The following is a 144,179-nucleotide window of genomic DNA, read 5'->3' as shown; positions in this document are numbered from 1 at the left end:
GACAAAATTAGTAAGTGTTCTTAACAATTACAAGATATAAGCCAGATGATTGCCTCCTCATTATAGTGTGATAGCAGGTATAATAGGTCACAATACAAACAGTGATGTAGCATGAATAAGTATAAGTAAGACACTTAAAGTGTTCCCCACTTCTACTTTCACCTGTTTTCCGATTCCCACATAATGAACAGGTGATGAGAGAGTGGGGAAGCTAGTGTCCACAGAATTATTTAGTACAGTGGTGGTTCATTAAAGGTCTTTAGATTGTGGGAGTTAGATAATCCCTGGTGCCAGTAGGTAGTGCAGGGGTTAAATTCACCCAGACCAGTCAAAACCACCAACTGAAAGAAGAGATAGCCAGTAGTGTAACCTGTATTAGTCCTGCTAAATTCCAGACTGTGCCCAGTAAATGATTCCCATGTCAGCTAGGCTGGGCATTTATTTCCCCCAAGTGCAGCAAGAGTTGAAGTGCTGCTCTGCCAAACTCGTGTAGCGCTGTTGTGTCAGCGTGCGGCTATTAGTCAGTGTTGGGTGAGGAGACAGCCTGCAATCGGTGTATAGCTGGGAGCCTTGTCAGTGTGTCTGCCATTCAGCTGACCAGGCTGACAGTGGGAGGAAAGTGGTTGACACGCGTTTCGCCGCTAGGCTTGCTCACAATAGGTCACCTGATCCCCCATTCTCATTGACCAAGTTAAGTTCTATTTTGCAGCCAATCAGGTCAAACATCTTTTTGATTGACAGTGTTCTAAGTCAATTAGCTATCCCTGTGTAAAAAGGATTAGTAATGAGACTCTCTCAGGTGATTGACATTTTATTAAACCAGTAGCATGAATGGCCAGTGAGTTTGAATGAATATACAAATCCAGAATTATTGTGTAATAAATATATTAATATATGTAACAGAAAATCATTGTGTCAATATTAGCCTATAGCAAGATATGGCTGTGGACTTAGAATAAATTGATAAGTAATATAAAGGGCTTATTTGGACAAGTAAATCCATCAAAATTAATAGTAAAATGACCTGTAAGCATCTTTACTGTAAGCAGATTTTTCAGTAATTAGAGAGAACAATTAATCATAATATAATTTATAATCCTCAAAGAGGTTAGTTAATGGTATATCATATTGTGAATGTGTGGGATCTATTTTTCCACTTTCCCTGTTTCCCAATTATTATATGTATCCTTTCTTTAGGAAGACTGCTGATTCTGATAGCCCTTCGGAAAAAACAACTGTGTGCCCTGAGAAATCGAAATCACAAATCCCCAAGGAGAGTGCAAGTGTGTCTGAGTGTCACGGCTGCCGACATTTGAGACTCCTGGAGAGAGGCAGGCAAACTAGGCACAATAAACTGGGGGTAGTCTTAGGAATGACCTTTCCATGAAACTCAGTAGCACAGGATAAAAGTAAAATAGAATTTATTCACAAAAGAATTATAATCAGCAAGGTCGCATATAAAGTATCAAACAGCAAAGAGATTCATACTGTATATTCAATAATAAGTATAGGAGAGAATCCCCCAAAATATATGCAGTCTTTAACATATAAGAACTAACGTGGTAGAGAACCCAGAGTCCAGTATGAGGCTAAAACCTCAGGATGGCATTGAGGACCTTTGCCAGGGTAGAACCCTGTAGTAATGGAAATCCGGAGCAGAGCGAGCCCTGCAGAATAATATAGTTCTGGGACAGGGCCGAGACCTGTGCTGCAGTGAGAGATGAAGCAAACTTGAGCCTTGTGGTATAATGAAGACGGGACAGGTTTAAACCCTGTAATGCGATGAAATTCCATAGCAGGGTTGAGCCCTGCAACATGGCTATAGTACGGAGTGGGGTTGAGCCCCGTGATGTGGAGAAGATTGTAGCAGGGTTGAGCCCTGAAATGTAACTAGAATTCGGAGCGGGGTTGATCCCCGTGATGCGGAGAAGATTGTAGCAGGGTTGAGCCCCATAGTGTGGCTAGGGTTCAGGGCGGGGTTGAGCCCCGTGATGCGGAGAAGATTGTAGCAGGGTTGAGCACCGTGGTGCAACTAGGTCTTGGAGTTGGGTTGCGCCCGTGATACGGAGAAGATTGTAGCAGCTTGAGCCCTGTAATGTAGCTAGGGTTCGGAGCAGGGTTGAGCCCCATGATGTGGAGATGACACTGTAACAGTGCAGTTGACAACTGTAACAAGGATGAGTTCAATATCCACAGGAACGGAAAGACAACAGGTAAAGTGCAGCAAAATGATGAAAGCACAATGATGGAGCAAAAAGCAATACTTAGACAATAGGAATGCTGGGCTCTGTAGTGCAGTGGATAACTGCCATCAGAAGTTCATCTGGAATATAACAAAGTACACAGCAATCCACAGGCACAGCAGGGATCTGGAAAGAGTCCAAGAAAATACCTGAAAGCAACGTTGCACAGACACTGAGACACAGTAACAGGCTTGATACTGTGATCCATAGGAAGTTTCAGAACATGTGACCCAAATGAAATCAGGTTTGAAATAATGAGCAATCTAGGAATCCCACAACCTGACGACACCTGGTGTCACTATAACACTCTATCCCCTGAATGAGAAGCATGCCAGCTGGCAGAATAGCTCCTCCAATGACCACAATGGAACTTTGGCAAAAGTAGTCTATCTTTATGTACTGAAATTGTCGCAGTCCTGACACCGAGGTTGCCATGTGTGAGCCAGACCTAAATACTAGTGTACTGGAGGATCCTCCAAGTTCCAACATTTGTGTGCCCTCTGTAAATGTGGGGAAGGGCAGTCAACATCTTGCACATGTAGTCATTGAGGATGCTTCTGTGGAATTGCACATGGAAGAGGAGGATATTTTGGTAGTTGAAGGCACTAAGGTGATGAGGATGTTGATTATGAAGATATTGGTGATGAGGATGTTGATGCCGAGGATGTCCTTTGTGTAAGTAAGGTAACAGCTGTTGCCCATGGATTGAAAAAGCCAAAGCTCATTGTTGACATGCCAGGACAAAAGACAAAAAAATCTACTTCTCACGTGTGGAATTATTTCCAACGCCAATCCGCATAACAGTTGTCAAGACATATGTAACCATTGCCATGCAAAAGTGAGTAGAGGGAGGGACCTAAACCACCTAGGAACCTCCTCCTTGTTACGTCAATTGGAGCGCATTCATCAAATATCAAAGTGTATGTCGCCAAGTTCCAAAACTGAAAATGTAATAAGTCCAGTGTCACCTACCTGCTCCCTCTCTGTGAGATCTAAGTGCCTTCAATCTCCAACACCAACACCTGCATCATCAACATCCTCATTCACCATCGGGAGTAGTCCTGCTGCATCCAATGTTTGTATTCTAAGCATTATTGACTCCTCTCCTATCCGTGATTCCTCAGAAGGATCCTTGATGACTACGCCTAGTGCTGCTGCTGTTGCTGTCAGTGGATCTTCATCCCAGAAGGGGACCAGGAGGAAGACTACTTGTAGTGTAGCCTCTAAAAAACAATTAACTGTCAAACAATCATTTGCAAGGGCAAACAAGTATGACAGCAATCACCCATTTGCAGTGCAGATTACTGACACCATAATAGCTATGCTGGTATTAGATGTGCGTCCAGTATCTGCCATTACTGCAGTGGGTTTTCAACAGTTAATTAAGGTCCTGTGTCCTCGCTACCAGATCCCTTCTAGATTCCACTTTGCTAGAACAGCAATTCAAAGTCTGTACAAGGACATTAGAAAAAAAAAAACCTTAATAAAATGCCTTTGTACCCACTGTCCACTTGACCACTGATATGTGGACAAGTGGGACATGGCAAACTAAGGATTACATGACTGTGACAGCCCACTGGGTAGGTGTATTGCCTACAACAGCCACATCTCCCAAAAAACAGCTGATGCAGAGGCAGGCTACTCTTTGTATAACTGGTTTCACTAAGAGGCATACCGCTGAGAACCTCTTAGAAAAACTCAGGGAAATCATTGCTAAATGGTTTACTCCACTCGGACTCTCCATGGAATTTGTGATTTTGGACAATGCCACCAATATTGTGAGAGCATTACATCTGGGCAAATTCCAACATTTCCCATGTTTTGCTCACACAATTAATTTGGTGGTGCAACGTTTTTTAGAAACTGACACGGTCGTGCAGGAGATCTTCTCGGTGGCCCGCAAAATATCCGGACATTTTAGACATTCGGTGAACGCTTGTCGAAGATTGCATGACCAGCAGGTACTATTAAATTTGCCCTTCCATCAGCTGAAGCAAGAGGTAGTAACTCGGTGGAATTCTACTCTCTATATGCTTCAGTGGATGAAGGAACAGCAGAAGGCCATCCAGGGCTATACAACGGACTATGACATAGGCCGTGGAAGGGGAATGCACCTTACTCAAGCACAGTGGAGAATAATTTCCATGTTGTGCAAGGTTTTCAAACCCTTTGATCTTGCCACACGTGAAGTTAGTTCAGACACTGCCAGCTTGAGTCAGGTAATTCCCCTCATCAGACTTTTGCAAAGACAGCTGGAGAAACTGAAGGAGGAGCTGAAACGGAAAAATTGTGCAAAGTATGCCAGACTAGTGGATCAAGCTCTGGATTCACTTCACCAGGATCCAAGAGTCATCAATCTATTGAAATCTGAAATTTATATTTGGCCACCATTCTGGATCCTAGGTTTAAGTCCTACCTTGAGATTTTTATTCCAACAGACAAAAATCTAAAACTGTGCAAAGATATATTGGTAAAAAAATTGTCAGCTGCAGCCGCACGTGAAACGCGATCATCTCCTCCTTCAGTTTCTGCAGCTGCCATGAACAGACTCAATTTTCCTTACAGAATGCTGGCTGGTCATGCAGATTGTTCACCAAAAAATTACATCTGGTCAGGCCTGAGAGAACTGCCTACTTGTGACATGTCTTCTACCCTGACTATATGTGATACGGTCTCCATTCACAGAATCTTGGAGGACTATTTCAGAGATAACATCCTAATAGGCATGTCAGACAGTCCCTTTCAGTACTTGCAGGAAAAAGGGCAATTTGGAGGCCCATACACAAATTGTCTTTGCATTACTTAAGTTGCCCACCCTTCAGTGTGTACTCTGAAAGAGTTTTCAGTGCAGCTGGCAACCTAGTCAGTGATAGGCGTAGGAGGTTACTTCCTCAAAATGTGGAAAACATGATGTTCATTTCAATTAATTACAAATTCCACGAGGAAGACCTCTACCAACAAATACTTAAAAAAATGACAGAGGCGCCTATGGTGACACCAGCAGGGACGAATTAATATTGTGTGAAGAAGAGGATGTATACACTGATGGGGATGACGAGGGCGAGGATGACGACAACTTGTAATGTAAAGCCAGTTTGTGTATGGGATCATTTTCATTTCCATGTACAGTGGCAGCTTGTTTTATGGGGGTCCAAACAAACCAATCATTTCAGCCACAATTGGCAGTCCTTGTTGCTGAAATGATTGGTTTGTTAAACTGTCCTGTTGCGTATACAACATAAGGGTGGGTGGGAGGGCCCAATGACTATTCCATCGTGCACCTTTTTCCATTCCATTATGTGCTGATTGGGGCATTGCTGCCTGACATTTTAAATTAATGTTATGGTTGGTTTAGGAACCAATGATTTATTTTTAAGTTAATTTATTATCAATTTAACAGCCAGGAGCTATACCAATGAATTGCTTTTCATTAATTATTCAACCAGGGGCTGCACCCAATGAATTGTTTTTTAATTAATTTATTATCAATTTTACAGCCAGGGGCTGCACCAACTATCAATTCTTCAATCATCAAGGGTATCCCAACCATCATCTTTGCACAGTCCTCAACTCTATTAATAATTATATCAATCAGTTTTGAGCCAGCAAGCTGATACAACCTTTTGGCCTTATAAATAGATGAAAAAAATCAATATTGTGAGCTGTGTGGTGGTCAAAATTGACTGGAAATGAGTGGAAATAAATGTTATTGAGGTTACTAATACTGTAGGAACAAAAAAAGGCCCAGAGGCCCGGAGGTGAGGTTTTAGTAAAACCAATCCAGATCCAAAACCAAAACACTGGGGTCAGCGCTCATCTCTAGTTCTTAGCCTTCCACTGGATTGATTTGGTTGAAAACTTCACAGATGGGTAACATTGGATCCCAGAAGACAAACTAGAGGTTTAAGGTCCCTCCCGTTGTTGTACGCTGGGCAGAACTTTGACCCAGCAAGTCTATTCTGGGCCTTTCACTAGATGGATTTGAATGAAAACTTCACAGAGGGGTTGCAATTGGTCTTGGATGCATAATGGAATGGTTTGGGTCCCAGTCGCACCTCCTAGTGGAGTGCTCCAGGCAGAACTTTGACCCAGGGAGCCTGTTCTGGGTCTTCCACTGGATGGATTTGGATGACATCATATAATAAAACTTGAAGATTTAAACCCAGGCAATGCCGGGTACTTTAGCTAGTAACATAATAAATCTAATCTAATCAATCGCATATACAGGGCCTTGTTTTAAGTTAGATGCAGTGGCGATTTCAAACACATTGGAGCAATGTTTTTTGTCTGTGCATATGTCTGAGTCACATTTTCCAAATTTTTTATGTACAGAGACACAGTAGAAAGTTGGATGTGTGGTAGAAAAGGTGCATTGGAAATGTATGGGGCATTCCTAGGTGGTTACAGGGTTAGACTCATAGAGAAGAAGAAGATGCGGAGTCTTGCCATACCTGTTAGCAGTTGCTGCTGCTGCACTCAGTGGTCATTGTCAGGGCTCATTATTCCGGCCCATCTGCTGGGACATTGCAGGATATACCAGTTTGAAAGCAGGCACACTGAATTTTGTAACAGGATATCCTGAACAAGTGTGCCTGTACATTCTCCCTCTAGTGTGTATGTGGTATGCTGATCCCAGCTGCATTACTGGTTCTGACAGGCCATTAATGGATTGACAACTATCGAATTCACAGGCTATACACCCAGCATGCTGTTGTTTTGAGCAACTGTATTATTCCCTTTTTACTGGTGGAACACTATTTATTTATCCACTATCCAATTTACAACTGCATAGAAACTGACTGCATTATACTGAGAGTCTCCGCAAACAGAACTGTAAGTGGACTTGGTACTTTTGTATATCTGCCATTTGTTTCAATTGGAACTCGCCAGATTTGACACTATTAGGGGAATTCAATATGGGTGTGAAAACTCAGTTTTTGCGTTAATATCGCACCTATGACGTCATTATCGCAAGTTTTAGTTTTACACTGTATTCAATTTCAAAAGACTTTTCGGAGGTTCGACAAGTCTTTGAAAAAAAACGGGGATAACTTTTCACCTCACAATAGTGTTTTTATGTCCAAAAGGTTGCATCGAGGTAGATGGATGACTATGCTAAGCGACACGGGCGGCACAAACACGCGGCCCATCTAGGAATGACACTGCAGTGGCAGACAGGATGGCAGTTTGAAAAACTAGGCCCTAAACAGTACGTAATTCAAAGAAAAAAAAGAGGTGCAAGATGGAATTGTCCTTGGGCCCTCCTACCCACCCTTATCTTGTATAAACAGGACATGCACACTTTAACAAAACCAATCATTTCAGCGCCAGGGTCTGCCACACGACTGTGGCTGAAATGATTGGTTCGTTTGGGACTCCACAAAACAAGCTGGCAATTAATCTGTCCCTGCACAAACTGGCTCTACGGAGGCAAGATGTCATCCTCATCCACCGATTCCTCACCCTCTTCAGTGTTGTGTACATCCTCATCCTCACAGAGTATTAACTCATCCCCGCTGGAATCCACCACCACAGGTCCCTCTGTACGTTCAGGAGGCTGGTCTCACTGGAAGAGTTGATAATTCATTTTTATGAACATCATCTTCTCCACATTTTGTGGAAGCAACCTCCTACGCCTTTCGCTGACAAGGTTCCCGGCTGCACTAAACACTCTTTCTGAGTACAAACTGGAGGGGAGGCAACTCAGGTAAAATAGAGCCAGTTTGTACAGGAGCCTCCAAATTGCCTCTTTTTCCTGCCAGTACAGGTACGGACTGTCTGACATGCCTACTTGGATGCTGTCACCGATGTAATCCTCCACCATTCTGTCAATGGTGACAGTATCATATGCAGTGACAGTAGACATGTCAGAAATTGTTGCTAGGTCCTTCAGTCCGGACCAGATGTCCAAACTTGGTCCTGCCTGCCCTGCATCACTGCCAGCGGGTTGCTTAGGATACCTAAGTTTTTTCCTGGCAGCCCCAGTTGCAGGAGAAAATGAAGAAGGAGCTGTTGACGTGTGACGTTCCGCTTCAGCTGACAGTGTTTTCACCAGCAGGTCTTTGCACCTCTGCAGGCTTGTGTCAGCCGGAAAGAGAGACACCACATAGGCTTTAAACCTAGGATCGAGCACGGTGGCCAAAATGTAGTGGTCTGATTTCAACAGATTGACCACCCTGGAATCCTGGCAAAGCGAATGAAGGGCTTCATCCACAAGTCCCACATGCCGAGCGGAATCACTCCGTCTTAGTTCCTCCTTCACTTTCTCCAGCTGCTTCTGCAAAAGCCTGATGAGGGGAATGACCTGACTCAAGCTGGCAGTGTCTGAACTGACTTCACGTGTGGCAAGTTCGAAGGGCTGGAGAACTTTGCACAACACGGAAATCATTCTCCACTGCGCTTGTGTCAAGTGCATACCCCCTCCTTTGCCAATGTCATAGGTGGATGTATAGGTTTGAATGGCCTTTTGCTGCTCCTCCATCCTCTGAAGCATATAGAGGGTTGAGTTCCACCGCGTCACAACCTCTTGCTTCAGGTGATGGCGGGGCAGGTTCAAGAGTGTTTGCTGGTGCTCCAGTCTTCGGCACACAGTCACTGAATGGCGAAAGTGGCCAGAAATTTTTCGGGCCTCCAAAAGAGTCTCCTGCACGCCCCTGTCACTTTTCAGAAAATTCTGCACCACCAAGTTTATTGTGTGAGCAAAACATGGGACGTGTTGGAATTTGCCCAGATGTAATGTCCGCACAATATTGGTGGTGTTGTCAGATATCACAAATCCCCAGGAGAGTCTTAGTGGGGTAAGCCACTGGGCGATGATTTCCCTCAGTTTCTCTAAGAGGTTGTCGGCGGTGTGCCTCTTCCTGAAACCGGTGATACACAGCATAGCCTGCCTTGGAACGAGCTGGCGTTTCTGAGATCCAGCTACTGGTGACGCTGCTGTTTTTGCTGCGTAAGGTGATACATCTACCCAGTGGGCTGTCACAGTCATATAGTCCTTAGTCTGCCCTGTTCCACTTGTCCACATGTCCGTGGTTAAGTGGACATTGGGTACAACCGCATTTTTCAGGACACTCCCGGATAGGAGAGTCAGTCATGCCAGTGACATGGCCTGCAGGACTACTTCCGATCCTGACTAAGGAGAAAATTGACGAGGAGGGAGTTGACGTGTTGTTTGCAGGTGCTTGGATACAACAGGACAATGGGATTTAGGTGTCCCTTGACTGATTATGGTCTTAGCCAAAGTTTCTGAACTTCACAGTAACTTTTTATGAACGCGCTGCAGGTGCCGTATAAGGGAGGATGTTCCTAGGTGGTTAACGTCCCTACCCCTACTTATTTCACCTTTACATATGGTACATATGGCAAGACAGTTGTCCAGATTTGGATAGAAATATTGCCAGACCAAAGAGGTGGAATGTTTGGTCTTCTGCCCAGGCATGACCATGATGGGCTTTTTCATCCCACGGACAATAACTGTCTCCCCCAGGGCCTGATTTAAACAAACCACATCACCATCAGAATCCTCCTCACCAACTTCCTCCTCAGCACCAGCTACACCAGTATCCTCATCCTGTTGTACTTCAACAGTGACATCTTCAATTTGCATATCAGCAAGTGGACTGTGGGTGCTCCTTTCAGCACTTGCAGGGGGCATGCAAATGGTGGAAAGAGCCACCTCTTCCCTTGCAGTGCTGGGAAGGTCAGGCATCGCAACCGCACACCACACTTGGACTCTCCTTGGGGATTTGTGATATCTTCTTAGAATGCACAGTTCTTTGCTGTGCTTTTGCCAGCTTAACTCGTTTGATTTTTTTAGCGGGAGGAGGGCTTCCATCATCATGTGAAGCTTAACCACTAGTCATGAACATAGGGAAAGACCATAGCCGTTCCTTGCCACTCTGTGTCGTAAATGGCATATTGGCAAGTTTATGTTTCTCTTCAGATGATTTAAATGTTTTTTTCAATGTCATTTTCCTGAACTTTGTCATTTGGGATTGTATGTGCCCTCTACTATGACATTGGGCATCGGCCTTGGCAGACGACGTTGATGACATGTTATCATCTATGTCATGACTAGTGGCAGCAGGTTCAGCACTAGGAGGAAGTGGTTCTTGATCTTTCCCTATTTTATTTTTATCGGAGAAAGTTTGGTCCTCCATTTATGTTATATTGATATATACGTGCGGCTAAGGCACACACAAACACAGAAAATTATTTTTTTGTTGGAGACTAGTGCACTTTGTGGGTTACACCACCCTTTAAGAAATGAGCCAGCCGGCCTTTTACTTATGGGACACAGGCGCACGCTTGTGGCTGCTCCTTTGTTGATGCATGTGCAGCCACAGTGCACACAATTCACAAACAGAAAATATTTTTTTATTTTGTTTGGAGTGCCCTTTGGGGGTTACAGCACCCTTTAACGGTCAAGCCAGCTGGCCCTTTACCTATGACACAGGCGCTACGCTTGGCACTACTTTGTTGATGCACGTGCGGCTAATGCGCACACAATTCACAAACACAGAAAATATTTTTTTATTTTGTTTGGAGAGTACTTTGAAGGTTACAGCACCCTTTAATGGACAAGCCAGACGGCCTTTTACTTATGGGACACAGGCACATGCTTGGCGCTGCTCCTTTGTTGATGCACGTGCAGCCACAGTGCACATAATTCGCAAACACAGAAAAAATATTTATTTTTTTTGCACTTAGGGGTAGCACCCCTGATGGACAGAGCACCACCTGGACAACACTACAGCACCCCTTTAGGACTTAGACACTACACAGGACTTTGGAGTGGACACAGCCCCTATGGACAACAGACTGCACAACACAGTCCAGCCAGCCCCTATGGACTTTGGAGGAGTGGACACAGCCCCTATGGACAACAGCAGCACAGCACAACACAGCCAGCCCCTATGGACTTTGGAGGAGTGGTCACAGCCCCTATGGACAACAGCAGCACAGCGCAGCACAACACTACACTACACTACACAGCCAGCCTTAACTCCCACCCTCCCTCTTCACTGTCCACAGCCGATTGAGAAAATGGCGCCGACAAGGGTACCTTATATAGGATCCAAAACCCCCGAGACCCGGAAGGTGGGATGATGACGTTTTGCCTCGATTTCAGATCCGAGTCAGGCGGGAAAGGTCGAGCCTGACTTGGATCGGCCTCGGATCAGGGGGGTTCGGATTTCAGAAATCCGAACCCACTCACCCCTAATATATATATATATATATATATATATATATATATATATATATATATATACACACACACACTGTATCCTGTGTTTTTAATAAATTGTTATTGTAGTTAATCTTTGATTGTGGACAAGTAAGTGTAACTAAGTGCAACCTGGTTCTTTTTAATTTGTGCTAGTCTTAAGAGGATTGACTTCCCTCTTTTACAGTGAGCAGCTATTTTTTACACCTTGAAATTGGAATATAGCTTTGCCTGGCGCCTTAACTTCTTTTGCTAAGACGCATGACGATGTTGCATCTTATGGGAGTGCTGCGGGTACTGTATGTTGCTGATGATGGTTGCATTCAGAGATGCTGAATTGCTCCCTTTGGTTACAATACTCAGACAGATAAGCTGCACTTGATACAGTGCTGGAGCAAGTTTCAATGGTGCGACCAATGGTGCTTCTAAAGACACACCAAACAGTATTTGAGATAGGGTAGGGCTTTGTAGCAGCATTAGCATAAAGATGCAGACTCAACTGAGTCATAGATGCGGCTGCATCCTACTCAGAATCAGGCCCCCAATTACTAGATGAATTTTATCTGTGAGACAAAGCGTATAAATATTACCTACATAAATATCTTGGGCTCCACCTGTTGTATCAAGTCTGCCAAAGTTCTTCACAGGCGGTAGAAATTGGCTCAGATGTTTGATGTGGGAATCCATTCAAGGTGAAATATACAAGCATTAAAATCCATGTTATGGGTGGTAATTCATTTATTGTGTGCAGGTATACATTCTGAATTTAATTATTTTTTTCTTTATAGAATGAAAATATGCTACAGTATCTATACTATATACAATACTACTATATAGACAACTCTAGCTTCCTCTTAGGGTAAATGGTATTTAACAGCACTTCACTATAAATTGAGATCTGTGCTTCAGATGAAGTAGTGGTTTGTATTATTTTGCACCAGAGAACTGGAGCAGCATTATATCCAAACACTTTGCACTGGTTTTTCCTATTGTACTATGGAGCTGATTCAGGGCCGCTCGCACTGCGCATGCACCGGGTCCGGCGTGCACTTGCGGGAATCCCGCTGAACGAATGAAGTCTAGTCTCTATGGGGCTTGCAACAAGATGGGGCAGCTGTCGATGTTGATTGACAGCTCACCCCGTTTTGTGAGCGGGTAGGGGGGGTGGCTGCACAAATGCAGGCGTTCCCTTAGGAACGCCTGGCGTTTGTTGGGTGGTCCAACTGACATCACTATTGATGTCAGTAGTGGACTTCGTGCTCTATTAGAGCAGGAAGTCCACCTGGCCTTGCGACAGCTAAACCCTACCCCAGGGTCTCGTTGCAAGGTCAATGGTCGCGATTATCGTGACGGTCTCCAGCCTGCTCACACAAGCTGTGGGTGGTCAGCTTTGCAAGTGTCCGGAGACTAAAAATAAAACACGCCCACATTAAGAGCGAACTGCTCTGACTGAGCTCCTATATGCACATGTAAGCATTGGATCAGTGGTGTATCCACCATTTCTGCTGGTTATGCAGCACATGAGCCCATGAGACAAGTTGAACTGCTCTGCCTTTGTGACTTATTAATGTAACCTGCACACAGAGGAGCTGATTCTGAGACCAATGGATCTCTGTGCATGGATGCATATAGTGTGTTCTTGAATACAGCGCATGGGCAGATGTAAATGTATGTATATTTGCAAATGCCCATCCTATTCTGAGTTGTAGGTTGGATGTCTCTGTGAAATTATGCATTTCTACAATGTGAGCACAGGGAACCACCCTGTTTTGTTGGAGTGTCATGGGCCTGTATAGAGAGTTCCATGCAATTCTGAGTCGTGCATATGAGGAAGGGAAGCCTGTTTCTGACAATATTAATTGATGACGCCTTTGACCACTGATGTAAAATCAATGGACATCATGGCTTTCTGCTTTCAGATACACAAACCCTTGCTTTAGCCCTACGAATTCTCACATTAGTATAAGGTAGTAAGGGCCTGATTCAGAGCCGGACGCAATTAGCGCTCGCTCGTCCAGAAAATAGGGGTGGCTATTCAAATGAACCGTTCGCTGTTTGCGGTCTGTTCACGCCTCTAGGTCTGAACGAGCGAACAAAACTTGTGGTCGTTTTTTGGGAAACTACGCCCCCTGGCCGCTCGCATCCTACATCATGTCCGCTATTTATTAGATTAATCGAGTACATCGCCCAGCGTATGAACTGCTCGCTATTCTTGTGGTTGGTTTTTGCTACCACAATTTTGCGAGCAGTTCTGGCTATAAAATAACCCAGTGACGCGGTCAATGACGCTGCTGTTTTAATTATGCACACCCATAAAACGCCCGTTTTGACCTTTAAGCACGCCTGCGATCGGATCTCCACTCCCCGTTCTCAAGCACCTTCCCCTGTTACCACCCACATACGCCTCATTCTGTCACTCAAATTATCAGGCATTTGCTATTTTGCGAGCACATGAATTTCGACCGCACTGACTGGTTCGCGCATGCGTATAACGATCCTTACGCATGCGCAGTTGGCCAAACTTCGCTCGGAGCGAACGAGCTGTCGCTTACGAGTGGCTCTGAATCAGGCCCTAAGTCTGTCCTATGTGGCTGTCTGCAACTACAGTCACTTTGAGTGCCACTGAGAGTCAGCCAGAGTGTTGAGGCCACAATCGCAGTTTGATCTGGGGTAGTCTTAGGGGAAAGCAGGAGTTCATGTTACTGAATTGCTCTGGCATTTATGACCAGGGCCGGATTAAGACTTGTGGGGGCCCCGGGGCAACTAAGTTGTGGGGGCCCCAACCAATCAAATAGACACTATCCGCCTGTTGCCTCTCCTATATCCCTGCATGATAGTACGACACATGGCAGTAGGGAACATTGGGAGCAGTTGAGCCAGCAGGAAGGAGATCTCTGGGCAGCCAGGTACAATCTTGCAATGCAAGGTTGCCGGCTGGAGCCCCCCATCACAGCTGCAATGGGCAGTGGAGGGCAAAATGCACATACAAGGAGGGGGCCAGGACCTGCTGCATTACCTGTCAGGACCCGCCACGAGTGGTGCGCATCACGCCGTCGGCTGCCATCTTCATTCTGCCGAAGGTGTCGTCACTGGCCCGACTTTCACAGAGGAGGAGCAGCAGCAGCCTGGGCTTGTAGAATGAGGAGCCAGGCAAGCAAGCAGAGCGCCGAGGAGCACATCTCCGCCGCCTGAGGAAAACCCGGACTGGACCCTGGACTGGAAGGTGAGTAGGGGAAGGGTCCAACTGCAGTGTGCGAGTAAGCCATGCTTGCGGACGCTGGGTGGGCAAGGGAGATAGCAGAGTTGGCCAGGTAGGGGCAATGTGTGGGGGCCCCAAATGTGTGGGGGCCCCTGGACGACCACCCCGTTTGCCCCGCCTATAATCCGGCCCTGTTTATGACCCTCCCACAGGCTTCCATTATTTTGCATCACCCACTACATACTTGCATTACCTAGCTCATCCCCTCCCAAGTTCTGCACTGTAATGTCCTTGCAATCTTGTATATGAAGGGTATTAGAGGTTTGATGATCAAATATCTTGCTAGGAGTGTTGTTAAGTAGCTAGTTTACTTAAAACAAGTAGAAACATAGGAAACCATTAGTGTTCCCAAACCAAAGTTTAAAACTAAACAATGTTTTAGGACTAATGTTATAAATATTTGTAGTACCAATGTTTTCTTTGGATGGGTGCATCGGAGTTGTGTGTATCGGGTCTCATAGAGACCATCTATTATCTCAGCAAACTGTCGGGCTTATATTATTCCTATCTCATTCTCTGCCTTCCCTTGCCTGCTGCCATGCCTGATGTACTGCTCCAGAGTAAAGGTATGCCACGCTGGCTTGTAGGGATCTGTAGTCCCACTGTAAATAACAAAATTACAATATATTTTTTACACCATTAACCGCACACCCACTGCCACCAGGGGTGTGGGGAATAGCCCCAGGCTTTCAGCCCAGGCCTCCGGGCTCCTCAGGAGGGGGATTCCTTTTTTTGAGAGGGTCCAATACTTTCCAAGGATTTCCAAGCCTGGGGTGACCAGTTTGGTGTTGGTTGCTGTTATGGTGGGTGGACCCCATGCAGTGTGTCTCCCCACTTTAGCGTCAGCCCCCCTGGCTGGTTCAGCCTTGTGATGGTTATCGGAAAAACAGAGATCCCATGCTGGTTTTCCCTCTGATTTTTCAGTACCGGTCCAGGGCTGGTTATGTTTTTTTTAGGGGGACTCCACGCAATTGTTTTAAATTAAGTTTTTATTTATTCTTTTACATACCAAAGTCTGCACAGATGTACAATGCTTAGTAAATTCAGTATTTCTATTGCTGTTTATGAATAGAATACAATCTTTGGTCCGAGGGTCTAATGCCATCTAAATTTTCATGTGATTTCCCATCAGTTTTATCTTTAGTAGATCTCTGATTTGCAATCGAGGGGATATCACAAAAAAACACCAAATTAACCTTTAGTAAATGTTGCCCTCAGGATTTGCACTTTGGGCCTCATTCAGCAAGGATCGCTATTGCTAAAGCGTACACAGACAGACAATTGTTGCATACTGTGCATGCACATGCATCGCAGTGCGCAAAGGCACCACTGCGATCACGGAGACCACCTAGAGCCATCATAGAATGACTGACAGGCAGTGAGCATTTGGAGATGGTGATGGGGGGGTTGGACAAACGCAGTCGTGCCTTTCCATTTGAATGCCGATGCATGGGCGTGCATAAATTAGCCTCTTCATTTGCATACGCAGCTTGAGTACAATGAGGTTAGCAATTTAGAGGTAAGGTCAGGGCTGCTGTAATTCTGCGTGAGGGGTCAATGGTATTCGATGTCTCTGATGTTTGAGGAGGTTTGCAAGGTATCACGGATGTGAGAGAGGGGAAGTGGGCATCTTCATGTTGTCCATGCAAGCGGTTTGCAATTGCATGCATTAGCATACTTTTGCAGCAGTCCTGTATACGCGATTGCATTAGTGATCCTGGCTGAATGAGGCCCTTTTCTCGCAATCATATATGGTTATATTAGTCAATGGTCTCTTGCCTGTTTCTTAGATCAGGGTGTTTTTTTGCACTGCTGAAGCATGCAAATCCACTAGTGGTGTATAGGGTACCAAAACCTTGTGCTTTTATTGCATTAGCATTGTGATAAAGATGAAAATGTAGTAAATAATTGAGTGAAAAAAGATGCATGGGGCTATTTGGTAAAATATGAGAATAGGTCTATATGGACACATCTGTACAGACAACAGATTCAACAGTGACATCCAGAGGTTAAATTTGGACACCATTAAAGTAAATACTGGGTAAGTTAAAAAAAAAATATTACAATTCAGCAAAGAGTATTTTTTGTTTTGTGTTACTCATCTAATACTTGTAAAATACAATCTGTGTATTCTGAATATACTATCATATAATAAAAGAGAAATCTCTTTGTAAAAATAAAACAAAAACATCATATAAAATTCTCTTTAAGATGTAGAAATAAAGATATAACTACTGGTAAAGCCAGTGCAATAATACATTTCAAAAATTGTTTCAGTCATTAGGCAGCGAATTACCTCTAGACAGGAAGCAGTTTCAGGTAATTCCTGGTTATATCTTCTGCGTAATATGTAATTATAATGCTTTGCGTGTCTTTTCAAGTTGTGGTGACATACTTTAGTTACGTGCCTGGCCTTTAAGTGTCTTCCACGTGACGTGACTGATAATTATGAAGAGTACAGACGAGTCACATCTAAAATGACAGAACTGTATTTGATTCCAGTATGATTTTGCAATAATTAAGTAGCACAGTATTTAAATATTTAATCTGAAAAAAACACATTGGTCAGCTTGATACATTTGCAATGTGAACATTTTATATGCTTTGTAGTATGCATAGAAAGAATAATGCTGTATAAAATGCAAAGCAACCAGTGTAGTAATGGAAGTACTACATGTAAAGTGTGGGTTATGGGACATTATAAGTGAAACTGAATTTTTTACCTTTACAGTATTTGAAATGTAAACATTTTAGTCCCGTCCCATCCCTACAGACTGGCGATTCCTGGTATTATCTCCCCATCCGGCCCACTTCATTAGGAAGTGGACTGTATGTGGGAGATCCAGCCACTCTTCCAAAGGTTCTGAGGACTACCCAAAAAATTGGAAATTTCCAGCACTTACCTGGAGAGCAGGCAAGTATGCTCTTAACCAGTGCCACAGTGATTCTGCATCAAATAAGGTGGTGTTAGGTGGGCACTTGGAATGGTAGTGCTTATCCAGACATAAAATCACTAGCATTCATATCAGGGGCGTATTAAGAGAGGAGGGGGCCCATGTGCATCCCCATCTGGGGCCCCCTCCTCTCTCCCTGGCGTCTGGCAGTGGACTGACCACTGCAGTAGACTCTGGCCACTAGTCTGTGCCCAGAGTCTATTGCGTAGGTCACCAGGAAAATGGTGGCCGTACCATTTTCCCTGCAATTTCCCCACTGCGCATGCACAAAACGCTGTGAAAATGGCCACAGCAGCCATTTTCCAGGCGTTTAGTGCGGGGCTGCGGCACCCGATGCGGGACTTTGGAGCAATAAGTATTAGAAAATATGGGTGCAGGGTGTGTGCCCTACCTGGACCCAGGGGCCTGTGTGCACCGCACACCCCGCACACATTATAGATACGCCCCTGATTCATATAGTTCAATTGTTCCCATGCTTACACAATAAAGTGAAGTTTTTTCCACGGTCACATGAGATTTATTACATTCTGATGGTGTTGGACACAGTGATTTCTAAGCAATCACTACTGTGTGACAGAGGAGTTTTTCACCTTCACTCCAATGTGTCACCATGAGAGCGTTCGAGTACTAAGCACCTGATTCTGAGTTGGGAACAATGCAAGAAAGAACAAGTAACTGAGGATCTTGGTAAAACCATTTTGCACTGCAGGTGGGGCAGAAATAAAAAAAATGTACAAAGAGATTTAGATTTGGGAGGGGTGTGTCCAACTTCAAACTGATATCTAAATTATAGTGTAAAAATAAAGCTGTTCAGCATTTGTGGGTTACATGCAAAATCATCCAGTATTTACCCTGCATGCAAAAATACAAATGTATTTGCACCCTTGCATTGCTACATGGTTTGTCCAGGTACACAGTTACTTGCTCTTTCTTGCTTCAAAAACATTAACATTCAAATACTGGAAGCCAAGCGAAAATCCCTTTAAAAGAAAAAAATGCAATGTAATATTGGTGTTGCATAGATAAGAATGTTCTGTATCTAAAAGCATAAAACATTAAAACAAAACAAAAAAAACTACTTTTTTTTTTTTGTTCACAAACATGTCACTTGAACAAATCACTATTCATATGCCAATGTCAATACTTTAATTTCTATATGCTTTCAAGGCCACTTTATCAATCTGTATTTACCAATATCATTTAACATGTGCTCAGTGCCATCTAATATTGCTCTATGATAAAATATGATGCACTTTCTTTTACTTCTCTGTACTTTCATGTGCTGTTATATAAATTCCTACTGCCTTAATAACATACTACAAACTCAGGAGGACAAAATGGTAAATGTGCACTGCAGGCTATAGGATTGTACATCCTGATAATGTGGCAGCCTTATAAGAGTCACATGCGCTTTCAACAACAGCAGATCAAATGTTATTATGCATCAAGTGCAAAGAAGAAAACATTTCCCAGTAACATTTATAAATTTATTGCATATATTTTCCATTATAATTGGGAAATTCATGAAACCAGGTCACAATCCGTTTATATCATCATCATTTCTGGTATGTCCGTTCTGGCATTTCTAACAGAGATTGGGACTGGCACCACAAAACTTGGCACTGTTGGCAGGTATGAATATCATATTAGCCATTAGATACCAACCTGAGTTTTGTGGTTGTAGCATGGCAAAAACAGAGACCATATAAAATAACTAGCTGTGATATCGTCCAAATCCATCCAGTGGAAGGCTCAGAATAGGCTCCATGGGTCAAATTACTGCCCAGCATACACCAACGGGAGGGTCTGACCTGAACCCCAATTCCCCTAAAACCTGGCCAGGATCCAACTGGACCACATAACGTTGGTTTCATCCCAGTTGGTGCAGGGGTGTTTTTTCAAGATATTACGTTTTATTATGTGATGTTGTCCAAATTCATCCAATGGAAAGCCCTGAACAGGCTCCCTGGGTCAAATTTTGCACAGTGTACATCAACGGGAGTTCCGACTGGGATCCTAACCACCTCTAAAACCTAAAAAAAATCACATGATATTGGATTAAACATTTTTTTTCCTCTTTTCACTTTAGTAAATGCATATCCTTAGTCTTCCCATTAACAGTTCATTTTCTTATGTTGCCTAACATACTATTGTATAAAACATGGACATGCTAAATAAACTCATAACAAGGACATAACTAATATATTCTACTGCTACATGCAGCCAGTGCTTCAATTAGCAAAATATGTTGGTGTTTTCTTAATTGTTTGAAACAATGTAGATGCAGGAGGAACCTTCTAATGATGTATATATTTCAAGGTCACTTACACCACTTGCTGAAACTATAGTAAGCAAAAGCAAAATTTTTATTCAAAATCTGTCATGTAAAATAAATTGGTCATTAAATCTTGCAGGTTCTTTGTACTGTATCCCCTTTAGTGCTGAACAATTGAAGCATGTGTTATTGTGAAATTATTGCCAATATTGATTTTATCGGTTTCAAACCAATGGAAAGTAAATGTTCAGTTATTGAATATTGGGTAAATGATGTAACTTAGGAAGGTGTGGAAGTATCTGGTGGGGAAATGAAACCTGCAGCTCGTGAGAAGTTTTGAAGATTTGAGAACTGTAGAAAAGGCAGATATTCAGATCATAAATGGCTGAAAAGTCAACAGCGCTAATAGTGAGGGCAATTAATTTTCAAAACAGAACCAGATGAAGTGTGATGGAAACAGTTAATAAATTATTTATTTTCTGGTAGATTAAAATGCAGAATCAACTATATGCAGTCTTAACACATATATAGTAATCTAACAAATATTTGACATTGTGCACCTTGACTCTGAATATAGGTATTCAATGGGCTTAATAAATGATGGAAATGTCCTATTCCTATGTGACTCCTTAATAATGGACAGTATATAATACAGGCTCAGTGGTGGGTCCAATTAAAATGTACAGTCTCATACCAACTCACAATGTTAAGGGTCCTTGTTAGTGAGTGGAACAGCAATCTCGCTCTAGCAGATCCCTTGGAGTGGTGTAGGCTCTAGCAGATCCCTTGGAGTGGTGTAGGGGAAAAGTTTTCTGGAGACTTAAATATGTGCAGTCCGACTGATATCCACTTTCCAGAATGAAAACAATGTCCAGCTCCCCAGGGATCCCCGGCCTGGGCTGACTAGTGGTAAGGGCTGATGCTGCGGCTGGGGGCCCAGTGAAAGGGCTCCCCTGGCTGTGGCATCAGCTTCCCACTAGAAAAAGTCCAGTGCTGGTTCTGGAAAATACAGGGGAACCCTACTCATTTTTTTCCCCTGTATTTCCAGAACCAGGACCGAATTAGAGCCCAGTGTTGGTTGTGCAGAATACAGGGGACCCCTACGTCATTTGTCCTCCATATTTTGGCAACCAAGGCTGGTTCTGACTAGCCTGGTGCTGATTGTGCTTACACATGGGGGACCCCTATGTCATTTGTCCCCCGTATGTGGCCCAACCAGCACTGGGTCCCTATATTCCCTGGACTGGTTGCTCTTTTTGGTGGGGAGGGGGTGCATGCCGTTTTTTTTTAAAACATTTTATTTTATTTTTTTTTACAGATGCAGGGATGGTTCTCACTGAACCATCCCTGCATCTGTGCTTATTTTATTATGGACAGATGCATGTATCACGGATCTCCCCGTGTATGCAGTAGTCTTTTTTTTGTAACAAATGAAGCCGCTTGGATGCACGATGCATCATATGCTGAAAAAATGGCATGATCAGCATACGAACACGACAGATAAGATGGACTGCACAGCTGATCACACAATACATTTTGACGGCTGCGGAAGCACGCATCGCTCCAAAAAAAACACGATTTCCACACGATCCATCGTACGGCGCATCAAAAATCGGGGAATCGGCCCGAAATTGGGTAGGTGTATGGCCAGCATCAGACTCATCAACTTCATTTAAGCCTATCAGCCCTCCTTATAACTCATTAATGTGCCCCTCTGACCTCTCAGCTACTCTTTATCACAGTTCACCCTCCTAGTTATAATCCTGCCGTTAGGGCTCTCACAGACAGGCCCTCCTCTTACCTCATCCTCTAATCCTAGCACTATTCCTATAACCTGTGTGCCTCAGTTGCCCTGTCTCCTATCCCCTTCTAGAGACTTTTATCCTGTGTGTCTGGCCATAATGAGTCACTCTACTCTTTTCATCACTTCCCCCATTATCTTCACTCTGCAATTGTTTGTATTATTTTGTTAACATTGTACTTCTCCAATGTTATCTTATGCATTGTTCCACCACTGTTTTCCCTGAACAGTGTTGCAGACACCTTGTGGAACCATATAAATAATAATAATAATAATAATAATAATAATAATAATAATAATAATAATAATAATAATAATAATAATGAGACAGAAGTGGCCTGATAAGTGTAAACACCTGGGAGGGGAAAACACATTAATAATATTTGCACTGGGGACCTCTTTTCTAATGGAATAAGCACATAAAAACATGCATACTGTAGATATTGTAACACATGGTATTGTTAATGCCCTTTTTAGTTCTTTATTAATAATTAAGATTAAGTACAGTACATACCTACAGTACCTTCCAAACAATAAAAATCTACATAGTTTCCTAGATGTTAAAAATAAGCTAAACTGTTATGAGAAAACAAAAACATGTCAGTGCTTAATTTGTTTTTAACCAAGTAGAACTGCAGTATCGAGAATACTTATTACTCTGTAAATTGAACCCTCAGGCATCTGTTGTACAGTACAGGCATTAGGAAATGTTTGATCTGCAGTTGCTTGATTTAGCACTCAGCTTTGAACACAGTGATCAGCACGGTAAAAAAAATACCAATGTATTATGCAATATATTTTATGCTGTATTTTATGGAAAAAATCTCTTGTCCATCATGCAGTCAGTAGAGTGATATTAATTGCCACCCTGGATTATCTGGTTTACATTTGGGGGTTTAGACCTATAGACAGAGAATGTAAGTGTCCTTTTAGTGGTCAGGTATTGTACAGTCTGGTTAACATTAAAAAATAAAAGTGTCCAAAAATACTCTAGGTTTAACTCTAGCCAGGCTAATAGGATAGGAAAATTAGTATGCCATTTTATTTCTACAGTCTCAGTCTGAGCCAATCTTTTGTTTATAATCATTCTCTCTTGTAGATTTTCTGTTCTTTTATCCTCAGCATCTCCTGGCTGCCCCCATCTCCTCCCTGGCTTACGCCCCCTCCTTCTGGCCACCTCCCTAAGCACCTTCAGCCACATCCTCTTTTTTTTAACATGCACATTTCAAAATACTGTCATACCCAGACTCAAACCTATAACCTCTCAAATGGCAGTCAGACACTTTACACATGGAGCTATCTGCCCCACAATTTCTGATGGTAACCCTGAACACGGCCACTGATTCCCGACCCAATTGTTACCAGCACACCTTGAGTACCTTTAACAGTGAGTTCAGCTGCTGGAGCAGGGTACATACACGGATCTCCCTGCCGCTGATATTTGCTGCATTTATACTACAAGTAGAACTCTTTCTATACCTTCAGTCTGTGTTCTACACTGCTGGCTCCAGGCTTGTGCATGGCTGTTCTAATGGACAAATCCTGCTGCAGCTGCAGCTTCATCAGCACTATTCTACATCTAGAGATGGTGTGTTTATACTGCAAAATTATTATGTACAATCACTGCAGCCTTTGGATTCACAAGGGGGGGGGGGGCGCCGATGCTCTTTCTGGCCCAGGGCACCAAAAAGTCTAGTTACGGCTCAGTACTAGTCGTCCTGTTCTCCATCTGTGATAAAGAGTTACCCCCGGCAACAGAATTCAAGGATTTTTATTGGGAATCCGGGTCTTTGCAAATTGGATGCGGGTGGACTAGAGGTTGATGATAAAGGTGTTGGCAGTGGAGATGCATGTTCTGGAAACTATCCATGTTGTTAGGATTTGGGAAAACATTGTTCCACACAAAAGAAGTGTCTTTTATGGTCTTATGCTCAGGCATGACAATGTTCTTCCTCTTATCACTAGAAAGAACTGCTGGCACTGGTGACTGAATTTTTTTAACACAAACAACATCCTCCTTAACTTCTTCTCATCATCAACATTCTCATTAGCATCAGTTACACAAATATCCCCCTCATTCTGTTATACTTCCACAGTGGCATCTTCAATTTCAATGTCATCATCATTACTTTTACTACTATTCATCCTCACATTTGCAGAGGGTTCAGCAATGGTGGAATGAGGCTTCTCTATGATTACTACTATGTAGTTACAGCCTGTAATATTTTGTAGCTTACCTGTTAGAAGTAATTCAAATCAATGGTCCTCTAATTAGTTAGTACAAATAAAGATAAATAGTAGGTAGACTCCTCTCTTTAGGGGGATCACCTCTAATATAATAGCCAGTCTATGTCCGTGCCATCTGTCTTAATATCCACCAGCTAATAATGCAAGAGTTGTAATGTACAGATTGCTTCTTATGTAAGGAATACACCTCATGGGCATACAAAGGTTAATATCCTCACCAGCTTTCTTGCTGTACTGCTGGTTTATGTTATTTGCAATGTTTGTTAGAGTGAGTATTCACTGCAGTGGTAATTTAGTTAGCAGTGTATATGGCCAAGGTACACAGGTGGCTTTACAGTTCCAATTCAAATGGCACAAAGCACAAAAAAAGTTCAGTCAGGTGATATTAATAGATCTGTTTCAATCTGGCTGTTTAGCAATGAAAGCTCCTTCTGCCAATACGTTTCATCACAGAACTTTTTCAAGACATAGTTTTGTGAGAGAACGAAACGCGCTGATAGAAGGAGCTTTGTGCCATCTGTGTAAATTGTTGTGCATAGAAACACCAAAAAGAGATTACATTTTGCACAGTATATCCTTTGCATGTGAATTTGCCAGTATGTACAAATCATTTTTATTGGGGAGACCGTTACTCAGACTTGGGATCTAAGTAAATTTGTGCTGTCCTAAACAACACTTTTCTAAAATAGATGACTAAAAAAATTCTCACTAAATACAGATAAATATCAGTAAACCATGCTTCTTATGGTGCGTACACACGTAGCAATTTTAAAGGAAGATTTGAACGCTAACGATATCAATATCGTTACCGTTATCTTTCAAATCGTTCTTTTAAATGGGCCCTATTAACTTACCTTCGACTAGTGATGTGCGGCCACGTATGGATGATAGCGATATCGTCCATCGGCCGTGTATACTGGTCAACCTGCTCAATATCGAGCAAGTTACTTTAGGGACCCGCAATTGAAGATCGCGGGTCGCTATAGTCAATGGTAAAGTTGGTGGTGCACTGGATGATCGATATTGGTCATCCAGCATACCAGGGAGGGTGCATAATGATTTGTCAGTGATATCGTTTCACTGACAGATTGCTACGTGTTTACGCACCATTAGAAATGGCGCGGGAAGATAAAGAGTTATATATACTAACACCCCTGTCCAACAATATATTCATAAAAAACTCCCACAGCACCTGCTGCCCTCCAATAATTTTATTTATCTTCCTACAGCCTACTGAAGGTCCTTTTAAAGTGGGGTGAGAGACAGCCATTGCAGTTGCCATTCCACCCACATGTCATCCTCCAAAAATCTTTAGGATAATAGAGAGCCTTTTGTCTGAAATCCTCAGAATACAGTAAAGTTAGATCAGTGACTCTGGACATCCCAGATTTAAGTTCCCTACATGCAGGGGTGAATATAGACTCTTGCTTTAGGGGGGGCGGTGTGTGTGTGTGATATAAGTCCAAAATGGGAATGAAATGTCGATACTGTTTCTACCCATGATGTGAATAAAGATAAACTCTGTTACTCTTCTTAAAGTCTGGGGAATGCACCTCAATATAACCTTTTAACTGAATTGTAAGCAGAAAATTTTAGAGTAGAACTTAGTGATGTTGCTGAACTTGACTGTGGACATTAGAGAAATCTCTTGCTCAGAAGGTGAGGAGCTCCTCCCATTAACTTTGAAAAAGTGGTCCCGTGTGAGGGGGAGGTCCTCCTACCAAAGTACCCTCCTTTTTTCATGTGCAGTGGCGGCAAGCATTCTTGCCACCATGCGGCGATCCGTCCATTATCATGGATACCAATAGGGGGCTCTAAGAGTGAGGTACGTGTTGCCTGGGTCCTCAGACTCATTAATCTGGTTTTAGCCATCTGTAGGAGGGGGACCTTTTGTGTCATATTAGGGCCAGTTCTAGACCAAGTAGAGCCTAGGGAGAAATTGCTTTTGGTGCCCCACTTAAAAAGGACAAAAAAAATGTATACTGTTTTTGTGTGTACTAAATAAAAACTTACCTATATGGTGGTTTTTCAGCAATGGGGAACCTCTGAAGAAATTGATCCTCCGTGGGCAGACAGTGGGCCTGTTTCAGACCCGGACACTAAGCAGTGAACGCACGCTATGGGCGATTATCGCACGTTTGCGCATATGTATGTGTCAAAATACAAATGCGCAAACCAGTCACTGTGTCCGGGAATTGTGCGCTCATAGTACACAGACTGGACGCTACTGTACTTTGAGTGACAGAATGTGCAATTTGTGGGTGGTAACAGGGGAAGGTGCTTGTAAACGTGTCTGGGTGTCAAAACTGAGTTTTATGGCTGTGCATAATTAGCAAAGATGTGTCATTGTACATGTCACTTGGTTGTATTTCAGCTTGCAGTGATCGCAGTGCTTGCGGTGGGGTAGCGTCTACCTCAAGTGCTGCTTGCAGCTCCGGTGGCTCTCGATGGTTCAGATAAATCATACACTTCCTACAGATGAAGTGTGCTCTCGATGGTTCAGATAAATCATACACTTCCTGCATACACTTCCTGTAGATGAAGTGTGTTAAGAAAGAGAAGTGGAAGATCACATGGTTCGGAAGATGCCTGTTTGTGTAGGAATATAACCAATCTCATCATCATACAATAGAAGTTCAACCAGATATGTGCTCCCTGTGACCCCTCCAGCTTCTTGTGTTCCCTCCAGCTCTCTGACCCCTCCAGCCCAGTCTTTCCAGCCTCCATCCCTCTGTGTACCTTCCACCCTTATCATTCCAGCCTCCAATCCCGTCATTCCAGCATTCAGCCCCCTGTGTCCAGCTTCCGGGCCTCCTGTGTTTGCTTCAGCACCGTGTTCCCTCCAGCTCCCTGTTATTACAGCCCTTCATTCCAGCATCTTGTCATTCCAGCCTTCAGTCCCCTGTGTCCCCTCCAGCCCCGTCATTTCATCCTCCAGCCCCATGATTCTAGCCTCCAGCCCTGTGTTCCCTCCAGGCTCCAGATCCCTGTTATTCCAAAGTCAGCCCTCTGTGTCCCTTCAAAACCCCTGTTAATCCAGCCCTGTTATTCCAGCCTTCATCCCCGTCCCCTCCAGCCACCTGTCATTCCAGCCCGCTGTACTCTCCGGCCCCCTGTCATTCCAGCCTTCAGTACCCTGTGCCACCCCCAGCTACCATCATTTCAGGCCCTTGTCATTCCAGCCTTCAGCACCCTGTATCCACACTAGCCCCCTCCTATTTCAGCATTCAGCCACCTGTGTCCCCTCCAGTCCCTTATCATTTCTGCCTCCTGCCCTGTTATCCCAGCCCCCTCTGTCCTCTCCATCATTCCAGCCTTCAGCCCCATGTCCACTCAAGCCCCCTGTTATACCAGCCTCCAGCCCTTGTCTTTCAGGCCTCCTGTGACTCCTCCAGCCCTGTTATTACAGCCTCCAGTCCTCCTGTGTTTGCTTCAATGCCATGTCCCATCCAGCCCTCTGTCTCCCCCTCCAGCCCCCTGTCATTCCAGCCTCCAGCCCCCTGAGTAACCTCAACAACCAACCTGCTCCCCGGCCCCCTCCAATTTACCTTCAGTTCGGCGTCCTGCTGCTCCAGCCACGGTAACCAGTGTATTGTGCGCTGCCTGCTCCTCAGGCTCTTCGCTTCTTCCTGTTCCTGAGCATTTGACACGTGACATAGCACTTGTCCCTATAGAGAGCCGGGGCGTGGCCTATTCATGGGAGGCGTGACCATGCCCCCCTTATGAAAAATAAAATCCTTTTTGCAGTTGTGTTACGGAGGTGAAAACCCTGATCACACCCCCCTGGATCCACCACTGCCTACACGATCAGCTGATTCTAGCATTCTGCACTTTAATGGCTAGTGAAATCCCCTTTACTAGTCGATCCTGAGAATAATTTATTTCAGCCTCAGAGATCCTTTAAATCAGCAGCAAACACATTGCCTTAATAGTAGAGATGTGTGCCGACCCCCGTGTTTTGGTTTTGAATCTGTATCTCCTTGTGCTTTGGATCTGGTTTTGCAAAACCACCCCTTGCGTGTTTTGTGTTTGGTTTTGGATCTGTATTTTTTTTATAAAAAAATTCATAAAAACAGCTAAAATCACATAATTTGGGCCTGTTTTTGTTCCTAAAGTATTATTAACCTCAATAACATTTATTTCCAGTAATTTCTAATCAATTTTGACCACCTCAAAATATTGATTTTTTCATCTAGTTTAGGGCCAAAAGGTTGCATCCAGCTAGCTGGCTGACTAAGCTAAGCAACATTAGTTGGTGGCACTAACATGTGGCAGTTCATCTTCCAACACGGATACAGTGTATTATACAGTGTGGGTGGGATACACCAATAGTGCACTTACTGTGACAGCAGTGTCAGAAGTGCGGGGTGCTGGCAGTGTCCTCAATGCGAGAGTGCCAGTGGTGCCCTGAATACAGAAGTGCCTGTGGTGTTGTTAGTGTGGTGGTGTTGGCAGAGTGGGGGTCCTGGCAGTGTCCTGAGTGCATAGTGCCAGCAGTGTCGGCAAAGCAGTGGTGCCAGTGGTGTCCTCAGTGCAGGAGTGCTGACAGTGTCGGCTGTGCAGGGATGCCTTCGGTGTGGGAGTAGTGGCAGTGTGGGGTTGTTGACGGCATCCTCAATACGTGGGGCAGGAGTGCTGTCAGTGTCCTTAGTGTAGGATGCCGGTGGGGTCAGCAAAGCGGGGGTGCCAAAGGTGTCCTCAGTGCATGTGTGCTGACATTGTCAGCAGTGCAGGGGTGCCAGTGGGTGTCCTCAGTGTGGGAGTGCCGGCAGTGTGGGGTTGCTGACGGTGTCCTCAGTATGTGGGGAGTGCTGGCAGTGTCCTCAGTGCAGGGTGTTGGCGGTGTCCTCAGTGCATGTATGCTGACAGTGTCGGCAGTGCAGAGGTACTGGTGGAGTCCTCAGTGTGGGAGTTCTGGCTGTGTCAGGAGTGTGGGGTCGCTGACTGTGTCCTCAGTACATGGTGCAGCAGTGCAGGGGTGCTGACAGTGTACACAGTGCAGTATGTTGGCAAAGCGGGGATGCCAGCGGTGTCCTCAGTGCACATGTGCTGACAGTGTCGGCAGTACAGGGGTGCCAGTGGTATCCTCAGTGTGGGAGTGCCAGAAGTGTGGGGTCACTGATGGTGTCCTCAGTACGTGGGGCAGCAGTGCAGGGGTGCTGGCAGTGTCCTCAGTGAAAGGTTCCGGTGGTGTTGGCAGTGGTGCCAGTGGTGTCCTCAGTTTGGGGGTCCTGTTGGTGTCGACAGTGTATGGGTGCTGGTGATGTCCTCAATGCAGGGTGCCAGCAGTGTCGGCAGGGGGTAATGCTGTCAGTGGGGGTCACAGCGGGTGGTGCCAGCAGTGTCAGGCAAGGGGTATGGGCAGCATCTTCCTAACTTCCTGTGCTCATATTCAATGTGCTTAACGCTGATTGGCTGAGAGCCATGACAGATGGCTCTCTCAGCCATTAAGCGTTAAGCCCGCTCAAGGCAAAACCTCGTGATCCGACAGTGGGATGGCAAAGCTGTGCCTCGATTAGGAATCCGGGGCAGACATGGAGATCCGAGCTGTGTCTCGGATTCCCCCCGGATCCCCGAAATTCGGGTGGGTCCGGTTCCAAGAGAATCGGACCCGCTCATCTCTACTTTATAGGATCAATTTCTTTGTTAAATCTGTGACCAGCAAATTGTGAACTGTAGAATGGAGAGACTGACCCTTTAAGTCAGTGATTCGCAAATTGTGCGCCCTGGCACCCTAGGGTGCCTCGGGACACTTGCAGGGGTGCCTCAGAATGGTGGTTCAGCACCAAATCAAATTATTTATGATCAACATTATGTAAATATGTGGGCAAATAGAAGTTCAAACCTGTCCACCACCATGTAACTGAACCTAATGATGACAGTTAAGCACAATTTACTTCACTTTACTTAATTTTTTTCTGCATTTCTCAATAACAAACTTAAACTTATGGGTGCCATGAAAACAATGCCGATACTCTAGGGAGCCGTGATTCAAAAAAGTTTGGGAACCACTGCTTTAAGTAGTTCTTATTCAATGACCTGGGTCACATACAGTAGGTTAAAGTGAAAAGTTTTTGTAAGAGATGTGGGTCATATGTCACTCTGTAACAAATTATTAAAATGTACATAAAAGTGATGTATTTGTTAAGGTACATAAAGTGAAGATGGAATTGTTCTTCATTTATTTAACTTGTTTATGTAAACAAAGCCAGTTTTGTTGATAAGAATGTATTGTCATTCATGTGATATGCCTACAGCTGGGTACACCCTAGGCGATATATAGGCAATTCAATCGAACAGCCAATATATCAAGAGCTAGTCGTCAGGTGTGTAGACCCGATATGTCTGAACAACGTCATTCACAGACATATTGCATGTGCACTGCAGCACAGCAGATGGTGGATATGTCCAGGGCCAATGCTGCCATTAGGCAGTTTTAGGCATTTGCCTAGAGGCAACTACCACTATAGCCCGTCTACCAGAAGCCTGAAAGATGTCTCTGATGGAGACATCATTCATCTACATGCCGGCGGAAACTGCGGGTGCTAGCAGGTACTGTCACTTTTTCCCCTGCTCTCTGAGCTAACCTGAGCTGTGCTGTCCAGGCTGGTATTCCTCACACAGTCAGCCTGACAGGACAGTTCCGTCCCTGCTCTTTCCTCCTCTCTCCCTTCACTCGAGTCCCAGCCAGTCACAGAGTAGCTCCGTCCCCATGATGAGTCAGACTCTGAGACGAGGAGCTGTGATGGCAGGGAGCAGCTGCTGCATCTATTAGGTGATGTGTGCTGACCGACTATGGGGCCCATTTATCAAAGTGCATTTGAGGTAAATTCCCCGAAAACACCTGTTTTCGGGGGTTTACCTCAAATACTTAGTATCCCCCGAATGTATGAAGGAGGGACCGCAGCAGGTATCTCCGATACCTGCTGCGATCCCTCCATTGCCGCCGGCAGCCGCCTCCCCCATAGGTTTCTATGGGGGATGCGATGCTGCCAAATGTATCAATATCAGGAATGCGAAGCATTCCCGAAATTGGCCCCAGCAGCTAACGCTATCTAAAGATAGCGTTAGCCGCTGTTTCCTATGGGCACTTACCGCATATCAGCCGGCAGAGGGATCTGCCAGATCCCTCCGCCGGCAATGGGCGCCGCTCATGTGCAGTCCGCGGGACTGCGCATGCGCAGAAGCCCCGACTGCCCTCCGGAGACATCGCAGGGACGGGCTCTTTTCAGAGCCCGTCTCCCTGCATGTCCCGGATAATACATCCGGCAGATAGGATCGCATTTTGCAATGCGATCAGGGGCGGTACTGCATGCCCATTTTGCAATGCGATCATTAATAAATGGGCCCCTATAACCTGTATCAGAAGTAAATGAGTGCACACCTGTAATTTTTTTCGTTTTGCAAACACATCTATGTTTCCCCTCCTCCTCCCTGCTGCTGGAGGCTGATGGAGATGAGTAAGAGGTTAGTGCTCCCAAACACAAAAGGGTGCATGACATGTGGAGCAGATAAGGGATCTGGACAATATCTTAGGTCCTTACAGCTATATATTACTCTGCAGCTCCTCTGCTGTAAGACATCTTGATATAACTAAAACAAACTTGCCTACCCTCCCGCATTCCGTGGGAGCTCCCGTTACCCCGGACTATAAGGTTAATCCCCCGTTCTCCCCACTGCCCCATCAAAAATCCGGCCTTCGCATGCGTGAGTCCGGATGTGACGGGGGCGGGGCTTGAGGGCATTATCAAGCTCTGATTCAGGACCTCACACTAATACAGGCCGGCCACTGCGGGATTGTGAGTAGCGGTGACTGGCTCGGTCGACTAGCCCAGCACAGTCATGCCTTGCAGCCCGATCCCAGTGCATCCGGCTGTATGTGAGAACTCAAGCAACAGAGGGGCGGGTGTGCAGCAGTGCTGTGCTGTGGAAGCTCAGCCAGCCTGCACGGTCACAGAGCCCTTACCTTTCCTCCCTGGTGGTTCCTCTGCAAAATGCAGCAGGACCTGCTTTCTCCTCCACGGCAGCCACACTAATTGTAGGAGCAGTGAGACCTGAGCAGCAGACTGAGGCCCTGATTCAGAGCCGCTCGTAAGCGGCCGCTCGTTCGTTCTGACCGATGTTCGCACATCTGCGCATGCGTCCGGATTTTAATACGCATGCGCGAACCAGTCAGTGTGGCTGAAAATCGTTTGTTCGCTATATAGCGAATGCCTGCTATTTTGAGTGACAGAAGGAGGCGTATGTGGGTGGTAACAGGGGAAGGTGCTTGAAAACGGGGGTGTGGAATTAGAACGCAGGCATGCTTAAAGGTCAAAACGGGCGTTTTAAGGGAGTGCATAATTAATACAGCAGCGTCATTGACCACGTCACTTGTTTTTTTTTTACTCAAAACTGCTCGCAAAATAGCGGTTGAAAAAACCAGCCACAAGAATAACGAGCAGTTCATACGCTGTTCGATGTACTCGATTAATCTAATAAATAGCGGACATGACATATGGTGCGAGCGGCAAGTGGGCGTATTTTTAAAAATTACAACCGCAAGTTTAGCTCGCTCGTTCAGACTTAGAGGCGTGAACAGACCGTAATTAGCGAACAGTTCATTTGAATAGCCACCCCTTGTTTTAGAACGAACGACCGCAAATAGCGAGCGGCTCTGAATGAGGGCCTGAGTCTTGAGAACCTGGTAAGTGACACACTGTGCAGACTGCACACTGGCCCGGGATGGATTAGTTGAGGGAGGAAGTCTTGACCATCGCGACCATCAACCTGGTCGGTCGCTAAAGCTGTGGGTGGTAACCCACAGCTTAGCTAGCGACCAGGAGGCCGCACTTCAAAACACAAGCGGCCTCCCACATTCAGAGCGACCGCTCGCATTTTGCGAGCACCTCTGAATGAGGGCCTCTATGTGGTATTCTTATATAGAGGAGAGTATAGTGATATATTATGGCAGGGTATAACACAGCTCCCAGCACACACTATGGGCTCTATTTACTACAATCCGCATATTGAATGCAGATTGTAGTGTGATATTATCGACTGAATTCGCATTGCGAGTTCAGGAAATGTCACAGGGATTTACTACAAATCCCTTGCAGGGACAGAGCTTGCAATAAAGCTCTGTCCCTGCGAATCCCCTCTGCACACTAGTCACTGTATTTTCGAAAAAAATACAGCGACAAAGTGCCCGCGCATGCGCCGACCGGCTGCTGCTGCTTCTCCCCCAGCGCTAAGTTCCACCCCTGGTGTTAGCCCCTCGTGACCCCTCCTCTTCCTTAATTACACTTACCTGCATGATCCAGGCCTCCGGTGATGTCCTCCATGCCTCCGATCAGGTGATCTTCCATACTGCATTGTGACCCGATCACCTGATGACAGGGCCGTAGTGCATTATGGGAGACCAGCTGACCAGAGGGGAGACATCACCGGAGGCCCGATCACCGGTCCATGGAGTCAGGTAAGTAAAAAAAAAATTTTTTTACAGTAATCAGCTTGCGGTCTGTTTAGACCACGCAGCTGATTACTGGGACTGACTTCCGGCTCTGCTCTGCCTTTTAGAGCAGATCAGGAGTCCAGTAACCGGGGGAGACCCTGGATAACGCCACATCCAGTTGGCGTTATTATCACAGGGCTTTCCCCAATATTTTTTTACAATGTATTTTTTAGTAACTTTGGCCAGATCACATTTCCCATTACAATTATGGGAAATGCGATCTGATTACTAAAAATAAGTGATACTTAGGGGTTGGAGTAGAATTTTACGAATTCTACTCCAATTGCCCTGTAATAACTATAGGCGATACTAAAATAATGTGAAAACACCCTTTTTCACTTTATTTTAGTAAAAATAATGTTAATAAATAGAGCCCTATATGTGGTATTCTTATATAGAGGAGAGGGGACTGTACAGTGATATATGACACATCCTGCACCGCTGCAACAGCAATGAGACACCAGCCCACACAGCAACTGGACAGCTGTTACTCTTACCTACAACCCCCAGGACCTGCATTCTACAGTATCCATCCCTGATCTCCCGTTATTGCCGGTGTCCCACTCTTGAGTAGAAATAGATTTGTAAGTGTATAGATCCCCTTCAGTAAATATACCTGGAAGTGATGTGGAGTGAGGGCGGAAGTGTGGATCCATCATTCCATGCCCATAAAGGCAACCAACAGAAGAAATTTATCCCCTTTTGGGCTCGCTGCGCTCTTCACAGGTTTATATTCTATGTGCATGTGGATAGTAATTAATGACGTTGAACAGTATTTGATGATGTCAGAGTATATCTACTGAAGGGGATCTATCCACTACCAAATAGATATGCCCATAGGTAAAACTAGACATACCCTTTGGGCGGAGCATGGCATTCCCCCTCCCACTTTAATGGCACATACTACAACCGACTAGAATCTCCCTGAAACTCATTTTCAAAAGTAGGGAAGTATGAACTACACTCAGCGCCTCTGAAATGTCAGCCTCCTTCTAGGTGAGATTATACTTGAACGCTGTATTGTAATGTTTTAAAAATACACTTTCATTTTTGCAAATCCTCTGGTATGATATATATATATAATTACATATATATAGGCTTGCTATATCACCCCATTGATTCTAGACAAGTGAATACTATTAGGGAGCTGTAGTGTATGACTGTGAGCTGGGTTTGGGGGATGCAGGGACGGTCTTGTCTGAAGATACAGTATATTGGTGGATCTTGCTGTGTGTACGGGCAGTAAGCTGACCGCCCGTATACTTGCTACAGGAACCTTTAGATTGACAAATATAATTCTATGATTTTATGCAAGTATTAACACTGAAAAGCAAATAAAAAAGTGCATTCACCTATCATGTTACAGTATAAATGTATTTATTTGTAAAAGTGAAAACATTATATTTTTGTGTAAATTTATATATGAGAAACTATTTCCAATTCCTTTGACTAACAAACTAGTCATACAGTATGTTAGTGTTGGTAAAATGAACAGGATGGGACTGTCATTATAACAATTCACACCCCCATTATTACATCAGTGAGCATGAAACCTTCAGGATTGCCTGGCCTTTGTATCATACCGTCTGCAGAAGGGAAGGGCTTTCGTTTAAACAGGTTATGTACTGCATTTGAGGCGGTGTCATATAACAAGTTATTTGCATGTTACAACAGGTTAACACACCTGTCTGCCAAGGGCTCTATGCATGAGGACTAGCCAAACCCTAATACATTTCTCACATCTCCACCAGAGCTCTGACACATTGGACTGCTTTGAATCACACAAGCTTCTACCTGTTTTCATTTCATGGTACTGTAAGTAACACAGTGTAAATCTGTGGATTTCTTTTTTCCACGATTAGTTAAAAAATGAATATATTTATTTACAAGTAGGAAACTGTGAAACGCTTTAATTTTGTCTGTTGTTTTAACCCCTGAGAGTTGGTTATAAACAAGGAGACGTAGGTAATGAAGTAACTACTAGTGTAATTTGTACCTGGGCTATAAAGGAAGATTTGACAGGACTTTATTAACGTTAATACTATCACTACTACTCCTCATAATAATAATAATAATAATAATAAATAATAATAATAATAGAAAACTTATGGATAAGTCTTCTGGGAGTTCAGTTTATCAAAGGAACATCCTGACTATTGTCACCACAATTATTTAACTGTCCCGAATCGAATGCATGTTCAAAATACAGTTTATTGTTACAGCTTATTGGTCACGCTTTTTTTTTAATTTGCTATAACTTATAGGTTTCATTGTAATACAACAATTAGGGAGGGAGAGGGAATAGAAAAAACAGATGTACAATGTATTGTAAGCATATTAACATTAATAAATATTTAATGTTACTAAGGAAAGTCATATGAAGCCAAAATCCTGTATACATTTAACTATATCTGTTTTATGAGGACAAGAATATTTTCTTTGAACAGTACAGTAGTTGTAAAAATGTAGTAAGTTGGAACAGTGAACGGAAAACATTTGGAATATATTTCTATAATGTCTGTTTTATACTTACTTTTTTAATTGTTCAGTTTTAAACGAACCTTGCAAAAAAAAAAATAGTTTCTTCAATTGGTGTAATAGTATAGTGATATCACAGTAAAGCACAGTAAAATAATTTAAGGGGAACCAGACAGCATGATAATGCAATGTCATCCCATTACTATATATAGCTATAGCTAGCGAGGTGAGCTTTTACGACCTGTGTCTTGTCAGTGCTTGATTTCCCAGACATACGAGATCAGATAAGTATTTCAGACAGTACCATTTTAAAAATGTATTTCTTTGTCAAAGACAAAAGTATTGAGAGATTTACAAATTTATTTGGAAATACACCTTTAAAAAAACTACAATATTTATTGTCTTCATGCAAATTATTTTAACCTGATTGATATATTTTAACTGCAATTGCGCATTTTAAAATCTGGTACTGAGTAGGCTTTCTAAGTAATTTCAAAATGTGTGTACTGATTACAGGCCTCTCTCTGCTGAGTAAAACAATGACACTCCCATTGCTGGGAGGCATTGCTACTCTGTCAAATTACAGTACTTATTTTTAAGGCCTGCCTTAGTTGATGACAACTTTTAAAGCAGTATTGTATTTCAACAGTGAAAACTTATTTCATACAGTATTTACACAGGCACACACATAATAATAAATATATATATATAATAATAAAATATATATATGTATGTATATATGTGGTGTTGGTGTTTTTTGTAATCCTGACGAAAGAACAATACATTTCTGAAACGTGTGTTTATATACACACACACACATACTGTATATACATTAGTGAAGCTTACAATCTCTATTCCCTACCAAAATGCATACACACTAGTGTTCATTTTTGTTGCCGGTGCAAATTAACCTACCAGTGTTTTTGGGATTGTGCAAGGTAACCGAAGTACCCAGAAACACCCACACAAGCATGGGGTGGATATACAAACTCCACACAGTTAAGGCTTTGGTGGGAATCAAACTCAAGAACGAGAGTCAGCCCTAGGCAAAATTTTGGGTGGTGCCCACCCCCCATCCAGCTCGGATCATGAAAAGGGGTGTGACCTCATGGATAGGGTGGGGTCTAACTGTTCTGTGGCCCATCCCCCATTGTACTGTGCTCCCAGCACCCCTCTCCCGGCACATATCACAGCATCCCCCCATCCCAGCACGGTGTCAGCATGCCTCACCTAACCCAGGACCCCTATCCCAGCACAGGACCCCCCCTCACCAAGCACAGCAGGGTCCTCACCCAGTACAGCAGCCCCCTATCCCAGCACAGAACAGATCACAGCACCCATCACCCCTCTAACACCCCAACACGGCACAGTGGCACCCCTCACCTGACCCAGCACCCCTATCCCAGCACAGCACCTCTCACCCAGCATAGTACGGTGTCAATATCCACCCTCACCCAGCACCCTTATCCCAGCAGTGAGCACCACAGCACCCCAGCCCTCTCCAAGTTCCAGACTTACTTTACTTGAGTGCAGCCTGCAGAGCCACCAGACTCAAGGTACAGCAAGCCCCTGGTGGCAGACCCGCATTTCCCAGCTTAGACTGGCAGGCAACAGCTATGTGTAATGATTGCTGTAGGCGGAGCCGTGAGTTGTGACTCACTACTCTGAGCTCCACAAAAGCCCCTGGGAGGAGCTGCTGTGGGCACAGCAGCCCTCCCACTGCCATTTACTTATAATTCTGAATGAGCCTCTGCCCATGTGCAGAAGCTCATTCTCACCACTGTCAGTCGCTGTCCTGGTGCGTACTGTCCCAGAGGTCAGCCTGGTGCTAACCATTTGCTGCTGTCCAGGTGCTCTACCCCCAAAAATCGTGGCCGGCTGTTCCGCCACTGCCTGCTCAATGTTTGCTGCTGCCAGGCCCAATCAGAGCTGTCAGCTGAAATCAGTTTGTGGATAGGGTGCAGTGACAGAAGCAGCTGACAGAGTCTCTGCCCAGTCACCAGCAGGTGCCCCAGCCATGTCTGTCCCAAACCTTCGCCAGCCCTAAGCAGGCTTGGATGCCCCTAAGCAATCCAAATGCCATAGGCATTTGATTAGTTTGCCTATGCCCGTCTCTGCACCTCAGTGCTGTGAAGCAGATTTCCCCCTTCTCTGTCCAACCCTCTCAATACACTGCTTTGCCCCCTTTCTGGAGTTTTGTCTTACCCTTTCCCCTGAGCTCAGTACCACCCAAGCACCCCCCTCACCTTGGTACCGTGACCCCTCCACCCCAGCTCCCATACTTACCCTAGGTCTACCACCTGGGCTAGGCTCTGTCCAGTCTCCATAGCAGCGCAACCCATTGGTGTGTGTGTGTGTGTGTAAGCAATGGATAATCTGCACTCACCAAAACAGTTTCTAGTGATATTTCAGATAATTTCAAGCTGTACTCCACCAAAGTCTTCTCTTCTTGCAGTCATATTCAATCAAAATATAACATGATAATTTTTACCTTTTTAATATTGTCAAGTCTTGTATGCATTTACCTTATCAAACTTGCAGATCTTTGTGATGCAAAGCCTGAAATCAAGATAAATCATGTCAGACCTTTTTTGTACAATAGACTACTTTTAGTAGTACAAAGTATAAATAAAAAAATGCAATATCTGGAGATAATGCACAACCCTAATTTAATACTATGTGGAAGAACATACTGATTTGTTATAACAGTGAGTCTTTTTTAATAAGTCCCCATAAAATTTGCACACTTGGACTTTGCAATTCTATCTTATTCTTCCTTGCAGAAAAATGTATCAAATTACAAGGTGATTTATTTTTTTTAGTTTATTCAACAGGTTTCCAATAGGATTGAGGTCTGGGCTCTTACATTACAAGATATTGATCATACTTTTCTAAAGCCATTACTTGGATGACTTAGATTTGTATTTATCATGCGGGAAAGTGAAATTTCTCGTCATCATCCTGACGGGAGGTTTGCTTCAAAAACATCTGATATGGTGCTATTCATTATGCCCCCTATCCTGACTAAAAAGATAAACTGCTCCTAATGATGCTATCCCCACCGTACATCAGGTATTACATTCTTTGTGGGATGGTCTGTGTTTGTCTTTGCACAAAGATATCTTTTAGAGTCATGGACAAAAAAATTCATACTTATCAGACCATAAGACATTTTCTCACATGGTGTGGGGGGGTGAGGATGTATTCCCCGGTGATATGTGCGCTGATACCATTTCTCCCCTATGTATTAATGTAGGGTTTGATGGTAAATGACAGAGGGGCTGTGCGCCCCCCTCGTCATTTTAGGTGCTGCTATCTACAAGATGGTAAGTGGCACTAATCATTCCAACAGTGCCGCCATTTTGACATATGAGATCTCGCGCACACCCAGTAGGAGGTAAGACAAGCACATCCGCACTAGGCTGATGTGCTGTGGGCTCTGGCAGGGATCGGGCAGAGGGGGGAATTTTTACTCCTCCACTGCGGCAGATGAGAAGTTCTTACTTCTCGTCGGTAATGCTTCCTGCTTCACCTCGGTAAAGAGGTAAAGCAGGTAGAGTTACAGAGGCGCATTGCATGCCGCTATAATACATCTCCCCCATAATTTGAGGTGTCAATTTATTTTTTGAAAACTTTTAGATGGGCTTACAGTATATGTTCTTTTTTGTGAGAAAATAATATTGCCAATTGTCATGCAGGGAGTGAACAGTTCAGTGCACAAATTCCTGCAGTTCCTTTAATGTCGGTGTAGTCTTCTTGGTAAACTTTGGAGGGACATCCTAATCTGGAAATGTCCCTTTTGTACCACATTTTCTCCATTTGTTATAGTCTACTCAGCATCCTATAATACATGTAATGCATTTTAACTTCTTTTATACCACTTTCAAAAATGAGAGCCGGCATTTATTTTGAAAACTCTTCATCCCAGTAGGCTGCAAACAAGGAAGCTGCAAGGAAACCTTACAGGAATATTTGATCTTTTTTTTCGCGTGTGTGTTAAACACAATCACTTTCATTGCTTGCAGGTGTATGCTAATCTCTTTTGAACATGAATTTAAATGTTGTTGGTTAACTCTGAACACAGCTACAGACAAGGCATTGTGGGTTTTGTATTATACCTAACACAGTTCAAAAAACAGCCAGACATGATTTATTTTGATTTCAGGTTTTACATCACAAAATTAAAATTTTATAAAGCTGGCCACACACTAGACCAACTTACATCCAACCAGCAAACTAGTCGATTGGTTGGAATGAAAGCAAATGACAATCAGCAAATGGACAAAAACTGTTGTTTGAACAAATTGTTTAGAGCAAACATTTAACAAACTTGTCTGAACAACCATTTTCATCTATTTTCTGGCTTTTAGGAGCAAATTGCTGATCATCAGTTACTCCCATAAGCTACCAGATTTTTATTCCAACCAGCCAACTAGTTGGATGAAAGTTGGTCTAGTGTGTGGCCAGCTTAAGGGTATATAGACTTTATGAGGTCAATTCAATTAAGCATCATGTTCCATTGTAGCCTGGTGCAAAGTGTCTGTACTGGATGATTATGGCAATAAATAGTGCTATATTTTATGTATAGAAATTGCTGAAAGAAATGTGCAACAGGTCCTTTCACTAAATTAATTTATAGCCACTGTATTGAACACCTAGGGAATCAGTTGGACAGGATTGGTCAGAATAGCCATTAAAGAAAATTAATAATAATAAAGAAACTTTCTAAAAAACTTCACATGGGGGTGTGACTAGATTGTATAAACAAAACACTTTGGATCCTCAGCAAAAAGAAAAAATTTCCAGCCAATGCAAGCTGGATGTTGTATTAAAAAAAAATAATAATATATGTCTGTGTATATATATATATATAAAATTATTTAGTTTTTAATACAATGTACAGCTTGCATTAAAAATAAATACATACATTCATATACAAATGCATGTATAACGAAAACAGCTGCTAATACTCAAGAGGTCTGGTGAGATTCAGGCCCACAAGGCTAGTGGCATATGGGTGCTTTGTGCTTTATGTATATAGTCTTAGGAACTGGGAACATTTCAATGTGTTTGAGATCCTGACACACAGCTTGGTTTGTGTATCAGTGACGAGCCCCTGGGTCCAGGGGGCCCACACCTCACACCCTGCACCCATATTTTTAATACTTACCACTCCACCACTGGAGTTCCACATCGGCTCCGGTTTTAGCGCTGTGAAAATCACCTGGAAAACGCCCACTGCGTTCATTTTCCCGGCATTTTGTGCATGTGCAGTAGGGAAAACACCGGGAAAATGTTGACATTTTTCCGGCGACCTGCGCATGCGCTGTAGACTCTCTAGTGGGCAGAGTCTACTGCTGCGGTAGCGTGCTCATTGCTCTACTGCACTGATGGCCGTTGGAGAGAGAGAGAGGAGGGGGCCCCAGACAGAGACTGCACAAAGGCCCCCTCCTCCCTTGAAACGCCCCTATGGAGAGGTGATGGGGACCCTTCAAGATGTTGCTATAAGACCAGAGCAGCTAGGAAAGGAACCATCTTACAGTATGTTTTACCTCTATTGATTAAGCATTTCTTACATTCTGTATAAGCATACCTCATAATCATTTTGCTATATATATATATTCAGCTATATTATTCTGATAGTACAGCTAATGTCAATCTAAAAAAGCTAAGAGTTTAGTGTCAATATATTATATTATATATTATACTGTATCTATACCGTGTTCAAAGTTTCAATGCTGAACTAGTACTTTATAGTACTAACACCTCAGTGTGAAAGTGTGTGCACAGTCTTGCACCATAAATATCAAATCTACTTATAGACAAGTAAATTATCCATGGTCACCTAAATGTGTGTATTTGTATATTTTATTAACATAACTTAAATTAAATTTTGGTGTCAAGCTGGGATCACTCGTTTACCTTCAGTTGCAGAACATTGCTTCACTAGGTCCCATGTCAGACTGGTTCTGCATCGCATGGGGACTATGAAGACCTCATCTAAGCATGTGTGAGTTCTGCTCATACACATAGAAGCTATGACTGGGGTTTCATTGTACATGCTCAGAAGAGGTCCCTACTCTGCTCCTATCACAGCATAGGAATGGGATCTTTGGAGGGAGAACCGGCATTGTTAGGCCTCCCTCCTCTCTTTATTTTATAGCAGTGATGCTCCATGAAATGACAGTAATTCCATCACATTGTTCACACTCCAAGTAGGGATAAAGGGTACACTTTGCCACAAAACAACTGTGGTCATACAAAACCAATGAAAGGATATGCACTTTGCAATGCATTAGGCTGACAAATATTGCAGGTCTGTAGATTTTGCAGTATGAAAATTACCTTAATTACCCAACAATCTATGCAGCATCATAGAAAAAACTTTGGCCAGCTGCAAGGGCCCTGGGGTCACGAGTTATATAAACTACTGCAGCTTTCTTCATTAACATCACAAAAGACAACAGACTTCCTACTAATTGGAAGGTCCTTTATCTACTGTATGTATACACAGCATAAGAACACACGGACACACTCTATAGGCTTAGTTCTGCCTTTGGTAAGTACATTTAAAAATAAAGGGCAGAAGGCAGCACCAAAAATGAAAGTATATCTTATTTTAAATACTTTTGAAATTACGTCAGTTCTATTTAGACATGTCCAATATTATTTGCCAGGATTGTGGTTGGAAGTTTTAATTGATTTAGGCACTATTAGACATGCCTTTGTAATTTGGTGTTTGTTCTTCTTAGGATTAAAAAAACAAACTGTGTTGAAAGGAGACAATAGAGTGATTTCGAGGATGAGGAGTAAGGAAGTGTTTCTGCTCTTTGTTACCACTTGCCAATAAGTGTAATTTTCAAGATTAATAGTGGCTGTTGTGGACAACTCCCTGTCTGATTTAGCAATACTGTCTGACTAGACAGACTTGTAATATGTGTCTGTAAAATGAAAATGTATCTCACTTTCTAACCAACCAATCTTAATTATACTTAACGTGGACAAAAATTTTTTTTCTTTCTATTGAGTTCAATATGCTCATTCTATATTAGGTATGGAATCTATGTAGACCCAATACTTTTGCATCACACCTGCGCATGCATGTGTCAAAGAGTTATTTATGAACATTACTTAAAAGGAAAAAATATTTACTAAAACCATAGTAACAACTATCCCAATTCTAAGACAAATTGACAGCAGTCTGAATTAGTGTTAGGGTTAGGAGGTAGGGTTAGATACTAGGGTGAGGGTTAAGGTAAGGAAGCAGGAGGGGAGGGTTAAGATTAGGCTGTATTGGGGGGGGGGGTTCGGGTTAGGCTCCAAGAGGGTAGGGGAGAGTTAGGGTGTGGGTTAGAGTAAGGGTTATTTACCACATTCTGCCTGTCGGGATGCCGCCATTGGTATTCTGACCGTTGGCATCCTGACCGCCGGGATCCCGTACCCAGCCCTTCAAAATGTGTAAAACCTATTAGTTGCAGTGGGTTTCATTGTGAGCAAATGAAAAGAAAAAAAGATGATGTGTCTTGTGTATAACATAGCATGGCGAGAACAAACGGCCATTGAGTAGGCTTTACTATAAGGAGAAAGTGCACAAATAAGGGTAAGGGGGAATGGAAGAAAGGTCGCACTTAGGACTGATATTCAAAACATCACGAATTCTCAAATAACCCTTAAATTCCTATTGCGATTATAAATTAATGATCAGGTAAGGGGTGCTACTCAGGGACATTATACATTATTTCAAAAAAGGACTATTACTTATAATAAAAAAAAATATAACCTTTATTATAATTCTTAAAATACACCCTTGGGTGAACAAACACAGCAAAATACAAAACATACAATATTACATATAATATAACATATTAAAATGTGTGCTCAGTCCTATATATTTGTCACATATACACTTGATAGTGTCCCTTTGTGTACCTATTAAATTTATAATGCTCCTAAATTCAGTGACAGTTTCTAGGCGTTCTCTGTGCCAGTCCTAAATATTAATCTGTTGTACCTATAATTGTTCTGTTATATGTAATATTGTATGTTTTGTATTTTGCTGTGTTTGTTCACCCAAGGGTGTATTTTAAGAATTATAATAAAGATTATATTTTATTTTTTATTATAAGTAATAATGCACTCATATAGGGATTCTTCCCTTCTCTCCTTTTTTGAAATATAAGGAGAAAGTGTTGTGAAAAGGAACTATTCAATCTTCTCTCTGCACTGACCTGTGGCATCATCACCCTCTGGGGATGATGCCGCAGTGGCCGCAGTTGCAGTAGCAGCTTTCTGTTAATGCCAAGGACAACTGATGGGTGTCCTATTAAGATGCCAACTGGCAGTGGCACAAATCCTCCAATATGCATACAAAGACGCACTATAACACGTGCAGAAAGTCAGAGGGACCATGGCCAATGGAACTGCAATGGGTCCATGGAACTGCATCTTTAAATGCAAATGCTAACACTATCATGCCCCCATCTGTCAGCCACCCCTCGTCCCAGTTGCCACCCTGAAACTCCAATAGAAATTAGATAGATCTCTATGCATTCTTGATCTGTTTCCCCCAGTGGTAACCATCGGGACACACATGTGCAGTGTGTCTCCGACAAATGCGCAGAAGGAAATGCTTTAGCTGCGTGCAACTCAGAATCACTCCCACTTTTACTGCATCTAATCTATAGAAAATGAAGCAAATGGAAAATGTTCAGCACTGACTCATACAATGGGTAAATGTAGGCAATTTATACTTAATGAAATACTTGGACATGCAAATAAAAAAGTCTGCTCTGGAAACATGACAGGTGGAATTTTCGTCCTGATAAAAGCATTTGTTGTTTCCGCCACAATGTAGGAACTGCCACAAAGTAGGTAGCACAGAGTTATTGAAAAGATCTCTGTATGATATCCTTAAAACCTGGATTGTTAGGGTGCCTTGAGGACCGAGTTTAGAGACCTCTGCCCTAAAGAGTGATAAGCGTGCTAGAAAAAAAAAAGTACTGTACCATGATTTGTATAAACACACATTCATTTTGAACACACCCATAAGATGGCTCATCTCAATGTATCTGCAGAGCCCCTCTCACGTCCCAGTCTCTGCCCAGAAATACCCAATACATTTTCAAGACATTTCTGAGAACATGAGTCTCAATCGCAACTGCATCAGTAAAAAAAAAAAAAAAAAAAAAGCTCAATTGCATCTGACTTCGACATTACATGCAACCCAAATGTGGCCGGATCTCTCCGTACATGGAAAAAAAAATCAATTTTTGTGTCATGAGAGTGTTGTGGACATGTAGCAGACTTCTGTGGTAGCTTGAGGCAGGGCTGTAACTAGGGTAGTGTGACATGTGTCATGGCACAGGGCACCGCAGGGCAGGGGGCGCTATTTGGGCCTGTCAAATTTCCTGTTTATTATCATTCTCCCTTGTAGCTTCCTCTTCTTTTATTCCAAGCAGCTCCTGGCCTCTCCTATCTCTTCCCTGGCCCTTTTTTCAGGTGCACTATCTTATGTCCCTATATAAAAAGAGGTGTGTGGGTGGGGGGTGGCGCCATTGCTCTCTCTGGCACAGGGCACCAGAAAGTCTAGTTACGGCTCTGGCTTGAGGTGTGTGTATGAGGAAGGAATGTGTGTTTCTGAGTTCTCTTTTGCACCCAGCATGGGGTCGGTGTAAGTGCCAATACTGATGATGACGGTTGTAAAAATAATGGGCGGTGCGATCATACACATTAGCATATGGTAGTAAATCTGCCTGCCACAGCCATACACACATGCAGCCCTTGATGGTATACAATGTGCTTCTAATGTAACAATGGAACTGCAGTTCCATAGCACAGCTAAACAAGGATAGCTGTTAACACAATTCGGGTACAGGATCCTGATGCACATAATACTGGTGCTCAGAATCCTGACTGGCTTGAAATACTGATACCTGTAGGTAAGTACTCTAACACTACCACTAAACCTATCCTTCCTTCCCGCATCCTAAATCCCACCCCCGCAGCCTAACCCTATTCCTCCCCGTAACACTAACCTCAAGCCCTTAACCTAACCCTAATATTTAACCCTCGAGATGTCAGCGGTCGGGATCCTGGAGCCAGGATATTGACTGCTGTCAGAATTCTGGCACCAGTATCCTGATCATCAAGATGCCAACTACATCCTGTTAACACAACCATTCTTGTGGCTGTTATATGACAAGGAAGCAGTTATTTCAGGAAATATTTTTATGAAGACCTTTAATAAAGTTTATTACTAAATAAATGAATAAAGTTATGCTAAGTATTTATTTAAAATGTGATAATTAATGTAGATTCCATCAATTTGATAATTCACCCTAATATAAATAAAGGATGTTGAATAAGAAAGAAATGACAACTATATTTTTTTTTTACCACCACCAAACATGATTTTCATAATTTATGAAAATCAAATTACTTTATAAGCTTTATATACAGTTTTCATGGCATGCTCGTCACAAACCAGAACACAGCTGGACTGTTACAGCAATGCAATATAGTGCTATCAGAGCCAGAAAATTATATTTTTTGTTTTGTGATATTGTGCTTTCACTCCATTGAACAAGGATTTGTGAGGAAAATATTTACTCTGATAGTTGGCATTCTGTATACAAAGGTTTAGTAAAAAGTATGTGTAGAGTAGAGGTTCCCAAACACATTCCTCAAACTCCCCAACCGTTCAGGTTTTAGAGATATCCATGGTTGAGCACAGGTGACTTATACCCCTTTCAGAAAGAAATCTAAATTACCGGGTTAAACATTTCAACCCGGTAATTTGGTGATTTACACGGGACTTTTTTCTGTCTGAAAGGGTCATCCCGTGTCTAAATTTCCGGGACTTCGACCCGGGAATTTACCAGGGTCGGAGACACGGGAATTTAGTCCCGGGTTGACCTTTTCAGAAAGAAGAAATACACGTGTAAAACAGCAAATTACCGGGTTGAAATTTTAGACACGGGAATTTGCTCTTCTGTCTGAAGGGGGGTACAGACAGAGAGTGGCAAAAAAAAACCGGTACACAAAAGTCGGGGATAATCTGGGTTTTTTGCCATTTTCTGTCTGCAAGTGGTATTAATTAGTACCTCAATTTGATTTAACCACCTGTGCTCAACCGTGTCTCTCTCTCTCTAAAACCTGAACTGTTGGGGAGCCTTGAGGACTGTGGAATTCCAAAAATATCCTTAAAATAAATACAGCTCCAATGAGTCTTATTTTCCTGACTTACAAATCAGGAGAAATGTAGTCCCTTGGAAGAGTCATTTAAATGTAACTAATGGCGCGTATCCAGGGGCGTAACTTTACCAACAGGGGCCCCATAGCAAAAAATGTTATGGGCCCCCCTCTCAGCACGCGGCCCCCAATCTCATCCCGCTCTTGCCCCCCCCGCCGGTCTGAGGCCCCCCCGCCGGTCTGAGACCCCCCCGCACCCCGGATTACCTGATCCATGGTCGCGCTGTGCAGGGCAGACCCACCTTCCCTCCCGGTCAGCTCCATCTCACTGACTGATGTTGGGAGGAGGTGGCCACACCTTCTCCCAGTATCAGCCAATGGGGAGAGCCGGAGGCGGAGCTGACTGGGAAGACGCGACCACGGAGCGGGGGGGCACGCAACCAAGGAGCAGGTAAGTGTAGTAGAGGGGAGTGAGGAGACTGATAGGGGAGTGAGGAGGGTCTGGAGGGAAGGGCAGCGGACAGCGGCCTGGCACTGTAGGTGCAGGGGGAAGGCCGGGCCCCGGGTTGGTCCGGGCCCCATAGCAGCCGCACCCCCTGCACGCACGGTAGTTACGCCACTGCGCGTATCCATTACCAGATATTAATGAGTGATTGCATGATTACGACATCGTAATCGTGCAATCGCTCATTAATCGTGCAATATAATGTCGGAAACAACCAGCGATGCACGCTCCTGCTGGTCGTTTCCGACATCAATCATTAGCTGAACATGGAGTTCAATCTGCCGATAACGACAGATTGAGCATTTTCAGGGATGATGGAGGGCGCCTACACTGAATTACTCATCATTCAGTGTAGGCACTGCAGGGGATGGGGAACGACGGCACGATTAGGATGTCGTAACCGTACTGTCATTACCTCATCTGCTAGTGGATGTGCGCCTTTAGAATGAATGGAACAAGGTTATAATATGAAAAGTGAAGCAGTACTTTAGTTTGTTTTTTGTATTCAAATCCAGAAGGAAAACTGACTGAAATACTTTAACCAGTTTATTCAGTATTTCTTGAAATGTTGCATTTTTGTTTACAAAATTCCTAAAGAAACAGATTATTGTGGCTTGAATAACATAACAAATTGCAATACACTGCTTGCATTGGATTTAAAACTTTCAAGAAAGAAATTATTTATGTGATATTTTCTAGATGGTCAATGTATGCCTTTCCCTTCCACGCGGAATTAGATCTACTTTAGAATTTATGCGGTGTGTCTTATGAAAATGGATGTGACCTTACACTATGATTTTTATGAAGTCAAGCATGGAGTTGAAAAATATTTACATTCTAGTGAGGTGTCAATATGCGTCTCTAAAACAAAATGATTCCAAAACATAACATGCCATGGTTCAATGACCTGTATCACGTCATACGTGTCAATTCTTAACCACAAAATGGTTACATGACTGAACACATTGCAGACATTCAGAAAATAGATTTATATGTGAGATATGGAGAATGTACTGTCATACTGAATGCTTACAATTTTATGACTTTAAACATTTTTATTTGAGAGTTATATGGGCATCATTACATCACAAAACTGACATGCACCATATGTTATCTTATTTGCTTTGCAACTCAGGTGATGTAAATTAACCATTTTCCATTAGCATTTCTAAGCTGCTTTGATCATTTATGGGTTAGTAAGTGCCATGGCCATTAATATGATGCTTTGAAAGTGCAGTGGCTGAGAGTGGGTATTTCTGCTTCAGAGAGAGATGAAGAGCGGGTGAGGTTATCTTTTTGAACTTGTCAACATTCGTCATCAATTCTAATTCTAAGCCACCTCCATAATACAGGCCTTTTCTAAAATACATTTTATTTAGATCTGAGACAGACTGTCACTTTATAACATTCACAAGTACAGATGTAGAAATGATCTTGGTCCTGCTGGTATTTACAGCTAGTGCCTATGTTCTCTTTTGTTACCATCATTTATTTGTAGGTAGCCTGGTACCACAATACTCTGCAGTGCCAGACTGTATGGAAATCAAGGGGAATGTAGTTATGAGATAGATGGCCGCGATGCCGTCGATCTCAATACCGACAGGGGAATCCTGACAAGGGACTTAAGATAGGCGTCGAAATACCGATGCCTATTTTAGTCCTGGCATCGGAACGCCAAAGGACGCAAGCCCAAACAAGGTAAGTCCGGGGTGTAAGTGCCACCTGCAAATCAAACCTGATACCAGTTACATTATAATACACTCATTTGACACTTTTTTATTCTGACATTTTTTTAATAATCTGCAGTACATTATAATTAAATAGCTTTTTTTCATTATCTCCTTTAAACCATTGGGATATAACTGTACTTTAGTAAAATATAGGCCAACTAGGCAGATGTCTCGATAGCAGCTTGGAGATGGATTTATGTTAATTATATTAACAATATTTAACTGTTTCTTTTTCATGCATTAGTGTATATTTTAGGCAATTAGCCTTTTCCAGCAGCAATGATCAAGATAGGTGTTGGACTGAGTACAAAAACAATAATTACAGTTAGGGGTGAGCGGGTTCGGATTTCTGAAATCCGAACCCCCCCGAGCCCCCCCGATCCGAGTCCGATCCGAGTCAGGCTCGACTTTTCCCGCCTGACTCGGATCTGAAATCGAGGCAAAACGTCATCATCCCGCCTTCCGAGTCTCGTGGGTTTTGGATCCTATATAAGGTACCCGCGTTGGCGCCATTTTCTCACTCGGCTGTGGACAGTGAAGAGGGAGGGTGGGAGTTAGGGCTGTGTAGTGTAGTGTAGTGTAGTGCTGCTGTTGTCCACTACTTCAAAGTCCATAGGGGCTGGCTGTGTTGCTGCTGTTGTTAATAGGGGCTGTGTCCACTACTTCAAAGTCCATAGGGGCTGGCTGGACTGTGTTGTGCAGTCAGTTCTCCATAGGGGCTGTGTCCACTCCAAAGTCCTGTGCAGTGTCCCAGTCCTAAAGGGGTGCTGTAGTGTTGTCCAGGGGGTGCTCTGTCCATCAGGGGTGCTCCCCCCAAGTGCTAAAAAAATAATATATTTTCTGTGTTTGTGAATTGTGTGCGCAGTAGCCGCACGTGCATCAACAAAGTAGTGCCAAGCGTGCGCCTGTGTCATAAGTAAAGGGCCGGCTGGCTTGACCATTAAGGGTGCTGTAACCCCCGAAAGTACACTCCAGTCCAAACCAAAAAAAAAATTATTTTCTGTGTTTGTGAATTGTGTGCGCAGTAGCCGCACGTGCATCAACAAAGTAGTGCCAAGCGTGCGCCTGTGTCATAAGTAAAGGGCCCGGCTGGCTTGACCGTTAAGGGTGCTGTAACCCCCGAAAGTACACTCCAGTCCAAACCAAAAATAAAATTATTTTCTGTGTTTGTGAATTGTGTGCGCAGTAGCCGCACGTGCATCAACAAAGTAGTGTCAAGCGTGCGCCTGTGTCATAAGTGAAGGGCCGGCTGGCTTGACCATTAAGGGTGCTGTAACCCCTGAAAGTACACTCCAGTCCAAACCAAAAAAAAAATTATTTTCTGTGTTTGTGAATTGTGTGCGCAGTAGCCGCACGTGCATCAACAAAGTAGTGCCAAGCGTGCGCCTGTGTCATAAGTAAAGGGCCGGCTGGCTTGACCGTTAAGGGTGCTGTAACCCCCGAAAGTACACTCCAGTCCAAACCAAAAATAAAATTATTTTCTGTGTTTAGCCGCACGTATATATCAAATCGATGTAACATAAATGGAGGACCAAACTTTCTCCGATAAAAATAAAATAGAGAAAGATCAAGAACCACTTCCTCCTAGTGCTGAAGCTGCTGCCACTAGTCATGACATAGACGATAACATGCCATCAACGTCGTCTGCCAAGGCCGATGCCCAATGTCATAGTAGAGGACACATACAATCCCAAATGGCAAAGTACAGGAAAATGACCTTGAAAAAGACATTTAAATCAGCTGAAGAGAAACGTAAACTTGCCAATATGCCATTTACGACACGGAGTGGCAAGGAACGGCTAAGGTCGATCCCTAGTATGTTCATGACTAGTTGTTCAGCTTCACATGACGATGGAAGCCCTCCTCCCACTAAAAAAATTAAAAGAGTTAAGCTGGCAAAAGCACAGTGAAGAACTGTGCTTTCTAAGAAGATATCACAAATCCCCAAGGAGAGTCCAAGTGTGGTGGTGGTTGCGATGCCTGACCTTCCCAGCACTGGACGGGAAGAGGTGGCTCTTTCCACCATTTGCACGCCCCCTGCAAGTGCTGAAAGGAGCACCCACAGTCCACTTGCTGATATGCAAATTGAAGATGTCACTGTTGAAGTACAACAGGATGAGGATACTGGTGTAGCTGGTGCTGAGAAGGAAGTTGGCGAGGAGGATTCTGATGGTGATGTGGTTTGTTTAAATCAGGCTCCGGGGGAGACAGCTGTTGTCCGTGGGATGAAAAAGCCCATCATGGTCATGCCTGGGCAGAAGACCAAACATTCCACCTCTTTGGTCTGGCAATATTTCTATCCAAATCCCGGACAACAACTGTCTTGCCATATGTACCATATGTAAAGGTGAAATAAGTAGGGGTAGGGATGTCAACCACCTAGGAACATCCTCCCTTATACGGCACCTGCAGCGCGTTCATAAAAAGTTACTGTCAAGTTCAGAAACTTTGGCTAAGACCGTAAGCAGTCCAGGGACACCTAAATCCCGTTGTCCTGTTGTATCCAAGCGCCTGCAAACCACACCGTCAACTCCCTCCTCGTCAATTTCCTCCTTAGTCAGGATCGGAAGTAGTCCTGCAGGCCATGTCACTGGCATGACTGACTCTCCTATCCGGGATTCCTCCGGAGGATCCTGCATTGCTACTCCTACTGCTGTTGCTGCTGCTGGGAGTCATCCATCATCCCAGAGAGGACGTAGGAACACCACTACTTTTACTAAACAATTGACCCTCCAACAGTCCTTAGCGAGGAGGATGAAGTACGACAGCAGTCATCCTGAAGCAAAACGTATAACTGAGGCCTTGACTGCTATGTTGGTGTTAGACGTGCGTACGGTATCCGCCATTAGTGCAGTGGGATTTAGACAATTGATGGAGGTAGTGTGTCCCCGGTTCCAAATCCCGTCTAGATTCCACTTCACTAGGAAGGCGATACCGAGGCTGTACAGAAACGTCAGAAAAAGTGTCCTCAGTGTCCTGAAAAATGCCGTTGTACACAATGTCCACTTAACCACGGACATGTGGACAAATGGAACAGGGCAGACTAAGGACTATATGACTGTGACAGCCCACTGGGTAGATGTATCACCTTACGCAGCAACAGCAGCAGCATCACCAGTAGCAGCATCTCAGAAACGCCAGCTCGTTACAAGGCAGGCTACGCTGTGTATCACCGGTTTCAGTAAGAGGCACACCACCGACAACCTCTTAGAGAAACTGAGGGAAATCATCGCCCAGTGGCTTACCCCACTTAGACTCTCCTGGGGATTTGTGATATCTGACAACGCCACAAATATTGTGCGGGCATTACATCTGGGCAAATTCCAGCACGTCCCATGTTTTGCTCACACAATAAACTTGGTGGTGCAGAATTTTCTGAAAAGCGACAGGGGCGTGCAGGAGACGCTTTGGGTGGCCCGAAAAATTTCTGCCCACTTTCGCCATTCAGCAACTGCATGCCGAAGACTGGAGCGCCAGCAAACACTCTTGAACCTGCCCCGCCATCACCTGAAGCAAGAGGTTGTGACGCGGTGGAACTAAACCCTCTATATGCTTCAGAGGATGGAGGAGCAGCAAAAGGCCATACAAGCCTATACATCCACCTATGACATAGGCAAAGGAGGGGGTATGCACCTGACTCAAGCGCAGTGGAGAATGATTTCCGTGTTGTGCAAGGTTCTCCAGCCCTTCGAACTTGCCACACATGAAGTCAGTTCAGACACTGCCAGCTTGAGTCAGGTCATTCCCCTCATCAGGCTTTTGCAGAAGCAGCAGGAGAAAGTGAAGGAGGAGCTAAGACGGAGCGATTCCGCTCGGCATGTGGGACTTGTGGATGAAGCCCTTCATTCGCTTTGCCAGGATTCCAGGGTGGTCAATCTGTTGAAATCAGACCACTACATTTTGGCCACCGTGCTTGATCCTTGGTTTAAAGCCTATGTGGTTTCTCTCTTTCTGGCCGACACAAGCCTGCAGAGGTGCAAAGACCTGCTGGTGAACACACTGTCAGCTGAAGCGGAACGTGACACGTCAACGGCTCCTTCTTCATTTTCTCCTGCAACTGGGGCTGCCAGGAAAAAACTTAGGTATCCTAAGCAACCTGCTGGCGGTGATGCAGGGCAGGCAGGACCAAGTTTGGACATCTGGTCCGGACTGAAGGACCTGGCAACAATTTCTGACATGTCTACTGTCTCTGCATATGATACTGTCACCATTGACAGAATGGTGGAGGATTACATCGGTGACAGCATCCAAGTAGGCATGTCAGACAGTCCATACCTGTACTGGCAGGAAAAAGAGGCAATTTGGAGGCCCCTGTACAAACTGGCTCTATTTTACCTGAGTTGCCCCCCTTCCAGTGTGTACTCCGAAAGAGTGTTTAGTGCAGCCGGGAACCTTGTCAGCGAAAGGCGTAGGAGGTTGCTTCCACAGAATGTGGAGAAGATGATGTTCATCAAAATGAATTATCAGCTCTTCCAGGGAGACCAGCCTCCAGAAGGTACAGAGGGACCTGTGGTGGTGGATTCAAGTGGGGACGAGTTAATACTTTGTGAGGATGAGGATGTACACACTGAAGAGGGTGAGGAATCGGTGGATGAGGAGGATGAGGATGACATCTTGCCTCCGTAGAGCCAGTTTGTGCAGGGACACATTAATTGCCAGCTTGTTTTGTGGGGGCCCAAACGAACCAATCATTTCAGCCACAGTTGTGTGGCAGACCCTGGCGCTAAAATGATTGATTTGTTAAAGTGTGCATGTCCTGTTTATACAACATAAGGGTGGGTGGGAGGGCCCAAGGACAATTCCATCTTGCACCTTTTTTTTTCTGTGCATTATGTACAGTTTGGGGCCTAGTTTTTCTAACTGCCATCCTGTCTGCCACTGCAGTGTCACTCCTAGATGGGTCACGTGTTTGTGCCGCCCACTCGTGTCGCTTAGCATAGTCATCCAGCTACCTCGGTGCAACCTTTTGGACATAAAAACACTATTGTGAGGTGTTCAGAATAGACTGGAAATGAGTGGAAATTAAGGTTATTGAGGTTAATAATAGCATAGGAGCAGAAAAACCAACAAATTCTGTGATTTTAGCTGTTTTTATGCTTTTTTTAAAAAAAATACAGATCCAAAACACAAAACCCAGAACCCAAAACACGGAAGGGTGGTTTTGGCAAAACCAATCCAGATCCAAAACACGAAGAAAGATCCAGATCCAAAACCAAAACACAAAACACGAAAAGTGGCCAGTACAGTAATATTATAGACAGTCCTGTTCACCTATGTGGGTGTCATGGAACAGTTTGTAATGCTGGAGGACATGAGGTGCCAGAGAAATTGTCATAAGATCATCTCCGCCAACTCTATACCCACACAGTGTCTTGGGCAAAACTATTCTGGCCCTGTCAGTTTATATAAAAATGATATTCCTAAAGCATGTCTAACAGGTTCCTGACACTACTGTATGTTTTTTAGAGGGCCTCACCCTAGCCTACAGCTTTATAATACCTATTGTATGCTATCATTTTTAATCAGAGTGTGTCTGCAAATGAAATGCTGTATATAACCCTTACACATAATATAGTTATTACATAGTGAACAAGTCTGCAGATACTGTTCTTATCGTTATTTTACAAAAACATAGCAACTGTAGCACCAGCACTGACCATCTGGGCCATCATTTACAATGCCTTGATTTGGTGCAGTGCGTACTGCAGCTGCTATCATTGACTTAAATGATAACAGTGTGATAAAATACTGGGTGAGATCAACAGCAGGAATGCCTATATATCACCCACGCACTTTAGTTGTGAGCATAAAAAAGATTACCCTGGTTTCAGTTTTTTTCTTTTAACTATACCATAACCTAATGTACCATTACTGTTGAGAATTTGCTGAACTAGTGAAGTTCAAGTAGTCGTGACCGGACGCTTCATGCCTGCCAAGTAATAGAAAAACACTTTGGATCACATTTCAGATTGGAAGTGATTACAAATACACATGTACAGTTACTGAAAACAACCTAATAGTAAAACAAATATACTAAAGGATATGATAAACAAACATCCAGTTTAGCTTTTAGTCCTGCTGCCACACGCTTACAATTTGGAAACATGGAGCTTGTTTGCATTTTTGAGAAGTTGTGGATGAAAGGCAGCTGCAGTGCATATTATACTGGCTAAACAACTATTTATTATTTATTATGTGCTAATTGTTAATTTTCTATGTTTTTCTTAGGTTGATTTCTTAAAATGTCTGCAATGGTGGAGACACTTTCATTGCTTTCATCTTTGCATGATGAAGGTAAATCTGAAAATTATATAGAACCTCACTACAAAGAGTGGTACCGTGTGGCCATTGATGCACTAATAGAGGGTGGAATTACTTCCTATCAGGAATTTCTTGCTAAGGAAAGAGTTACAGAATTTCTTGCAGCAGATGAAATCAACTATATTACAAACAACATCCACAAGCCAGTAGAGAATGTGGACAATACACAGGGTGAATCAACAGACGATAACTCATCATCTGGGACTTATTGGCCAATAGAATCTGATGTGGAGGCACCAAATCTTGACCTAGGGTGGCCCTATGTGGCACCAGGACATACAGGTGCTACTGACATAAATCTGTATTTCCATCCTCCAAGAGGACATCCACTCACCATCAAAGAAATGGTCAGAAAGATGATCAAAGAAGCAAGAAAGGTAAGATTAAATGTACTTATGGTATCAAAATGATACATTTCCATGGCCATGTTGGGTCTACATAGATTAAATTGCAGTTAAATTGTATAGGTGATATTGTTGGAAATACAAGAACTGGTACAAAACAGGCAACATTCCCATTCTTTCAGACTCCTGGGTATTTCCTATCTAATTATCATTGTGCGTACCAAACATGCATTGATGATAATCTATATAAACACAGTGAAGATAGCTGGTACACAAGAAGCAGACTGTTTACAGTATTCTCTAGAAACCAGTAAGGCTAGTCAAGCTACATATACAGTCTGAACAGGTTACTTGTCAATTAATATACTGCACAATTGCAAGGGACATTATATTGATTACTTCTCTTGAAAATGATGTATAATGTGCATGTACTTTAAATAAAACAAAAGCATGCATCTTAAATGAGATTATCATGTGGGTGGGCAGTCTATCAATTCACTAAATTAAACCATTTTTATTTACATTAATATTTCTGTAATGCCAAAATGAAACATCTTTTCTATCGTGATGGAAACAGGATAAAGATTCGTATAGCCTATTTTGTGAGTATACAGTAGTTGTACAAGCCTATATTGGAATGGAAGCTACATATGCAGCCGCATGTAGCAAATTTTAGGGAGAAAAGTAAAATAAAGGGGCAGCACTAATTCTAAAAAGACTGACAAATGAACTCAGGTATAATAGATCATAATAAAAATATGATTTTATATAAATATGAAGTGAACATTTCAAATAATTGAAGAGCTCAATAAACACCAATAAACCGATGAATACGGGATTCTCTCCTCCCAAAGGACAGCTCTTTTTGATAGAGCTGTCCTTTGCAATTTTATTTGCAATTGTACATGTATACCAGCGTTATTAATGCCGATAGGCATGCTATCAGTGGTGGGATGCATTGTATCCAAAATGCTGTGCTAGATATATTCCACCACAAATGTGAAATGAGTGTTTCTGGGTTTTTCATTGGTCATACACATGGCAGTGAACCATCTTTGGGAGAATCCTGTGAGTTCCATGGATGTGTAGCCAGCACTGCATCCTATTCTGGGTCGTGCTGATGCCAAGGGGCATACGGATCTCCTGTACCCAGTATATGGTAGGAGTAAGCTCCTATATTAGTCATGCTGCATCTGTGACTGGAAATAGTGGAGGGATATGTTGCAACTCTTAATTAGGCCCATTGTGAAATCTCAAAGACAAAGTGGGGGCATATTCGTTAAGAACCCTAGTTATTGGAGCTTACAGATTAGAAGAGTTTTGAGGAAATGCAGGAAGTTTCATAAAGGTGCAAAGTTTGATGGTAAATTCTTTGAGTTCTGCTTTTGCTTCACCATCTCCAAGTTTTTAAATTAGCATTTAAAGCTGTTTTATACTACAAATAAAGTTGATAGATGACAATTAATTAGTTTTTGTGTATGGTGTGGTTGGGGTCAAACTGGGAAGACTTAATGATAAATTACTACTGACAAAAGATGCAAAGTTTTTGCAGCCACAGGCAGAATGAAGCAAATTTTGCTTTTATCTAGTGAAGTCACTTATCTTTCTGATACTGGAATGAGTACTGTAACATCATACATGAACAATCATATAGAGATGAGCGGGATCGGACCTCTGAGATCTGAGCTCACCCAAACTTATCCGATCCGAGGGGATCTGGACCCGCCAAATGGCTCTCCATGCCAATTTTGGGCTTCACATTGAGGCAAAATGTCATCAGCTGGCATCTGATACTTTGGATTTCTTTATAAGTCCCTGCGGCGGTGAATCCGGTGCCCGTTGCTGACTGTGTAGTCCACGCTGCTGTGCACTCTCCTCTCCTTGGCCGGCTGGCTGTGCTGCTGCTGCTTGTGGCTGCTCCATGCTGCTCGGCTGTGCTGCTGAAAGAAAATACGGGTATAGTTGGCGCATATGTGGGCACTTGAGGAAGTGTGTATAGATCTATACACACAAACAATATAACAAGAAGATTGCAGTAGATACCTACGAGCAGCCTCAAAAAATCAGTCTCTTGGTTGGTACTTTTATGAAAAAAAACCTATAATAGTGGTTATAGCACCATTATTATAGGTTTTTTTCATGTCGGCTGTGCTGCTGTCCATACACTCCACTGGCTCCTCCTGTGCTCAGTACTGTGCTGTGCTGTGTACATCCGCTCCTGTGCTGCTGACGCACCTGTACGGTTTCCATCTCCTTCAGTGCTGCCAAAGCACCTGTCCGGTGTCCATTTGCTCCAGTGCTGACGATGCACATGTCCAGTGTTAAAAAAAAAAAAAAGTTATTAAGTTATACATTTTTTTGTGAGCTGTACCCCAGTGTGTACCCATAACACAAGCACTGTGACGCCGCAGGCCATACCCCAGTGTGTACCCATAACACAAGCACTGTGACGCCGCAGGCCATACCCCAGTGTGTACCCATAACACAAGCACTGTGACGCCGCAGGCCATACCCCAGTGTGTATCCATAACACAAATATAAGTACTGTTTAGTTTATTAAACTTCCATACTGTCTGCCACTCTGTTGCCTATATGTGTCATGTTGGAAGCTGAACTTCCACATGTTTGTGACACCCACTGCTGTCGTTTAGCTTAGTCAGCCAGCTAACTCAGCCTTTTGGCAACTTTTGGCCTTAACTGGATGAAATCAGTACTGTGAGCTGGTAAAAGCGGACTGGAAATTAATGTTATTGAAGTTAATAATACTGTAGGAACAAAAACAGGCCCACATTATGTGATTTTAGAAGTTTTTATGATTTTTAGAAAAACATACAAATCCAATCTAAAATCAAAACATGCAAGGGTGGTTTTGGCAAAACCAAATCCAGATCCAAAACATGAAAGAGATACAGACCCAAAACCAAAACACGAGAGTCAGCGCAAATCTCTACAATCATATAGCAATTACTGGACACGCAAGAACGACTTCTTGCATAGTAATATATAAAACTGTAACCTAAATAATATAATTTCTCTAAATATTGCAATGCCTTATACAAAACTTATACATGTAAGATTGCCTAAAGAAGTAATTAGAGCACAAAAAATATAGGAACAAAAACAATGAGATGATCATTTTCCCTTTTTATGAGACCTATACAACTAGACGGAGGTTAAGCAGGCATGTTAGAGCAGGCTTGCACCATGTATATATTTATCCCAAGTTTTACACATGCATCTGGTGATGTCTGCCAACAAAGTAGCAGATAAGTTAGCACTTGTCAAATCTATAAACCTGCATCACTCATAGTTTACAAAAACCTTGTATTTTATACTTTATTGGTTAGATATTTTTTTTGTCATTAACTATGTGAGCAATAGGGAAAAGTGCAATATAAACTATTACACTCATCAAGTGATTACAGAGATGTGAGCAGACTCCCGTGTTTTGGTTTTGACAAAACCACCCTCAATTGTTTTTGTTCTTTTCTGTTTTGGTTTTAGATTTGTATTTCTTTAAAATTTATAAAAAAAATAGCTAAAATCATGTAATTTGGACCCGTTTACTGTACATAAAATCCAAAACCCAAGTTTCAGTTATTAAATCCGTGTTCCAAACTTACAGAAGACCCCAGCCGGGACTTGGCTCTACTCAGAACCCCAAAGTCCAGGTGTGTTTGGTTTTCAGCAAAACCGATGTGTACATCTCTAAGTGATAATAGTAAAAATAACAACAGAACTCATTTATGTCATTTGAAAATGTAGATGCACATTATTTATTAAAAATATAACTATATTGTAGCTTTGTCCATGGATTGCAGGATACCCAGTTTCACTTTTCATTACTTCTTGGCATTCATGTGCAACATTAGGCTGACACTGTGGATCTCCCACATCGTGTATTGAACACTCTCAAATAAAGCAGGAAGTAATTTTCTGCTGTCTTCACTGGCTGCATTAACACATACATTTCCTAACTGTAAGAAGAGACTGTTATAGCTTCTGTGGCAGTCATTCGCTCATGAAACTATATACTAATAACGACAGAAGGATTGAAAGAGAATGTAGCACCAGTTGTATACCCTTTGTCGACCTCTGTTTATGTTATGTTATGTTACAGATCATTAGACATACTGCATGCATCCAACCCTATGTTGGAGATTGCATCTTACAAAGAAACAACCTGAGATTGTAAAGAGTAATTTATAATAACGGGAAGAGCCATACTGAGGGAAGATACAGTCAGGTGCATAAATATTGGGACATTGACAGAAATTTCATATTTTGGCCTCTATTCACCACCACAATGGCTTTGAAATTAAACAAACAAGATGTGTTTTAACTGCAGTCTTTCAGATTTAATTTGAGGGTAATTACATCCAAATCAGGTGAACGGTGTAGGAATTACAACAGTTTCTATATGTGCCTCCACTTTTTAAGGGGCCCAAAGTAATGGGACTATCAACTCAAAAGCTATTTCATGGACAGGTGTGGGCTATTCCCTCCTTATTTCATTATCAATTAAGCAGGTAAAAGGTCTGGAGTTGATTCTAGGTGTGACATTTGCATTTGGAATCAGTTGCTGTCGACTCTCAATATGAGATCCAAAGAGCTGTCACTATCAGTGAAGCAAGCCATCATTAGGCTGAAAAATCAAAACAAACCCATCAGAGAGATAGCAAAAACATTAGGTGTGGCCAAATCAACTGTTTGGAACATTCTTAAAAAGAAAGAACGCACCAGAGAGCTCAGCAACACCAAAAGACCCGGAAGACCAAAACATCTGTGGTGGATGACAAAAGAATTATTTCCCTGGTGAAGAAAAACCCCTTCACAACAGTTGACCAAATCAAGAACACTCTCCAGGAGGTAGGTGTATATGTCTCAAGTCAGCAATCAAGAGAAAACGTCACAACAGTGAATATAGAGGGTTCACCACAAGTTGTAAACCATTGATGAGCCTCAAAAACAGGAAGACCAAATTAGAGTTTGCCAAACAACATCTACAAAAGCCATTACAGTTCTGGAACAACATCCTATGGACAGATGAGACAAAGATCAACTTGTACCAGAGTGATGGGAAGAGAAGAGTATGGAGAAGGAAAGGAAGTGCTCATGATCCAAAACGTACCACCTCATCAGTGAAGCATTGTGGTGGTTGTGTCATGGCGTGGGCATGTATGGCTGCCAATGGAACTGGTTCCCTTGTATTTATTGATGTGACTGCTGACAAAAGCAGCAGAATGAATTCTGAAGTGTTTCGGGCAATATTATATGCTCATATTCAGTCAAATGCTTCAGAACTCATTGGACGGCGCTTCACAGTGCAGATGGACAATAACCCGAAGCATACTGCAAAAGCAACCAAAGAGTTTTTTAAGGCTAAAAAGAGGAATGTTATGCAATGGCCAAGTCAATCCCCTGACCTGAATCCGATTGAGCATGCATTTCACTTGATGAAGACAAAACTGAAGGGAAAATGCCCCAAGAACTTGCAGGAACTGAAGACATTTGCAGTAGAGGCCTGGCAGAGCATCACCAGGAATGAAACCCAGCGTCCGGTGATGTCTATGCATTCCAGACTTCAGGCTGTAATTGCCTGCAAAGGATTTGCAACAAAGTATTAAAAAGTGAAAGTTAGATTTAGGATTGTTTAGTTTGTCTCATTACTTTTGGCCCCTTAAAAAAGTGGGAGGCACATATAGAAACCATTGTAATTCCTACACCGTTCACCTGATTTGGATGTAATTACCCTCAAATTAAATCTGAAAGTCTGCAGTTAAAGCACATCTTGTTTGTTTCATTGCAAAGCCATTGTGGTGGTGAATAGAAGCCAAAATATGAAAATTCTGTCAATGTCCCAATATTTATGCACCTGACTGTACATGTTGTTGGGTTCTGCTTATATAATAGCTTCATATCTAGCAACCATCCTGCATCCAGAATTTTCTTTCCCCCAATTTGCCACTGGGCGAGTGCGTAAATTCTGTTGTCGCATGTATGAAATGCATAGCTGAGGAATTTCCAGTGCACTAACAGACGTGTTTCCTTCTATTCAACTCTGATATCAAAACATCAAACATTCCCAATTAACTATTTCCAGTCACACATGGAAGTTCTACACAAAGGAACTGTTTGAATTGCTGACACTGTTGCCCTACAGAAAGGAAAGGTAATGAGGGTGGATTTCAATAAGATTTTGAAAGTAGATTATGACATGGCTAAATTCCATGGATTCTGGAAATATGCTCTTGGCCTGGAGAAGAGTGGGGGTAAATTTACAAAAGCTTCTAAAAATAAAAGTGGTTTTATAGCATAGCAACCAATCAGACCCTAGTTATCGTTTCCCTACTGCACCCTAGAAAGTGTTGCTATGGGTAACAGCACCACTTTTCATTTTTAGAAGCTTTAGTAAATCTACCCCTGGATCTCAAAAACTTTGATAAAAATTAAGCTAAATATTAAAAATACCGTATATACTCGAGTATAAGTCGACCCGAATATAAGCCGAGGTACCTAATTTTACCACGAAAAACTGGGAAAACTTATTGACTCGAGTATAAGCCTAGGGTGGGAAATGCAGCAGCTACTGGTAGTAATCCCCCCCTGGTACTGTCCCCAGTAGTAATATCCCCCCTGGTAGTGCCCCCAGTAGTAATATCCCCCCCTGGTAGTGCCCCCAGTAGTAATACCCCCCTGGTAGTGCCCCAGTAGCAATATCCCCCCCTGGTAGTGCCCCCAGTATTAATCCCCCCCTGGTAGTGCCCCCAGTAGCAATATCCCCCCCTGGTAGTGCCCCCAGTAGCAATATCCCCCCTGGTAGTGCCCCTAGTAGCAACATCCCCCCTGGTAGTGCCCCCAGTATTCCCCCCCTCCCTGGTAGTGCCCCCAGTAGCAACATCCCCCCCTGGTAGTTCCCCCATTATTAATCCCCCCCTCTGGTAGTGCCCCCAGTAGCGATATCCCCCCCCTGGTAGTACCCCCCCAGTAGAAAGAAATGTAAAAAAAAAAAAACACTTACCTGTAACCCCGCTCCTTGTCCCGACGCTGCTACAGGCTCCTCCGCCGCTTTGCATAATGGGAGAGACGTCGTCATGACGACGTCTCTCCCATTACCCACTGCAGGAGCCGGAAGATGGCTCCCGCAGTGGGAGCAGCAGTAGCCGCTGAGAGTCTGACAGACTCTCAGCGGCTGCTGATTATACCAAACACTTAGCTGCCAGCTCCGGCGGCTGTGTGTTTGGCAGTGTTTAGTGCAGACCAAACTCCGTCCGGTCAGCGCTACACACACGGTGCAGGCTGTGTCACAGTGACACAGCCTGCACCGCGGCCCGCATGGTACGCTACTCAGCAGCGTACCATGCGGGCATGACTCAAGTATAAGCCGAGGGGGTGCTTTTTCAGCACAAAAAATGTGCTGAAAAACTCGGCTTATACTCGAGTATATACGGTAAGTCTATTCTTCCATTGATGAATATGATTTTACTATTACTGTGAGAAACAATCTCTTATTACCTGCATGTAAGCTATGACTAGCAATGCTGGCAATATGGCCTTTTAAGTTACTACTTCATATGGCCAGTCTCTGCATGTAAGCACATGTTTGAGCTTTCGCACTTCAATCACTTTAATTTAAAAATAAATTAAATAATAAAATAAAAATAAAATGAAGTTTAAATATAGATTTGATTTACTTTAAATCTATTGAACTATACTGAGATGGTGAACAAAACATATAGTGCAGTGGTACAAGTACTGGCAAAATGCTTCCCCCATGTGAAATCAAAGTTTTATTTGGTAGTAACTTCTTTCTCGCATTTGCTATAAGTTATCATTATTGCTTGGCCAAATTTACTAAGCTCTGAAAAGTGATAAACTGGAGAGTGATAAACCACCAGCCAATCAGCTCCCAACTGTCATTTTTCAAACACAGCCTGCAACATGACAGTTGGGAGCTGAGTGGCTGGTCGTTTATCACTTTTTAGAGCTTAGTACATCTGGATAAGATATGAAACTAGAAAAACAGTAGCGGGTTAGAGTGTTGCAGCCCTATTTGGAAATGTTTTGATGAGAATGTGTTTTTTCAGATTCAGCGTCCCAAACTTTTGTAGTACTTACCTTAGTAGTATAGATGTGCGCAGCCCCATTTTTTGGTTTTGGAGCTGGTTTAATTTTCTTGTTTTGGTTTTGCAAAACCACCCTCATGTTTTGATTTTGGCTTTGGATCTGCATTTAAGAAAACAGCTAAAATCATAATTTGGACCTGTTTATATGCAATCCAAAACCCGAGTTCTGTTTTTAAAACTGAGTTATGAGCTGACTGTGAAACCAAGCCCGGAGTTAGCTTGACTCGGAACCCAAAAGTGATACCGGACTCTGGGCCTGATTCAGACCCGCTCGCGAGCGCTGAGCGCTCACAAGCGGGTCGATGTTGCCCAAGTGCGCATGATGGAGCCGGCTCCGTCGTGCGCATGCGCGAGACCTGAATAACGACGGCCAAGCCGTCGTTATGGGTCTTGCACCAAAGGGGGTGTGCTGTCGATGGTGATTGACAGCACGACCCCTTTGGTAGGCGTGGCTGCCCAGATGGAGGCGTTCCCATGGGAATGCCTACCGTCTGGGGCCGGCCCCACTGACATCACTAGTGATGTCAGTGGGAGTGATTTTGGCTCTGATAGAGCCAAAAGCACTCCTGGGCTTGTGGCAGTGAGACCCTACCGCAAGGGTCTCGTTGCAAGCCCAATGGTCGCGATGGTCTTGACCATCGCGCCCATCATTTTGGCCACTCGCTATAGCTGTGGGTGGTCACCCACAGCTATGCGAGCAGCCAGGAGGCTGCTCCAAAAGGTAGGAGGGATGGCCCTGATTCAGAGCGAGCGCTCTGTCAGAGCGTCTGGCTCTGAATCAGGGCCTCTGTTCAACTTGGAACCCAACAATTCGGTTGTCGGTTCTCTGGGAACCAGGCCTGCACATCTCTACTTAGTATACTGACGCAGCTCAGTATTTGATAGAGCTCTGTAGGAATTCGGTAATCCAGCAATGTGAGCATGTAAGCATTTATAGACATAGGATTCAGGTAAGGGTTGGTACTGAGGAATGCACCAATATTAAATACAGAGGTACAGACTTTAACAATTTTATATGTTCTTATTTCATCTTTTATTTTATATAAATTAACCAATTGTTCCTATTTGCGCCCTATATGTTTATCATTTATTATTTTCAGTTTCTGAGTGGCAAAGGGCAACCACTGTAACTTAGAGGCGGCATTAGGATATTTACTGTAAAACACCATCACCATTGAGAATTTCTATAGTTTTATGGTAAGAGCGCACTGAACCATCACACGTATACTACAGACTTGACTACGGTGGCTTGCCCAAAAGTGGACAGACTATTTGAAAAAAGAAAAGCTTGCTATAAGGGCTCAGTAATAATGTGAGCAAATAAATACCTTAATAATAATGTTATCATTTACAGTGGACGACTAAAATATTATGTTCTGTGAACTCTAGAATGAAAAAAAAAACCTGCTAAAAAAATTGTGTATTTCTAATGCAGGAAACAGATGGATTCATAAACAAGGTCATTCATATTGCTCATAGCCTATGTTTAACAGGTCTGATGACTAAGCACTGAGTAAATGAGAAAAATGCTAATAAGCATTATATTTCTAAACTCTGTAAACTCATAGGTGAATCATTAACTGAACAAGCAAATAAAAACCTAAAACAATAATTATTCATTCAAACATCTTCATTAGTGATTAGAAATTTCTCAACTGTGCAATTGTTTTTAGAAATATTAGGCAGGAAAACATACAAAAGAAATCTAAAATATGAATAAAATGATTAAGTTTAGAAATTTCAGCTCATAACTCTACATACTGGGCGATAATACTAAGCGATTGCACGATTACGACATCGTAATCGTGCAATCGCTCAGTAATCGTGCACAAATCATGCACTACAATGTCGGAAACAACCAGCCATGCGCACTCCCGCTGGTCGTTCTGACATTGTCCATCACCTGAACATGCAGGCTAATCTGTCGATAACGACAGATTGGCCATGTTCAGGAATGAAGGTGCCTACACTGAATGACTGATTATTCAGTGTAGGCACTATAGGGTTACAGGAACGACTGAACGATTACGATATCATAATCATACTGTCTTTCCTAATCGCCCAGTGTGTATGCACCATTAGTCCTGCACAACTGAAAGCAGAGTTTTGCACCTAGGTGTTAGAAGTAATTGTGATCACTGTCCGGCTGCAAATCACTAAAACCCCTTATACATGAAAATCCCAGTCCCAACCCAGACCCTGTTCATGTTGCAACTCCGACCCGGGTTATTCCTGGGTCGAGCCATTTACACTGCACACTGGTGCAATGTTTTCTGCCAGCACTTAGAGATAACACTAAGTGCTGTCATGCGGCTGTTCCCATGCTGTAAATGGAACCCGGGTTGGATGACCTGGTTCACTTGTTTACCCTGCCCCATAACGCGGGTCCGTCCAACCCTGCTCACTACCAGGGTTGGATTTCCAGGTCACTATACCCAGGTGCCACTATTTGCATCCAGTCATTGCGTAAGTACGCAACCTGTCAGTGAATCACAGTTTAGTTGCTATTGAGACTCATCTTGCATTTGCAAATTTCCACAAATTAACTGCTTTCCCATTGCTGCTTTCCCCCTGGTCCAGGATTGGACTCCATTTTTAACCCAGTGCCGGTGATATTACCTGCTCTGCTTATGCACTTCTGCCTGAAACCTGATACCACTATCTGCTGCTAGGCTGGAACCTGGAATGTTGGGAGTCCTTTTTAGAGAAGGAATTAGTATTGTCACTTGTAGCTTCCTCTTCTTTCATCCCCAGCGTCTCCTGCCAACCCTATCTCTTCCCTGGCCCTTCCCCATGAAGCCATAGCCCTTTTTCAGGTGCATTATCTATTTAAAAAATTGTGGGGGGCAGCAATGCTCTCTCTGGCACAGGGCACCAAAAAGTCTGGTTATTAATATATTTATGTTATGGCCAGTGTAATATCTATAATGGTTGTGCCAGAGATATTGTTACCTCTTGTGCATGAGCCATGTATCTTCTGCATATGCGCTGTATTTTCAGAGAGTGAAATACAACCAGAGCCCTCATGTCTTACAATGCCCCAGATTATGGCTTTTAAATAATCAGTTATGAGGTTTAATACACTTGTTTATACTTCTGAAATGGCTTTTATACTTCTGAGTACAGCAGTTAATACACTTTTCTATGATGGAAAGAATGGCTCCAACAATCTACAAACTTTTTACAAAATATAACATCTCATTTGATCTATGCAGCATAAACAACAACTGAAAAATCTTGTATTATGAGTGTGAAAATTAATACATAGGGGCCTATTCATCAACACTAAAATAACGTTTTTAAGGACATTTTCCTTAATTAATGTTATTTTAGAATTCATGAACACACTTAGCACAGGAGATATCACTAAGTCCCCCTGCGTTAATTTCCACACTCCCCATACATTAGTATGGGGATATTGAAATAATGGTATTCATCAAATTCCAAAAATTATGTATTTTCGGAATTTGATGGTGTTACCATACGCCACTTTGAGGTGGCGTATAGTAAGTAACACTTACCTGCTTCCAGCTGAGCAGATCCCCCGGCTTCTCGTTCCTGCGCTCTGCTCTCCCCTCTGGCTCCGTCTGCTATGCTGTCATGTGTTCTCCCAGCAGAACATTTTTTTTTCTAAACAGTACTGTGTTCTGCTAGGAGAACATGTGACAGCATAGCAGCCGGAGCCTGCTGCGTGGGCAAGCAAGTGCTGGAGCTGTGTGGGCAAGCAAGTGCTGGACGGGGGGGGGGGGGATAAGCGGAGGGGGGAGGGGGGGGCAGGTGAGCGGACAGGGGACACAAACTTACCGCATCTGTAGGTAGTGCTGCGCATGTGCTGGTTTTACAGATGTAACAGCGCATGCGCAGCACTGATTACAGCTGCGGTAAGTTAGTGTAGAGAAGGAAAACTATCTATTTCCCAAAAAGCTGTCATCGCGAAAATGACAGATTTTCGGAATAGATAGTTATGGAGAGGAGGAATGATGAATTCCTCTGGTAATTAGGTAGAACTCCATGTGGGTTCTAAATCTAATTACCTCCAGAGAAACTTTAGGTATGATGAATAGGCCCCATACTCTCTTAACGTATAGTTTACCTGTTAAAAAATTTTAAGAAATCAGTATTTATTTATTTTTTTGCACTACACAAAAATGCTTAATAAAACAAAATACTTCTCAAAAATGTCATGTTGAAAGTTTCAAGAACGTAATTATACATAATTCAATTTACATTGAAACCAAAGTCTAGCATAGCAATGATATGTGAAAAAAATCTCTGTAAGAAAGAAAATGAATGCTTCTGTTTCACTGCAAGTAAAACCCTTGGTAATCACACAGAGTTGCAGTAGAATAATAAATACATTTATAGATTTTGAATGTTTTATAGATTTAGATTGTTGCTTTGTAGCCTCTTGCTAAAGGTGACAAAACCTCATCAACTAAACTTTGAATATTTAGGATTTGTTTTCCATGTTTTATTGTGCCAAAACTCTTCACATTCATAATGCTTACCTTACCACAGTAAATGTTTGTCTGGTTGTAGGCATGATGTGTTTAAGCCAATGTATAATTACTGTGACCATGAATAGTGGCCTCGCTGTCTCACCCATGCTGCACTTGGGCCACGATTTCAGGAAAAACCCAAGAGTTGCCTGCAGGGGCAGAAACTGCTTATTTCAATCCCTTCCTTTGCTTGAACAATGCATTTTAAGTCAATCCAGTGCACCCCCCAAAAGCCGTATAACAGAGGTACATCTTACATTTTACTTATGCACTCTCAAGAAAAACAATGAACATCGCACATTGTTAAGGTCCAACACTCCAAAAATTATCCAAGTCCCCAAATTTTACTTAACTAATCCGAGCCGAAACACACCATTCTGCCAAACTAAGGGGTAAATTTACTAGGGTGATAGTTGGAGATGTTGCCCATAGCAACCAGATTCTAGCATATATCTTCTTGACGGTGTTAGTTAAATGTTAAGTAGAATCTGATTGGTTGCCGTGGACAGCATTAACACTTCTAAAAACTCTTACTTCAGTAAATATATCCCAAGACTCTGCGCACATGGGTAACTTAGATATAAAATTTCTACCTTAGTGTAAAAACCTTGAAAATGTGTACCTATTTCTTATAATTAGTTGATTGAAGGTCTTGGATAAATATCTGTGCCTTACTTGAAACTATCTGAAGAATAATGAAAACACGTATTTTCATATTTTAGGAAATTGTTCCATATATGATACCAATACAAATATATTCATTTTCATTGGCTACCAAAAAAGTTTTACCTGTCCTTGGAAAAAAATCAATATATAAATCAATTGTCTGGATACTTTTCTAAATGATACTTTGACAAGGAACCCTGCGGTTATTGTTTTTTTTCCTTTTGCAATGACGTACTGAAGTAAAAAAAAAATAATAATAATTTCTCAACCCTGTTTAATGCATGCTGAGTCAGATATTGTTACAGACCCAACCCTGTGTGATGTACAGTACAAAGAGCACTAAAGGCATTTTTTGCCAGTGGCTTTTTGTATACAGTATATGCAACTATTAAACTATAAAATATAGTTTCAATGCTTCTACAGGGTGGAAACCAGTAAGTTGACTACTACAGGAATGTTTGTTCTTTCTTTAGATGCAATAAGCTATAATTCCTGCCCAGTGGCAAATGCAGGATTTTCAGAGGGGGGTTTCCAAATGCTTAATTTTAGAGCGAGTGTGGTCTGTCAATGAAGAGGGCAGAATTAGTACTTAACCAGCTTTAATAAGCGTCCTACAAAGTGTATTGTGTGTAATAATTCCAGCATCACAGTATGCCATTAGATGCGTCAGTAGGCCATCCTGTCTGAGCTGAATGTATTTATTTTAGATGTGGGCACCATTCCAGACTGTTGTAGCAAGTCCGGGAGCCTTGAGGAGCCTCAGAATAACCTAGCACTGCCCTGGACATATATTTACATATTGGGCTCTATAGCAGTGCATCTCTAACAGTGCATGTTTTCCAGATCTTCTAGTTGGTACACAGGTTATTTATTATTGGCTGATACATGTTAAAAGATCCACAGGTGGTGCTAATTATTTAATTTGTGATACTGAGAAGAACATGCAGCACTAGTAACAATCTACTATATTACTATTTCTATTGTGGTCATGGTTTGGGCTGGGGAGGGGGGTTTCCAGGCAGACGGAAATCTCCCTGCGTTTGCCTATGCTACCAGTCACAAAATTGTAATACCCTGATAAAAACCTGTAGAATGTGCAATGTGCTCTCCATGTTGCAACACAGGTACCAGTAACAACTTTATAGTGGATATCACCATATGATAGGTGGACTGCGGACAGACAGACATCCTGGGGTAAATTTACAAAATTTACAATTTTTAGAAGTGGAAATCAATGCCCATAGCAACCAATCAGATTAACTAGCAGCTTCTAGAAGATAATAGCTGGAATCTGGTTGCTATGGGCAACATCTCCGCTTCTAAAAACTCACACTTTAGTAAATATAAACCCATGAGTCAGAGAAGGAGTGTTCTAAAACGACTGTGTTGATTTATTGTGAAACACTGTTCAGTTCTTTACAGCACACTTTAATGTGACACATTAGGGAAGCTTCCATCTCCTTTGGTTACAGAAAAGGGTAATCAGCTACAGATGTATCAAGATGGCCCTTTGAAAGAATCTCACTACTTATTGTCAGATAGATAAAAAGTACTCCGCGCATATGTACCGATGCTTTATTGATCACATTGCTATGATCAGGCCTCAACTGACATTAATCAATCAGCAGCATCTGTGGTCTGAACAAATATCAGCTGCTCCACTGAGTAAAATAAGAAACAGACAGCACTGTGCTCTTTAAACCCACCACACTCCATCAGTCACAGTCCTATGCAGACTTATCTGGTTTCCAATAGAATAGAGAGATGTAAGTTTGGAACCATTGCCCAGAGGTAAGATATTTATTGGTACCCACCTTGCGCATATTCACTACCAAATCCCCACCCTAGCAGCTTCTAGACAAACAATCCCCCATACATTCTTTGTCAACATCCCAGTAGTACCCAGACTCAGAATCCCCCCCTGCATTTGATTTAATACAAATACCAGCAGCACCCAGACACCCCCCCTGCATTAAATACCAACAACCCTGCAGCACCCATTCACACATTCCCCCTTTTCATTCACTACCAATACGCCAATATGACAACAGCACCAGGACACACCCCCTGCATTCACTATTAAGCCCCCAGCAGCACCCAGATGCAAACTCCCCTCATTCACCAACAAGCCACAGAAACACTCAGACACACATTCCCCTCTCTCATTCACTACCAACACCCCAGCAGTACCCAAACACAAACTCCATCCACCCCATTCAGTAGCAATATCACAGCAGCACCCAGACACACACACACATACATACATTTAAAACCTGTTGTTGATAATGATGCTGATCAGGGTCTCCAGCAGAGCTATGGCAATAGCAGAAGGACCTGCAGCCGTGTATGTAAGGGGGAGGAGCATACATAGATGCCTGCCTGTTTCCGGCCCTTTTATATGTACTGCATTGGTGGGACTTCCTGAATCTCTCTGTAGGCTGGATCTGGTCTGGGGGGGATGGGGATGCCTAGAAGAAGGACCAAAGAACATGTCCCTTGGGATCCTCAACTAATCTGACCCTAGGGAACATAAATCGGAACCAGAGGCAACAGAGAATGTGAAGGCACCCTATTTTGAGCTGGCGCACGGAGGTGACAGACTCAAGTAGATACACCCCTGAGAGTCCCTGGCTTGACAGTGCCTCTATAGTAGGAAGGGTAATGCAAAAAAAAGGACTGTGTTCCACCCAGATGCTATAAGCATGCATTGAAAAATCATAGGGGATATATATTTACTAAGTGGTGAGTTGGCCAGTGATCATCACCAGTGGTTTGGGGTGCACAAATACAGTATTTTCTAAGCATCGGATGTGATGCTGTTTTGTAAACCTCCGTCAATGTACATCAGTTTTCTGAAGCCTGATCGCATCACAATCTCGCCACCAAAAGAGCTACAAAATGTTTAAAAGTGCTGCACGATCAGGGCCTTCTTCTGCAGAAAGTTAAAAAAAAAATTAAAAAAAGTTTGAGGTCCTCCTCCAAATTAGAACCAACTCAAGGCTTGTAAACCTAGGCTGGTAGTTTAAAAATTGGGGGAAAAAGAGTATGGGGTTCCCCCCTTATTTTCCAGTATTATGTTTTACCAGTAAGGAGAGGTGAGACATGCAGTGTGGGGTCTGGTGGGGACCACAAATTTATTTTATTTAAAACATTTTTATTTTTACAACAAAATAACCCCACAAACCTGAACGTTTCTAGGGATCCATGTAGTGCTTTGTTCAAAATGGCTCTAACAGGAAGTTTTTGGCAGGTTTTCTTTGTGGCAGATGCTTATTAAATCTAGTGTTTTGTATATTTTTAATGGAGGAAAATCAGGTAAATTCTTTTCTAAAGTGTGGTTTCTCTGAGTTGTTTTTATGCTGTTTTTGGGCTAAGTAAATCGGCTAGATACATTCCACTGGGAAAAAGATTCAGTCATACCAAAACGTCAAAGACATAGGCCCTCATTCAGAGCCGTACGCTCTGAGCAGAGCGCACGCTCTGAATGAGGGCCGCCCTCCATAATTATGGAGCGTCCTCCTGGACACTCGTATAGCTGTGGGTCACCACCCACAGCCTATACGAGCGTGCAGTTTGATGGCCGCGATGGTCTTGACCATCGCGACCATCGCCACTGCGAGCCGGAGCCTGCGGTTGAGGTTTTCAACCGCAAGGCCCGGAGTGATTTTGGCTCCATCAGAGCCAAAATCACTCCCACTGACATCACTAGTGATGTCAGTGGGCCGGCTTCTGACGGTAGGCGTTCCCTTGGGAACGCCCCCATCAGGGAAGCACGCCCCCGGCATGCCCACCAAAGGGGGCGTGCTGTCAATCAACATCGACAGCTCGCCCCCTTTGATCAGACACAACGAACGAAGGGAAGTCCTTCGCTCGTCGCGTCTGGCGCATGTGCACAATGGAGCTCCCACCGTCGTGCGCATACGCAGTGCACAACATCGACCCACTTGCGAGCAGACAGCCGCTCGCGAGTGGGTCTGAATCAGGCCCATATTCCCCTAAGGATTTTACCATCCAAACTGAACTGTTGGATCTGGGGTAACTTACAAGAATGGCATCCCTGCAGTGGAACTTTTGCCTACAATCTATTTTGAATGAAGTAGCTAGACAATAGGTTCTCAAACTCAGTCCTCAGGATCCCATACAGTTTATGTATTCCAGGTCTCCTCACAGTATCAAAAGTAAAATAATTAGCTCAATCTATGTATCTTTTAAAAGGTGTCAGTAATGCTGGCCATACATGCTACAATTATCGGGACGATCCGCCCAATATCGGTGGATCGCCGCGATAATTGTAGCGTGTGGGGGGCCGACCGAGGGTTAAATATTGCTCGGTCGGGCATGCTGGATTGTCCAGCATGCCCGTCCGATGCGATATTTAGCGGGTAAACTGTCGGCCGCATCGGGCAGTGTATGCCCAGTGCAGCCGACAGACAGACATTTCCTGTGTTCCTTCCTACGGAAGGAACAGGGAAATGTCTCCTCCCCCGGGGGCGGAGCACGGATGTCGGGCTATACACTGTGAGATTTCTCTCACAGTGTATGCCAGCGACTTCTGCGGCTGGCAGGCTGCCAGATAAAATGTCTGTCGATCTGACAGGCATTGTATCTGGTAGTGTATGCCCAGCATAAGTAATGACTACATCAGTGCACCTGCTGGGTGACCTGGAAAATGTGAACTGTTTGGGGTCCTGATAGCCTAATAACCAATTGAATTTTTTCTAACCTGCAATTAGCAAAAGCATACCTCCTATTCTGTTACTGCAATACATTATAATGGTCTTTAGTAGAACAGGTTATTGAAATGGAAGACCATGCAATGGATCCTTGTATTTTGATAGACCCTTAATATTTCAGAGATTGCCAATTCTTTTCACATATTGCAGAGGGTCCCAAACTCTGCCATTACAGTCCAGGTTTTAAAGATATCCATCCTTGAGTCCATATGGCTAAATCAAAATGACTGAGATACTAATTAAGTCACCTGTGCTCAAGCATGGATATCTTTAAAACGTGGACTGTAGTGGCATAGTTTGGAAAACCTCTGACATATTGAATGAAAACTGAATATTAATATAATTTCTAGTTGTTGTCCATGCATGTTTCCAACACTGCTGATGTATGCATAATCTGACACATTGTATCAAATGTCACCTATGTGATGCATTAAGAAATACCATTGCTTATGAGGCTTCCAATATTCCAATAATTCCTATGGTATACAACTTGCAATTTCAGTAAACTTGCAATTTCAGTAAAAAGAATATGCACAGCAAAAAGCGAAAATCCTCACAGTTGGTCATATGTTGTCTGAATATTAGCAAGTTATGCACTGATCAGGATGTCTGAGGGAAATTCCTATTAAATGCCATTTACCTTATTGTACAGTAAATCTCAGTTTTACCAGGTTACCTTTTTGACAGCAGTACAATCATGGTTATATCACAGCTAGGTCTCAATGATGCTTCAGTTACTCATCTTCAGGACTTATTAAATGGGTGAGGATGAAAGCAAGCCAATAAACAGATTTTCACCTTGATTTGTCTATACTTATCTCGTCTTTCAAATACTCAGTTGAACTCAAAGGTTTAATTAGGGATTAGGATAAAGTGAAGACAAAAGCAGAGAACACTAGATTCAATAAGACTGCTGTTGCAGACAAATAGAAACTTGAACTATAGTGAACAAGGATAGAAATCTCAAAGGTTGGTGATAGCAACTATACTACTATAGTAATTGTTAACTTTTGGTATTGGTTTGAGACAGCAAAAGTCCCCTCTAATGTCACTAGAACAAGGACCAAAACGATCACTAAACTCCAGCTGAGGGACAGGGCATTCTAATTTTCTGTTTCTTTTTAGTTGGACTTGGTTCAATGTCCTAAAGGCTCACAGAGGATATAATTCTAGCGCACATCAAAATCAGCTTTTGGACAACACTAATAAAAGTCAATTTATATAGCCGTAACAATATTTGGGGGCACATTGATCATTGCTATTTTGCCGGATATCCCCAGCCAATTTTAGGAGATAACAGCAAAAGAAAAATCCAATGGCGCTACTACCTATGAACACAATGGGGGCCTAGTTGAAAATGCACTCTAACTACTGACAGCTAGCCCTACCAATTGGGAAAAACTGGATCATTCCCAAGAAACAAACCAAGAAAATAGAAAATGTAAGGGTGCTAATCAATAGATAATGAGTTTAATGATTAAGACATAAAACATGTGATGATTACGACAACACTAAAAAATCAAAAACACACAGAATAAATATAGCAATAAAAAATATATCAAGATAAAATGAGGCTGCCTAATGATGTAAACACAGATGTCAGTGTGCACCGTGCAAAAAATACAGTATTATGTAGCATAAATATTGTATAAGCTCCTATGGAGCATAGTTCAATGCTGTTTAACGATCATAGGGCATAAGAAAAAATTATAAATCCAGTTGTCACAAATGTGATTCCATCCCGAAGGAGATATAAACTAAATGTTATTTGGAAATACTCCGTACTCCGTGGTTCAACTCCCCAATGTGATCGGTATGGATATAGTCTCTTATTCTGCTAATGAGCAGCAATTACACTATCCCACAGAGGGGAAAAAAAGAAACTTTGTATGCGTCTAATTGAAACTAATCTGACAAGGCCACGAGTCTCTGGGTTTCCGTTGCCACGAGTGTACCTCCCTGCTGCATCTGAGAAGGATACAGTGAATGGTAACATTACTGCTGGCCTGTGCACCTGCCATGCAGCACCGCATTTTGATATAAGGGATATCACTGTGGTGATTTATATATACAAAAAGAGTGGTATATGTACATATAAAATATTCAGCAAACATACATGTTTAAAATCACTACTGGAAACCCTCTCTAAAGACTCTATAGCCTAATATACAGTGTTTCAATTGGACGCATACAAAGTTTCTTTTTTTTCCCCTCTGTGGGATAGTGGAATTGCTCACATTAGCAGAATAAGAGACTATATCCATACCGATCACATTGGGGAGTTGAACCACGGAGTACGGAGTTTTTCCAAATAACATTTAGTTTATATCTCCTTCGGGATGGAATCACATTTGTGACAACTGGATTTATCATTTTTTCTTATGCCCTATGATCGTTAAACAGCATTGAACTATGCTCCATAGGAGCTTATACAATATTTATACTACGTAATACTGTACTTTTTGCACGGTGCACACTGACATCTGTGTTTACATCATTAGGCAGCCTCATTTTATCTTGATATATTTTTTATTGCTATATTTATTCTGTGTGTTTTTGATTTTTTAGTGTTGTCGTAATCATCACAATTTTAGGAGATAGCCACAAAAAGCATCTCCAATATGTAACAATGGTTTCTATAGGGGCTGCTTAATTTTAAAATTGAGTTGGTAGTTTGGCCCCAGCAGCTAATACCAAGTAAAGTGATCGAGTTATCTGCAGATATATCTATAGATGATGGTCGTCCATATACACTGAATGACCATCATCTTCCAGGCAGCTGCGGTCCCTCTGGTCGGGTGGCAGGCCCGCCCCCCCCTCCCTTCGGCTGCATGTGTACGGGCAGTTTGCAGACCATCCATACACACTTGCTGATGGACAGATATGTCTGCAGACATATTTGTCCATCAGCTGTGCAGCCTAGCCAATGCGATATGTCTGTGAACGACGTCATTCACAGATATGTCGCTGGTACACACTGGCCGACGGGCACCAGATATATTTGCCGATCAATTGATTGACCAATATATCTGTCAGTGTGTACCCAGCTGATCGCCAAAATGGTCTCTTATCAGAGCCCCTGTCCTGGCAACTCCGAAATCAAACATTTAGGTGAACAAAGATTCCTTATTTCTGCAAAGTGAAGAAATAAGGAATCTTTATTATTGAGGTTAGAGTAATAATAAATATGCCTCTTGGAGACAGTACCATAAATAGTTTTTTATTTGTAAACTCAACTGCTTAAAAAAAAAAACAACAACTTGAAATGTGAAGGATTGAGCTTGCAGGGATCTGGTTTTAATTTCTATTTACTATCCAAACAATTATGGCAAAGCAATCCTAAATAGAAGTTTGGCTGGCTACTTCCACCTGTACTCATGCAGTTGAAATGCATGCTGTCTAGGGCGCAAAAGGCATTTCCTATGTTACAATAGAAAGGCCTAATAATATGAATGAGCTTAATCACCATCTTCAGGAATTCCTTTTGTTTAGTATTCCGCAGAGTTAGTCATTAAATTATATGTATCCCTGTCACACCCTCTGACACATTGCAGACAATATCAGCCAAATGGATGTGTGTGTTGCCCCTAAAACAACTGTAATACCCAATAATGATCTGTAAAAATTCATTGCGCCAGGTCCTGGGGTGACACGGCCGCACTGGATCTTTTTTCCGCTCAAAATGTGCATTTTACAATGCACAAATAAAGCAACTGGAAGTGACAAAACTACTTTGCTAACTTGCACTGATTCATTTGATATGTAACACTTGTGTATATCTGTGTGCGACTGAGTCTGAATCTGTATATGATGTGCTATGGTCCAGCAGCCGTGGCTTTTTCCCAACCAAGTTCTGTTGTCCCTTCATTTGTGACTTTGTATGTGTTTAAAATGAATTTCTGTGCTGTTAAAGTTGTGTCTGACGTCTGTAGTGCACTTTGAGTCTTGTTTCACTGCATCTGTGATGCGAATAAGATGCTAAATATTCTGTTATATGCCAATGACTGCATTGCAATCTCTCATGCTGAAACATTCTGGTGGCTGCTGGCTTCATCACAACTATATTTTCTAGCTTAATCTGTTCAGCTGTGGACTTGAGTGTTACTGTTGGTAGTAATTGACATATTATACTGTATGTTCTTTGGCTCCAGACAATTGCTCTCTGTGCAGTTCAGTATATTAGTCTTTATTGGAATAAAAATCTTTACCCTACTACATAACAAGCATATTATTTATTTTCTATAATTTTCACCCGTGTTATGTCATTTTTTTTAAACACAAATGGATATCACAATTATAATGTTTTCTCTAGCATTTAAAATAAGCATTTTTATATTTTAAGATGTCAGAAGTCAGCCACATCGTGGCCTTACTATGCATATGTGAGTCTATTTAATCTTTACATAATGGGCCTAATTCAGAGATACACAATAATGCAATTGCAACTACAATCCTGTAAATAGCTGCTGGGTGAGATTATGCTAATGCTGTAACCGCCTGGCAACGTATTGAGACGTTCATTGGTGGCATCACAGATCTAAGGAAGTGCACACAGACACTCAGCAGTGGTCAGATTTATTAATAATCAACCATCTGAGTGACCCTATGATTGTGCGGCATGGCCAAGAGAACCGAGACACTGGCGCCAAGTTTTCTGCATATGTGACAAAAATAGCAGTGACATTCCTACATTTTTGCTGCCACTCCCCATAACAACCTCCAAATGGTCCGTGACTGTCAATCACTTTGCAAAGAAATCCCCACTGCGAGCAGCATTGCTAAGGTACCTCAGTGTGTGCACAGTGAGACCGTGGTATATGTGCAGGCGGCTGATAATCTCTTAACTGTGTAAATACGAGTATTGCCTTTAGTACATCTCAGCATTAGGCCCTATGTGCAGCTGAAAGCTGTAAATTGTTTCACTGTCTCTACATAACAAATTTAATTTTTTTTTTTCTTTAGCTTTCCCATAACAAAAAACAAAGCCTTGCATTTACTTGGTGTGCTTGTTGTAAGTATAAGATATTTCAAGCTATACCATAAAATAATAAGTTAAGTGGCAAGTACAGTGTCAGTATAATCCTATGAGTAACCATCTGAGCTATTTACACATTTACAATAATTTTTGTACTGTACAGATGTGTCCTCATACACTGTGGCATCAGAAGCACTAAATAGCCCCTCTCGGCATACCAGGTCCATACGACTTGGCCACGCCAAGAAACTTTTTCACTCAAAATGTGCATCTTAGGCTTTGCTAGATTGTACTGATCAATTTGATAAGCAACATTTGTATATCTGTGTGCAGCTAAGTCTGAATCTGTATACAAAGTGCTACAATGCAGCAGCCGCAGCTTTTTCTCATGTGAAGTTCCGTTGTGATTCATCTGCGACTTTGTACGAGTTTAAAACTAATTTCTATGTGGTTACAGTCGCAGTCCAGCGTCTGTAGTACACTGAGTGATGTTTTGCTGCATCTGCGATGCCAATCCGATACAAATCCTAAAGAAAAAGTCACTACACTTCTCTAAGCTATTCAGTTGCGCCGGGCCTCTCGTGGCGTATGGCGTGTTGATGCTGAGTGTATGAAAACACATCTGTGTGCTTTGTGTGAAGAAAAAATATTTTTCAGTAATTTACATGGTAAACGTGTTATTTTCTTGCCGTACATTTTCATAGAAGACCAATCATCCCTACAAATTGAAATACTTTAGCCATGTAAAAAGTGAAGTAGGATGAAGTGTATTTTCTCACATCCTCCACAATAATAAAATAACATACATTTTAACATACTGCTAAATTGCAACAATCCAAAATAGCCAAGCACATCATGTTAATAAGAAACATTACTGAACATAGATTTGTGTGTGAATTCGGTAGTTGGTACAGACATTTCCATTATCAGTATTGGCTGACAACTTTTATTGAATATATAAATCACAACAGCCTTGTCTATTCAAAATATCATACTGACGTTCTTACTTTATGATGCCATATATAAGTGGAAATACCAAAGGTCTAATAAAAAAACCCTGCTCACCTCTGCAGTCTATACTACGACCGCAGCAGAATATCAGTGTGGTTAAGCTGTCAATCACATGCTATGATACTATTGGGCTTCAATTGCAGGGATCCAATAGTCAACAAGGAATATACGAGACAGAAGGGGCAAAATAGTTTCCACTCTCTGGAGATAGGTCGTAATTTGTATAACTTGTCAGGTGAACAAGCATGATATGAGAGATCACTTAGCACAAGCAGGAATAAGTTGCAAATAGCAACCAATCAGCTTCTAACAGTAATTTTCTACACTATACTAGATAGGTAGCGGATTGATAGCTATGGGCAACTTATCCATTTTATATCTCTTTTGAAGGTCAGATATATTTTCCTTCAAACAGTAAACAGGAAGCAATATATCCAGTGATACAGGATCAACCATAACAGTGTCCAAGAACAAATGGCAACCAGGAGTAATAAAACATCTAAGCAAAGTTATATCTTGTACTGTATCCATTTCAGTCATATCCTGATACCCATTTGAGACAGCCCCAAACAATAATGCACAGTAGTGACAGAAAAGACTATTAAAACCTGCAGAAATCCATATATAGGCTTGCCATACTATCACTTTAATGTCGGACACATGGGCATTACACAGGTTCTGTAGCTGATTAGAACCAGGTGAATTGGAAACTTGAAGTCAGCCAACCAAAGATTCTGTGTGTGTCCCGAATTAAAGGGATGATATGGAAAGCCTACTTTACATGGACGGTCTACATACAGATATCACACCCTTATACAATGGAGTGTGTGTATGTTTGTGTCTTTAAAGATTTAGCAGTACATACCTCGAAAATGAATCGGTGGACAACACAAAATTACATTATTCCTGTAATGTATAACATATTTAAATTTTAAATTAGACCATGTTGCATTAAAAAGGAAAGGGGGGGGGGGGGTGGACTGCACACCCTCATATTAAACATACAGTAATTAGAGGTGCTACTGTACCATGCTGAGAACTAAAAATATTTTGATTATCAGTTTACATGGTGCTTACAGTGTGCAGCTGCATTTTCTTTTTTCTGCATGGCATTACAAATCTCAGCATAGTAGCACCTCTAATGTTAAAATTAGGGTGTGTATTCCATCCCCTCCTCCTCTGTGTGTATATAATGTACACTTGAAGTGAGACTCCTCCTGCCTGGATTAGAACCCCTCCCACCTGCCCTTAGGTGATTTTAGTATAGATCCTTACATTACAGTCTACACATTGGAATGGGCACTAACATAGGTAAGTCCTGGATATGTTGGATACATTTACATAATGTGTCCGTATTTTGGATGGTAGGGACATACCTGATGAGGTTCATCTTCACCTGGTAGGTGGGTATAGATTTTTGGCCAAGTGTACTAAGAAACTTATTATTTATACATTATGTTAATTGTTAGATTATTTTAAATGTCTTGATTATCAGTATTCTTAGTGCTTAGAGTGTGCACCTGCATTTTTTATGTTTGTTGCATTAATGCAATAACATATAAAATAAAAAATAACTTGCTTTCTTTAGCCTTAAATAGTGTATACACATGTACACTGTAATTATTGATATGTAGAAAAAGGCATGTGTGTGCACGAGAAATTAGGTGTGTTATAAACAATTAAATAATTTGATTATGTATGCTTTTGCACTGCACGGGCGGATGTGTGATCAACATTGTGATACATGATATATTAATCTAAACATTTCTACCACTTGTTTCTTCAATGGTAATTAATTGACACACCATTTAAAGCATACTTTCCAACAGAGGGCCTGATTCAGAGTAGTACGCAAACCAACGGGTTTGCTTACTACTCTGATGCCAGAAGATTGGCACATGCGCAGGATCTTTACTGCGCATGCCCCAGGCTTCTACTGTGAGTTCTCTTGTAGTTCCTAAAATGGCTGCAGCCTGTCAATCAGGCTGTGGCCATTTGGGAGTGAGTAGTGGATGAGGCTGGCCTGTGTTCCAAAAACTGTGGGAGTGCTGAGGCCAGGGTCTGCTTCTTCCGATGCAGACTCCTTGGCCTCATCTCCAGATGTGAGGTGGCCATCTGAGTAAACTGAGTGTTACTCAGATGGTTGATGGTCTCGCAAGTGATCAGATGACGCAGCTGCAGATCACACAAGCATGCAGGAGGAGTCTATTTACACCAGGCACCTTCTGCGGGTCCAAGAAGAGAGAGTGGGGCCAAAATAGCACATTTCTTATGGAATTACATTATATTGGCCTGCCCTCTCCATATTGACCTGTGATTCAAGGCATGATGCTCCTCATATTTCCAATTTCAATAGGAAGTGGGCACGATACAGGAGGGTCACCTAACTTTTTGAGCATAGTTTGTGAATCTTGATGTTCCACGAGATCATGTAAGTATAGTTTAAAGCCATGCATGGTTTAATATATTCAGTAATAGAATGTGAGATAGCGCAGCTGCAGGAATACATGCGAGTTTGCCCGTGTTTTTAAAGCAACAAGTATGTTAAAGGGTAAACCAAGCTGATTTAGCCTTTAACATGCTTGCTGCTTTAAGAAGGTCAAAGTTCTTTTCTGCACACTCTGCCGTGAGGTCAGACTGTGACCCCAACCATTCCATTAGGCATCCCAGACCAATTGCCACCCCTCTGAAGTTTTCATCCAAATCCATCCAAAGACAGACCCAGAACAGGCTCCCCTTGTCAAATTTCTGCCCAGCGTACACCAAAAGGAGGTGCGACCTGGACCTCAACCCCCTAGTTCGTCTTCTGGGATCCAATATTCCCACTCTGTGAAGTTTTCATCCAAATCTATCCAGTGAAAGTTCAGAACAGGCTCCATGGGTCAAAGTTCTATCCACCTTACACCAATGGGACGTCTGACCTGGATCCTAACCCCCCAAAACCAGGCCAGGGATCCACCTGGACAACCTTAGGTTGGTTTCATCCCAATCGGTACAGGGGAGTACTAGTGCATTACTGGATAAACAAACAAACCGACCAATGAATTTTAGATAGTGCAGGAATAATTATAGTATTAAATAATACTAGTCTGATACACAGTGACTCCGCAGGCCATACCCCACTGCGATATTAGCAGTGTGACTCCACAGTTGTCATTTGTGGAAAAAGTAAAAAAAATAAGTTACTTTTTTTGTTGTTTATACAGCCTGTGTGCGCTGTCCCCCAGTGCATTTGTTCACCTACATATAAAAGTGCCATGTCTCTCCACACAGTGTGAGCTGACCTGCAAACAAAAGTGGAAAACAATATTTTCTTCCATTGTTGTTTGTACTACATCTGTGTGCTGTCCCCCAGTGCATTCCTGTTCATGTACATATAGCACTGTGACTGCATGCAATGTCAATTGGGCTTTGAATTTAAAAAAGTTGAAAAGAAATATATCTATTGTTTGTACTACATCTGTACACTGTCCCCACTGGATTTTTGTTCTTATACATATAATTTCTTCTATTGTTTGCACTATGTCTTTGCACCCGTTGGTCTATAGAGATCATTGCCAGCTGCCTATTTGTAGCTTGTTTTGTGAGGGCCTTGTAGCTGAAGTGTTTGGTTTGTTAAACTGTGCATGTCCTGTTTAATGATTAATAAAAAAAACATCTTTGAACTGGCATCCTGTCTGCCTCTGTGGTACCATTCTCTTGCCTATATGTTTCATGTTGGAAGTTGAACGGCCACAGCCGCCGAAATCTTTGACATGCAGTTGATGAATGCAGAAAATGTCCAGAATTTTGTCTGCCCACAGACAGCATCCCCTGAAGAGCTCCACTGGGGCAGGGATTAATGTGAATGAGAAAATTTCCTCTGTAAATGTCTCCCCTCCTCCCTTATAAATTTGCGTTGAAATGCAAAAATTAAATAAAAATTTACTACCAATCAATCCTTCCTTCCTTTCCCTTGCCTTCAACTACATACATACTCCATCTCCCTTGGACCTCTGATCTAGTTCTTGATTAATGAAAACTTTATTGGGTTCTTTCTATGGGATCGTATAGTTTATTAAACTACCATCCTGTCTACCACTGTAATGCCATTCTCTTTCCTAGACATGCCATGTTGGAAGATGAACTGCCTTGTGTTTGTGCCGCCCACTGCTGTTGCTCAGCTTAAATAGCTAGCTAGCTTGGTGCAACCTTTTGGCCAAAACTGAATTAAAACAATAATGTGAGGTGGTCAAAATTGACTGGAAATGATTATAAATGAATGTTATTGAGGTTAATAATACTGTTGGAACAATAGCAGTTTTTATCATTTTTTGATAAAAAACACAGATCCACATGCCAAGCATATATATACTCCTCCAGGCGCTGCACTCAATGGTCTTAGAAATAAAGATTCCTTCACAAGCTCATAGCTGCAGCTATGAGCTTGTGATGGAATCTTTATTTCTAAGACCATTGAGTGCAGCGCCTGGAGTATATTATTTTTTGCAGCTGGCACCGCAGCAGTTGATTTCAGAGGGAAGGAGTGTGCTGAACCCGGTCGGTGATATATATATATATATATATATATATATATATAATTATTGATAATCCCAAAATGTTGATTAATATTGGTATTGCTGTTTCTATTGTAAATAAGTCCAGAGAGTGCCTCCATCTTTGAGGGCTATAGATTACTTTGTGTGCACCACGGTTATTGAGATTATCTGTTACATGGGGCAGATATATCATGGGTGCAGGGGGTGTGTGGTGCACTCTGGCCCCTGGGTCCAAGGGAGCCACACAGCACACCCTGAACCCATCATTTATTCATTACTTACATTTCATCAATGGTAACAGCGCTGTACAAATCACCGGCAAAATGGGGTTGCAGCCATTTTCCTGACATTTTGTGCACGTGCATTAGGGAAATTGCTGAGCCATTTCCCTGGTGACCTGCGCATGCACAGTTGACTCTGGCAAAATGCTAGAGTCTACTAGTGCCCAGAGTCTACTGCTGTGCTCAGTGCACTGCCGGCCTCCAGGTAGAGAGGATGGGGCCCAGGCTAGAGACTGCACATGGACCCCCTCCTCTGAAAGGAGCACCCACCAACAAAACAATCAAAGTGACCAGTTTGATCTGTATACTGTCTCTGCAGGATTACCTATGTTTGATTCCTGAGATAGGAATTGATGCATGTGGAGGAGAGAAGGTAGTGAGTCGATTATTTACAAGGTTGCAGAAGCATACATGCCTACCCTCCTGAGAATTCACGGGAGACTCCCGATTTTTAGGGTAACCCCATGCACTTCCGGAAGGGTAGGCATTTCTCCCACATTCTGCCACTTCCTAGTGAAGTCGGCAGCATGGGGAGAAAATTAGCGGGATCGGAGGTTCCAAGAGTTGGGGGAGGGGCCTAATGGCACAATTCTATAAGAATCGCGTCTTTTAGCCCCACCCCTATTTTAAATATGCATGATCATGATGAACTCTCATGAGGAGATGGGGCTTAAATGATGCGAGCCAGTGTGACCCACCCCCAACTTCGCACACCTGTGTCACTTCCTCGGGCTTCTCCCAGGGAGGAAAATTTTTATAGTCGGCAAGTATGTGCAGAAGGTGACATAGTAAAATGATAAGATGGTGTATGAACTTCAATTAATATAGAGGTTCTTTTGACGTAAACTAATCTTCATACATGAACTTTACAGATTTTCTCACTAATCAGTTCTAATGGAGAAAACTGCTCCTTCTACTATTTCACAGTTTGTGGCCTCCTACTCATCTTTATTTAACGCTCCACATCATAACATACTGTACCTTTGTTACATTCAGTCCAACCCTCACATATAAATGGATAATTCAAAGCCTTCCATAAGGGCAGCATGAATATATATATATATATATATATTTTTTTTTTTTATAAAAGAAGATACCGGCGCCAACTTAGAGATATTGAGAGGATTCTTTAAAAAAGTGTCAGTATACGTATTCCCTTCAGGTAAAAGGGTGTCTGCTGAACACAGAGTAATAGGACTTTTTGGTGAAGCCCTTAAATGTGAATAGTTCCAAGTGTACCAGGTAATAAAGCGACTGACGTATATGTGATATAGTAATTTTTTACTACTTTATCACATATACGTCAGCCGCTTTATTACCTGGTACACTTGAACTATATATATATATATATATATATATATAATTTTTTTTTTTTTTTTCAATATTCTGTACTGCTATGAATTTAATGTATACACACGGTCTGAGTGACTAGATGTTGTTTTGTATTCTACCAAACTAATAACGTAGATTAGCATACATAATAACAATATGAATAGCAGGTAAGGTATTGAGCTTCAAGGTAAAATTCACTAAAACACAACAGTATTCTTAAATTACAACAATAAATCTCTAATTACTGTACTAAGTAATTACAGGGAATGTGTTTCACTGTAGTAAGTGTCATTTATGTAAAAAAAATTATATATGGTAGAGAAAATTAAACTTTTCAAAGCCACAGTTGCTTAATTGTGAGGGTGCAAAGATTTTCTCTGTAAGGAGAAGCTGGACAAACCCTCCTTACAGAGAAACCACAAGTGGCAGCACGGCCAAGCATCAAGAGCCTGCTGGCATCTGCAAAATATATATATATATATATATATATTAAAATAATGACAGAACACACACACCCAGCGGTGGATTCCATATTAGGCTGGTGAGGCACGTGCCTAGGTGAGCCATATGCTATGGGTGGCACCCTAGGCTGCCCACCCCCACCTGCATCAGAGCTACTGATCCTTTTTATGTAGCATAAGTGGGAAGAGGAGGATGGGGTTATCAATTTGCATGCAGGAGGTGAGGGAGAGTTTGGGGCTACATGCCTCAATGCCATTTGCCAGGAGGCTTCAGCTTCGGGGCCAGCTATCCCAGGCCGTAATGAAATGGACGAAGGCTAGCCCGTCAGTGACACTGTCATCCTGTCTATGTAGAGCTCCTGTGACTGCTGATGACGTGCCTGCTCCTCATGGAGCCCCAAAGTGATGAGAAGTTATTCTTTGACACTTTCCATAGGAATGAATGTGGCCATGCTGATTGGCTAACTTGTCTGGGACTGGTTTGACATTATGGGAGGGGGAATACACACTGTGTCTAAGTGTCACCATCCCCAGCTAGTAAGCAGATTGCTCGTTATTAAAACAAAGGAGGGACCACCGTTTGTCCCCCTTATTTTTTAATAAAAGCCTAGGCTAAGATGCCCTGGGCCCAGGACTGGTTATAATTTTTGGGGGAGCGGGCATGTTGGTTTTTGTTCTAACCTATGTTTACAAAACAAAGCCTGCACAGATCATAGTGACCTATGCAATTATTGACTGGTGGCTTTGTGGTAGGTTTGAATCCCACTGCATAGTAAATTGTTCAGTTGTGTTTTAAAGTCTGAATTGATGATGAATTTCGATTTGAAATTCCTGTTTTTCCAAAAATAATAGAGTTGCTGCCATCACCTTCTCCAGCGTGAGCCTGGTGACTCCTTCCCTGCAGCTGGAGGCTGGAGCTCACTCCTGAGCTCTGCCTTCCGTCTCCCGCAGTGGGTGTAAGGAGAGACATCATAACGTCTCTCCCACAGTGCCGCATGCGAGGAGCTGTCAGTCGGTGGCGGGCACAGGAGCTGTGCTTCAGGTAAGTAAAGTGTTGTGTGTAAGTGGCACTACTACTGTGGGAACTGTATTGGGGGCTCTCCTACTGTGGGCATTGTATTGGGGGCACTACTACTGTGGGCATTGTATATTGCTATGTGGTGTACATCAGGGGCACTATGTGTGAATAACATTGTGCTACTATGTGGCGTAATTTGAATTGGGGGTACTATTGTGTTGCCCAGCCCCTTTATTGTGAGATCATGCCCCTTGTTTTGCAGTGCGTGCTGCCCCTTTTTAAAAAATGGGTGGAAGGTCGCAAATTTATAGTTTGCAGGGTGGCACCGAACACCCTAGCACTGGCCCTGCATGTCCCCTCAATTAAAAAAGTATGTTAATCTCTATAAAAGTGCATTGTCTAGGGCAGCGTTTTGCAACCGCTGTACACTAGTGTGCCGCGAGCGGTTCCCAGGTGTGCCGTGATGATCCGATCCCAAGTGCTGCTGCTGCAATCATTATTACCGCAATATCAGCTATGGGCAGTGCTGCGGTTTTTCAGGTACCCAGACGCGACGCGACGCGACATGACCCGACCCATAACCTATGACTCAAAGGTCACGCATGTCACGTCGCCTTCCCACCTGCCCAGGGCTGCTCCTTGTCTTCTCACGTGCCCAGGCTAGTGCTGCTCCTGCTCCAATGCCCCATAACCAAGAGAGACAGGCACTCTGACACTCCCTCTGCATAAACTCCTGCTGCTGAAGGAGTGAGAGGAAAACTGAGCCCCTTCAAAGTAGGGGCCAGTGCATTTTTATTTATTTTATTATTATGAGGGACAATGTGTGTGTAATTACTATGGGGGCCAAAGTATTTGTTTTATTACTGTGGGAGCCAATCTGTGTAATGGGGGCCAATGTGTGTTATTACTGTGGGGCCAATGTGTGTAATTACTGTACTGTGGGGGCCAATGTGTGTAATTACTGTTGGGGACAATAACAGTAGGAGACAATTCTTTATTACTGCAGTCGCCATTTTTTTGCTGTAGGGGGGGCAATGTATGTGCTTGTTTTCTGTGGGAGCCAAGGTGTGAGTATTTTTTTCTGGTCAGGGCCAACGTATGTTTGTTTTTTCTTATGGGGGACAATGGTTGTGTTTTTATCCCTGTGGAGGACTGATGGTGTGCCACAGCAATTTTAAAATCTTGCTCGGTGTGCCACCAGTTGAAAAAGGTTGAAAATCACAGGTCTAGGGCATGGGTAGCCAACATCAGTCCTCAAGAGCTACTAACAGTTCACGTTTTCCAGGTCACCCAGCAGGTGCACAGGTATACTCATTACTCAGACACATTTGAAAAGATCCACGAGCGGAGATAATTATTTCACTTTTGATTCTGTGAGGAGACTTGGAAAACATGCACTGTTGGTAGCTCTCGAGGACCAGGGTTGGCTACCCCTGGTCTAGGGGATAACACAAGTAGTTTGTCAGGATGCAGCCTGGATTGGCCGCTACTCACCTCTGCGCTGGTTTCCATGGACATAGGTGTCCAGACGCTAGGAGTGGAGGTGAGTGGTGACTGAGTATTCTCCGTGGGGTCTGCTAGGGCTTCCGTGCCTGCGTCCTGGTTTCCGGGGTGCCAGACATGGGCACAGCCACGTTGACTCATATCACCAGACTAGTCTCTCCCAGTGATAGTCCTGTGGTCACTCAGCTGATCCTCTGATCCAATGATAAGCTACCCAGCGGTATTTTAGTCTGACTCCAGGAACAGGAAGCTGCTGTTCAACTTCTTTGTTCCAGTGCCTGTGATACTATGTTGCTCTGTGCTATTCCTGCAGAGAGTTGCTTCACCCTGCTCACAGTTCTCCAAAGTCTCCAGCTTTAGCTTCCTTGCTATTCTCAGTCTGAGAGTTAGTTCTCTCCTAGTACCATGTTTTTCTATGTCTGTGTGCCTTTTTTATATGTGCTACTGAGGTGTCAGATTACCTGCTAGTACTAATTAGCTCCCAGCTGCCTCTTTAAGCATTCCCAGCCAGTCTACAGCCCTGTGTTTGTCTGTGTAAATCTGCACCAGCATTCCTAGCTTTCCCAGTATATGCCTGTCTTCTCTCTGTGTCTCACTGTGCTAATCAGCTCCAGAATCTGTTACTCTCCCAGTATTTGTCTTTGTCCACTCTGCTCTGTATCTTGTCTGTGCAAATCAGCACCAATATATTTAACTATTTCCAGTCCATGCCTGAGTTCTAGTATCTAGATTCTTTCCCTGTTTTCTAAGTATTCAAATCCAGCTCCAGAGTTCAAGCATTCGGTTCACCACCAGTATTATAGCATTCATTATAGTTTCCGGTCTTCTGCCATTCCCAGGTACTTGTCCAGAGGGCCGCGACCTGCTCACTTGGAGCAGCGGAAAACCAATTCCCAACTGGAGGGGTCACTGGAGAAAACCACCAAGTGAGTTAGACTCCGCGCCTCTGGGCAGGTCTAGCCAAACCTGGGTTTGGCCGCAACTAGGAGACCTAGTCCAGTCATTCCCATAGTCACCCGAACCCCCTCGCTCACCGTCCTCCACAGAGGAACATTTGCACTGGACCGTGACATAGTTTGGATTAAGCACCTTGTGACTAGCATTTATTTGGCTCATTTATTTGAATGGGATTGTGCATTACATATAGCAAACCTCAATGAAACAAATTTCCTACTTCAACATGCACATATAAAGACTACAGGGTTTATGTATTAAGCTTTGGAGAGAGATACGGTAGATGGAGATAAAGTTTCCACAAACCAACTCCTAACCGTCACATTACAGGCTGTTATTGAAAAATGACAGTTTGAAGCTGATTGGTTACTTTCTCTCTCTCTCTCCAATGCTTAGTACATAGACCCCCTACATGTCTAGCCTGGGACTTATTTTCACCATTCCAGCAAGGAATATCCCATGCTCAATATTATTAAATGGAAAAAAGTCTGTGTGTCTTAATGTCTGGATGCACTAGCAGAGCAATAAATAGACTTTTTGGTGCCCATGTGCAAGAAAGAGCATTGACCACCCCCCACACACCTATTTTTCACATAGGGACATAAGACGCACACCTGAAAAAGGGCCATGGTCTCATGGGGAAGGGCCAGGGAAGAGATTGGAGATTCTGGGGAGAAAACAAGAAGCTACAAGTGAGAATGATAATAAACAGAAAATTGACAGACCCAAATAGTGACCCCTGCCCTAGATACAGCCCTGTGCACTAGCAATCACGTGAGAATGTGTTGAACACATCACTCGTTGATATAACACAGGTTAAAATCATATATAAGATGCATACGCAACAGCAATAGTAGTGGGTAACTGACCTTAGGAGCTTATTCAGACCCACTCACTAGATGCATTTGCTTGCTCCCAGCGTATGCAAATCCAGCACACGCCCAGAAAGGCATGCGATCACATGGCAAGGCATAAGCACACCAACTATGTCTTGGCGTACAATCACTTTGTGCATGCAGACGCCCACCTGCCATTCTTAAGACACCCACTTCTGCACGTCATCTCCTGGAAGTGCATGAAAACATTGGTACATGGAGCACCATCGGATGTGCTCGCAGTGCTTGAGGTTGACTATACCTTGCCACAAGCACTGCTATCACTGCAGTGTGAAATTCAACCAGGTGACGTGTACTATGCCGCTGCCTGTTATGCATGCCTCTAAAACGGCGTTGAAACACTCAGGCATGCCTGCGTTTGTACCTCCACTCAGGGTTGGACTGGCCCACAGGGGTACAGGGGAAATCTCCGGTGGACTGCCTGGGGGCCCCACCACTTGTTCTAATGTCAGGTTTCAGACTGTACACTTGAATTATACATTGTTACACTATTATAGGGTCAGTTACATGGTCTCCATTCTCTGTCCAAGCCTCTGTGGGGGCTGACCCCATCCCTGTGGTAACTGATCACACCCCAAAGCATGGGCCCCTACCACTGCATTCCCCCGGTGGGCCCCTCGTGCTCTGGTCTGACACGGCCTCCACTCCCCCGTTTCTAGTAGCCTGCCCCTGTTACCACCCACAAACGGCCTCTCCTGTCACTCATTCAACTGTACTGTCCATGCCGGGCGAGCAATTGCTTAATGATATTTTGCGGTGGTTTGCGCACGCGCATTGAGATGCATGCGCTGATTGCAACAATCTGCCAGCTACGAGCAAACGCATCCTAGCGAGTGGGTCTGAATCAGCTCCTTAGTTCCTTAAAAATGTAAACATGACTGTTCACATTCTGTATTGTAAAATAAGAAATTAAAAAATAGATATCAAGTGGTACAAGTGTTTTGTAATATTAATTAGACTTAATCAATCAGTCCCACACACTGGTCCGACCGATCAGTCTCTGTTTACACCTCCGGCAGATATTTTGCGCTTACTATCTAAGCAGGCTTCTCATTTCTGCATTTACTCCCCTATCTCACAACTGCAGTGGCAGTATTAAAGTCAGATTGAATCGTTCCACTCCCATTGCTTCAAAGGAGTCTCAGTGCACATTATTTCTGGTGCCAGCAGCCAATCAAGTCACTGAATTTAAATATACATTATAGTCACTAGAATTTAATTAATAACATTTGTTAGCAATTTTTGCTGCAAGATTTAAAGTAGCATTTTTATCACAGGTCATTAAAAATAATTGGCGTTTATAAACGTGGGACAAAAATCGCCAAAAATTTGATTTTGACAAAATGGCGTTCTTTACATTTCTATTTCATTTACTGTTGAAGTTGTCTGTCCTGAACACATTAATTAATAGGGGGAAAAAAACATGCCCCTTTCATTAATGAATTCAGAAAGTTTGGAAACAGAGAGCCTGATTCAGATTTGCATGTAAATGTCATCGCTGCTGCCATCTTTCACGGCTCACAATAGCGAAAATATGCTAATGTCTCCAAAGCTTACCCAAGCATACAGACGCACAATGCTGCCTTCTCATATCCATCCAACATTGCGCACCACCGTGACCATTGGGATCATCAAATCAGATCTGGTAGCTACGCTGCTTCTGGGTAAGTCTAAGTTGTGGAAGACACAGTGGATCTCCAGACACAGAAGGGCTCCCATGCTGCGAAGGAGATTGCAATGGCTAATTTATGTACGCCCATTAAAAGACGTTTCAATGGTCCTGACATGCCTGAGTTTACCTAGTCACACCACGTTTCCTCCTCCAAACACTGACTACCTGTTACTCACTTTGTAAATGAATCTTCTATGTGAGTGTAATCGCAAAACAATCGCTGTGCATGCACAGTGCGGCTTACATGCATGCACAATGGCTAACAATCGCTCAATCTGCATAAACATCGGCATTTGCGTGCAAATCTAATCAGGCCCAGAGTATGCAGTACTGCTGTCATAAGATTGTGCTGGAGATTCTGCACTTTGTACCATACAATAAACGACTTACAGAAAATGTTCTTGTGAATACAATGACTAGTTAAATATTAATACTTACTGACTTATCTGGTATGATTTCCTGTACATTAGCATTCTCTCTCCTCAAATTGCCCAAGGACTTTATTAATTGTCAACAGATAAATTGATCAGCCAGTAACTAATCTCTCACAAGACAATCCTGAAGACGTGACCTGTTTGGTGTACTTGAAACAGTGTTAAGTTACAAAACTCCATATGTATTCACATAATGTAATGCAACTATACAAAACAAAAGGATAATAGGTAACTGTGCTTTTAAAGATTATGGGGCCCGTTATATATATATATATATATATATATATATATATATAAAAAAAACATGTTTAATCTGAATTTAGCAGTTTTTTGTAGAATCTGCAACATTATTGATCTTGTTAAATGAGCCTCTATATACTTTCCATTTCACTAATTTAGCTTTCTATATATTGTATATAATTTTTTATTGTAGTAATAACTAATACACAGTCACAACAGCATACTCGCTTTCTTTTGAAAAAGCATTTCAGGGAGATTGTGAAAGCAGCACCTATGAGCGCGGCGGTAAAGTGGACACGTGCTGCTAAATGTGGGAAGTGTGTCACACAGTTGGCTTACATCCAAATGTAAACGAGCCCCAAAGCAGTAGTTGCTCAGTAAGATCTAATTATTGATGAAAGCACACTGATACATTATTACACCTTATAACTAGTGCAGGGAAATGGCACTGATGATCCCATTTGAAAAAAAAAAAAAAATTATATATATATATATATATATATATATATATATATATATATATAGTGTGTGTGTGTATATATATATATATATATATATATATATATATATTATACACTGTTTATCTTATTTGTTTTCCAAGTATATGACAGCTACATAATGGAGATAAGGTGCAATCAGGGAGATTGCTAGACTCTTCAGGGAGATTGATACTATTTCAGGGAGCCTCTCTGACAATCAGGCAGAGTGGCGAGTATGCGCTGCAGGTGACGAAAAGCAAGAAGAAGAGCATATAATTTTGTACTGGGTGATCTATGTACAGAATCTTATAGCAATGGCTGGAGTTGCAGTGATAGGCTTGCACTGTACATGGCCAACACAGAATGCAAAATAATTAGATTAAAAATAACAATGCAATGCTATAAGATTAAACTCCATAAAAACTAGGTATGAGCGGGTTCGGATTTCTGAAATCCGACCCCCCCCCCCGATCCGAGCCGGATCCGAGTCAGGTTCGAGTTTTCCCACCTGACTCGGATCTGAAATCGAGACAAAATGTCATTATCCCACTGTCGGATTCTCACGGGTTTTAGAATCTATAAAAGTTCCCCACGTTGGCGCCATTTTTCACTCTGGCTGTGGACGGTGAAGAGGGAGGGTGGAAGTTGTGCTGCTGTTGTCGTCCATAGGGGCTGTGTCCACTCCAAAGTCCCAAGGGGCTGGCTGGGCTGTGTTATGCAGTGAACCATAAAGGCTGTAGTCCTAAAGGGGTGCTGTAGTGTTGTCCAGGGGGTGATCTGTCCATCAGGGGTGCTCCCCCCAAGTGCACAAAAAAATATTTTTCTGCTTGTGTGCGCTGTAGCCACACATGCATCAACAAAGTAGCAGCGCCAAGTGTGCGCCTGTGTCATAAGTAAAGGGCCGGCTGGCTCATCTGTTGAAGGGTGGTGTAACCCCCAAAGTGCTCAAAAAAATAAAAAATATATATTTTTCTGTGTTTGTGTGCGCCTTAGCCGCATGTACATCAATATCACATTAATGGAGGACAAAAATTTGTCTGATAAAAATAAAATAGGGAAAGATCAAGAACCACTTCCTCCTAGTGCTGAAGCTGCTGCCACTATTCATGACATAGACGATGAAATGGCATCAACGTCGTCTGCCAGGGCCGATGTCCAAAGTCATAGTAGAGGGCATATAAGATCAAAAATGGCAAAGTTCAGGAAAATGACCTTAAAAATAAATTTAAATAGTTTTAGGAGAATTGTAAACTTGCCAATATGCCATTTACGACACGGAGTGGCAAGGAATGGCTAAGGTCCTCCCCTATGTTCTGACTAGTGGTTCAGCTTCACATGACGATGGAAGCCATCCTTCCACTAGAAAAATGAAACGAGTTAAGCTGGCAAAATCACAGCAAAGAACTGTGCGTTCTAATTCTAAGGAGATATCACAAATCCCCATGGAGAGTCCAAGTGTGGCGACGGTTGCGATGCCTGACCTTCCCAACACTGGATGGGAAGAGGTGGTTCCTTCCACCATTTGCACACCCTCTACAAGTGCTGGAAGGAGGACCCACAGTCCACTTGCTGATATTCAAATTGAAGATGTCACTGTTGAATACAACAGGATGAGGATATTGGTGTAGCTGGCACGGAGGAGGAAGTTGATGAGGTGGTTTGTTTAAATCAGGCACTGGGGGATACAGTTGTCCGTGGGATGAAAAAGCCCATCACGGTCATGCCTGGGCAGAAGACCAAACATTCCACCTCTTTGGTCTGGCAATATTTCTATCCAAATCCAGACAACAACTGTCTTGCCATATGTACCATATGTAAAGGTGGAATTAGTAGGGGTAGGGACATTAACCACATAGGAACATCCTCCCTTATACATCACCTGCAGCATGTTCATAAAAAGTTACTGTCAAGTTCACAAACTGTGGCTAAGACCGTAAGCAGTCCAGGGACACCTAAATCCCTTTGTCCTGTTGTATCCAAGCACCTGCAAAGCACACCGTCAACTCCCTCCTTGTCAATTTCCTCCTAAGTCAGGATTGGAAGTAGTCCTACAGGCCATGTCACTGGCATGACTGACTCTCCTACTCGGGAGGATCCTGCATTGCTATGCCTACTGCTGCTGTTGCGAGTCGTTCTTCATCCCAGAGAGGAAGTAGGAACACCATTACTTCTTTTACTAACCAATTGACCCTCCTGAAGCAAAGTGGATAACTGAGACCTTGACAGCTATGTTGGTGTTAGACATGCATTCAGTATCCACCATTAGTGCAGTGGGAATTAGACAATTGATGGAGATAGTGTGCCCCGGTACCAAATCCCATCTAGATTCCACTTCACTAGGCAGGTGATACCGAAAATGTACAGAGACGTCAGAAAAAGTGTCCTCAGTGTCCTAAAAAATGCGGTTGTACCCAATGTCCACTTAACCATGGACATGTGGACAAGTGGAACAGGGCAGACCATGGACTATATGACTGTGACAGTCCACTGAGTAGATGTATCACCTTATACAGCAGCAGTGTCACCAGTAGCAACATCTCAGAAAGGCCAGCTCGTTCCAAGGCAGGCTACGCTGTGTATCACCAGTTTCAGTAAGAGGCACATCGTCAAAAACTTCTTAGAGAAACTGAGGGAAATCATTGCCCAATGGCTTACCCCACTTAGACTTTCCTGGGGAATTGTGATATCTGACAATGTCACCAATTTTGTGCGGGCATTACATCTGGGCAAATTCCAGCACCTCCCATGTTTTGCTCACACAATAAATTTGGTGGTGCAGAATTTTTTGAAAAATGACAGGGGTGTGCAGGAGATGCTTAGAGTGGCCCAAAAAATGTCTGCCCACTTTTCCCTTTCAGCGACTGCGTGCCAAAGACTGAAGTACCAGAAAATACTCTTGAACTTGCCCTGAAGCAAGAGGTTGTGACGCTGTGGAACTCAACCCTCTATATGCTTCAGAGGATGGAGGAGCATCAAAGGCCATTCAAGCCTATACATCCACCTATGACATGAGGCAAAGGATGGGGTATGCACCTGACTCAAGTGCAGTGGAGAATGATTTCCGTGTTGTGCAAGGTTCTCCAGCCTTTCAAACTTGCCACACGTGAAGTCAGTTCAGACGCTGCCAGCTTGAGTTAGGTCATTCACCTCATCTGGCTTTTGTAGAAGCAGCTGGAGAAAGTGAAGGAGGAGCTAAGATGGAGCGATTCCGCTTGGTATGTGGGACTTGTGGATGAAGCCCTTCATTCACTTTGCCAGGATTCGAGGGTGGTCAATCTGTTGAAATCAGACCACTACATTTTGGTCACTGTGCTCGATCCTAAATTTAAAGCCTATGTGCTCTCTCTCTTTCCGGTGGACACAAGCCTGCAGAGGTCCAAAGATCTGCTGGTGAAAACACTGTCAGCTGAAGTGGAATGTGACACGTCACCATTTTCTCCCGCAACTGGGGCTGCCAGGAAACAACTTAAGTAATCCTAAGCAACCCGCTGGCAGTAATGTAGGGCAGACAGGACCAAGTTTGGACATTTGGTCCAGACTGAAGGACCTGCCAACAATTTCTGACATGTCTACTGTCACTGCATGTGATACTGTCACCATTGACAGAATGGTGGAGGATTACATCGGTGACAGCATCCAAGTAGGCATGTCAGACAGTCCGTACCTGTACTGGCAGGAAAAAGAAGCAAATTGGAGGCCCCTGTACAAACTGGCTTTATTTTACCTAAGTTGCCCTCCCTCCAGTGTGTACTCCAAAAGAGTGTTTAGTGTAGCCAGGAACCTTGTCACCGAAAGGAATTGGAGGTTGCTTCCACAAAATGTGGAGAATATGATGTTCATCAAAATGAATTATCAATTCTTCCAGGGAGACCAGCCTCCAGAACGTACAGAGGGACCTGTGGTGGTGGATTCCAGCAGGGATGAATTAATACTCTGTGAGGATGAGGATGTACACAACATTGAAGAGGGTGAGGAATTGGTGGATGAGGAGGATGAGAATGACATCTTGCCTCCGTAGAGCCAGTTTGTGCAGGGACAGATTAATTGCCAGCTTGTTTTGTGGGGTCCCAAATGAACCAATCATTTCATCCACAGTTGTGTGGCAGACCCTGACGCTGAAATTATTGGTGTGCTAAAGTGTGCATGTCCTGTTTATACAACATAAGGGTGGGTGGGAGGGCCCAAGGACAATTCCATCTTACACCTCTTTTTTTTCTTTGCATTATGTACTGTTTGGTTTGTTTGGGCCCCCCCTAGTTTTTCAAACTGCCATCCTGTCTGCCACTGCAGTGTCACTACTAGATGGGCCATGTGTTTGTACCGCCCACTTGTGCTGCTTAGCATAGTCATCCAGCTACCTCGGTGCAACCTTTTGGCCTAAAAACAATTTTGTGAGGTGTGAGGTGTTCAGAATAGACTGGAAATTAGTGGAAATTAATGTTACTGAGGTTAATAATAGCATAGGAACAGAAAACCCCACAAATTCTGTGATTTGAGCTGTTTTTAAAAAAAAATACCAGTTCCAAAACACGGAAGGGTGGTTTTGGCAAAACCAATCCAGATCCAAAACACGAAGAAAGATCCAGATCCAAAACTAAACACGAAAAAAAAGTGGCCGATGCTCACCCCTAGTAAAAACCATTCACAATGCCTTGGTTTTGCACCATTGTGCGTAATCCTCCGCCCTTCAAGATACATGCATCAGATAATGTGTCTCCAAAACTTTGCACCTTGATTTCATAAAATGTAATTTGTAACTTTGCTCATTTCTAAATACAGTATATATCACTGGCAAATATGTTCCTTTCTTAATTGTATGGCACAGGGGTGAGGATCTGGGTTCAATTTTGACCAATATGCTATCAGTGTAGTACAGAGGTTCTCAAACTTGATCCTAAAGGCACCTTAACAGTCCAAGTTTTAAGCATATCCACCATGCATTACCACAGGCGACTTAATTTGTACCTCAGTCAATTTGATTTAACCACTTATGTCAACCATGGATATCCCTAAATCCTGAACTGTTGGGGTAGACAGTAACTGTCAACATTCATAATGTCGACACCACAGTGTTGACATTAGAATGTTAACATGGTTCTAACTGCATCATGTAGACATGCTCATGTTCACAAATGTCGACATCTAAAGTAAGACACTGCTCAACCACCAAGGACCGTTTGTTGACAGTTCGTCATATCATATTAGCTCATGTCCACATGATAACTATCGACCAATCATATCCACCCCTTTGTGTGGCATTCCTTTCTACACTTCTGTTTCCTTCTGCAATCCAAAATCAGACTGGTTACATGCATTTGAATTCTAACTAACCTGGCCTGGTGTGCCTAAGAAAATGAGATTATGAACTCCATTGTGGATGGATTGATTTTTAGAGTGCAAGTAATATGTTGCTATGCAAAGGATAAAAATACAAGCTATATAAGTTAAGCTTAAATAAATACTTGTTGCAGTAATGAGAAAGTAACATGTGTACTAGCTACATTTAATTGAATTGCTTGACTGAATTATAGTAGCTTAGTACTAAACACTTTATATGAAAATGTTAAATATTTCCAAAGTAGGTTACATGAACTCATAACAATTACAGCTATGTTTGTATCAACACAAAACAATTGTTTGAAAAATATGAAATTACAGTACTGGTCTTTTAGAATCAAATTAGAAGGAAAGCTGTGAACTGAATTTGCATTTAAATTAATATTGTTAATTTGTAAATGTTACTCATTTAGCTCTAAGGTATATGTTTCATGCTGTTTTGAACAAAACTGATTTAGTTGCTGTTATTAAAACAGAATCATTCTTTTGAATCTTTCTTCAGACTAGGAGATCCAAAAATATATGCTTGTTTAAAGGAAAACAAATATAATTTTTAATAGGACATGTAATACTAAACATATTAAGCACAGGTAGCCAGAATCATTTTTATTCTTAATTCTTTTATTCATAAGTTACAAACAAACCTCATTGAAACACAGTAAGTGATTGGAGCACTGTACTCAGTATGGTAGTTAGTTATGGCGAATGGTGAGAGCAGTGGAAGTACAGCTCACAGTCCAAACTCTGTCACTTATACCTAAAAGTTTCTATAAAAAATCATGCATTTATATTTCAGGTTATTGCCATTGTCATGGATATGTTTACTGATATCGATATCTTCAAAGAACTTGTTGAGGCATCAACGAGAGGAGTCCCAGTCTACCTACTTCTTGATGATGTGAATTTCCCTCATTTTTTAAAGATGACTGAGAAGCAGGGATTTCAAGTTCAAAGACTCAGGGTAAGCCTTAGAGAAATCTGAAGATATGTGACCGCACCATGTTACAGCTACAGTACTATATGTACCCGGGGGGCTCTTTCAGAGGGAAAGAGTCACAAGTAAATATTATGCATGACTTCTATATTTCCTCTAGGAAATTCAGTCATCAGCCAAATCTCCATCTTTATCCTATTTTTTACTTACATGTTAACCCATTACATAAATTTCTACGTTTAACGGAGATAAGTACCAACCAATCAGCTACTGAATGTCACTTTACAGGCTGAGGGGTCTATTTATTAAGCCTTGGATGGAGATAAAGTCCCAACTAATCAGCTCCTGCCATGTCACAGGCAGTGTTTGAAAAATGACAGTTAGGAGCTGATTGGTTGGGACTTTATCTCTGTTCACTTTATCTCCACCCAAGGCTTAGTGAATAGATCCCTGAGTTTGAAAAATAACAGTTAGGACTCGGAGCTGTCATTTTAGGGTTCTAAATGTAATGACTTCTGCAGTAATATAATTGTTTCTTAATGCATACTGTACCACTGTAGTCTGCAGAATTTATATGGCAAATCACTTGTGTGCTTTAAAGGACTCAATCACATTTGTTTATTACTGTACATGTGATTTAATAGATATTTAATGCTAGTGAAATGCATGTGACCAGGTCTGACAGTTGATACCATTGCTTATAGTGTCATCATCATTGCTTCTGCTACAAACAGTTGCTAGAGTTGCAGTAAGTTATTTTTGCAATGTATCTTATTCCATTCAGTGTGTTTCCCATTGGTAAACAGATTGGGGAAGTCAACATTGAGTTTCAAGTACCAGTAAAAGTAATAGTAAAATGCTAGTAACAGACTGCTTTTAATTAACATGCATTTCACTCATATTTTCATCACTGATGATGCAATAACTTAAAGTACCAAGTCTAAAAGATGCCCCTAAAGTGTGCATATAACACAAAGGGTTTGATTCAGAGCTGGATGCAAAGGCGATTATGCAAGCAGATCAAGTGATTGTTTGCCATTGTGCATGCATATAAGCCGCACTACGCATGCGCAGCAATCACATTGCAACTACAGATGTACAGAGGAACTCATCGCAGAGTGGGTGACAGGTTGTCAGCGTTTGGGAGTGGTGACAAGGAGTGGTAAAAAAACCACAGGCGTGTCTGTCCGTTGAATGCCGTTTCATGGACATGCATAAATTAGCCACTGAGATTGCATACGCAGCTCTCAATGACAGAAGAGCTCCCAAGGCTGCGGCAGATCAGACCTGGCTGTTCGATGTGCGTCGATTGTTACCAATTTTTATGCAGTCTTTATGCTCAAGTAAGCTTTGCAACCATTAGTATATTTTCACAGCTGCGCTGCATACGTAATCACAGCTGCGATCGTCCTAGCGTCAGTCTCCGAATCAGGTCCAAAACTAGACAAAAGGTACAACAGGAGCTCACATTCAGTTTGCTGCCTCCTTTACACACAGGGACAATCATATGCATGTCTTATGAGGAGCACCTATATCTCTAGGAGGCTTGCTCAAATGAAAACAATCATGATGAACAATTTATAAAATGTTATTTTCTTTTACAATAGGGATCTGTTTCAGCAGCACATTACCAGCAGATCGCAGCTAAACTATGCTCACTACAGTATTTTCTATTGATTTTTTTTTTTGTACCATGGATTACAAAATTAAATTATAATTGAATACATACATTTTTCAGCATGTCTATTATTTAAACCAGTCTAGTATAAATTTATGGGGTATATTTACTAAAGAGTGGGTGTTTACAAGTGGAGATATTGTCCATAACAACCAATCAGATTCTACTTACTTATCTAGCATCTTCTAGAAGATAATAGCTAGAATCTGATTGGTTGCTATGGGCAACGTCTCCACTTCTAAAAAAAACATACTTTAGTAAATATACTATACACATAAAGGTTTTAATATGTAAAATAATTGGTAACTACTGTATTAATGGTCAAAGACATACAAAATGCAGAAAACTCCTATTTTCTTATAAACTCATACCAAACAAATTTATAATTAAGACTTAATCTATTCAATCTTAAACATGCAAAGCTGCACGTCTTGAAAAATAATGTATTAAATAAATAATATTAATGTAATTCATGTTCATACATATTTTATTAAAAGAAAAAGTTTGCAATTTACATATTGTGTAAATTAGTAACCAACTACTGCAACTTTTACTTCAATACTTAATTTAATATATTCATGAGTAAGGACATATTTCTTAGCATGCTAAAATCATGCTGTTTTAGAACAAATTCATAACTAATTTAAAAATATATTTATTTATACACTGCCTATTAAGGATTACTAAATTACATCATACTGTAACTGATTTTAGACTTTTGTCCCACCGAGTGTTCCAAACAATAAAGTAGCTTATACAATATTACTGTTATCTGTTTTATACAAATATCAAGTGTACAATTAGCTTGAAACTTTTATTGTAGTTAACTTCTGTAAGCTAATGGATATAATAATCATAATTACAAATATTACCCTTTTTGTTGAAGGGAGTTTTTTTTAATATACTAAATCATCCTGCAATCTTTATCCTTTATATTGCACATACATTTTAAAGCAGTACTTTGCAGAGAATGTCTAATTTTTCACATCAGTACCTACCCCTTTGGAGCATATTATTTAAATTCTCTACCATACAAACCTCACACACTAGAATAAAAAATTAGGAGCATTTAATATATTTTCATAAATAATAGCAATTTTTTAGAAGTCATTTAACTTGATTTTAGACTGCGAGAAGAAACCCACACACATCTGAAGCACATACAAACTGTACACTCAAGGTGCTCTTATGAAACTGGATGTTGTAGTTCCAGCACCACCTGGCAGCAGGTTATTGGAGGCAAGATTGGGTCCAAGTGACTTAATTTTTATATATTTTTTGCCTATTATGAGGGGTGCTTACAAAGCTCTCATACTCACATATACAGCATTCAGGGATCATTTTAGACCCAACATAATGACACAGAATCTTCTCACTATTTATTAATATTCTGTGCAGAATGAAGATGCAGTTGTCATTTAAGGTGCTATATAACTCAGCTACCTTTTATAATACATTTCTGTATATAACCCAGTATTCCAGAGCAGAAGTTCTAAGAAACAGGCATAATCTCATGCCAGAGTATGATATCATTTGAAGTTTCCTAAACTAATACAACTACTAGTAGTAAATTAAAAACACATACGCACTATAATATGGATTTGATCATGCTATAAAAAGAAATTTGGAAACATGTTAAACATGTTATGTACAGCCATGCTATTAAAAATGACCAGTGAATATAAGGGGCGTAAGCTCATACGAGACGTTCAGAGGTGAAAAAGACAGTGGTACCCACTCGCAGTTTCAACACCAACACCTCAGCAGCATGCAAGATTTTTTGGAAGTAAACTTTTTTCTTTTTAATGGTGACCAGAATTCTATTTCATACCTTTATGGAATTATTTGAATGAGGTGTTAGGGTTAGAGAAGAGGCAAAACAAATTTATAATATTTAAAATAATAAAATTACACATGGATCTTATCTATAAAGTGCCAATTCTATTCTCTTTGTTTATTCTTCTACAGAACATGAGAGTGAGAACAGTGAAGGGCCAAGATTATTGTTCCAAATCAGGATCTAAATTTTGTGGGAAAATGGAACAAAAGTTTCTTCTGGCTGATTGTGAGAAAGCTATGTATGGTACCTACAGGTAAATAAAACTATAATTCACACACAAACACACACATTGTTTTCAAGCACACACAGTACTGACTAGAATGTTGTTTTTCCTCAGAGGAGCAGTTTAGAATGCTGCTATTTTCTGACCAATGAAACCACAGCATTTGAAGGTGGTATTGTAGTACCATTACTTCTTTAAAGTTTTTTGGGACGGGCAAATCTACGTCTCTGGGTTAGATCCAGAAATGCTGACAAACACAGAAATAAGTGAAGATCTATCAGCAACTAGAACCTGAACAAACCAGATCACTTTTTAAATACTTAGTGTATTATGGGAACAGTAGGTATAATAGTATGTATAGGAAAGGGAAAGAAACATGGTTGGAATGACAGGATGATTGGCATTTAGATTTAGAATTAATAACCAGTAATAATTCTTTCAAATATCTCAACAGCGGTAAACAAACAATGTTACCCTTAGTTTAATAACTAAACCACTAACTTGCTTTCACTGCTCTTTAGAAACCATCTAATTATGTTAAGGTTAAACAGTAATAACTCATAGGGCCGGAGTCTGGGTCACATGTAATGCAAATACATTTCCACAGCTCCATTGCAAACAGAATGCTAAGGAGACTATACGCCCGTATTCAGAGTAATAAGCATTTATAAGACTACACCAACCCAGGCAAAAAGGCAAAATGAATAAAATTCAAACTGCAAATATGAACAGTTATGATATTATTGTATATCTGCTTCAACGAATGGTTAGACTCACAAATTAGTTTTATTTTGATATTTTTACTGGTAAAAACAAAATATAAAAACATAGAACTTGATGGACTTCTGACAATGGGCCTGATTCAGAGATGTAGCAAACCAGAGGGTTTATATACATCTCTGAAGGTGGGGTGCATGTACAGAACCCGTCCTGCATGAATGCAATCAATGCCTCCAAGCTGCAGCATGATTTACATGCTGTTTGGGTGGGGAGAGGGTGGCGCTGACAAGCGAACTCAGAAACAGAGGCGTATTAACCCTGTTTCTGGGAGTGCTGAGGCCAGGGTCTGCGTCGGAGTATGCAGGTTTCCTGGCCTAGCAAGTTGGCCGGTCTGAGTAAGCTTCTCGATGTTGATCCAATTGCTGCATCTTCGGATGCAGCACTCGGATCGCAGATGCTTACAGGAAGCGTCTTTTCCAATCGGACATAGCCTGCAGCATAAGCAAATTTACACATCGCTGTTGTGCCAAAAGATACAGCAGGGATGTGTTCTGCAGCCATCTCTCTCAGGCCCTATGTTCTTAAATGATTTATAGCACCAAAGCTTATATATTACTGTGAACAACTTATTTAAACATTATTTATAACAACATCTTAACTTTTTTTTTTTTTTTTCAAGCTTCATGTGGTCATATGAAAAAGTTCATTTAAGTATGATCCAAGTTATCACTGGGAAACTAGTAGAGTCCTTTGATGAGGAATTCCGGACACTCTACGCTCGCTCCTGCATTCCTACAGCATTTGGCCCAGAGGAGTCCATGATTGGAAAACACAAAAAAATCCCTTGGGAAAATGGCTCGTACCAAAACTCGCTGTCTTCTTTACTCTCTGCTTCAAGTCAAAGGAGTCTGTTCGGAAGAAAAGACCAAATGCACACATTAGATTCATCCTACTTAAAAGCACAGAATAGATTTACAAACAACGAAGAAGACAAGTACAACATGAGAAATGTTTCATATAGAGGATTCAATGTTCAAAATAAAATCAATCAGTTTCAACAGTTTGAGCGGAATGACAACTGGAAAAGGCATAGTTATGCAGCAGGGGAAAAGACAGATGCATCACCCTATACACTTCTGAACAGAGCTATGAACAATAGAATCAATACTCCCAATGTGCCCTGGGGCAGACAGCCAGATACTGGCATTATAGGGTCATCATCCAGAGGTGGCTATTCAAGTAATTATAATGGATCAACTACACAGAGCTTTGCTAATCGTCTGTCACAAAGGTTAACAACCAATGTTTCTGAAAGAAGTTCAAATGTACGAAGGTCATTCCATGGAACTGACAATCACGTAAGGTCAGTACAGCAGAAAATGCCTACATTAGAGCACACAACCAAGTCATTTTTAAGAAACTGGAGAATCGAATCTTACTTGAATGACCATTGTGATATACCTCCAGATTCTGGTGAATATATAGGGGACAGAGTGGAAGGCAATGAGGGAGCTGACAATTATATGGAGAATCAACTGTACAGTCATTCACGACTCCGATCATCAATTCTATACAAGCCAGCTTTGTCAGAGCAGAAAGAGGCCACTAGCTGCACCACAAACTCTTCTCACTCAAATTCCACTATTGTAGATTCTCAGGGAAGTCTCACTCCAAATGCAAATTCACCACAAAACATCATGTTTCCAGAGACAAAAGAGGTCAATAATTTCACAAGCTATGACGCACCACACTCATCTCAACATCACGATGTCCTGAAACGGCATAGTCTGCAGGTTTCAGACAACTCACAAGTAATGACTCGTGGTATAAATTACAACACTACTCCAGCAACATCAAGTTACCTGTACACAACTCTTTCCACAAACAGACAACAGGACAGTATTAAAAAACAAAATGACAGCATTCTAAAAAGGCGTAGCTTGCCTCTCTTTGAACATCGCAAGGTCATTGTAGGTCAAAGTAGCAACATAATTCCACCAAACTATATTTATAATTCCTTAGTAAAGAGACAGCCAGAACTTCGTGTGCATCCGAATCCTACAAATTGTAACAGCACTGAGGAATTGGAAAGCAACTTGCATAACGTAAATGAAAGAGCCAGCAAAGATTCAGTGGAACCTATTAAGGGAGCATTGTCCACAGAAACCTTGGATGAAGATGATGGCAAAGACTCCCCCGGCAAAAAAGAAAGTAAAGGTTCTCCCAACTTCCTTAAAAAGGGTTCAAAGAAGCTCAAATCTTTACTTAGTCTTGCTCCAGAGAAAAAAGAAGTGCTATCTAAAAACAAAGCACCTGCTTTCTATAGAATGTGCAGCAGCTCTGACACTTTGGCTTCTGAAGATGATGCCGACCAAAATCCCCAAATGTCTGACACAAAAAATGATAACTCCCCTCGAAGGGAAAAGAAACTGTCCATATCCCAAATAAGTCTTAATAAGAGTAAAGAGAATGTTTCTGTAGTCTCTGGGAAGTCCAACATACTTGTCTCTGATGAAAGCAAATCAAGTCGAGCTCCTGCTCAGTGTATTGTTGAAACCAAATTTCTTGAAAACACGGGTGATGTATCTGCTCCGCGATTTAATACAGAGCAAATCCAGTTTCAAGACTCAAAAGTGCAGTCACTAACTAGACAATATGGAAGAGTTGTAGCTCCTACAATTCAAAGAGAAATTTCTTTAAGACATCCAAGAGAGACACTACACAGAGAATTGTCTCATAGAGAAATGCACCACAGTGACATGCCAGCCATGTTACAGAGAGAGATGCATTTAAGGCATTCACAACATAGAGACATGCAGCAAAAAGAGTTACTACGTAGGGAATTAAATACTGTACAACCCATAACGGAATGTCAAAAACCCCAAGAGGTCTCCAACTCCAGTCTCTCTCGGTCAAATGACAGAAGGGTGTACAGTCGTTTTGAGCAGTTTTGTAAGGTAGAGCACAAAACTCCAACTTCTATTTCACAAAACAGCAATGCTCAGGTTCTAGATAATAAAAATAATGGTGTTACGACCAATTATTCAAGACCAAATAACGCATTAAGTTACAATTCTACAATTTATAACTCTGTCCAACCAAATGAAAATAAATTTGGAAGATTCATGCAAAAATTTGGAAACTTTATTCACAAGAAACAATAAAGAACAAACGAACATTTACCTGAACTACTTGTAAAAATCCTTACCTGTAAATAGGATACTGTTTAATACTTAATTGGTGCAATAGGAATTTATATCTGTTTTGTAATGTGTTTTCATAATAAAAAAAACAAATTGCTGAATTGAAGTTTTATTTTTGCTGCTAATGTGCTACAGATTTGACAAAATATGCTACAGATGGGACTGAATGAATTGTGAATAAGTGTGAGAGGCATTAATAATAATAATATAGACAGAAGCAATATAAAAGAGAGCAGCAGTTTTATTCAAATATGTAAAAGGATATACAATTAAAAACATTTTGTATTGAACTACTAGGTAAATTAATTGTGAAATATACAGTATGCCTTTCTAGTTAATTGTACTAATTTGGGCGAAGAAAAGATTTTATCACCGTATACAGTAGACTTCCAGAATGAAATGGTATTCTACAGTCTACCAGTGCATCATTGGTATTAATGGTAAACAAACATCTCATTTATCAACAATTTTGCTACAGAACTATTAAAAAAAAAAGGCAAAACAGCATTAGTTTCAAATCAAATAATGCCTTGTGCCACTTATGTGCAAAAATGTAGTACTGTTTGTTCATTTTTGTAATGTTCCCTGATTTATTTCTAAGGTAATACTGAAAATTGCATGATAAATGAATGACCGTGAAACCATGTAATTATTTCTGGTTCATACTGTAGTTGTGCTGTAATGCATGTACCTTTAGTTTTAAAACTGGATACAAACTAAATTATCAAAATAAAAGTTTAAAGATCCTTTATCTACCACAAAGTGAGGCTGAGTTGAACACAAAATGGCTAGTGCTGCTGATACAGTACCTCCACTTTCATGCACAGAAAAGTGTGTATATTCACATGTATGCAGATGCAGCTGGACTACCCCCTAGCTAGTTTCATAGCCATCATCAGCACACTTACACCAGCCTATACTTGGTATAAATGATACATCTGAAAACATTCGTATTTACACTTTTGCCCAGCTCAGCATAGTCTGCAGTTATGCCCCATTACAGCCAGTTACGTCTACTCAGTCACTAGTGGTAATGCACCTGTGTATGACTTGGCATATCCATAGTTGCAGAAGCTTGATTCCGGAACATTCACAGTGTGAAAGCATACCAGATACGTACTTCAGCCCCATTATCTTTAGTAATGGAACCTGGAAAACTACATTTTAATGTCAATTATACAATACAAAACAGAGAAATATAATACTTTTATAAATAGGTCTACCCAAGCCTCATTTAATACATATTGAATACTAAACTATAGTTTAAGGGGTCTATGTATTAAAGCTTGATGAGAGATAAAATTGTGAGAGAAATAGTATTAACCAATCAGCTCCTAGCTGTCATTTTTCAAACACAGCTTGTAAAATGTAAGTTAGAAGCTGATTGGTTAGTGCTTTGTCTCTCAAAGTTTTCCCTCTCTCCAGTCTTTGATAAATACCCCCCTAAGAACATAACTCAGTTGTGCAAATACTGTACTATACGGAGAGCAAATTTTTAATACTGCAGTCAATGAAAGTATGTATAGTACAGTATATACACACATATGGGCAGGGTAGAGTGCACATACTTAATGTTGCAGAATATGCTTATTTGATCAGTCATTAAACATGTGAGGAAGATTTATGTAGAACACAGAACCTACACATACATAATACATAGACCCCTATTTTTCAAAATAGTCTATGATGTATTTCTCCAGATAAAATATGTGATATCTTGCATGAACTTTATTTGCCTTTTCCTTGCCTTTACTTCTGTGTTCGCTTTCCCTTCTGAAAGGATGAGATTATTTTCCAGTATGTAACAGGATTATGTGTAACCATTGCACTGTATGAAAGGGATATAGTTGTTTTAACTTCGTTTTCTATGGTTGAATTAGGGCTTTAAAAAGCAGCTAAAAAATGTTGCCTTTATTTGCATAAAATTTTTTCAGTATTTAGGTATTTTATAATTCCGGGACAGACCATGTGGTAAAGTTTGCAAGCACAGAATGGGTTCCGAAGGAGCCGGAAGAGCAAAGCACTATTGGAGAGAGAGGGAAGAAAACAGTGTCTTCTTGCTTTTCCGCAGTGGAAGTGGACATAACGCCATCTTCTGATATAGTTTTTTACAATAGTTTTGCATTTGAAACCTATTTCTCCTTTAAATTGAGTAAATGTATTTACACACACACACATTTAAAACATGATGCGCACTATAGCCTGATTCACTTTTAAGAAACAAATGTACATAATCCAGTGCCATAGATTCTAGAGGTCGGTGCAGCCACTTCCTCAAAAGCCCCAACCTTGGGCCAATACATCGAACATTAAAAGGAAACAGAGGAAAGGTGCGCCTTGTGAGTGTGGTATAAAAATCAATTTCCTCGTTTTTATTAACAACCACACAAAGAAATTCATGAATGTCAATTCTAGAGACCTCTAATTATTGGATAATCATACATGTTTTCAATAATCACTTTTCAGGCAGATTCCAAAGCTGTTTTATTAATCGTTTAAAGTCAATATGCTTGTGGCAGCCCTTTTTAAAGACCACCATCACTGTAACAAGCCATTACCAATACATACTACTAAAATAAAATGTCCAGTTGTAGCACCCCTCTTTACCCTTCCTCAGGGGCAGCATATAAGTTATCTAGAACAGAATACACAAAAGAGTGCAAGAGTTTTGAAGCATTACATTCTACTGGTATATAAATATAAACAGGATAGGTTAAAGAACATAGGGGATTTACCACCACCTACAATACTAAGAAAATAAATTAGACCAAAATGGAGGAAACATTGGGATATTTTATTTCTAGATTCTGTTCTAAGTAAAGTACTACCAGAAAAGTTTGATGGACTGTATAATTCATTCTGTCAGGGCAGTAAAATATGCACAGGTATAAAAAAAAAGACACAAAAATCAAGGAGCTTGTGGAGAGGCTATGTTTAACACTCTTCCAAAATGCTGTCTCTGCAAAAACAGCAGATTTTCGGTAGTGATGTTAATGTAGCTGCCCGGTGATGAATGACCCTGGTATTTAAAGGACACTAGCTGTTTATCAAAGCAAGTTCCAAACTAAATTTACACATCATGATTAGAGATGAGCGGTTTGCTTTTTCTGAACTTTGGGGTTCCGAGTCCAATCGTTTCCCGGCTGTGATCACTTTTGGGGTTCAGAAAAATACAGAGTCCCAGCTCAGGCCTGCTTTAAAAAACAAATCTCAGGTTTTGGATTGCATGTAAACTAGTCAAATTTACATGATTCTAGCTGCTTTTATCAATTTTAATGAAACCCAAAACCAAACCAGAAGAGAACCAAAAACACTTGAGGGTGGTTTTCTAAAAAATCTGTGCTGTCTTTTCAATTACACATTTAAGTTAAGGGTGCCCCCTCCTGGGGTAAATGGGCACTTCCAAACACACAGCAGACAGTAAACAGCACACCAGACCAAGGTTTCCATGAAATTAGCTAGTTTATTGTGCAGAAAAAACCCATAACAAATATCCTAGCCATTTGGGCTCGAACTAAACACATAGGTTAACTTTTATCATAAGTGGTTGGACCTACTGCCCCTACCATAAACATAGGCATATGCACAGTACTCATGGTCATTACATCACAATGCCTCTTATCGGGCCTGCTGCCTTTTCTCCATGTACAGTAGTGAGACACTGAGTTAAACCCCAGAACACACTTTTATCAGCCTCTTACAAGTGCAAGTACTAATTAGCCTTTTCTCAGGCTAAATACCTGAAGACCTGAAATGGGCCTAATGGATGGAGCCCTCCCTCACTCTACATCCATAATCCCAGGAACCCTTATCTGTTTTTTACTAAAGCCCAAACACTATAAAGTCTGTTTTGCAATCACAGACATTTTCCTGAGGTCTAAATACATATAGGTAAAAAAACCTGGGACAAATATATCCCAGTGCTTTTGTCACCCCCCCCCACTTTGTTTCAACTTATGGGGCATAACAACTGTAGCCCCCAAACAAAAAACATGAGACGGGCCAGTTGTCTTCCTGATTTGTGCTCTACTGGAAATTTAAAGTTTTGAAATTCCAAGAACCATCTTGTTATTCTCCTATTGTTTTTTTGTTCTCAGACATCCATTTTAAGGAGAAATGAACCTGAAGTTCCTTCCCAATAGGTAATACCTGAGAGTTTCTAATACCCAATTGATAGCCAATGCTTCTTTTTCGACAGTGGCATAGTTTCTCTCATGGACATTGAACTTTCTGCTTAAATAATAAGAGGATGCTCTTCACCCTCTTTGCTGTGGGACAGGACCTCACCTATCCCTACATCTGATGCATCAGGTTGCACCACAAATTGACTTTTAAAGTAAGGTGTCATCAGAACTGATTGAGTGCACAAGGCTACCTTCAACTCCTGAAAAGCATTTTCTGCTTCAGGATTCCATTTAACCATAACATTCTGTTTGCCCTTGATAACGTACATCAGTGGGACAGCAATGGTGGAAAATATGGGTATAAACCTTCTATAATACCTCGTGATTCCTAAGAAAGTTCTTACCTGTTTCTTATTCAGGGGTCATGACCAATTTTGTATTGACTCAATTTTATTACTTTGGGGCTTTATCAAACCTCTGCCAATGGTGTATCCAAGATACTTTACTTCTATCCTTTAACAACATTTTTGAGGGTTGGCTGTCAATCCTGTATTGTACACTGGGTAAGTGAGACTGCCAATCAGGAAAATATATTACTACATCATCCAGATTGGCAGCAGCATACTGTATATGGGGCCTTAGAATACTATCCATCATCCTTTGAAAGGTGGCAGGTGTCCCATGTAACCCAAAAGGCAACATTTTGTATTTAATCAATCCTTCTTGTGCAAAAAACCCTGCATTTTCTTTGGTATTATCTGTTAATGGCACTTGCCAATAAACTTTGCTTAAGTCTAAAGCGGTTAAGTACCTTTCGGTTCTTAATCTGCATACATACGGGACGATTTTCCTGAACTATATGAACGATAATGATATCTTCAATTATAAATTGTTCATATTGTTCATTTTTATGCAGTGAACGATCGACCAATGACCAACGATGCACGTTCCCGCATGAACGACAATTATATCTATGGTCTTTCATGCATGCAGGCCAACTTGGATGATTTTGTAAAGATTTGCCTGTATAAAGATAGATATCTATGATAGCTATTTTAGTTAAGCTATCAGTGTGTACAACCAAAATCGTTTGCCCTGCACTACAGAAAGTTGGAGGAAGATCTATCAATGATATATATGGTTGTTCAAGTTGTACCATGTGTATACAGCATTAGTCTTTCAAAAATTTCATCCACCCAAGGCATTGGGTAGGCATTGAACGTATACACATTATTCAACATATGGAAATCATTGCAGAAGTGTTGACTCCAGTAAGGTTTTGGATAAGAACAATGGGACTTGACCACTCATTATGTGACTCCTCATTTACACCTAGCTCCAGCATTTTTTATAAATTTCTTTAGACACTTATTCCCATTTGGCTTCTGGTATTCTATAGGGATGGGTCAGTGAATATGTCATATTTAATGACTGTTGTTTTGTACCTAGTACTGTATGTCAGAAAAAAAAGGTCTAGTTTTTAAGAGAAATTATTTAGCCTCCTGCTGTTGAACAGTGGAGAGGGTTTTAGCTATTGTCACTTCAGGAACAAAAAGGTACTGCAGGTACTGGAGAGACCTGGGTGGCTGACATAGCTACTCTATCCTTCCAAGGTTTTATAAGATTTACATGGTAGATCTGTCCTGGATTTCTCTTCCCAGGCTGTTCCACTTTACAATTAACCCCTTTTTTCTAGGATTTCAAAGGGCCCTTGCCACCTAGCCAAAAAATACTTTCTACTGTGGGAAACACCACAAGCGCTCTGTCCCCAGGAGCAAAGATGCACAACTGGGCATTGTAATTGTAGACCCTCTGCTGTGCCTGTTCCAAGTGGTCTCTCAGTAACGGCACCACTGCAGCTATTATTTCCTGCATTTGAATAGCATGCTCAAAAATAGTTCTATAAGGACTGGATTTCCCCTCCCATGTCTCCTTTGCAATGTCCAGCAATCCCCTTGTGTGTCTCCCATAAAACAAATAAAAAGGTGAAAACCCTGTGAAAGATTGGGGATCCTCTCTAAAGGGCAGTAATAAATAAGGTAGAAAATGATCCTAGTCTTCCATCTTTATCCACCACTTTCTTTAGTATGTTTTTTAAAGTTTTATTAAACCTCTCCACTAAACCATCAGTCTGGGGATGATACACAGTGGTTCTTAGTGGAGTAATTTTAAACAGGTGGCAAAACTCAGGATTTTATACATAAATGGGGTACCCTGATCAATCAGGTGTTCCCAATCTGCTAAAGACATGTACTAGTTCTCTAGCAATGGTCTTTTTTGATGTATTGCACAATGGTATAATTTCCAGGTATCTGGTAGAGTAATCACCAAAATATATTGATGGCATTAGGCAGATTTTATTAGAGGTCCAATCAAATCTATAGCTATTCTCTCAAACAGAACATCAATTATGGGTAACAGGACAAGCAGATTTATAAAAATGTGGCCTTGGAGCATGGTACTGACATTCAGGACAGGACGAATAAAGAGAATTTTTTGAAAAGGGCAAAAAATGGAGGATAAATACAAATATGCCTTGGTTGGGGCACTCTTTGGAGAAAATGTATTTCTCTTAATGTATAATAAACAGATGACAAATTGAATAGAGCTAAAACTTAACGTTTAAAACAAAACCTAAAATAAATTCTCTCCTAAGGGTAACTAACAAAAATATACAATACTATACTAGAAAATACAAAATCAAAAATAGAAGGGGTCAAAACTGATAAATAAACAGTTTGGGACTGATCAGGATAAAATAGTTGATAATTTAAACCTTGTATGACGGAAAAAAAGAGAGGGGTGGGGGGGTTTGCAAATAATAGCGTTTGCAGCCCACCACAGTATCAGTGTAGGACATACAGGAAAGTGTGTATATATCTCAATTTATCATGGGCATGAATCCCCAATTAATCACTGATCAAAGATTACAACATACAAGTATCAAAATAGATGGGTATATTATACAATAATTTTAACAAAAGGATGAAAATGTAGAATGATCCATATCTCATTTACTCAGTTATCATTTATCTATCTTTTCTCCCTACTATTGCATGATCATGCATTTTAAAAATTTTCTGCCTTAGTTCTCATTTATATATAATTATTCGTACTAGATAATTTATTCCTATTTGTTTATTTTCATTTCTCCACACTTTATTTATACTCTCACTTCCTTTTCCATTTTACACATTTCTTCCACACTCACTCGTGATAGTCATGCACCATTTGTTTTCACAATTTTTTCTTCTTTTTACTTGCACTTTATTTTCATTTTGATTTAGACTAGACAACTCAATATGTCCATAACTACTTATTATAAACTTTATTATACTTACACTATTCACTTCATTTTCATTCCTGAATTTTACATTAGGTTGACACACACTTCCAACACCTCATAACTGTCACTCCCATTATATATTATGTTTATTATGATATTCACATATTTACAATACATTTTTTCATTGTTATTTTCTCTTACCATTCCCCTCTCCTTTTTCCAGTTTCCTCTTTCTTTCTTTCTTTCTTTTGTTTCCTCTTTCCCTTTTTCTTTCCTTGTATGCTTACCTCTATTTCACATTCTTGTTTATTATATTAGTGTCCGCTATTATCTCACATCAATTGACTTTTTTGGCCATTCAAATTCTCTCTATATACATATTTACCCTATTATCTGTATGTTCATATTTATTTATATTTAATATTTTATCATAATCTATTTTCATAATTTTCTTTTACTCATTATCATTTTTAATTTAATGAACACTCTGTATCCCCTTTATTTCATCAGTCCCTGTTTTGCCCTCTCAGTTTATCTGTAACAACTTTATTTCCCTTGTTCTTTGTCGTGTTTACGTATTTTTTTACATTAAACTTGTTTATTATTCAAATATTTATTTTGTTAATTTTCTCCAGACCTCTGCGGCTTTACTGTCTATAATGATTAATACTTGATATTCTGTCCTAACAATGTAATCGTTTTTATGATGAATGCTTTATTATCCTCTATGCACTGTCCTCTTACCCTGTCTGTATAAATGCACATCACTATTAACTAGCAAGTTTTTCTACATATGCCAATAATTTAATAATTTTTCTTCCTCTCTCTTCTTTGTTTGTATAAATATACATCCTCCCCAGCATTATATATGACCATCAAATAGGAAGCTGCATATTTTTTTACATATGCTAATTTCTATTCCTTTCTCCGGACCTCTGTGGTCGTTTTGATTGGCTACCCCACACCCACTTTATGACTGGCTATCCCTGCCGCCACTCAGACACAGCCCCTTGATTGGGCAAGTGTCCTTTATCCTACAACAAGCTAGAGCAACCGATGATCAGGTGACCAAGCCCTGTCAGTGAAACACGCGTCCTCCTATCGCTGCAGACAGCAGCAGGATCTCCTATACACACCACACTGCAGCCTCGGCTCCTTTTTTACCACCAGGTACTTTTCTTTCTCTCTGAGCGCTCTCTCATCTGAGTCCCTAGCAGATGACTCCCCCTGCAATGCCCATTTGGTAACAGGGGAGAGACTCAGCTTTTCCTCAGACAGCAGAAGTGCTGTCTGTTGTTTCATCTGGGCTAATATGTTGTATGCACTCTCTAATCCCCTGTTTGATTTAGACAGGGGAAAGTAGAAGTGACATCACGTTTTCTACACCCAAGACTTTACTTCCTTCATCAGTGCTTTACAAATATTCCTATTTGAATGTTATACATCAACTGTGTGTATCACTTATGTATTTTCTTTGCGACGATTTGCACTTTGCATACAAGTGTATGATCTTTACATGTCATTCCTTGCTTGCGATTTTAAGCATTGTCTTATAATTATTCTCATCTAGATATTTCACATCCATTGTACATATTACTGAATGTATTTTCTTTGGGATAATTTGCATTGAGCATGCTAATATATGATCTTTATCTATAATCTTTTTCATCTACAGTTTGACATTTCAAACCTTATTTTCATTTGCACATTGTATAGATTATTGTATACAGTATCATATTGTTTTTCATTAACATAACTTTTCTGCCTGCTATGTAAGTTCATACCACATTTTCTTTGCCTTATTCTCACATAATTGTCTAATCTTCTTTGTACCAGTTCAATAATATCATTAAGGACTTCTTTTCTTTACCAATTTCTAACCATTTGGTTACAGTATACCGATATAATTTACATTATGTTTTCATATGGCTATATCTAAGCACTATAATTTCAGTCTTACTTACTGGTGCATTATAATGATCTCTTTGTGATTTCTGTCTAACAAGTAGAGTTTGAGATCCATTATACCTACATTTTCACCCTTTTGTTACAATTATTGTATAATATACCCATCTATTTTGATACTTACTTGTATGTTGTCATCTTTGATCAGTGATTAATTGGGGATTCATGCCCATGATTAATTGAGATATATACACACACTTGTCCTGTATATCCTACACTGATACTGTGGTGGGCTGCAAACTTTATTTGCAAACCCCCCATCCTCTCTTTTTTTTCCCTCATGCAAGGTTTAAAGTATCAACTATTTTGTCCCGATCAGTCCCAAACTGTTTATTTATCGGTTTTCGACCCTTCTATTTGTGATTTTGTATTTTCTAGTATAGTATTGTATATTTTTGTTAGTTACCCTTAGGTCAGAATTTATTTTAGGTTTTGTATTAAACATTAAGTTTTAGCTCCATTCAATTTATCATCTATATATTATACATTAAGGGAAATAAATTTTCTCTAAAGAGTGCACCAACCAAGGCATATTTGTCTTTATCCTCCATTTTTTGCCCTTTGCAAAAAATTCCCTTTATTCATGTGTACTGCACAAATTCCATGGGTGTACCACCAACCTAGAGTCATCTAAAATTATATACTCATGATAGACCTTAATGTTGGTATTATTTCATTTTAAATATAATGTTCTACTAGCAATTATTTTCATAAAATTTGTGAACCTGTGCGGACTCTTACCCTTTTGTAATTCAGGATAGGATGCACAATATTCAGATACCTCTTTATGGTCCTCTAGGCCAGAAAAATATCTGTAAAACTCACTTTCAGTGGTTTTATCTACACTTAGGTGACCTGCAGTTATGTGACCATGAGTTTACAGAAATGGTTAATGTCTCTCCTAGATATCACATCATACATCAAACCATGAACAAACCCACAGGGACTACAGTGGAACCACATTGCGTTTCTTTGTACACTTCTGCAGTAACAGAATACCGAGTATCCCCATGTATGCAAGTTATGCCAATAGTTTTTCCTTATATTTTAAGGGATTCACCAATTCAGATTTGATAAGAGTTAGCAGTTTGTACAATATGTCGCTAATTGGTACACATTATGAAGTGCCAATCACTGCGGTACTGTAGGCAGTGGTGTGTAGGTCTACCACACAGTGATGGCATGCCATAGAAATGAGCAGTGGGGTTTGAAGGGTGCTCAATTAAATCACTGAACTACAAGTCTCAGCCCAGAAAAAGGTGTCTTTGGATTACAATCTGACTGTGCGTTTTATGCAACACACCTGCACCAAATGTTGGCACTGTTGTGCTGCTAAAAGTTTGTACAACATGTCGATAATTGGTACACATCAGTAAGTGTTGGTCACTGTCGAAATTAATGTTCGGTGTTCACAGAATGATGGAATGGGTTTGAAGGGTGCTTAATGAAATCATTACTGAACTACAATTTTCAGCCCAGAAAAAAGTGTCATTAGCTTACAAACTGATTGTGCATTTTCTGCAGAACACTTGAAGCTATGTTGGCACTGCCATGTCGCGAGGAGCTTGATGCTAATTGGTAAACATAACTAAGTGCTGGTCACTTGCACACTGTAGACAGTGATGTTGATGGTTAAATTTACTGCTGCTCAGACCCCACTACTAATTTCTAAGGCATGCAATCACTGTCAGCACTGCACACCAGTTTCTCCATTGCCGCAGTGACTGGCACTTACTGATTTGTACCAATTAGAGACATCATGTACAAACTCCTAGCGGCACAACAGTGCCAACATTGCTGCAAATGTGCTGCATAAAACACATGGTCAGTTGTAATTCAGAGAAACCTCTTTCTTAGCTGAGACTTGTAGTTCTAGTTAGTTAGTTATGTGTACCGATTACCATCAAGCTCCTAGTGGCAGAGCAGGGCCAACATTGCCACAAGTGTGTTACATAAAATGCACAGTTTGAAATTTCCTGAATGTCCTTGATTATAACCACTTGTCACTGCTGAGGATATTGACGGATTGGTTGCTTGACAGAGATATTTATGCCAATACATCAATAGAGTCAAAATTTCTCCCCACCATGGCTTTAAAATATTTCTAACATATACATGATCAGGAAGTGCCAATGGAAATCTGAGATACTCCTCTGCTCATGACAACTAGACATCTGTGGCACATTTTACGTCACAAATTATGACTCAATGCACACAAATCGTTACATCTCCAATTGTTGCGCAATTTTGAATTTCAAGGACAGGCCACATACCCCTTTACAATATCAAGGGTCGGAGGTGTGCATACTATAGGCAATTTATTGGATTTCAACAAGAAAAGACCCCTGATGTTCCTAGAGGCAACAGTAAAATTTGAGACTTTAAGGGCATATCCCCTGGCATATTTCCAGACAAAACATTATATTACATCGATAGTGCATGCATTCTCACCCACCAATTGGAATACCCCATTAAATAGATTATTAGATGGACAGATTCACAACAAAAAGGCCATATCTATATTCTAAAAATTTCTTGGTGAAGAATTGGATCATACATTGGTCAGCCAGGGTATGCGCCAATGGTTGACTCAATTCCCAACCCTCTCGATGGAGGATTTAATATGAGGCTTATCAAAATCATGTGCACTATTGAGTGCTAGCACATACAATGAGTTATTTTTAAACATTTACCATAGAACCTACTTATCCCCCCACAGAAGATACAGAATGGGTTTGTCGGACACTCATAACTGTCCTAGATGTGATACAATAGAGGCAGACTTATATCATTGCATATGGCTGTTTCCAGTAGTTCGGGGTTTCTGGAGAAAAGTCAAACAAGATGCTGAATTACACCTAGTAAACTATGTACCCTTTACACTGGAATGGGCAATATTAGGCATCTTTTCAAACGGGCAGAGAATTACCCAAGGCAGTAGAAAACTATTAATAGCCATAAGCTCTGCAGCTAAGAAAACTATTTTACAGGAATGGTTTAACCCAACTCCCATAACTTTAACATTATACAAAGAAAAACTGAGATTTAATTTTAGAATGGATTGGGTAGAGACTATCAGCAAAATTTACTAAGCGGCGATTTGACGGCGGTTTCTATTCTATTCTAAACCCCGGCGGTTTGGTGGCGGTTTCTATTCTAAACCCCGGGGGTTTGGTGGTGGTTTTGCAGTGGTTTCTAAATGACAGCCCTGTTCTATTCTATAATGTGTTTTGATGGCAGTTTTGCAGCGGTTTTGACCTTAGTAAATCTGCAGAAAGCAAAACCGCCCCAAACCACACAGTCAAAACACAGTTTAGAATATAATAGAACAGGGCTGTCATTTAGAAACCACTGCAAAACTACCACCAAACCCCTGGGGTTTAGAATAGAATAGAAACCGCCACCAAACCACCGGGGTTTAGAATAGAATAGAAACCGCAGTCAAACCGCTGCTTAGTAAATTTTGCCCTATGTTTAATAGAAAAAAGAAGGCCTCTTCTTTTTTGAGACCTGGGAGAGTTATATCCCCACCCTGTCAGTCACAATGCAAACACAAATTTATAACTGTATGCATAGGACACAATGGTATGAGACACAGATATTGATGGGAGACTCACCAATTCAATGACCAGAAAGGTGACTGTATTCCTGAAATAGGAATATGAGCTTGGTCGGTGGATGGACGCTAGATGGAACTTCACTTCATTATGATTTTACTATTTTATTTTTACAATATCAAGAGCTAAATAAGTATCAGTATATCTTATTTGATTGACAGAAATTATTGTTAAACAAATGGAAAATGTAAATATTTGTACATTTCAAATATGTAATTGAATTCAGCATTGTGATCTTTTTGAACTATGTATATGATATCCTTGCTTCAATTTAAAAAACAAAGCACAGTGTGTAATCCAAAGACCTATCTTTCTGGCCTAAGATTTATGGTTCAGTGATAATCTCATACAGCACTGCTCAGACCCCACTACTAATTTCTAAGGCATGCCATCACTGTCTGAGCACCGAACATCACTTTCTACAGTGCCACAGTGACCAGAACTTACTGATGTGAACTAATTAGTGACATTTTGTACAAACTTCTAGCAGCACAGCAGTGCCAACATTAGTGCAGGTGTGCTGCATAAAATGCATGGTCAGTTTGTAATCCAAAGACACCTTTTTCTGGGCTGAGACTTGTAGTTCAGTGATGGTATTATACAGTGCCCTTCAAACCCCGCTGTTCGTTTCTAAGGTATGTTATCACTATGTGCGTGCAGCATATCACTGCAGAACAATTAGCATGGCACAAGTTGCATTATTGTTGTATATTATATGTTTATATATGTCAGAACACATTTATAAATTGTTTTTCAAAAGTGAACTCAGGACTTGCACACCAAATGATTTAATCTTTTATTACACACTCAGTTACAGCTCTCGATTCATGACAACTATAGCGTATTGAATGACAGGTTCAGTCCTTCAATTAGCAGGCAGTACTAAAGACATTGCATTGTCTTTTGTTATGCATGTTCAGTGCAGTTTAGATAAAGCGACATTTGGTGGAAAGAAAGTTGTATTACACTATCTGGGCTTTCCAGCATCTTAGTATGTTACGATGCACCATGGTACAGCATGACTAGTAGGCTAGTAGGGCATGTTACATGGCGTATGGAGCAAAGATGTAGCAAGACACATCTGTAGGTTCAGAGGTAAGTGAACAATTAGCAGCAATGTGGCCTAAACCACCACATCAAAAACATTTGGTCATATTATTATCAAGTTATTTTTGGGGTAGGAACATTCCTGGCTCTGCATGCCTACTTCCAGGTTCCAAACTCACAGTCTAAATGTGCCCACACACTAGGCGATATTTTACATGATCAGCCCAATTCCGAAGCATTGGGATGACAGATCATGTAAAATATGTCCTAATTGTGAGTCTCCACTCACAATTACGATGCCGATGCGCATCCCCACTGAGTGTACATCGCATCTTTAGATCTTGCTTGATGCAGGCAAGATCTGAAAATCTCAGTCACGATGCACTGGAATAGTATAGGATGCATGATATATCGTGGGTCAATTTGGATAGTTTTTACACCAAATCATGCCCACGACTGCTGGGGAGCTGCCAGGGGAGAAAATCGGACACGATATTGCATCGTCGCCAGATCGTCTAGTGTGTGGGCACCAACCATTAAGGTGAATACAGACGATGCGATCTGTACCACCAATGACTTGAAAGATATCTTTCAAAGATATAATTTATAGATCTTTCAAAGATATCATTAGGGGCCTATCCATTTAACAACATGAAAGTCTGAACGTCCAGCCTTTCATGTCGCTGAGGTGCAGGCACCGCACTGAAAGACGTTCACTGAACGTCTTCAGTGCAGGACCCCAACGTCCCTATTTATTAACATGCCACACCTGAAGACCGTCGTCAGGTTGACGGGCATGTTCGATAGATAGTAGGGGTTGGCAAGGACCCATGCACATTGAAGGTCCTTGCTGGCTATCCACTTGCAGACTTTCTGCACGTTCTGACCAAAACCTCCTGATTTTGGTCGCATCATGCAAAATGTCAGCAAATGGATAGTCCCCTTTTCAATGAGTCATCCGACCACATCTCTGAACAGGCAAACATTATTGTTCATGCAAAAACATGCATTGTTGGTTGATTATTCCTGCATAAAAATAAACAATATGAATGATTTATCATTGAAATATATCATTATCTTTCAGGAAAATCATCCAGTGTGTAAGCAGCATTAGGTTTATTCCATCACCCTGCACCCTTCTCCCTTGGAACTGTCTTACGAATGGTCACTGGATATTGCTGTTGTGGGATTAGGGCCTGGTGGGGTACACTTAATAGTTTCTCAGCCACCACATACCCTTCCACCACTTCTACCAATTGGTTTGCTGTTTTAGAGTCCATGTGGCTTACCCACTTGCTCAAAATTGTACCATAGATATAGATCCATAATGACCTTTTGCATGATATGGGGTCCTGTTAGAGACTCAGACTCACTCGCTGCCGCAGGCAGCTTGCAGGGTCTGTGGGCATTTTTTTTTCTGCTGCCACTTGCAAAGCTGTGGGAGACCTTCCACAGCTTGTGCGAGCGGCCTGGAGACCATCACGATTATCGCGACCATCGGTCTTGCGACAAGACCCTGTGGTAGGGTTTTGGCTTCCGCAAGGCCGAGTGGACTTCCTGCTCCAATAGAGCAGGAAGTCCACTACTGATATCAGTAGTGATGTTCGTAGGTCCTCCCACAAATGCCAGGCATTCCTAAGGGAACACCTGCGTTTGTGCAGCCTCCCCGCCTACAAAATGGGGCAAGCTGTCACTCACCATCGACAGCCACCCCATCTTGCAGCGAGCCCTGTAGCGACTGAACTTCAGTCGCTTGGTGGGGCTCACGCATGCGCACCCCAGATGCGGCACATGCGCAGTGGCCAAACATCCAGACGCTTGCGAGCACTGTGTGCTCGCGAGTGGCTCTGAATCAGGCCCTCTGTCCACTGCCTCTTTGTGATAAGATGAACGATTTCATACATTTTAAAGTGGGGAGGCTTTTCTCTTTGCTATTCCTAGCTGTAAACTTGGTCACTAACAAACATGGCAACTCCCAACAGAGTTAAGATTTCTTTTTTTAATTTATCTTAGTCTTTAGCATCAGTGGAGACACAAGTCATAATTAGGGATGTGCAGGCTCGTTTAGTTCGGATATTCCTGCCACGTTTGGAGTTTTCCTGCCAAAAATCGGGTCTCAGAAAGAGGCAAAACATCATCTTTCAAGGAAAACATCATTATTCCTGGACAAAAGTCCATGAAAGTTGATGTCTGTCCATGAAAGATGACGTTTTGCCTCTTTCTGAGACCTGATTTTTGTCGGGAAAAATCCAGACTTGGCGGGAAAATCTAACTAATCCAAGCCTGCACATCCCTAATCATAATAGGCTTTTGTGGTTTTCATGACAGGAAGGATGCCACAAGGCTTGCCCACTGATCTTTAGGCCAACTCTTTCTCTTATTTCAGAAGTGGTCAGATAAACTTCAACATCATCACTTGGGGTCATCTTTTGCAGACATTTGGGACTGTTTGATGCTGCTATGTCATCAGACTATGTGAAACTTGCATTATTCTTTGTCAAATAATATTGCATGAGTTACATATAAAATGTAAGAATTTCTTCAAAGTGAAATTGATTTTATATTGTTATGTTTTGCATGTATATCAACATTTTTATATTATATTTACTATTAAGTCAAATTATATTTTATTTCATTGAGTGGGGTTCATTACTGTGTCATTATCTGTTTTGGACCGGCACTTCCCACCAACTCTCTCTTTTGTACTTTGTTCAAGGACAGGTATTCCCTACTTCAGTCCTCATGCACTGTATTAACATGTCATGTTTTGTGGAACTTTTTAGTCATGCACAGGAAAGTTTATCTATTTTGCTGGGTCAGTAATTATCCCCACCTGCTTCCAAAGACAGAAATCCTCAAAAACATGACCTGTGATGAAAACATGAAGGTTGAGAACCACTGCTCTTGGAGGTATAGCCCCCTGCTAATTGTGGCCAGCTGCAGGCTAGTAATGATGATTTGTACAAGCATTCATTGTTTTTATTACCCAAGGATTGATATTACAGTATTTATTTCATTTATATTTGCCCTTTTCCTCTATTTGCGGATGATCCTTTTGTACTTTGTCAAGCTGTGACTAATTCTGGAAACAGCAAGAAATCAGTGAAATAATTTTAGAAATGATTAAAATAAAAGCCTAAAGACCTGTCCAGAGCATGGAAGCTAATATAAATCTTTTATCAAGTTGTAACTTATGAAAGGTACCAGTAAATTTGTTTCTGAGTATCTGTACCTTTTCCACAGAATACTGTACATTAGCAGTGATAAAAAATAAAATACATCTACAAATAAAGGTAATATGCTACTGAGTAATTCAGTCCATAATTTCACATAGGATCGCACTTGAATATATGCTTTTGTACTTTGTACAATACATCAATTACAAAGCTCATTTATATCTGCAGTGTCTCTAAAAATAGAGACGTGTAAAACACATTCATTAGGATTCATTTCGGTCCAGAGGAAGGTTGTGGATCTCTTGAGAAATTAGAATAAATTCAGGATTTCCTGTGGGTTTTCCACCATTTATCCCGATTCTTTTGTATAGTGCTTTAATATTGCTAAACAAGGAAATACTCAAGGTTGCTCATTTAGTCTTTCATTGTAAAACATATTCTCCTTGGAATCTTAATAACCTGATCTGTTTGATAGTATTTCCCAGGATATTGAGAAAACATTGTCATGAAATTATACAACAGATTCATGAATATCAATAACCATGGTCTGCATAAGTAAATTTACATTTCATAAACTGAGGAAACACATGTAGGTATCTTATGATGCTGGGCGCAATGCACCATTTACAATGCTCACTGTTGCCATAGTCACCAGTTAAGTCTGCACCGAGTATCCATATATCGAAAACAAGTATGTGGTTTAGACTTGATGTCATTTAATCTGGCAAAATGCATTCTAGAACCCTACTTCTGTATATTCCAATTACAGAGGCTGATTGACAAACAAATGAAAGACACACACAGCTTAAGGGATCCACATTTGTTTAATGCAGGCTTAAAAGGGACAAACTAAGATAACACAGGGACACAGCTCAAACATTTCAGTGCAGTAAAAATATTAATAATGTCCCAGGTACTCAACAGGGACAGTAAGAAAATGAAATGTATAGTCACAAATCAGTCTTCCCTTTGCATCGCTCTTGCAAAACAACTTTTATAAACTAGTTTACATAGAAATAAGTTAGCAATACAAATAACTTTCTAGAAAGGTGCCCTATTTTTTATGTATTTACAATTTGAGTGGATTTCTTCTGTGTTGTCTGTTTCTTTTTCACACTCGAAGGACATACTAGTATGTAATTGGCATATTACCAAATTAAGCCTGATGCGTATGTACTGTATGTGGTTGAGAATCTGGAATTTAAGCTTCACTTGCACAGGCTGATATGAGTGATTAAATACTATTTGTACTTTGTTGAGCAATATACTGTAAGTATAATATATTATATAAATATAGCTCTTAATACTTAAGTGTACCATTATTATGCATAAGTACAATATAATTTCCCCCTCTCCCCAAAAAATGTCTATCTAGCTGGATACCCTATGAAGAGGGCCATAGAGAGCTGGCCCAGACTCCATTACTATCGTGGGCATGGCCTAATCGCAAGAGATGCGGCCACCCCTCCTTTGTAGCTTAGCACACAGCAGCGTGTGCTGGGCTGCTGACAGGTAAGAGGTAGGGGGAAGAATTGGACCCAGGCCCCTCCAACAAGCTCAGGTAATTAGTAACCACCCCACCCTTCTCGGTGAACCCTGTCTAATAATACTAGTTAAGAGAGGGAGCCATTTTATCTATACAGGTGCTTAATTTCCAAATAATTCTCAGGTACCAATGTACCCTTTATTAGTCTGATCATGTTTCATTTTATTATTGGGCCTCATTTTGTTTTGCTTTTTTCAGCCACACACTGAAATATCAAGCAAAATGCAACTACTTTTCTTTCATTTCTTCAGTAATGACCATGATTAAAGCATCTGGTGCCTAATGATGATACATAAGTGATGTTTACCTCATCCTCCTATGTGATGTTGCTTTAAGTGTAACCCTTAGTTGTAATTTCTTTTGGTTGGCCTCTTGCTCTCCCTATTTATTGCTACGTACTTATACGAGGGAAGTATGGCCCCAAGAAGCAACAACAGAAACTTAATACTCTGACTACGCCAATCAGGTTCCAGCTAAAAAGGCCCTCAGAGGTAGGTAGGGTCTACACCAGCAGGGGAAAATCTAAGAGCAATTATTTTCCTAGCTCTCCATCTGTGGTCTCCGATATTCATGTGAGCAATATGACTAATGATACACCACTTACCACCTGGGGGATGCAACAAATGCTCCTGTCCCTAAGGACAGATCTTAAGAGTATGAGTTTACAGTAGAAGTTTCCGCTCTTAGAGATAAAGTAGCAGATTTAGAAGATCGATCCCGTAGGAACAATATTAAAATCCGGGGAATTCCTGAAACGATATTAAACCCTGACCTCCAGGATTTTGCTCTATTTTTGTTCCATAAGCTCCTGCCTGCCTCAACAGAATTGGATCTCCTTATTTATAGTATACATCATCTCCCTAAGCCTTGTAAAGCCATACCTATGTTACCCTCTCCTTTGTGTTAATTTCTTTCATATTAGGGAAGTGATTCAGCAGTTGGCCAGGGCAGATACAACCTCTGCAGTTCTTGGGGAACTACAACTGTTTCCTGATTTTCAGTAACCACCATTACTAAATGACTTTCCTTTCAGCTGATTACCATGTTACTCCGCAAATATGAGATCCCCCTATCATTGGGGTTCCCTGTAAAGCTCCCTATACAAAGAAATGGTTTAACACACGTGGTGTCCTCAATAGAAATGGGACTTAAACTTTTGGTGGAATGGAATATCACAATCCCCGCTACACAATCTACACCACCTTCTTGAGTAGCTTCAGAATGTTCAAGAGTCGGGTATGAGAATTGAGCCCCAAAACTTGGTCTCACTATGCATACATAGCATCTAGGCATAGTTTGATTGTGAGGATTGAATATTTTGATAAGATATCGTAATGTACAGGAAACATGTTTCTCCCTACAGTTATCTACTTAAATTGTTGTTGGTGCTCTTTTGAATGTACTATTAACTTTTGGTGTGTACAAAATATTACATTTTAGGGTTTATGCATAAATATATTATGTACTATATTATGAGCTATAATAATGTCACATAGGATGGGCTAAAAACCCACCCCATGTTTTTTAGGTTTTTCCACATTCCATTTTTCCTTGTGGCAAATAATCCTGCCTGATATACAGGCCTTATTTTTTTCCTGGTACACCTTCCTCTCTTTTCCTTCCCCCTTTTGAATTTCATATATACACTTTTCTGGAGTTGGAGTGTATTATGAGTTACATAATTGGAAGTATGCTTGCACCTTTATATAAAATAATTGTTCCTTTTTATCACTGCATGTTAAAGGGTTAAACTCTCCTAATAAAAGATGGTTATTAACCATACAGACATTTCATGCACATAAGGCAGATGTGATGGCTTTACAGGAATCCCATTTTTCAGTTTTAAACCCCCCTATATTTAGAGATCACTGTTATCTAGTATGTTTTTCTGCTAATGGACCCTTAAGAGAAATGGAGTAGCTATACTAATCCATTCCAACATATCTTTTACTTTAGGTATTAAAATTGCAGACAAAAATGAAAGATATCTTATACTAGTGAATAAACTGTATGGTGTACAATTCCCCAAAAATCTCTTTTTTAAGGGAAGTATGTGCAATTGCCCCAGATGTCCAGCAGAGTCATCTTATATTATGTGGAGATTTTAATATAGCTCCTGAGCCCCACTTAGACAGATTAAGAACACGTCACGGAGGCCTACCTTCTAAAGATAATGATATATCTACTAGCTTTAAAATATTCCTTGCTGAATTTGATTTGTACAACATATAGAGGATTGAAAATACTGGAGTTCGAGACTGTACCTGCTATTCGAATTTACAAAATATACACTCTCACATAAATTTCATTTTAATGGATAAACATCCCCTCCAGTTTTCCCATAGCAGTAAAATCCTGCCTATTACCTGGTCAGATCATTCCCCTGTGACGTGGGTTTGGGTCCCTACATGGGAAAAAACACAGATTAGGCCTTGGCGACTATCGTAAAACCTCCTGCTGTCCCCTGAAGTGACACAAGCGCTAGCTGCCTCCTTATCCCAGTACATGGATACTAACTCTCCAGAAGACACATCGGTCTTTACGTATTGGTGTGCCCTTAAAGCAGTGATACATAACACAGCTATTCAGCAAGGGGCTAGAATAAAAAAAAAAAAACTGGTATCCTAACAGAGACAACTAGAATCCAAACTTACTACCTTCGAACAACAAAACCAAAGGCAACCTACTAGAGAACTAAAAAGACAGATTCAGGCAATTCGAACTCAATCACAAACTTTTTTTTAGATTGTATGCATGCTTCCTTTATTAAATTAAGACAAATATTACATGGCAGGTAATAAATCTGGTAGAGTGCTTGCCTGAAAACTTCAAGGACAAAGAGCCAGGAACAGAATTCACTATCTACACGATGATAAAGGTATAAAAGGTATATAACCCGCAATGCTTCTCTAACCTCTTTTCCAAGTATTATGCAACTCTTTATAATTTACCATCAGATCTCTTAACTCCCAAACCTAATATAGAGATTATATTTTTTTTCAAACTAAATCTATCATCATTACTTTTAGATGAATTATCCTTCCTTAATGCCCCATGGAGGAGTTAAACCCTTCCTAAAGGCAAGGTCCCTGGACCAGATGGTTTTTTGTGATTTTTACATTACTTTCTCTAAAGACTTATTACCCATATTAACTGTTATTTTCAATGAAGCCACTAAAATGAGTTATCTTCCAGCTGAATTAGTAGAAGCCCAAATAGTTACTATTCCTAAAGTAGTTAAGGATCATTTGGACTGTAAAAAATATAAACCCATAGAGCTCCTCAATATGGATATTAAAATATTTACCCAGTTAATTGTAAAGTATATACATCTCTTTCATTTTGTGGAGTAGATCTACCCAATGGTGGTGTAGTTTTAAACACCTCCTAAGTGAATGCATAACATGAATAAAAGAGATGGTGGCATTTAATACAGTATATTACAGTCTAAACCTTTGAATGTTCAGCAATATATCCATACTGATTACACTACATGACTCATTTAAATTTTTTGTTTGTCCTTCCTTGTGTTTGACGTGTTATTTCTTAATTGCCTATGCCCCATGAGTATAGAAAAATCCAATTCTTCCCTCCAAACTATGCTTTTGTGACCTGGTCAGAGATATTTTTAAATTATTTTTTTCCCAGGACATTTCTGATAATTCAGTGTGGTCCAATGCAGAGGCTGCAGTGCAGTCCAACTATGCCAGAGGGGAGCCCAATAACACTGACTGTACCTTGCTAGATGCCTTAAAATATGATGAGTATGGTGTGGAGGTTATCGGAGACTTCAAAACGGTAGAATTCCTAATGGATCTCCAAGGCAATTTGACCAAGTTTCCTTGCTTTCTTTGCCTTTGGGACAGCAGGGACACCAAGGCACACTGCAACAGACAACACTGACCAAAGTGGAAAGAGTTCTGTGTTGGAATGAATAACATCAAGTGAAGCCACTGGTGGACTCCAGGAAGGTGCTGATGCCTCATCTACACATCAAGTTGGGGCTTTTGAAACTATTTGTTAGAGCTCTAGATAATGATTTGGCAGCCTTCAAGTACATTCAAGACTTCTTCCCTAAGATGTCTGAGGCAAAGGTCACAGCTGGTGTTTTGTGGGACCACAGATTAAGAAGATCCTGCAGTGGAAGGAAATCCCAAAGATGCTTGCTCAGATGGAGGAACCTGCTTGGACCAGCTTTATCGCAGTGGTTCAGAGCTTCTTGGGCAATCACAAGGCCAAGAACTACGTACAATTGGTTTAGACTTTGATGAAGAACTTCAGCACAATGGGAATTAGGATGTTCCTCAAAGTACATATTCTTGATGCTCATCTTGAGAAATTGAATGAGAACATGGGAGCACACTCATAGAAGGCCAGCACTTCCATAAAGATAAACTTGAGTTTGAATGCCACTACCAAGGATAGTATAATGACAACATGATGGGAGACTACATCTAGGGGCTGATTCGTGAAAGTGATGTTCTATATAATTATAAATCTTGAAAAGCTACTCACTTCTAATTCTTTTGTGGTCAAGTTTGTACAACTTTATATGTTTGTTTATTTTCATACATATGTTGCTTATTCTAACAGTGTGTAAAAGAAACTGCAAATTAATCCTTCTCAAGTATAAAATGTCCTGTTCACAAAAGCAAAGTTTGAGGGTAATAAATACCATTTCCATACTTTTGAGACATAAGCAATTAAGAAACAGTACTTACAATGCAAGGACAAAAAATTTGTTACATAGTGTTATCAAAAATGGGCACTAATATTCACTCCTGAAAGTAAAGATCAAACTAGACATCAAATAAGATAGTGGTTTGGATTTAGACAAATCTAACAGAACTATAATTTAGGGAACCGGGGTGAAGTAAGTCAAGACTCGTTCCTCCCACTAAATCCAGATCTGAAAATGAGACAAACATAATTTTCCAGAAAACTTGAATATAAAATGTTTTGGATAACATATAAACTGCCCACCTACTGGTCTCAGCTAACATTATAAAGCAAAAATTGAATGGGAGTATTTATCTAAACTTGCTGTTACTCCCCATTGTGTGCTTATAGACCTCATATGGTGCCTTAGAGAAACAAACATGCATAAACTTCATCAGCATTTCTTATAACTGGTTATAGCAGGTCTTATGTCAGCTACATTGAAAACTGATCAGAAACATTAAGCATTGCACTGGCATAAACACACAAATGGACTACAAGTCCCAGCAGCCATGTTGACACACACAGAGCCTATCATACATGGCTAGACTCTATATGCTGGCAGGAGCAAATTTCCTCACAGAATCTGTTTCCTCTCAGTATCCTAAAAAGACAGATATTCCCTACACAATGCCTATCCAGAATTACTAAAATTCCAGGCTCAGGACAGATGTCCAGTGTTCCAAGCTGCCCATAGTAATCCTGGACAGGAGGCAAATCTACTAGGTTTACTAAGAAACATTCTGGCGTCAATCTGTTGGAAAAACTCAAGAATGTCATAGTAAAATAACTCATTCCATTAAGACTCCACAATATTCCTCACTACTGATAATGGAGTGAACATTGTGCATTAATAACAACTGTATGAATTTCAAAACACTTTTTTTTTAAATAGACGATATACTGTATTGTTTGTGACTGGCAAAATTTCTGCCAATTTTGGTATTTAGCAACTGCAAATAGGATATTACAGCAGTTTTCTGCAACTGAAGCAAGAGGTAGTAACATGGTGGAATACCACACTCCATATGCTTCAATGACTCGAGGAACATAAAGAAGACATGAAGACCTACTGTACATAAACCATGAGTTAGGGTCAGGTAGAAATGTTCCCCTACTGCAGCACATTGGAGTATTCTTTCAGTTTGATGCAAGCCACTGAAACCATTTGAAGGAAATTAACAAATGAAATGAGTTCAGACACTGCCAGCCTGAGTCAAGCCATACCTCTTGTCAAACTAATGGAAAAGCAACAATAGAAGCTGAAAGAGATTATTTAAGACATGTAAGCGATTCAGCAAAGTATGTTTTCCTTGTAGATAATGTTTATTTTATTCACAAAGATCCAAGGGTTTGCAGCATCTTGGAACCAAGGCCCTCATTCAGAGCCACTCGCTAGCGGCAGTACGCTCATTCCGAGCAATGTTGGCACATCTGCGCATGCGTACGGATCGTTATACGCATGCGCGAACCAGTCAGTGCGGCCGAAATTCATGTGCTCGCAATATAGCGAATGCCTGCTATTTTGAGTGACAGAATGAGGCGTATGTGGGTGGTAACAGGGGAAGGTGCTTGAAAATGGGGAGTGGAGATCCGAACGCAGGCGTGCTTAAAGGTCAAAATGGGCGTTTTATGGGTGTGCATAATTAATACAGCAGCGTCATTGACCACGTCACTGGGTTATTTTATAGCCAGAACTGCTCGCAAGATTGTGGTAGCAAAAACCAACCACAAGAATAGCGAGCAGTTCATACGCTGATCGATGTACTCGATTAATCTAATAAATAGCGGACATGACGTATGGTGCGTGCGGCCAGGGGGCGTTTTTAACAAATAAACGAGCATATGTTTTGCTCGCTCATTCAGACTTAGAGGTGTGAACAGACTGCAATTTGCGAACTGATCATTTGAATAGCCACCCCTTGTTATTGAATGAACGACCGCAAATAGCGAACGGCTCTGAATCAGGCCCCAAATCCCTACAACGATGCTCGATCATTTGTTTAAGTCATATGTGATTTCTTTCTTTCCAACTGACAAAAATATTAATAGATGCAAACAGGTCCATGTAAACAAGTTGTTGACTCAAATTGCAGGAGACACATCCCTTGCTTCAGCTTTTCCTACACATGCTACAGCCAGAAAAAAATATTTTCTAAGTGTCACACTGATAATTAAACAACACAGCACACCAATGTGAAAAATTATAACATCTGGTCAAGCATAAAAATAAAATATATTGATGCTTCTATCATGTCATATTTTGATATACTTTGTATTAGTAGAATGGTGGAAGATTAATGCAATTGAAAAAACCACGCATCTCAACCAGTTCCTATTTTGAGAGGAAAAACTGTAATTTGGAGCCCCTATAACAAATTAGTTATAGTGTACTTAAGCTACCCACCCATAAGTGTGTAATCTGAAAGAGTTTTCAGCACTGCAGGGAACATTATAATTGTTAATCGAAAACATTGTATGTACTACAAATTGTATGATGAACACTGTTGCTGCCAATTACAAACATAATCAGTAATTCTAGATTTCACTGGGGATTAACTAAAATTGTGTGATGATGATTTTGACATTGATAATGACTATCTATATTGAGAAAGGTTGCCAATGTTAACCTGGAGCCCATTAGTAACTTTCCAAAATTCCTATCTATGCTATTCTACAGTACACTAATCACAACCAAAAACCAAAATGTTTTCTTTTATGAGGCTCTAACAAAACCAAACACTTCAGCCACAAATGTGTTGTTCCTTGTCCTGGTATACAGCGATATACTACAGAACAACGTTATATTTGAATGAGACTGTTGTCATACTGCAGGTGTGGACTACAAATATTGAGTATTCTTTAGAACTGGTATTTACCAGACTATTCAGGATCTACCTCCTTTAGATATATTGAAGGATAATTCTGTGATTTCCTACAATTTTTATAATATACAGTCAGGTGCATAAATATTGGGACATTGACAGAATTTTCAGATTTTGGCCTCTAATCACCACCATAATGGTTTTGAAATGAAACAAACAAGATGTGCTTTAACTGCAGACTTTCAGATTTAATTTGAGGGTAATTACATCCAAATCAGGTGAACGGTGTAGGAATTACAATGGTTTCTATATGTGCCTCCCACTTTTTAAGGGGCCAAAAGTAATGGGACTATCAACTCAAAAGCTATTTCATGGACAGGTGTGGGCTATTCCCTCGTTATTTCATTATCAATTAAGCAGGTAAAAGGTCTGGAGTTGATTCTAGGTGTGACATTTGCATTAGGAATTAGTTGCTGTCGACTCTCAATATGAGATCCAAAAAGCTGTCACTATCAGTGAAGCAAGCCATCATTAAGCTGAAAAATCAAAACAAACCCATCAGAGAGATAGCAAAAACATTAGTTGTGGATAAATCAACTGTTTGGAACATTCTTAAAAAGAAAGAACACACCGGAGAGCTCAGCAACACCAAAAGACCCGGAAGACCACGGAAAACAACTGTGGTGGATGATAAAATAATTATTTCCCTGGTGAAGAAAAACCCCTTCACAACAGTTGGCCAAATCAAGAACACTCTCCAGGAAGTAAGTGTATATGTGTCAAAGTCAACAATCAAGAGAAGACTTCACAAGAGTGAATAGAGAGTGTTCACCACAAGATGCAAATCATTGGTGAGCCACAAAAACAGGAAGACCAGATTAGAGTTTGCCAAACAACATCTAAAAAAGCCATTACAGTTCTGGAACAACATCCTATGTACAGAGGAGACAAAGATCAACTTGTACCAGAGTGATGGGAAGAGAAGAGAAGGAAAGGAACTGCTCATGATCCAAAACATATCACCTCATCAGTGAAGCATGGTGGTGGTAGTGTCATGGCATGGGCATGTATGGCTGCCAATGGAACTGGTTCCCCCTTGTATTTATTGATGATGTGACTGCTGACAAAAGCAGCAGAATGAATTCTGAAGTGTTTCGGGCAATATTATATGCTCATATTCAGTCAAATGCTTCATTGGACGGCGCTTCACAGTGCAGATGGACAATAACCCGAAGCATACTGCAAAAGCAGCCAAAGAGTTTTTTAAGGCAAAAAAGTGGAATGTTATGCAATGGCCAGGTCAATCCCCTGACCTGAATCTGATTGAGCATACATTTCACTTGATGAAGACAAAACTGAAGGGAAAGTGCCCCAAGAACAAGCAGGAACTGAAGACATTTGCAGTAGAGGCCTGGCAGAGCATCACCAGGGATGAAACCCAGCGTCTGGTGATATCTATACATTCCAGACTTCAGGCTGTAATTGCCTGCAAAGGATTTGCAACAAAGTATTAAAAAGTGAAAGTTAGATTTAGGATTGTTTAGTTTGTCCTATTACTTTTGGCCCCTTAAAAAGTGGGAGGCACATATAGAAACCATTGTAATTCCTACACCGTTCACCTGATTTGGATGTAATTACCCTCAAATTAAATCTGAAACTCTGCAGTTAAAGCACATCTTGTTTGTTTCATTTCAAAGCCATTGTCATGGTGAATAGTCGCCAAAATATGAAAATTCTGTCAATGTACCAATATTTATGCACCTGACTGTATATGATAATTTGATGTTTTTTGATTTATTTTTTTATTGTCTTTGTATTTTTCTTTTTGATCAGTCAAATTGATGTATTATGTCTATCTGTCTAAATATTAAATTATTTTGCATAGTTGCATATTTATTTTTAGCCATATTTTCTTCATTCATTTAATTTAGCGCAGAGAATTAGATTAGAATTCTGTATTGCACCTGTTTTACAGGTGCTGTTTGGTGTGCCATCACGAGCACACTTTGCTTTTCTGCTGCTTCTATTTAAATTCACTCATACACATGCATATTTATTGTTTTTTTTTATACACATTATTAGCGCTTTGGGTACTTTCTTTCATTTTCCATTTGACCAAAAAATGCAGAAAATCTTTTTGTAAAATCCTGATCAACCAAAACATTATTAATATATGATATTAATAAGTGACCCAAAATACTCCACCCACCATCTCTAAGTTTTACCCTATTCTTATGGAATGATATGCAAATTTTATGTTGGATATCTACATACAGGTTGAGTCTCCCATATCCAAATATTCCGAAATACGGAATATTCCGAATTACGGAATATTTTTAGTATGACTGAGAAAGTGAAACCTTTGCTTTCTGATGGTTCAATGTACACAAACTTTTTATAAAGCATAAACTCATTAAAATACAGTATATAATAACCTTCAGGCTCTGTGTATAAGGTGAATTTCATGGATGTGCACAAACTTTTTATGATGCTCAATATTATTAAAAATATTGTATAAAATGACCTGCAGGCTGTGTGTATAAGGTGTATATAGAACATAAATGCATTCTGTGTTTAGATTTGGGTTCCATACCCAAGATATTTCATTATAATATGCAAATATTCCAAAATACGGAATATTCCGATATCCAAAATACCCCTGGTCCCAAGCATTTTGGATATGGGAGACTCAACCTGTAATATATTTCTTGTTTCTTTGCTTTCAGGAAAGATAAAAGATATATGTCTAAATTTTAAGATAATTGTCAATTTATTTTAGTTGAATGATTCTCTTTTTTGCTATATTGAGGTCTTTTGTCACACTGAGTGTCTTATTATTAACAGCTGTATTTTAATTGTAATTAATGAAAAATGTGTAACTGATACTTTGATACTTTTTAATGTTTTTTATTGATTGTTAAAAGTGTTGATAAATGATAGAAAAAGTATTTAAACATATGTATATTATGTATCAATTCTTAAAGCTGTTTCTAGATAATTAGACATTCAATGCAATTGTAACACCAGAGAAGTAGTGAGTATAAAAGAGAGGGCTGATAGAAGGGTTAGCCACACCCCCTGACAAAGTCAAAGATGAAACGCATTGGGCATGGCCATCTGACGTGAGACGCGGTGACGTTTTCTGCTCCTTCCAGAGGCAGCGATACCCAGGAGGTCCTATGAATGGCTGTTTAAGGGCTGAGAACTGGGTGATATGCAATTTTTTAAAACTTGATGTATGTGAGCTTTGTTATTAGTAAAGTTGTTTTGATACATTGCGCTCTCATTACCTACATCCATCCCTAGAAATGGCTTTTCTTTTGGAAAAAGGATTTGGATGATTGTGTGGCAATACATCTTACAATTAACTGGGCACAGTGTGGGACATATTGCGCTGCAGTGTATTATACACATTCTATATATATATATATATATATATATATATATATATATATATATTATATTATATTATATATACACACACACACAGTACTGTGCAAAAGTTTTGGACAAATGTAGAAAATATGCTGCAAAGTAAAAATGCTTTCAAAGATAGAAGTGTTACTTTTTTTTTATTCAATTAACAAAATGGTTGGTTCAAACAAAACACGTTTGAGGTTCCTGCCAGCTGCTGTCTCTCAAGACTACACTCACGGAGGAAACATAACAATTTCTGGAGTTCCCAGATACTAGTACCACTCTGGTTGGACTGTCCAGATGCCGGGAAGGGTGAATTGTACTTGATTAATATGCACTTTTTTAAGCTATTTTTATGTACGAGTTTTAACTTTTATTATTGATATAAAATTGTGATACAGGTTGAGTCTCCCATATCCAAATATTCTGAAATACGGAATATTCCGAAATACGGAATATTTTCAGCATGACTGAGATAATGAAACCTTTGATTTTTGATGGTTTAATGTACATAAACTTTGTCTAAGGCACAAATTATTAAAAAGATTGTATAATATAACCTTCAGGCTGTGTGTATAAGGTGTATATGAAACATAAATGAATTTCATGTATGTACACAAACTTTTTTGGATGCACAAAATTATAAAAAATATTGTCTAAAATGACCTGCAGGCTGTGTGTATAAGGTGTATATAACACATAAATGCATTCTGTATGTGTATTTGGGTCCCATTTCCAAGACATTTCATTATAATATGCAATTATTCCAAAATACGGAATATTCCGATATCCAAAATACCCCTGGTCCCAAGCATTTTGGATATGGGAGACTCAACCTGTATACTACCCTATGAGTTCTCTTTGGTTTTGTTTTTGGTGTTGGGCTTTATTCTGAAGTCAGTGAATCCAATGAAGGACTTGTCCTGATCCATTACATCTTCAAGCAGAGTCATATTGAGATAATTAAAAAGAAAAAGAGTGCTGATGAACTGTAGCTCTCCCTATATCACCCAACAGTGTAGGAATAATGCTGCTGAAAAAACTTCAACAACTAAATAATAAAAGAAAAATTGGCTGCGCTATTCAACAACACTAGCAATTGGATATATTTGTATATAAATAAAAATTTATTTAAATGCTAAAAGCCTACAGTCTGTATAAATAGAAGATTTCACAATTAAAAATATTGATAACATGAATTAATACATAATACATAAAAATCTAAGAAAGAACAATTGTAATATTCGAGTATTTGCAAGTGTGATGTTTATAATTAATAGAGATGAGTTGGATCCAAGCAGGCTCTGTGTTTCCTTGCTTACTCGGATCTCGAAATTGAAGCAAAACGATAGTCTGAAATCTCGCGGTTCGCAAGCTTTCGTCTCTATGATCAATGTAGTATACATGTAGGGACCATGCGACGGATGCCATTTCACTCCGGCTGTGGAGACTGAACAGGTTGGGTGGGTAGTGTAGGGCTGGGAGAGGTGCTGGAGCTATGTGCTGTGTCCTGGGCTGGTAATGATCCATTCTGGTCTCTGGTCACTGTGCTGTCACCATCACTGTGCTGTCTGCTGATCCATTCTGGTCTCTGGTTACGGTGCTGTCACTGTCATTGTGCTGTCTGCTGATCCATCTGGGCTGTCTGCTGTGTCCTGGGCTTGTGCTGTGTCCATCTCTGGGCCCAAGTTCTGGACTCCAAAAAAAAAAGTAAAAAAAACCCCGTCAAAGTGACTTTTATTTTCTTTTGTGTGTGCTGCTCGTGGGTGTTAGGCTTAACTGCAGGAGCACACAAGAGCCAGCCAGCAATGCACATTGCAACAACCTTGTGCTGCCCGACTACAGTCATGCTCCAAAAAAAAAAACAATAAAAGTGTCATATTTTTTCTTCTATGTGTGCTCATGGCTGTTATGCTTAACCGCAGCAGCGCACAAGAGCCAGCCAGCAATGCAAGTTGCAACCTTGTGCTGCTCGACTCCAGTCGTGATCAATCGGTGCTCTGGGCCCAAGTTCTTCTGGAGCTGACAAAAAATAGAAATCATCATTTGTCTTTTTTTCTAATACTTTTGTGTGTGCGCATGACTGCACGAGTGTGAATTTTGTAACCGCATCTTGGCTACACTATTGGTGATTGTGACACTGCTTCAAGACTGCAGAAAATATGGAGGGCTGTCACATGACAGGAGTGCAAGCTGTCAACTTCCTTGTTGGGCTGTCACATGACAGGAGTGCAAGCCGTCAACTTCCTTGTCCTGAATGAAGGCCCATGTCCCAGGGCTTAAGTCACACCATCGATATGGTAAAGCAAGTTTTACAAAAGTAAAGAAAAAAAAATTGAAATGATATTTGCCTTTAGATAAACAAAATATTGGCAATATGCCATTCACTACACGAAGTGGCAAGGAAAGGATAAGGCCTTGGCCTTTCTTTATGAAGACTGCTGATAGCCCTTCTGCTTGTAGTAGCAGTGGTGGTGGTCCAATTAAAAATATGAAAGTTGTTAAGACAGCTCCGGAAAAAAACAACTTTCTGCCCTGAGAAATCGAAATCACAAATCCCTGAGGAGAGTGCAAGTGTGTCCGTAGTTGCCATGTGTGAGCCCGACCTAAATACTAGTGTACTGGAGGATCCTCCAAGTTCCAACGTTTGTGTGCCCTCTGTAAATGTGGGGAAAGGCAGTCAACATCTTGCACATGTAGTCATTGAGGATGCTTCTGTGGAATTGCACATGGAGAAGGAGGATATTTTGGTAGTTGAAGGTGCCAAGGATGTTGAGGATGTTGGTGATGAGGATGTTGATGCAGAGGATATCCTTTGTGAAAGTAAGACAACAGCTGTTGCCCATAGTTTGAAAATGGAAAAGCACAATGTTGTCATGCCGGGACAAAAGACAAAAAAATCTACTTCTCACGTGTAGAATTATTTCCATCCCGATCCGGACAACAGTTGTCAAGCCATATGTGCCCATTGTCATACAAGAGTGAGTAGAGGGAGGTACCTAAACCACCTAGGAACTTCCTCATTGTTACATCACTTGTAGCACATTCAAATATCAAAGTGTACATTGCCAAGTTCCAAAAATCAAAATGTAACAAGTCCAGTGTCACCTACCTGCTCCCTTTCTGTGAGATCCAAGCGCATTCGATCTCCAACACCTGCATCATCAACATCCTCATTCGTCATCGGAAGGAGTCCTGCTGCATCCAATGTTGGTATTTGAAGCATGATTGACGCCACTCCTATCCGTGATTCCTCAGAAGGATCCTTGATCACTATGCCTGTTGCTGCTGCTGTTGCTGTCAGTGGATCTTCATCCCAGAAGAGGACCAGGAAGAAATCTACTTGTAGAGTATCCTCCAAAAAACAATTAACTGTCAAACAATCATTTGCAAGGGCAAAGTTGTTTGACAGCAATCACCCATTTGCACAGCAGATTACTGACGCCATAACAGCTATGCTGGTATTAGATGTGCATCCAGGATCCGCCATTACTGCAGAGGGTTTTCAACAGTTAATTAAGGTCCTGTGTCCTCACTACCAGATCCATCCTAGATTTCACTTTGCTAAAACAGCAATTCGAAGTCTGTACAAGGACATTAAAAAAAACCTTATTAATGTCCTCAGAAATGCCATTGTAGCCAATGTCCACTTGACCACTGATATGTGGACAAGTGGGACAGAGCAAACTAAGGATTACATGACTGTGACAGCCCACTGGGTAGGTGTATTGCCTACAACAGCAATAGCAGCAACATCTCCCAAAAGACAGCTGATACAGAGGCAGGCTACTCTTTATATAACTGATTTCACTAAGAGGCATACCCACTGAGACCCTCTTAGAAAAACTCAGGGAAATCATTGCTAAATGGCTTACCCCACTTGCACTCTCCTTGGGATTTGTCATTTCGGACAATGCCACCAATATTGTTGGAGCGTTACATGTGGGCGAATTCAAACACGTCCCATGTTTTGCTTACACAATTAATTTGGTGGTGCAATGTTTTTTAAAAAGTGACACGGTCATGCAGGAGATGCTCTCGGTGGCCTGCAAAATATCCAGACATTTTAGACATTCGGCAACCGCTTGTCGAAGATTGCATGACCAGCAGGTACTGTTAAATTTGCCCTTCCATCAGCTGAAGTAAGAGGTAGTAACTCAGTGGAATTCTACCCTCTATATGCTTCAGTGGATGGGGGATCAGCAAAAGGCCATTCAGGCCTATACAACAGACTATGACATAGGCCGTGAAGGGGGAATGCTCCTTACTCAAGCGCAGTGGACAATAATTTCTGTGTTGTGCAAGGTTCTCAAACCCTTTGAACTTGCCACACGTGAAGTTAGTTCAGACACTGTCAGATGGAGTCAGGTCATTCACCTCATCAGACTTTTGCAAAAACAGCTGTAGAAACTGAAGGAGGAGGTGAAACAGAGCGATTGCGCAAAGTATATTGGACTGGTGGATCAAGCCATTGATTCACTTCACCAGGATCCAAGAGTCATCAATCTATTGAAATCTGAAAAATATATTTTGGCCACCATTCTGGATGTTAGGTTTAAGTCCTACCTTGTGAGTTTTATTCCAACAGACCAAAATCTAAAACTATGCAAAGAGCTGTTGGTCAAAAAATTGTCATCTGCAGCTGCATGTGAAACGCCATCATCTCCTCCTTCAGTTTCAACAGCTACCAGGAAAAAACTAAAATTTTCCTTATAGAATGCCTGCTGGTTATGCAGATCGTTCACCAAAAATTGATATCTGGTCGGGCCTGAGAGAACTGCCTACTAGTGACATGTCTTCTACCGTGACTATGTGTGATACGGCCTCCATTCACAGAATGGTGGAGGACTATTTCAGAGATAACATCCTATTAGACATGTCAGACAGTTCCTTTCAGTACTGGCAGGAAAGAGGCAATTTGGAGTCCCATACACAAACTGGCTTTGCATTATTTAAGTTGCCCACCCTCCAGTGTGTGTACTCCGAAAGAGTTTTCAGTGCAACTGGCAACCTTGTCGGTGATCGGCATAGAAGGTTACTTCCTCAAAATGTGGAAAAGATGATGTTCATTAAAATGAATTACAAATTCCACGAGGAAGACCTCTACCAACAATTACATAAAAAAACTACAGAGGTGCCTATGGTGGATTCCAGCGGGGACAAATTAATATTGTGTGAAGGAAAGGATGTACACACTGATGGGGCTGATGAGTGTGAGGACAACTTGTGATGTAAAGTCAGTTTGAGTATGGGATTAGCTTGTTTTATGGGGGGTCCAAACAAACAAATCATGTCAACCACAATCACCAGTCCTTGTCGCTGAAATAATTTTTTTGTTAAACGGTCCTGTTTCATATACAACATAAAGGTGGGAGGGCCCAAGCACTATTCCATCTTGCACCTTTTTCCTTTCCATTATATGCTGGTTGGGGTATTGCTGCCTGACATTTTAAATTAATGTTGTGGTTTGTTTAGGAACCAATGATTTATTTCTAAATTAATTTATGATCAATTTAACAGCCAGGGGCTGCACCCAATGAATTGTTTTTAAATTAATTTATAATCAATTTAACAGCCTGGGGCTGCACCCAATGAATTGTTGTTAAATTAATTTATTATCAATTTTACACCTGGCTGTTACTGTCATCGGTGTAGCTGTGCAGGGGTGCTGTGCTCCTGTCTGTCAAGGGGCTGCTGCCCAAAATAACAAAATTTTTTGTGTGCATGTCAGCCACACCTGTCATTGGCATAGCTGCGCAGGGGTGCTGTGCTGCTGTCTGTCAATGGACTGCATGAATATTGCAATGAAAACTTTTTTTTTTTAAGTTATTGGGTTGCAAAAAGTTTTTATTTTAATCTTAAACATAGCAGAAATGTTATCCTAACAGCTTATAAAGTTATATATGCTCTAAAAAACTAAAGCCTATATTTGTAAAATACTAAATCCTAATTCTCCAGAAAGAGAGACTGACACCACGGCTAAACAAGAGTGTCACCTTCTGGATGTGAATTGTCTCATTTGCATGGGGAAAACCCAACCCTCAGATGAGATGGATCTTAACCAGAGGACCACATTGAAATCACCATTAAAAAGTCACAATGGAAGACTACAGTGTGAAGAATCTTCACAGTCAGGAGAGGCCTCAGAGAACATTGAAAAACAAATATGCTCTAGGTCAGTGATTCCAAACCTCGGTCCTCAAGGCACACTAACAGTCCTGGTTTTAGTGATATCCAGGCTTGAGCACAGATGGTTAAATCAAAATAACTGATGTACTAATTAAGTCACCTGTGCTCAAGTATGGCTATCCTCAAAACCTGTACTGTTAGTGTGCCTTGAGGACTATGGTTGGGAACCCCTGCTCTAGGAACTTCTAGGGATTTCTCCATCATGTTCTGCAGTGTGGAAAAGTTTCATTCACATGTTTTCTATAAAGCAGTCCAAAGTTACAGCCTTCAAAGTGTCTGGCTTTAACACCCACTTTTGCCAGGAATTACCAAAGATTATTGCAAGGAAAGGATTCATCTTTCCGGAATCTTCTGGGAATTCATGGATCGTATTTGGTCTGAATGCACTAAGACATCCAGTGATTCTGTCACTGTGTTCTGTAGCCCACTTTATTCCTACCTGAATCGCA

General features: G+C 41.2%; 1 protein-coding gene across 2 annotated transcripts; it reads left to right on the top strand.

Moving 5' to 3' along the window:
• Positions 1–35,229: 35,229 nt before the first annotated feature.
• On the top strand, positions 35,230–107,879 carry SACK1B (scaffolding CK1 anchoring protein B). 2 transcript variants are annotated; one of them, XM_088479746.1, is made up of 5 exons: positions 35,230–35,308; positions 55,630–56,099; positions 100,018–100,182; positions 103,802–103,926; positions 105,296–107,879. In XM_088479746.1, the coding sequence occupies exons 2-5, from the start codon at positions 55,644–55,646 to the stop codon at positions 107,778–107,780; spliced, it is 3,231 nt and encodes a 1,076-aa protein (XP_088335872.1). In that variant the 5' UTR covers positions 35,230–35,308; positions 55,630–55,643; the 3' UTR covers positions 107,781–107,879. The 2 variants fall into 2 exon arrangements, with proteins under 2 accessions (XP_088335872.1, XP_088335871.1); XM_088479745.1 differs by having other exon boundaries at positions 35,246–35,313.
• The last annotated feature ends 36,300 nt before the right edge of the window (positions 107,880–144,179 follow it).

This window comes from Taudactylus pleione, unplaced genomic scaffold (assembly GCF_031769625.1).
Source record: "Taudactylus pleione unplaced genomic scaffold, aTauple2 ptg000244l, whole genome shotgun sequence".
NCBI classification, from domain to species: domain Eukaryota; kingdom Metazoa; phylum Chordata; class Amphibia; order Anura; family Myobatrachidae; genus Taudactylus; species Taudactylus pleione.
This window is presented reverse-complemented; position numbering and strand designations above follow the sequence as displayed.

Excerpts from the sequence above, each read along its gene's own strand:
- SACK1B (XM_088479746.1), top strand. The coding sequence starts at position 55,644 with ATGTCTGCAATGGTGGAGACACTTTCATTGCTTTCATCTTTGCATGAT. Across the intron at positions 100,183-103,801 it reads TTCAAGTTCAAAGACTCAGG|AACATGAGAGTGAGAACAGT; the intron begins GTAAGCCTTAGA and ends ATTCTTCTACAG. Across the intron at positions 103,927-105,295 it reads GCTATGTATGGTACCTACAG|CTTCATGTGGTCATATGAAA; the intron begins GTAAATAAAACT and ends TTTTTTTTCAAG.